The 114897-nt window shown below is 35.7% G+C and overlaps 1 protein-coding gene and 1 long non-coding RNA gene across 3 annotated transcripts; one reads left to right on the top strand and one right to left on the bottom strand.

The window, feature by feature from the left end:
• Positions 1 to 26650: 26650 nt before the first annotated feature.
• On the bottom strand, positions 26651 to 87593 carry PPARG (peroxisome proliferator activated receptor gamma). Of its 2 annotated transcripts, none has more exons than XM_082767944.1 (7): positions 87467 to 87593; positions 53551 to 53778; positions 51599 to 51768; positions 49700 to 49838; positions 41232 to 41431; positions 36730 to 37180; positions 26651 to 29473 (listed from the first exon to the last, which is right to left on the bottom strand). In XM_082767944.1, the coding sequence occupies exons 2-7, from the start codon at positions 53768 to 53770 to the stop codon at positions 29226 to 29228; spliced, it is 1428 nt and encodes a 475-aa protein (XP_082624070.1). In that variant the 5' UTR covers positions 53771 to 53778; positions 87467 to 87593; the 3' UTR covers positions 26651 to 29225. The 2 variants fall into 2 exon arrangements, with proteins under 2 accessions (XP_082624070.1, XP_082624071.1); XM_082767945.1 differs by having other exon boundaries at positions 87424 to 87473.
• Positions 87594 to 87758: 165 nt separating this feature from the next.
• On the top strand, positions 87759 to 94912 carry LOC309881697. Its single transcript, XR_014318170.1, has 3 exons — positions 87759 to 87782; positions 88052 to 88161; positions 91197 to 94912. It is a non-coding gene; the product is annotated as an uncharacterized lncRNA (long non-coding RNA).
• The last annotated feature ends 19985 nt before the right edge of the window (positions 94913 to 114897 follow it).

The raw sequence follows: 114897 nt of genomic DNA, 5'->3' as shown, positions 1-114897 counted from the left end.
TCATTGCATTGTACCCACAAAGTCCCGTAGGAAAATCACAATTCTGCAAACTGCCTTTAGGATACTGCTTTATGTATTTGGATCTTGGACTGGGAAAATTGCTTGTAACCAGAGGGTACCCTGATGAGTACACCTCTGAAAGGGTTCGTGTGTATGCTTTTTAAAGTGATTAACATCTGGAACAACATACATGTGCTAAATTTGTTCTAGATATAATTGCATGAATTTAATATATAGGATGCCTGGAACAATGGAATAAAAATTCCTGTTCTGCCATACTATTGCCCACCCTGATGGACACAATCATTGTGAGATGATATATAGAACTAGTCATTTGGGGAATGATAATAAAAAAATATTGTGAAGGAACTGTCCCCAGGACACATCTATTTCACATTTGCATTCCACATATGTTTGTGTTACCTGCCGGTTGCTGTCAGGGTGTAGCTGCAATTTTGAAGTCTAACTCTAGAGCCATATAAAGAGACATTCATTATGTTAAACAGACCACAGTCATGCAATGACATCTGAACTTTACTACCTACACTACTGACAGCTGCAGACACAATGCTCCTTAGTCTTCCTGGTTTAGCAGGCCAGTTTTCCTGACCATTGGTAAGCCCATTGGTATCCCTACTTCCCTTTTGCCATTGATCAGATAGAAATTTTTGTGCATGCTCCTGAAGAATGTTACAGTTTAAACCATGCATGCTTTTCTTATTCTTTTATCAGATCCTAGAGGCCTCTAATACCTCTTTTTCTTTTGTTGTGAAAACTGCTTCTTTAGCTTTCTTTTCACCTAGAGGTATAAGTTTTCTATCTAGTATTACTTATTTGTACAATTATTTTAGGTTTATCTAACTTTTATTTATCATTATGTTTTAAAGTTCTTTTGTAGCTTCTAAACTGTGGTATAAACACATTTTTCTGTCTCAATAATGTCCCCAGAACCTTAATGTTCTTCATTCACTTAGCCTATAATAGCTAGTTGTGTCTTGCCTTGGCTAAGGTTTAACCTAAGGCAGGAATTGTTTTCAAGTGCAGCCATACAACAGCAAAGTAAAATCTTGTTCCTGCCTCAATCCCTAACACTGCTTTAATGCAAATATCATGGTGCTGTGTATACTTTTTTAAAGCTAAAGTTACTCAGTGGAAAGTCTCACAGGTCCCAAATTAGCAAAACTTTTGTAAAGTTCATATTACTAATCTATGGAATTTATAACAGAAGTGTTGAAATCACTTACGCTTTTGCTGACTCATTTCCCCATGGGATGGCTGATGACCCCAGAAATACCCTCACAGCAGTGCAGGGCACATAGTTGCCATCTGTACCATAAAGAACATACCGAACTCTCAGCTCTAGCTCATCTAAAAATTTTTGCTTAATATACCTTATTACACTGCAAAAACAAGTCTATTACAAATGTAATTTCTTTTACAATCAGTTCTGACTCAGATGCTAAGTAAGTATGGTATTTACAAAATATCTGTATCACCATGAATTTATCTTGCCAAGAGAAGTTAAATGGTTACATATTAAAAAAGACTTTATAAGCATGATATGCCACAGTAAACATTAGTAAAAGCTGTTCTAGAACTATTTCTGTCTTTTGTTGGGAAACAAATTATTGAGGCTTGAAGGGGAAGACTGCTTAGTAAAAGGAAGGAGAATTAAACATACTGAGATTTTGAAGGAACTCATATTTGCTGATTAAGTGCTTTCTGCAGAAATGCAACTAATGTTTCCTTCTTTTTTAATTCTTAAATCAGGCCCAACTGCCAGTAAACAATTTTCTTTACCGTGGGAGGAGGTTTATTTTTAGGCACAAGAACAGCATAGATTAAGACAGCAGACTGAAAAGCAAGACTTACGTATACTAAATAAACCACCACTCTTGGTGTCAGCTTATTCATCTTACTGTGCCTTAGCTTAACTTTCTTTTTAGAAACAACTTTTCGATAGCCATCTGCCAAGCCTATAAAGCTGCCTTTCATCTGAATACCTTTTCTTGTCTTTTTGAAAGCATCTTTCAGTTTTTGCTTCACGCTTTATAACTTTAGCAGGGTTGAATTTCGCAGTATTTTGAGACTAGGAGTGGAGTTGGGATTTCATCTTCTTGTCTATAAACTTGCCTGTCAATCCAAGAGCAGGACTGCAACTGTTATTATTCCCTTTTGGAAGGCTGATGAGTGGTGAGCACTTTTAAAGCAAAAGTATCAATCTCAATATGTAATAGATAAAATAGTTCAAAACTGATCTCTCTTACCAAATGTTTAATATCACCAGACAACAACCTGATAACCAGCTGGTAAAAAAAAAAAGGAGATGTTTTAGATACCTTCTGGGCTGTTGGTGCAATTTTTCTGAGCAGATTGTCACTCAGTTTCCTTATTCTAAGTTGAGACATCCAAGAGGTCTACCTTTTAAAAGAACGGTTCTACTTTCCTCTTGAAAGTATGTGTGTCCACCAATGCTGTTTACAGAACTATAGTTTATACTGAGCTTTTCCCTCCTGATACTATCTTGTTGAGTGAATGTATTAATAGAGAAAATAATTCGGATATAGCCAGCATAAAGTGTTCATTACATTGTTAAAGAACACAATATCCTCTGTCATATAATCTGGCTTTCAGAAGTGTTGAAAGACTAAATTGGTTAATGTTGAGAAGTTCCCCAAGTCCCATACATAATTGTTGGTAAATATGCTGTTTGGTTTAAATTAAGGGCAACTCTAAACTTAGTACTCTAAACTTCTTTTTCAGCAGAGTTGTACTTTGCTCATATCAGCTGACCAATTAAAAATTGTACTTTTCTATTCCTCCTCAACCAGGTGAGTTAACATAACTCTGAGTGAACTGCTGACTACAGTTCATCCCCTGAAACTTCAAACACAATTGTTTACTGAGTTTCAATCAATCACACCTAAACAAAGTCATTGTAAGTGCCAGATTGGTCACTGAGGGCAATGTTTGCTGATATGGGGCATCGTGTGGGTTAATTTGAAGACCTAATTTGACCTTTCAAACTCTACACTTTTGGGTGCATGCAAGAATCCTGAAAGAATCTGATCCTGTATTCCAGAAACCAAGCTAAATTTTTCAGGCTTTTAGATGTAAAATAAAATAAAATAAAATAAAATAAAATAAAATAAAATAAAATAAAATAAAATAAAATAAAATAAAATAAAATAAAATAAAATAAAATAAAATAAAATTCTCCAATGTCCCCCATCCTATCTACAGTAGTCACTGTCACTTCATATAGACACAATTCTATGTGCCTATTGTCACCAAACACAGGACAGTCATATGCATTTATCAGCCCTTTCACAATTTCTGCTTGCTGTAGAAATCATACAAAGTAAATACCCATTGATTCTTGCAAAAATCTTAGGATTTGAAAGTGGTTGATATTGTATATATTAATGGCATGGTTATCTGATGACAGCCTGGTGTCAGTAATGTGTATTAATGGAAAGTCTTGGGACTAGAAACTATTAACAAAACTCACTGCAAGACTGTAGCATGATTGCACCAATTCTTGCAATGGGTGTATGGTTCCCTTGAGTCGACACTGTCTGATTAAAAAATGACTTGTGGTTGGATTTGAATACTTGGAATAAATAAAACAGCAACTGACTGTTATGCAAGGTCTATATACTTTCCCCATGGACTTTCACAAAGATGCCACATTTCTGACACCTTTCCAGCAGGCTTAGAGGCACCATGGTCTAGGCAGACAGGATGCTAGACTACAAATATGAATCCTGGGTCCTATTCCTCATTCTGACATGCAGTCGGCAAATAACACTTTGGTTACTCAGTGTCCTTATTTGCAAAACAGAATGGAGCCACTTACATTCCACTTACTTTGATGTTAATAGAGGACTATTATTCAAGACTTATTATTTCTCATAATTCCTTTAAAAAGACCTTTAAATGTAATTCCTTTTAAAAATTCTTTTAAAAATGATTACGTATTCATAGGAATGGTAACATCTATCTAAATGCAAATTTACTCCTTCATCCTATTAAGTATCTGTAATGCATATTTAAAATTTCCATAAGCCTCCTTACTCCATAAGGAATATTCTGGTCTCATAGGAAAGTGGTAGGAATTTGAAAATGCTTTCTAAAGCTCATTTATGGTCTGTATGCAGGTTGCAGTAAATTGAAAAGACCCAGAAAATATGGATTAAAGTAAAACTGCTGGTGAGGAGAGAATTTAACTATTCATTCATACCTACAACTCTGAACCAGTAGTAGTGGTAGAAGTTCAGATTCTGAACCATAGAAAAAGCCACTCTGTGACAGCTGATAAAATGGGGGCCTTACATTTATTTACATAACATTGATTATAGAGGGATTGAGGACCATCAATTGTTTATACCTGTGACAAATTATTTTATCAATTACAACAGGGCAAATATTAATACAAAATGAATTCTTTGTTTCTGCCTTCAATTGTTTCTGATTTTACATAGTCAAGTGACATTGAATCAGAACAGAGAGGTGAAATAAACCCATGCTCGGCTAATTAAAATCTTCCCATATATGTCCATACAGATTTTTATGGATGGCCAGTGTAACTATAAATACCCTCTTATAGGCCAAAAAAAAAAATCACAAAAAAAAACACAAAAACAAAAAAACAACCAACCAAACAAAAACAGATAGGAATTGCTAAACAGTATAAAACCCTATCTTTTTCTCATCTAGTATTCTGTATTACAGTGAGATTTTTCTTTCTGCTTCAAAGGAAGATGTTAAAAAAGAACGTGAAATGTTGCATTTGTGCTAAAGCTACCGTCTTTACTGGAGTGATAACAGTGGTTCTAAAACAAATATGTTTGGCAGGCTGACTAAAGACCTAAACTTCATGGGTTTCATCTCGTCCTCAAGAGAAAATCTCTTTTTCAGGGCACAACTGAAATAGCCAGGTTACATTAGGTTTCAGAGGAATGAAACCCTCTCTTCAATACCAGCTCTGAAGCTGTGGACGCAGCAGTACAATGGCTCCCATTCAGATTATGTCACACAGAGATGGTTTTTGAATCAGTGGTCCTAGACCACCAGTGTCAGCCCTGCTTCTACACAGATGTGTAAGCCCTACTTACACAGATGCAATCTTTTCAGAGATGTGCAAAATAACCACATGCATGACAACTGTTGAAAGGCTAAATATTATTCAGTTTATTTCTACCTATCTTTTTTTTTTTTTTTTTTAATAAGTGGTTTAGGGTTAGGAAGAATCTGGAGTTCATCATTGTAATTTAGACTTCAGCATAGAATATCGATGTAGATAATCTCACCAGTGTTTCTTCCACATATCAGAATTTCAAGGCAAACTCAAATGTTTAGTCTCTTCCACTTGGCCACAAAATTAAATAATGTCAATGTACATAAATAATTTAAATATATGTACTTTACTACCTATGACATAACTTCTATTTGTACTACAGGATACCTAAATTTAAGCTGCTAACTGCTGTTTGAAGAGAAGAGATAAGAGGTGTGATCTATTTTACGTTTCTGCGAGGCAGTATGTACTCAGAATTAGCAGATTCTAACTATCAGTGAAGAAAAAAGGTAGTGGATATCATCTTATTTCATAAGAAAAACTTGAGTCTGCTATATCTTATCATTGTATAGCCAAAACAAAAAGGAGATGCCAAAGTACTAGCTTTCTTTAGAGATACTCCACTGCTATCTGTCTGGTGCCATTGAACGAAAGGATCCAATGTCATTTGGATCTGACTGTGCTATATGATATTTTGGTGACATTATCAGAACATTTAACTGTGGAAGCCAAGGGAATTCATAATTGACTACCTATTTGCAACTGCTTTTGGGAGAGGAATTTTCAGTAGCAGTTAATTCATATTGGAAATAAAACAAAGAAATTCTTCTAGGAAGAAGAGAAGCTTAACTTCATCAACCACAAAGTAAAATAAAGGCAGACACATTAGAAAGAATGTTTTAAAATTGGCTAGGAATTATGTTAATATAATTAATTCCAGGAAAACTGTCCATATTTTTTTCAAGAGGAGTGAACTTTCATTTCATGAAACCAGTGTTACAATGTTCAAAACCACAGAAAGAAGTGTAAGGGGGTGAAATGGACTGTTAGCCCATGTAGAATTGTTTTCTACAGCAAAATTGCCAGAATTTTGTTGAATCTATCTTTAGGTCTGTGCTCATCATTAACATTAAGTATGTCCTCAGCCTAAATGTTCTGATGATCCTAAAGTAAATCCCTCCACTTCAGTTTCTAATGTCTGTTAAAACTGAGAAAATCATATAGAACTTCGAATTTTAAAGGAACTCCCATCCAAGTCATCTCCCAGTCTGCCTTTGCTCATTGTTCTTAAACTTCTTTCAAGGCTAGAAATTGCACAGCAGCAACTGCTGATTTCTTTGATTGTAATTGTTGAACTGTTCATGAAACAAGAACAATAACCTGTTAAATAATTCCTAGAAGGCCAACTCATCATAAAGAGACAAACAATTCAGTGTTTCTCAAGCTTTTTACATTTTGTTCTCCTTCTTTCCTGTAATAATCTGACACGGCCAGCCAGCCCGAGCTATGATGTGTATTGTCTAAGCTCTCAGCCTTTGGTCTCCTTTACCCTCACTGGCTCAGAGACATTGATTCACTCTTCACATGGCTGCCAGAAAAGGAAGAATTTTCAGAGGAAAGAGAGACAAAAGTGAGAAAGTGGCTGCACTTTGTCACAGTACTTCAGGATATACTCTTTACTCCTCCTCTAGGGTCTTCCCTAGTTTTGAGAAACTCATAGGAGTGAGAAAGAGGCATCACAGAAAGATTAAGGTAACTTCAAGGCAAGTTTAAGGTTGACCCTAAAAAGTAGGTTAAATTTACTTTTAAGATTCCAAGAAATGGAACTTAACAGGGAAAAAATGTTCTTCCATTATAGTATTTCAGCTTTCCTTCATTGCTTAACCGAAGTTTTCTTAATTGTATTCAATTTTTTCTAGTTGCATTTTGCAAACACTGCCTTGTATCCCTCCCCATATGAATGTTCTCTTTCACTTAAATGAAGTATCAGGAACTAACATCTTAACATAAAATATTTGGTCATCATGCTTAATTCCTATCACTTGAAAGGCAAGCGGAGGCCACCTAGGGCAAATATACCACAAGAATGTGTTGCCATTTTGGAATTACACCAAACCTCGGCTATTCACGAACTTCATGTGGTTTTGTCTAGTACTGAGGTAAGGTGGAACTTTTGTTGTCTTTTTCAAACACGGGCCTATTGCAGCACTGCAAGGTCATGTTACATCAACATGAGGTTTCAAAATATAGTAGAACCAACTTGGCCCTAGATTATTTATTTATTTATTTAATTTGATACTAATGTCTAAGAGAGTAGCAGCATCACTGACAAAATACTGAGGATTCAAAATATCTGTCCTTAGCTTTCCAGTGACCCTAGGAAAGCAACCCATAATCCACATATTTTAATTGCCACAGGGGTTTGCGGGCTGTGGAGGAATGGGAATGTGGGTAAGCATATTTCTGGAGCTATAATTAATCATGCTTGTTGCACGTGTGTGATTTATGTGACAGTCTCATCACTGTGGGAACAATGGAGTTGTTTTAAAGAGATGTGGAGGCATATTGGTGTGAGGAAAAGGAATAGATAGCATTTTCACTGTCTTTAATAAACCATGCATATAGGAAAGGTTCTCTTAAAATACAGAAGTACACTGCCAAGAATTATCCTTTAGTTTTCTACAGCCTCAAGATTATTCCAAGGGTGTCCCTAGAGTTTTTTGGCTACTGAGATCCAGATTCGACAGGAACTCAAATTAAAGGCTGCAGCAGAAGTCAGAGGTTGCTAAATGACACAAACTGGGGCCTCCAAATCTTCTGACAATAGATGTAGCAGAAGCACATGATGCCCATTCTCACCTTTGGTCTGTTCCAGGACACCCTGCTGTCAGTATGTTGCCCATCCTCCCAGAAAGGAAGAAATGAATCTTTCTGCAGCAACTTTTTTTTCACTTTGGCATAGACAGATAAGATATAGCCTGAGTATTATTCAATGCACAATCTCTTCTGAAATCATCTTTTAAAACAGCATTGTGTATTCTAAAATTTTCCTGTGTGAATTCCTAATGTTCCTCCAGAATGATCCTGCTTTAACACAGACTCCATCATATTTTGGAATAAGTTACGGCACTAAAAAAAATCAGCATACCAGAAGCATTCTTTTCTCATAAATGTTTACGCACGTGCTGACCAAAAGCATTTTTTTTTCTGAAGTATATCGTCTGACATCTATATCGCTTTTGTTCCCATTGCTTCCTCTTTTTTCATACTGATGCTATAAGATGTTGCCATGCTGAGTCATCCTTGTGGCAACAAGACAGCATATTGTTAGTAAACAGGTTTGGCTTGCATAAGGGCTTGTAAAAGATTCGTTTGAATTTGCAGGTACACTACTTGACGTAGACCAGTTGCAAAAGATAACCCCCTTCTATGCCTAGTCAGAATACAGCAATTTCTTTGCCTGTATGGTTTAGCAGAATAAGAAAACTTACATTTTCTTTAATTAAATTGCTTTGTTATTTTGTTCCCTCAGTTAGCATCCTGCAATCCCCGCACATTGCTTTATAGTTCAGGCTGTATTCCAGTTACTAATCTGGATGCAAAACTGCTCCTAGCACAATTGCACTAAATAGATATCTTTTGCTCAGACAAGAAATTATTCCATTTCTTCTCCTGTGAAAGCTTAAAAATTGCTATAGAAATTATCTGCCCAATATATAATTATCTATAATCATCATCAGCTACACTAGAGTATTATCTACAGCTTCTAGTATACAAAATTTCAGAGTCCAAATTCAGCACTGGTACAAATGTCTATGGTTCCCATGAGAGCCTGTAAGCTGATAAATGCCATGTGAAATACACTGGCTGTGTTCATTTACAAAAAGATTTCAGAAATAGTACTCTGCTAAATTACAATAATTCCAGCAGAATTTAATCCTAATGTTGGAAAATATATTAATGCTAGCACTGTTGAACCTTGCATCATGAAGCAGGCATTATTTTTGCTTTATACAAGTGTTATGTTACTTGAAAAATATTTTGTATCGAACACAAACCAAGTAAGCTTTAATATATACCAGCAAAGTTATTGAATAGTGTAAAGACAGTGAAGTATGGACAGAAGTAATACATGTGGCATAGCACTTAACAGAAAACAAGTTGGAATTAGTCCTGTTCATTTAGAAGAGGATGCTCAGTAAGACCTTTTGTTCATTACCTCAACAGAGGTAAGGAATTAAAGGTTACAAATACTAAATTAACATGTGCTCCTAGAAGCGGCTTTCCAGGTGAGGTTCTATAGACATTAGTGACTTCATGAACAGGTACTTAAAATCCTGCTGCCAGAACTGTACTCTCCTATGTATAAATAAAATTAATTCTCTAGTGATTTCATTGACATTTGACATGTCTCCTATGTATAAACAGAGGAGGAACTAAATGGATAAAACCCTAGTAGGATTCCAGAAACCCAGCCATTCTTTTCATTTATTACCTTGGAGGAATATGAAAGAAGAAACAGATGATACAAGCCGTTGGTTCTACTTATTACCTTTCACAGAGCTACTACCTGCAAAAACATAAAATAAAAATTCTTTCTATCTAATATCCTGAGCCACTGGGTGATTGTTAGGTTGAGTCAGGCCGTTAAGTCTGGTATATTAGATATCTAGAGTCTCTCTGTCAAAGATGTGACTGCCAGATGCAAAAGGAAAACAAGAGAACTCTATATAGATGCTGTGGTTGTGCCTGTGTAGCCATTGTCAGGACTAGTCTGAAAACATGCACCACGCCTCCCCTATCAGATGATAGAAAAACTTGCTTTGAATAATGGCTCAGACTAAGGGAAAACAGGCAAATTGTTTAACATCAGAAAGGACCCTGTTCTCTGCTACCTTTGAACAGCAATTGCAGGCAGGGTTGCTGGCTTAGAAGCATTAGGAATTACCCAAGAATTTTAACATGATTCATAATTCTGTTAGGAAAAATTGCAAATATTTAATGAAATAAATAATACTGTTCTCAACTTCATGGACAGAATAGTGACTTATTACCATAAATTCAATGGGACTCACTTTTCAATAACTGGAGAGGCTTCTCCTGTTCAGAGGCAGGCATAAAACAAAGGGAGACTTAATGATCAGCCACCAAGAACTTGTAACACCTGCCACCAAGATGAGGAGGCAGGAATAGAAGTCCAGCAAACAAAGCAGTTTAGCCAGTTTAAGATGTTCAGGAGACAGCCAGCTGCTCGCTGAAACAACTGAGTGAAAATGATCATTCAGAAGTCAAGGCAGGGGTAGCTACAGAGGATTGGTCTGAAGTTTGAGTCCAAACACTTATTAAGTGTTTTTAAAGCCAGTTTATCTGAATACTGTTGATATTTCAGAAGGATGATAGTTCTTCACACTCTGATTCTGCTTACAGATTTGCCTTAAACCTCTTCTGTACAAGTATTTCCAGCTCTGTCTCACTGATGGCTGGCATGTTGCCTCTCCTGTACACGAGCTCAGGCTCTGCTGTCCTTTCCACTGCTGTCGGGACATTGCCAGCAACCAAGCAAGGCCACTGCTCCATTAATCTTAGCTGACTAACGTGTGAGGAAAGGAGGTGTGAAAATTACCTCTGCACACAGAAAACACCAAGGGAATTCTCTCGAGTTGCTGTGTTTGAAAGCTTTCCCCCCACTCTGACTGGCTTAGAGAAAATATGCAGCATAGCCTTTCTTTCTGGGAGCATGACTCATAACGACTGCTAACATCTGAGGATGCAGAACAAATATCATGTGACCTGGGACCAATTACAGCTGGGAATTTGGGTTAAAAATGAAAGAAGAATGAGGCATTTGTAACAAAGCACTCCATCCTTCAAGGAGAAGAAATTTTTCTAACAGTGAATAAAAGCAGCACTTTATTAAAAGTGCTTCTGTTTCACTATTTTTTTCTTACCACAAGGACACTATATTTAGATGCAAAGCAATTCCCCCTCACGAGTTTTGCTTAAGGAAGCAATCTGTGAAACAATACAATATGCTTTTTCTCAGGCTGGGAGGAAAGAATGTCATGCCTGTGAAAAGCTGCACGCACCTTGCACTTGTGAGCAAAGTAAAAAAATGCAGTAGGATTGAGATTCTTTACAGTAGATGTGCATGGGGTGATACTCTGCTGCCAAACAGGGTCAGAGCAAGGAGGAAGCTTACACATTTGTAGTCTGGAACAAATGCTTGGGGAGTGTTCAAACAAGATTTATAGTGGGATTATCTACTGCGAGTTAATGGGCAGTCAGCTAACCAGAGATGAAATGCTTGTGTGTGGATACAAGGTCCAAGTAGTGTTTTGCTCTGAGGGTTCACCTTGTTTTCTGCAGAACTACTGATGAAGTAGGATGTTGCCACATTGGTGACAGGACTGCGGGCACAGTGGATGAGGGTTCACCTGTTGGAAACAACCATTTCAGAAAATGCCCATTTCTGCATTGCTTGTTTCAGAATTGCCTCAGGACCATGGCTGACCTTAAATACAGTGGCACAATGCAGTCAAAAACATAGAAACAGGCCATTCTATTCACTCTGTGCTCTCTGCTTTAGCATGGCATTTGCTTTTCAGTTAATCAGTCAGTGACTCCTTCTAGATGTCCTGCTTCTCTAGGTCAGTGTCAAGTGGTTTGGTTTGATTCTGCTGTAGTTAGACATTTACCCAATTCTGTATTCCCCAGCTGGAGTAATAATCAGGCATCAGTACAGTCTGTAAGTCACAAAGTTCTCTTGCTGATAATTTCGTCATTTCTTTATCATCTGGCAGTGAACCACTGCTATCTATCTGGCAGAACTGAAGCAGTGGTGCTTTGCTTACAGTTTGTCACTCCACTATTTTGTCTATATGCCCAATCCTACACAAGCAAGCCAAGGAATTTTGCTAACTCAGCTCCAGCACTTATGCTTTGCAAAGCTCTGTAAACACAAGTTCCCAGAGAAGAAATCCAAGAGCATGTTGTGGCAGGGAAAAATATGTTTTAAATACATTTAGTGAGAATTACTTAAACAGTTCATCAATCAAGTGACACACAAAAAGTAAGATCTTGTTTAAAATCCTTCTTTTGCTTTGGGTATAGTAAAAGGTTAGTACATGGCAGGAAATTAAAATCGTATTTTATTTTTCCACCTGCTTCTTTCTATTACACCTTGGCCAATCGTGTGCAGTCTTAGTAAATTCTGTAACAGACCCCAGGGCAATGTGGGAGCAATAATGAAACATCATTATGTTTTCTGGGAGCAACTGCAAAAGCTGATTGTGAGATTGGAGGCTCACTTCAGCTATAGGTTATTGCTCACATATTTCAGCCAGGTGATAGCAGGAAAAATAACTAAGCTGAAAAATAGATAAACGCTGATTTCGTTGATATGCTTCAGGAACAGATTTCTGAGAGCATCTGATCAGAAGAATGTTTTTTTTTTTCCCTTTTTTTTTTTTTTTTTTTTTCCCCCTAATAATATTTTCTTTCTTCTCTTAAATACTTAATTATAGCATCTAAATCAAAGAAAATCTATGGTGATTGGTAGGCTCAAACCCTCAGCCTCTGCTAAACTAGTCCAGTGTGTGTTATATATTCTGTTACTTTAAAACAGGCACAAAATGACATAAAAAGTTCAGTAAAATAAAGGATTTGAGGCGAGGCTGTATTTTACTTGGTGTCCACTTTTACTTCAGATAAAATCAATAACCAAGCTGTTGCTAGCTCTGAAGAACTGGTATTCAGAGAAGCAGTAAAGAAGCAGTTCAAGGCTAGAAGTTGCAGTTTAAGGAAAGTTTGTTTGGAGAGGTTGGAGAAGGTCTTGAATATCACAGTTTGAAACAGACAAATAGAACAATAGTGCTAGAAAGGGCCAAGAGATCAGATAATCCATTCTGCTTTTCCAATGCAGGAACTGAGAGACTTGAACTATTTCTGGTAGTGTGGAGGAAAAAAATAGAGGTAGACAGCAAAAGTATCTGAAAAAGTGACTGCTGTAGAGGAGCATTTCGGTATAGTTTCCTTTTTTTCTGAATCAGGTTTATTTGAGGTCATATATATAAAGCTTTGTGTAACAGATGCTGTTGTACAATAGCAGGTGTAGGCTGTTCTCCTGCAAAATCTCTTGCTTTTTATGAGCAAATTTGTAAATTGCACATTCACACAGGAAGTTAAACACATAGTGAAGTCTATTTGTTGTCTCAAAGGTGGGGTTTTGCAGGCTTTGTAGGCAGCCACAGATCTGAAAAATGCTGTTGCCAGTGAAATGGAAAAAAAAACAACACATTTAAGCTAAATAAAGGAAACACACTGATGAAACACAATTAACTTGTTGCTCCTGTTATCATAATGCATTTAATTAGTGAGCTGATTCTTTCAGTGGATAAGCTTTTGCTAATGCAAATAGTATGGACATGCATAGAGAATAATCATTTCCGTCTTTGGAAGTAATTAATAAATAACTAGTTCATTTATAGGGATAAGCATAGTAGCACTAGTTACATCAGCAGTAGGAGAGGATCACATGACAACCTGTTGCTCAATTCAATCTGTTAAAAGTGTTTTGTACTTTCTGCTACATTTGAATACTTGGACCACATTTAAATGGAAAGATTGCCTTGCAGACCCTTCTCCTTTTGTTCTTGGATGCACCCACTCAAAAATTTTCACCTCACCCATGCAACAAGCAGCTTGCAAACACTGCTGATTTTTCCAGCCCTGATTGCGTATTATCCCCATGGCAAATACAATTGCCTAATAGAAACAAACATTAAGAAAGTATTTAACGTATTGCTTGTCCTCTAATAATAAAATGCAACAGCTGAAAACAAAGAGGAGAACTGTCACCCGGAACAGCTAGTTCTAAGCACCCAACATTTTGGGAGGGGCTCCAGTAATATGCCCAGTGCATTCTGAAATAGGCTCCCAGGCAAAATGGGACCGTGGTTTTTGGAAAGGTAAATCAGAACCCCTCTTGAATCTTAAGAGAAACATTATCACACCTGTATTACAAATTCTTACAAACTGTTCCTCTTACAATGATTTCCAGATTACACAAAGATTAACACAAAGAGCTCTAAATTCCAATTTAGGATGATCTTTGAGAACTCGATCCTGCAATTAAACTTTTTCTGAAAGACATTAAATGCCCTTTAACACCTTCATGTGCATATAGTACAAATGAATGACATAGATCCCCTTCAAAGAAGCTCAGCACTGTTTAGGACTGAGCATATATTCTATAAAGTAAATCTCTCAGCTCATTCAGCAAAGCTGTGCCAAGGTCCTTAGAAGAAGCCAGCGATAACAGCCTTCAGTGAAATGAAATAATTGCAGCACTTGAGCACCCTGAAGACTTGGAAACAATCTTGGTAACCACATCCCAGTAGGTGGTGAAGTATACACAATCACAGCAAGTGGAGGGGATTAGAGTAAAATTTCAGATTTTTCAGACAAACCCATTTTTTGTGTCTCAAGTTTCCTTTGCCTGACTCAAAATACTTATGTCCTGGTTATTTTACAAGTCTCACGAATGTGAATGTACAAAGGTACTTTCAGGTATCAAAGAAGGTAAAAAGAAGACCAGAGGAGGAAGAAAAATTGAAGAGGGAACTAATTACGCCAGCTTTGCTAGGTTCCATGGATATTCAATATTATTTATAGTAGTGGACTCCTTTAGAATTTCATATAATACATGAGAAAAAGAAGCCTTCTTTATATGACTGGAATGATGACATAGGGTGTCATAATACTGTAGAAAGTATTATAGGCCATGATTTTGTCTCATTTTTATTTAGCCATCTGAAAGTTGCCCTGTCTACAGGAGAAGCAACTCCTGAGTGCAAGCCATATCACAGCTTGAGACAATGATCTTTGCAGAAGATTGTGCTAAGTTCAACTCCCAGCTTTGTAGAACAAGACTTGTTGGGTGCCTGGCTTTTAGGCAGTCTCAAGTAATATGAAGTCCACCCATAATATACATGTATATGCATATTTTTGCCTTTGTAAAAGGCTAGAAGAGAGGACCTAGAGAGGACCTAGGAATCCACCAGGACCAGATGCTGACAAATAAAACAAAATAAAATAATAAAATCTGAAACCCTTTGGTCTAACTTACACATTAACTTACACATTCTTTTTTCGTACATAAATGAAGCCCTGATAATTAGCCAAGCCATCTTTCTTTGTGCCTTAGTTGTTTTTTTTCCTGCAGTTTTTAGATCATTACTGGCCATTAACTCCTGAAATATCAGAGAGAATGTTAAAAAATATCTATTACTTCTCTAAAAGGAAAAGAATGTTATGAAAACAAACTGCGGCTTTTTAGGACTTTTTGCAATTTCCTGAGGCTTTTTCTTGAACTGGGGAACATCAAGTCCTCTCTCTCCAGCAATTCGTGGGAACAGTAGACTGTGCGCGAGAGGTTGGTTAGTTTAAGCGTCTATTAGAGAGGGAGAGACAGATTAATACAATTGTCTGGTTTCAAAATGTCTTTCGAAAGAGCGTTGCTGTCTCTAAAGTATATCCTGGATTTGAAGCACGCATTGTCAGCCAGTGTTGACATAGATAAGTTTGAAATGCCATCAAGAAAAGACTACAGTCACTATATTAGGGGCTTGTTTACCACTGTCTTGGGAGAATGGCTTTTCTCACCAAGAAACAAGGTCTCCCTCCAAAAAGAAATTCATATCCTATAGGAGGAATGAATTTTTTTTTTCTTTTTCTTTTTTTTCCCCCTTTCCTATTATCTCTGTTCCAGTCATTAGAGGACTGTGCCATCAAACTCAGGGCAAGGGCATGATAATCATGGATAATGGTGGTAAGAATCAGTTGTCAGCCAAACAGATGTTTTGGCTACCAAGTAGTGCCTGCTTTTTTTTTTTTTTTTTTTTTTTTTTTTTTTTTAGCAACAGCAAAGTAATACTTTGTGTATTGGGATCATGATTTGCTTTATCCAGATGCTCGTGCCATGTTGCACTGTTACATTGCCAATTATTCCACAATTTTTAATGGCATATTAAATTTTCTCTTGCACAGGTAAAATTTCACATTTGTGTTTGCTGAATCTCACTGTATTGATTCCTGACACTTCTTCCAATAGCTCAAGATCAGGCTGAATTAAAATCTTGTACTCCAGAACACTGAAGTCCCCTTGTTGTATCTGATTTTAAAATGTTCCAAGTACACTGTATATTCTATTATCCTAATAATTAAGGAAAAGTTTAAAACAGATGCTACCCAAAAAAACTGCTGTGCAACTCAGCTGGTATGATTTCTCTTTTTCATGGAAAACTATTGAGAAATACATTTTCATCCATTTTTGCACTCATAATAGCTTCATTTTCCAGTGCTTCACTAGCTTGTTTATATGAATGTTACATTCAATTGTGCAAAGTCATGCTATAGCACATCTACTGCTTCCCCTTTATTCTTTAAAAAAGAAGAAATTAAATTAATGTGGCATGACTTTACTCTTGACAAAAACGTGGACTCCTTATTATCTTGCTCTTGGCTGAGTGCTCTAAGATTGATCAAACAGCAAAAATTCAAATAAGAAATTAGTAACCAACTGGGAGTTTGAAGCTCACCTAGTCTTTAATTTTTCTGCTCCTTTCTTTTTCCTTTAAGTAGGGAAGAAGGAAAGAAAAAGAAGAAGAGAAAAAAACCAAAAACAACAACAACAACAACAAAAAAAAAAAAAACAGGAAAAGAAGCTGTCCTTCTCAAGTCCTTTGAGACTTGTTTTCCATGATCCATGAGTTCTTAATGATAATCATTTAATGGTTAAGATTGTTTCAACTATTTCCTTCAATACTCCAGGGTAAATTTCCTTACAGCTTGCTAATTTGAATATATCTAGCCCAGCTGAATGTATTTAACCTATTCTTTTACTCTCAATACTCCAGTTTGTTGCTAGTTTTAATTGTTCTATGCATCTGTTAGGAATTAATCTTCTACTATGAAAACTTAAGCAAAGAATACATTGAACAACGAATCTTTTTCATTGTCTTCTGTCATTTCCACTTCTTGGTAATATTGTCCTATCAAAGTCAGCTCCAGTGATACACTCTAAACCATTACCCAGATGCACTACATTGGTTAGAGAATGTATCATTAGATAGTTTCACCTTGGTTTAATGTTTATTGAACAACTACACTGACCTGAGGTAATCTAGAGTAGTGCTTCTTCACATGTTGTCTAGCCACTCTTGCTCTTCTATGAGACATGAGAGAGCAGCACACAAAACCACAAGGAAAAAAAAAAAAAAAAAGTGGCTCACTTGCAAGCAAACACACAGTTGGGGAAATGGAGTTTTAAAGTAACAGTCCTAGCTTAGTTTTCTTGTATGTAATTTAAAATATTTCTGGTGGTGCTTTATAAGATGGCCAGTGGAGCTTTCCTCTGAAAAAGTTGGAGGAATACTGCTGAATGTACTGTAGCAGGCAACTGACAATGAGGCTTAGTATGTAACTGGCTTTCTGCATGAACTCAGGCTAATCACTTACCTCCAAGCCCAATGCACCAGCTTCCCCCAATCAGTAAAATGAACCTTGCTAGTACTGATTGTTGTAAGGCATTTTAAGCTGTTTGTAGAAAGACCACTCCTGAACAAATGTTCTCTATTGGATTGGTCATGCATACTGTTGTAAAACCTGAGAGCCGAGAATGGTCTGAATATAGCAACTTGTTTTATTTGGTAAAGGTGCAATTTGGAGACTGAGATTTTATCTTTGAAACCACATTTGAAAGATATATTAAATGCCCAATAAAACATGTTGGATTCTTAATCCATTGTGCAATTACTCATTTCAAATTATAGAAGAAGCATTAAAACGCAGCTGGGGTAATTTCTAAGAAAATCAGGAGATATAATCATACAACAACATTCTTGTGCCCTGAGGTCCTAACATATGCAAAATGCCTACTGTGCTTGAGGAGGTCTTCTGTGTGTGAGCGTTGTAGAATTGGATTTTGAATAAGAAGTTCTTTACCATGCAGCTATCCAAGTGAAGTTTTCTTCCTCTGGACGTCAAGCAGAATGTACCCACTGTCTCTGATTTAAGACTTACCAAGCATGCCAAGAATATATTAGCTTACTCTTGGCAGTGGGAATTGCATTTGTGTAACAACAAGCTTTAAAACCCTGTTAAGAAACATTGTCTGATCTGTAACATGGGACCCATTCATTTTGTTGTTGTTGTCATTTTACTGAAAAGAAAAAATAGTTCACAAGACATATTTCCAAAAATCTGTAGGGTACCTTGGAATGCCCCCCCCCCCCCCTTTTTTTTAAATTAAAAACAACAACAACAAAACAACAGATTGGGCAACAGCTCCATCCACTACTTATTTAAGGCTTGTTTATAATGTAAAGGAGAATGTTTGTTGTGTCTCCTAGACACGCTACTGTCCCTACACTATCTCACAATGTGAATTGCACAAGAATTTCAAAACCACTGCCTAAAGTTAGGCTCTTAAACCTATATATAAGTATCTAGAGTCAAGTTGCTTGTTGCTCAGTATTTCTGAATTCCAGACCTTGTATTTATTTGAGTAAATACAGAGCAGAGATGGAGAAAGATCAGGAATGGGACAAGGAAAGGCCAATGAGCTAAAGCACTCACCTGTAATGCAAGGAACAAATGTTTCAAATCCCTGCACTACTCTCCAGATGAGTGCTGTAACTTTCAATGCTTATTTATTTATGCAAAGTAGAAGAGATCCATCAGGAAAAAAAAAAAAAGAGAACCTTACTGCAATGGCTAAGTTCCCTGCCAGAGCTGAGGAAAACTAGATTGCAGTATGATGGCACAAGAAGTCTGAACCTGGGTTTTCACTCATGCCAGGCAACTGTCCACATAGGGAAATATTTCTAGATCAAGGGCTTTTTTTGATATAGTCATGGAATTTGTGAACAGTCTCGTATTTGTTCTAGTGCAGACCAGAAGTTCATTTTGTAGCTACATTTATATTTGCTTATGCAGAAATGCACTTCTTTCTTTCTGCCCCACTGTGATCATTTTTTTGACATCTTGATCACGCATTCATGCTCAGCAGGAAAACTGCCTGTAAGTAAGTTCTCAGTTTTCTCACATTCAGAGCTGTTGGAGAGGTTTGCTGCCTTATGGAATTGGCAAGATGCTCCTTCCTGAGATGCCTTAAGGTTGCCATTGACCTCAGGATAGCTGCAGAAGGCAGGAACAGCTGGGTCTGCATAGCTCCCATCCCCTGGCACAATGGTTTCTGGGGAAGGAAATACTATTATAATTTGTATCCTCAGCCCCTTGGCTGCTAACCAAACTATCATAACTCTAAGCAAGACAGACACTCACACCCAGCAAGGGCACAGGCCGGATGCAGGGAACAGGAACTGGGGACAATGGGAAGAATCTGGGGTGCAGCAGCAGCCACAACAGCCACAAGCTGTCCTCTAGTTAGCACTTAGAGTCAGCTCCTTGTGCAGCTACTTCATTAAGAAAAGATACGAACTAGGAAAAGCAGTTGGACACACTCCTTTGTACAATAAATTCATCTCTCTCCTTCTTTTCTGATTAATGCCAACAACTGAATCTTCATATTCCTGCAAGTGGAGGTTAGGGGATCCTTACTGGTACAGAAGGAGATGTGTCAGTCACTGAAAAACAACCAGTTGGCCCAAGCTAGCGATGGCAGAGTGCTGGCAAGAGATTCACATTGTGCTTATTATGGACCATGAATGTATTGCTTCAGAATGGGTAGCAGTGACACTGACTGTCCATTTTCACTATTTTTAAGGTCTATTTTATTATTTTTTAAATCTTAGCATTAACTCGTCTTTGTAAGTGTCTTTTCTGCATATTTGGGACAGATATTCCCAGTCTTTCATTTGGGATCGAATCCTGTTCACTTTGGGCCCACACAGTACTTAGTACCCAAACTCCTCACATTTGACCGTATAGTGTGGAGTACCGTTTGTGAGCAATTTGACTGTCTGCAATGGGTTGTGGTTCAGTTTGGGAGGCAGTGTACACAATACCAAAGAGCAACATGGATTCTAAAGAATGCTTCTGCTACAACTCTTGTGAAAGTTTGCTCTGTAGGCCTACTCTGTCCTGCTGGCACTGTAAGTATTGCTTTATGAATTACTGAAGAGTGAGTGGTAATGGTCAAGGACCTGAAACTCATTCATTATTGTATTTCATTCTCTGAAGGCTGATTCTACAAGTAGTCCTAGTTGAGAGGTGATTTCACTAGGATTGTGCGCCGGCAGAAGCACTTTTGTAAACAGAAATGTAGTAGAACAGAGTAGAGACAGGAATATTCAAACAAGTTTTACACCTGGAGTTCTTTTGTATTGCTTCTTCTCCTTTGCTAGCAGACACTTTCCAGTGCTCAGGAGAGCTGATCTGGATGAAAATGCAAAATGAGATGAGGAAACATCCAAAGGAGACTGAAGATGTGATTATACTAGTGAACTATGCCCAGTTCTTAACCACTGAAGCCAACTGGCATAGAACAACCCATGTCCCTTCTACTAAGCTCCAATGCTTGTCTGATTGAGAGCTGCTAGAATCTAAACCATAAGCACTTAGCTTATATCATATATAATACAAATGTGATTTTTCTCCAAACAAGACCAACTACTAAATTCTAGACTTGGTCACAGTTTTGGAGATTTTTCCTTGGATTCAGAAGGTTTTGGACCAAACTCTATATAAGTTGGTTAATTACATTCCAGGCTTCATATTGCTTGACGTATACAGCTTTACTATGTACAAATGGAAAATTCACTGAAGAGTGAACATCTATGAAGGATTACCTATAAACATTGTAAGTGGGTACTTTACAGCCCATTCTTTCCTTTCCCATCATATATGTATTAAGTTGTATAATCTCCTGTAATGACAATTTAGTGAGGTAGCACAAGGTAGAAATACATTGCACTTATATGGCACCTTGCGGGTATGTGCCTCACAATCTTCCACAAAGAGCAAATTAAAGGTCGTGTTTATGGGCATCAAAAAATAGCTCACATCAGAAAACATTCACTTTATGAGTACAAGATTTTTATTGCTGGGTGCCAAAATTACCCTCTTAAGAACTTAGACTATCCAAGTAACTCCTACATACCACCTTTGTACCTCTGTCTTGTTTTCAAAATCTGTATTTGAGTATGATTTCATCCACTGTGGTTTCATTTTGGTATAATGCCATTGCCTTTAACAATATTATACTAACTTTGAACTATACTTGCAAGCAGACTCTGGACCTTTGCAATTGTAATTGCAGTTATCACTTCTTGTAGAGTTCAGGCAGTAATGAAGGTAGAGAACTCCCAGTGACTAAATTTTCCATTATGCTTTTAAATTTAGATTTTTATTTAAATAGGAGCTGCATGATCAAAAAGATATTCATTTACTAAGCATTTAGTCTGTTTAAATTTTAATATTTTTCTTAAAACTGTTTCTGATAGACATTTGCACTATGTTTTACCACTGGACTGCAAGTAAGGCTAAAAATGACACTCAGGGAATCTTATTCCATAAATTGATTCTGCAAAGGAAAAGTACTTTAAAAGTCTAACTTTCCTTGAAGCTGGCTTTAGTACCGTTGTTCCCATTTTATTATAAATGTTTACAGACTACAAATACCTAATTTTTGTACCTCAATCTGTATAGACAGGGAGTCTGAGAGTCTGGAATTAAAGAGATGGATGCAGAAGAGCCTGTATAACGTGCCATCTTGCCTGTAAGAACATAGCTATTATGTGTTTGATTGCCTATCAGCCTAGAATTAATCATGGGGGTGGGGTGGGGTGGACTGTGACTCTTGTAAAATGTGGAAAAATGTGAAATCTAAAGAAAATAGAAATATAAAATATGTGCAGAAATATTAAGCTAAATAGCTACTAAATCTTTTGATTAAGTTTCAGCTAAGAGATAGCTAGAATAACCTGGATTCAGGCACACTATAACCAGACTATTCTTTGCATAATTATTCTATTTCCAGGCTGAACTGTAAGGAATTTTACGAGACCATGTTCTCTCTAAAAGGACCTTGCTGTACAGGTGGACAAAATTTGGAATTTTTAATTTCAATATTTTTGAATTTCTGTGCATGTCTGCATGAGTGGTTGGAACCCCACATGTAGATTACATCCCATGGTTTTGGTTCTGGGTCATATACACAAAAAGAAAGAAACTTAGCAATCAACGTTTCATAAGAATAGCCAATTTAGAGGGATTCATTGAGCAGTCTGTGCTACTCTGTTGCTATTAAATACAGGCCAAACCCCATTTTTGGGGGGTTTAGAACCCAAACCTTGTCCTTGTTGAGATCCACCTCCTTCACTCTGCAGTAATTTTTTATTTAATATAATGGGAAGAAGAGAGATCTCCTTTGCCAGCAAACAGATGTCCTCCAAAAGGATTTTACTAACTGATCAATTGCAAAATCCCTCACTGCAATCCCTTATAAAATAAGATGCCCTCTGTCCTTCCTCCCACCCCAAGCTTAGTTGCCAAAACTTACATACAAAATTATTACTGTAATGTTTTATAGTCACTGGGAAAAAAAATAATAATATCCATTTGGTCTTGCAGAATGATGTGAAATGAATCTCTGGCCTCAAAAGAAAAAAAAAGTCTATTAAAAGTAGCTCTTTTTCCTCCCTCCTCCCTCTCCCAGGCCCCTTTTGCTCCCCTCCCCCAACAATAAAGGATGTTTTGGAACAGCCTTTTCAGGAAACATTTCCACAGCAAAATGCAGCATCATTTATAATATTTAAAGCTACATTTTTGTTGAGATGGCTTGGCAGGCTTTGCTTGCAAATCTGGCAGGATATGGCCAGCTGAGAGTTAGCACTAACAAACTGAGGATATGCTGACACGACAGAATGCTTTAATCATCATTGCAGCAAGCAGGACAAGATCTTCTCCTGCATTGCCAGCTCTTCCCAGTGTGAGAACCAATGGTGCTGCGTATTTCTCTTTCCCTCCCCTGCCTCTAGAGAGTACAGTTTTCCCTTGCTGTTTCTACAGAACTAAAAAAACCTTGTTGGGTAACAGCATATAATATAATGAGCAATGGATATTCCTCTTGGCCAATGCTCTTATGAAAATGCTGCCCATTTCCAGCACAATAAGGAAGCTTAATAATTAAAAAGACAGTCCTTAAACAATCTTGAGGAGCTATGTTCCTTTGCAGCTAAGGCTTTTCTGCTTTACCATGCAAGCCCTCTACCATAGCAGAGCTGAAAGTTATATTCCGTTAAAAAAATCATAATTAGAAACTTGTCCCATCTGAGAGTTGAGAACTAATTTTAGACATTTGCAAAACTATTGAAGTAAATTGGTTTCACATTTAAAAGAAGTCCCAAATAATTTAACCCCAAAGATCTAATAGTTACTGCCTTGAGTGAGGCTTGCATGATAGGGCCCAGAGAATTCTCACTGTATGATCCAGATGAAGTCCAGTGCAGAGACCATGCTCTTCCTTTGACCTAGCCCAGGATTTGGTACAACAAACATCTAAGGCCTGTGTCATGAAAGAGTAAGGCCTGTGTCATGAATTGAAGTAACTTCAAGTTTTGGGAGCCTGTCAATGTATATACTCTGTTTTCGTTGTTTAACTGCAAACAGTCTCATAATGCAATCAGCTATTGAAAAGTATAAATGTAGAAGTCTGTAAGAAGCAGCCTAAGCCATGGGGCTGGGTACTGATCCGAGTGTCACTTCTCATCTATGGATCCTGAATAGGGCAGCATAAAATTTCCATGCTGCTTCTTTCCTTTGCCTGCCTTGTCTTGGTGTGTAAGCAACTTGTAACGGTGTTGGTCTCTATAACGCCACACATAGCAGGGCTCTCTAATCTCATTTAGGAACTTTAGGTGCCTTGCATACAAACAAGTATGATTAGGATACATTTCACAGATTACATACTGCATGTGTTGGAAAAAAGAGTTGGTATCTTCACAAGCCACAGCTTTCATACAGAACACTAAGGTCCAGATAGTGGGGTACTGTAAACAGGGATACTCTGTATAGTCCTTGAAACAGAGTACATTTTTGCCAGGTCTGAAAAATTAGCAGACTTGGTGAAATTACACTGTCTCTATATCCTGAGATGCAGTTGCTCATAGCAGTTTCCATCTCTACACGGAGACTTCAGCAAATATATAACAAACACCAGCTCACATGCTGAGCAGATATCCAGCTGAATTGATATAGTTTTGAAAGTCGGAGTGTGGCAGAATCAACTGATGAAATAGAGGGCCAGATGGCACTGCAGGATTAACCAGAAGCAAAAGTACTTACATTTAAATACTGCTTTTATACTGGAAAATGAGTGCTATGGATTTTGAGGCAACCCACTTGGTATACGAGCAAAAAGGTAGCAAGTAGCAATTTATTTTCTGTCTGGAGTTCTTCCACCCACTGATTACTAGATACTAGTAAGTAGTTGCTGGTTAGGAGCTATATTATAAATGAATGTTATGTATGTCCTTGCTTATGTGTACACATACATGTACATATATAATGTTGCTATATTGCAACTGAAGGCTTGGAATCTTTCCCTAACTTTGTTTTGTTGTTGAGTCAGTCATTAGCTACTGATTGTTTTCCTAAAGCTGGTGAGCAATATTTAACATGAGCTGCTTCTCCAGTCTAATTTCATAGACCAATTTCATATCTACATCCTGCATATGAAAATGAATAATCAGAAATTCAGAAATTGTTTTTGCTACAATTACCAACTTGCTTAGGGCTAGTTAGTGCTGATGAGTGTGAAAGGATATTGCTGTATTTATGTAGTTGGAGACACACCTATGCAACTGATTTTTAAACACCATAGGCAAGGCAGTTGGAATGGGATTTAAGAACAGGCACATAAATTTTTCCTATGCTTGAATGAAAAGCTGAAGCATTTGACAAGTGTATGATTAAGCTGCTGCTGATCCAGGAGGATTTTTTTTTCCCTTTCTTTTTGGTTTGGTTTGGTTTTTGTTTCCTTCCTTCTATAAATCTCTAGCTGCAGTTTTGTATTGCTTGTTTACAAAGTTGATGTTACCTTCATTTAAGCGAGGGATACTGACTCACATTTAAAAAGAAAAAAAAAAATCCTATTAAAATGTACTCAACTTCAGAACAGAGTTTACAATTGCAAATCAAATATTGAATCCTGATCCCCTAGGATTTAACTGTACCAGTGGTGAATTGAAACCAAGAGCATGTATGCTGAAGTGATAGAGCAGGGCAGGCCTGTGGTAATTCTGAAGTTCTGTAACACAAGTCATGACAACACTTATCAGGAGGTCCATTTTCTAGGCTTCAATATTTTAGACCACTGAAGGGCTGTCTATGTTAGGAAAAGATTATGTTAGTATCACACAACTCACTGCTTCCTTTCATGCAGTGCTGAAAGACAGTTAGCTACCTGCATTAGTAGGGTAAGTAGTTATTCATTACTGTTATAGAAGCGGTGATTAAAATGGTCTTAACTGCCTTTGCAATAATAGTCTCGCTGGGAATGTTTTTGTCTAATCTAAATTTTCATTTTCTGAAATTCACAGCAATATATTCTAGGTTAATAGTCACCAGTGCGTGTTGTCTGAAGAACCTCTCATGTTTCCTGTTAGATGGAGAACTTCATGCTTCTGCAAGGAACATTTTGATGACTAGCTGATGCTTGACATAGTAAGGGAAACAGGCAGATAGTTGCTGAATATGTGCAGGTATACCCAATGACTTTCTCTAGACATGATTTGCCTCCAGCTTTTTTCTACTGAAAAAGCCTATCAGCAAAATAAAAGACAGAAAACTCAGAAGTTGTAAAACCTCTGGAAATGTACCAGTATCCCACTCAGCCCATCATCTCTAAGATGTTACAATGTTGTAAGCAGATGACTAAGGAAGGACAGTAAAACACAAGGAAAATGAATTTCTTCAAAGAAAGGCATATACCAGCTGTTTCTATTTTTGAGTTGCTAAATGTTTTTAGTAGCACTGAAGATCAAAAAAACAAATTGTTCATTCATGGCATGGCCCACTCTAACCAAAACTCCAGAGAGACTGAAAATATTACAACCTACTTAAAAACTTCCATTAGCAAGTTTTTTGTTTTTAATAAATAAAATCCCATAGAAACAAAAAGTATTTACAATTAGATCAAAATTCTGAATATAATTCACAAGAGAAAACACTATTTTTTGAGAAAATGTTTTCATATCCTCATAACAGTCATTTGTTCTAAATTAGTACATAGCAATTGTCCATTAAATGAACATTTTTCCCTTAAGACCTATTCTTGTGGAAAAGTATTTTAGGCAAAACTTCCTAACCATGATGTAACTGCTTAGAATCAGAACATTTCTGTGATTAGTAATTCACGTAAAAATTAACATTTTCCTTGGCTTGAGGAAAACGTGATGAATAACTATCAAAATGTAAGAGAAGCCAGGATGTAGGGAGAACAATATATTTTATTAAAGCAGCTTATACAGTTGAATGAAAAATATAGACTTTTGGGCATTCAGTGCCTTCAAAATAATAAAGGATAACACCTGTTCCTGCAAATCTGCCTTCTCTTTTTTTTTTTTTACTTTAGACAATTACCCTACCACTCTCAAAATATATGCATTGTATATGTCCATATCGGACTGAAATCCTTAAGCAGTGCCACTGCTAAACTGTTTCAAAAACATTACCACTTGCAATAAATAGAATTAAGATACACAGTTCTTCCTGTAACAGTCATGAATTACATTTTATTGTCAATGCATCTCTTCCACTGTCCTTTTCAAATAATATTTAATATTACTTATGTAAGAACATGCCCTAGAATTTCTCTTTATTTAAATCTAATTCTGATATCTCATTTCTAGTGATGCTGATGTGAAATTGGATTGTGTAAGAAGTGCAGTCTTGGGTTAATAAATTTTGCAGTGTATATTTTTAGGAATTGTTATTAGGACTATTGTAGGAATATAGTATTGGAGCTGTGGTCCATTTCAGTACCAGCCAGTCTCTGACACGTTCTCCTATCCAGGGGGTGAACTCTGTAATTAAATAGAGGTTCTCCCACTGAGTGGTAGATGGCAAAACTTCAAATGTCCAGTGTCCAGTGGAAAACAGATTTATAAGAGAGAGAATACTTTCTTTAGAATTGTAACAATCATAAATTAGTGTGCATGTAATTCCTGTCAGAATCTGATGCTCAGCTAGTACAAGGTGCCTATCTTGAAATGTGTAGGAAACATGCAATCCTGAGCATCATTAACATGCAACATTCCATTTGCTTTAGGGCAATCTTTTCTAAGTTACCTGAAATGATCTCATTGCGAACTTAGTGAAGATCAAAGCTGCTCACTTTAGCCTCACACTGACTTCATCTCTCTGCAATTTCATCTGTGGGTTTTAAACCTTGAGGCTGAATGATCCAATTCTCCAAACACTTCCTGGTGGGCATAATGCTTACTACTGACCATAGGCCCAGGGGTTATCTGAAACAAGTAGTAGGAAATATTTTCAGGTACATAAGGCATGAGCATAAGGATTTATTTTAATATTTAACTCTGCCAGCCTCTATATTGCATAATTTTCACCAACGTAGATTTCTAAGGTCCACACTGGGAGTAAGGCCAATTTAGACTCACTGAACATCAAGTCTATTCACATATTCCCATTTACATTTCCTTTTGGGCCACTTATATAACACCACTGAACTTGTCTAACTAAGTTGAAGGCACACTTTTTGCTACATAAATAAAATCTGGATCTTGTGGGGAAACTAAGAGTATTCAGTTGAGGATCGCACCTTGCTTCAATAATGTATGTTACAATCAGAGGCTTTTTTTTTTGCCAAAATTCCCTCTCCAGGTCCCCCAGTGTGGACCACACCTGTTTGACTTTCTCAGTGGTTACATTCAGAAAAAGTAAATGTGGCCACAGTACATGCGAATCTAAGGGAATCTCTCAGCTGCATTGAGAATACCAAAAGAAGATTGATTTACTCACTCTCCTATGCTTTACTCCCAGTGGAAATCTTGGATGACATTATAGGGCAATATATATAAGAAAATTACCAGTCTTTACAGCAGTGAATATCTCAAAGCATTCTTGTTTGCAGTGATAAATAATGATAGTTCAAGTCAAACTAATATAGCAGGGTTTCCATTACAGGTTAATGTTTTCAAGAATGAATTCAAACCTTTCTTTTGTTTAAGAGGAGTCACTCTATTCCATTTTTCCATGACATTTTGGCTGAAGATATTTTTCAATGCTAGTTCATCAAATAATTTGGGAAGGTCTCAGGCCAAGTGGTATTATGTTAACCCATTCTAACTACATACAGTGGCTGAAGGCTGCATTAGCACTGGCTGTTGTGACACGTGCACTGCAGGCCATGGGGAGGCAGCTGCACGGTGCCTCCGCACAGGCTGCTGCTCACCTGCCTTGGAATTGCATGAGCAGAGTTATTGACAAGACTGCTTCCTAAGAGGGATGAGCAGTGCATATTTTTTCCTTTTTCAGTTTTTGAAATGGGGTCAAGTTTTTGGTTCTTGGGTTTGCCCACAAATGATGGGCCTAATTCTTGCTTACACAAAGACTTTTCTAAAGAGCTGTATCAGTGTAAAATTACAGGTAGGCACAAATATTATCAGACCTGACTTGTCTAACTTTTAAGGAAGTTTTTCTCACAGGAAGTTTCACTAATCTGTGATTCAATTTTACTATTATTTTGCTGCTGCCTTGGGAGTACAGAATCAAACATAATACTTAAAATATTTCCCTAGAAATGCTTAAGGAGAAAGATTTTTATTTTTAAGTTGAAAATTTAACTGCATGCTTAACCAACTTCAGTGAAGCAGTGAAGCAATCATACTGGACAAGCAATTTTAAGAAATAAGATAGTTAAAAAAAATTAATTTTGAAAATACTGCCAACAATTTCATGATATAGATATTTTTAATATTAAAAGTAAATTGTAAATGTGTCTTTATAAACAATATGCATAAAATAGATCTACTATACTAAGTTCTCTCTTTTTTAAATGCTGTTTCACAGTAATTTCTTAGGTATGCAAAGTTTTCCCTCAAAGAAATAGTGCAATCTGAAGAACATACATTATGTCAGCGGATTAGAACTACTATCATCATTAATACAAGTCTTTATAGATTTCTTGTAGGAGTGGATGAAGACTCATATCTGTCTCCGTTTTCTTTATTATTTGCAACAGCTGCACGTGTTCCGTTACAATCTGTCTGAGGTCCGTCATTTTCTGAAGCAATTTGGCAAACAGCTGTGATGACTCTGGATGATTCAGTTTCAGCTGGAGCTCCAAAGCTTGCAGCAGATTGTCTTGTATATCTTCAATGGGCTTCACATTTAACAAACCTGGGCGGTCTAGAAAAAAAAAAAAAACAAAAAAAAACAAAAAGAGCTTTACATTTATGAATAATATGGAAACACCAATCTCATTTATTAATTTCTTAAATATTTCTTAGTATATTAAACATTTACAGATAACACTGACAACTGTTTGACAGCTTATTGTACATGTACTTATTTGTAAGATTTTGCTAGAATTTGCTAAAAGTATTAAAACTAGTCTTAGAAACTGTTCAAGGATTTCTGTGGTGCATTCAGGGATAGGTTTATACAATACTGAAATGCATTTTTTCCTGGTAAACTTGGAGTGTCTATGGGAAAGAACAGTGAGATATACTTGGAAGATAAATCGTCTGTACCAGGTAATTCAATTTATGAAAATCAACATATACTCAAGCAGATTTGCATGTAGTTGCTACCATTAAGAGTGTTTACTTTTAAGGTGTATGCTAGCTTATTAAAAGAAAAAAAATAAAAGCATAAATTCAACTTCTGTGAGAGACATATTCCATGACTGAGTACAGCTCTGGACAGACGCAGTCATACTAACCAGAAAAATAAAAATCACAGGTTCAGGTCTTCTCCGCACCCAAGTTCCACTTGCTATTAAGAAATCTCATCATAGCTTTTACATTCAGTTTAGCCACATATGCTTATAGCAGCGGAAAACTGATAGATGTGGCAGAAAATGACTTCTCAGGGCTCATGCCATCTGAGCCTTCTCCTCCATAAGGAGGAATCTAGGATGGATGTTTACAACCAAAATCAGCTACTTGCACTGCCACAGCTGTGAGTCCAGGATTTTCTTTGGCATATTATTTGAAAAGAAGCAAATCTTTCCTCATCAACCATTATTATCTTTCAAATAATAGCTGTTCTGTTATTTCTGTCTGCCCGCGAGTATCTTCTTAAGTGGTTGTCATTATTATTTAACATAATTCTTTATTTTTTTTCTAACTTGAAGTAAGTTATTTAATTCTATAGCCATGAAAGCAAAGGTTGCTTAACATTATGAAATCCTCACATCTACTGGGTAAGGCATCCTGATTATCAAGAGTATTCCATGAGAAAAAGTCAATAATTTAAATAACATTTTCTGTGTAGCCATGAAATCAATTTAATAGGTTGATCAATAAAAAGTAATGCCTATAGCTAGCCTTAAGTTACTTTCCTAAGGAAATATTTCCCTTTCAGAAAGGTCAGGAGGTTGATCTACATTCAACATTTTAAAAATAGGCTGTTATTTCCTATGATCTTAGTAACCTTTCTATGCATCCAGTTCTACTATATAACCTTGGCTTATGTTGTATACTAGAAAAAAGTCTGGGAGAAAAACAAAATTCTTTATAAATACTTTGGGGTTTTACCTAAAGGAGAAAAAATTGCAGTGTAAACTAAAAGGCAAAGCTGGCATGGAAACAAACGAGTAGGCAAACCATGAATACATTTAAGTCACTAATTAGGAAAGGGCAGCTAAATCAAAGAAGCAAGATTTGGAGATTTTGGGAATTTTGGGAATAATGGCAAGTTTGAACATGGAGCTTGGTATTTCTTTGACTGTGGTTTAATGATGTGACTACCTTCTGCCGTAAGTGACTAGACTCTGTGACCCACAATACTTTTTTCCCTCTGGTATTTCATGCTAATAAGCCATTCTTGTTTTCCAGAGGTCACTTATTTACACCATTCAACTGATAATACTATAAAATATGGTTCAGAAAGTCTGCAAGTAAATATAAGCAAGCAGGAAACTGGTTCCAAACTGTTTCCAAAGCTTCTTTTTATTAATTTACTTTGGCAATATAACTAAGGCACTTTTAAAAATACTTAGAGCATTTCTAATAAATTGTAGATATTTATTTTTAGATTACATGTGCTGCAAAATCTAGTTGCTTTCTTTATATCTTTCAGAAACTTCCCAACTTGAAGTACTTAAAAACTGACAATTTTGGCTTTGGGTTGCGATAGCTTTAAATTTTACTTCTGTGTTGCAGATGAACTCTGAACTAGCTGGGTATGACTCAGTGTACAGCGATATAAAAATCAAGAAGCACAAAGACTGTGGCCTTGATTTCCTCTGAGATTAATCTCCATTTGCCCCCTGCTTCTTTTGTGGTGGGAATTTTTAGGGTGTGAGTTTTTCAGAAGTGAAACCTAATTCAAGCACTGCGCTCCCCAGTGCAATTTTTAGAGCGCAGGGAGCAAACCCAGAAGATCAGCATCGAGACTGGAACTTTTCAGAGAGCCCCTCAAATTTGGGTGCCCTCGGTCAGTTGAAGTTCAGTGAGACTTAAGTGCCTAACATTCTTAAGGTCCTTTGAAAAACCCAGTCTAATGGTTTTATAATGACCCAGTGGAACTACAGTCTGATAAGATGACTATGACAAAAGCCTAGGAGATCATAAGATGTTATTTTTAAATAGGCCAAATCAGGAGGAAGGAAAATTCCCATTGAAGGCAAGTGAGATTTTTCATGAATGAGAACTTCAGGATATGGACATTATTTTTTTGGGTGTTGACAGTTCGCTATACTTTCTCAGTAAAAATTTCTTACAGAGGAAAATGCTGTTTCTGTTCCAAGAAACATATCTAAATGAGCAAAGAAGGAAATAAGAGGCAAAAGCTTTATTTCAAGCTGTTGGCAAATACTTCAAGTTGTTCTGATGCTTTTAAATGTATATGCTGCAGACTCATTGGGTTACAAGAGGAAAAGATGTATTTTGTGCAGGAGGGAGAATGTGAATGTATGAAGCTCCAGGTAGACATGGCATGTGGAAAAAAATACAAAGGAAATGATTAGCAGTAAGACTCAAGAAAAATTCAGCTTGGGAATAGGGAGAAAGAGAAATGGGAGGAAACTAGAGGAGACATTGTGGTGGAGGCCTCTGAAGAAGACAGAACCTAATATGCTGTTTGAAAGCTCCTGGAGAAAATGGCAATGTGAACTGAGGAGGGATGTGAAAGAGAAACAATTGAGTTGTAGAAGGACATTCTTATGATAAAATGAAATTAGGTTACAGAAGGCCAAAGGACAGGTAATTGATGTGATTAAGGTCAGAGATGACAGTGAATTGGAAACCATTTTTATGCCTCTGATAAACAAGATCAATTTATTGATTTTTTTTTTTTTTTCCTGTGTGCTGTTTGCTACGTGCCTTTAATCCTTTCAGACTAAGAGAGTACCATGTTTCCCTTTTTATTATTACTTTTTTACTCAGTTTTTCTTTAGGTTTTCATTCATTGTCATATTTGCTGTTTCATTTGAACATTCTGCAGGAAGCTGTTTAAAACTAAAAAAGAAAAATGTTCACAGTGACTGGGAAAGACTAATAACCCCTTAGTGTTGGGTGTCAACAGCATGACTTTGTATAAATTTATGTCTTATACTGTATCAGGGAAAAATATTTTGTTTGATATTTACTTACAGATTTGGATGCTTTTTTCATGTTCCTAACAGTAACTGTAACTTTTCCTGTTCCTCACACATGAAATTGCTATCTACATGCTTTTATCCATGCCTTTATATTTTATTATCTTCAACAAAGAGAATTTTGCATTTAAATATACATTCTAATATCTTACTGTGATAAAACAGGCAAAGATATGGCTGAACCAAACAACTGCACTACTTTTTTTTGCTGAGGCAGATATGACTTGGCAGTTTGAGTTTTTCTTCCGAGACAGTCACATGTACTGTAGTCACCAGAATTGTGGTTCAAAGCCCACAGTGATTATCTGCATGGCTTGCTCTGATTAGGAAGTATTTTCTTGTTGTTGTTGTTGTTCTAACAGGTTTGCTAGAGCAGGATTTGTGTAAGAGTCAAATACGGACCATTTCTAGGTACTATTCAGTGATAAAACTTCACCTTTTTTTGACCTCAGATTGTAGCAAAATTATTGAACGCAATATTTAAACAAGCCTCAGTTATTCACAGCTCAAGGTTCACTGTAAAGAACACACTCACTCAGAGACCAGAAAAAGTGAATATAGCAGCATTTCTGAATTGCAATACTGGTTTGTGTGTTGAGAGAGCCTGGGTCCTCACAGGCATACCCTGTCACAATTCCCCAGCACCACTATATGCTGAACACTGTATAAGATACTGTACAGGAGTGCAGGTCCATCCATAATATATAAACATGCTATAGAATTACCTTTTAAGTTTTCCCTTACTTTTTTTTGAGTGAGTTTATTCTACCTATAAATGTGGATCAAGCCCAGTAGGTCTTGGACAAACCCAAACATTCACCTCATTCTCCTTAAATCTTCTTCTTGCGATAGATTTCATTTTCACCTCAGTGGTACATACCATTTTTTAAGATGCTCCAAGTTCTTTAACATTTTTACCACGATGGCTGCTACTAACTGAGGAAATGCCTCAGTGGCACAGAGGTATACAAGAGGGAGGAAAAATATCTCCATGAAAAATGTTTTCCTTATCTCATTTTACCGAAGTGTATTTTTCAAAGCTACTATAACTAAAAGAACGCTGTAATAAAAGTTTGGCATTGCTGTTAATGGCATAAAGTATTTCTTTCATAAGAACAAGGTAATGTCTTGCTGCTCACACACAGTATCTCTGTCTCAGCAGTATAAAATTAAGAGTATTAGGATTTGTTTGTATTTACAGAAATATTTTAAAGCAAAATATACAGATATCAAGAACAAACTTCAGCTTTGCAATAACAAGTTCACAGTAACATTTGGAATCACTGAGACAGCGTGGCTGCACCGAGCACCTCGGAAACAATCAAATGGTTGTGGAAGTGGGAGTGCTTTCATTTTGTTGCTATTACAGCTAATTTGTCAGCTTCTTGTTACTGCTACATATACTACAACAGCAACTATTTTGATATCAAAAGGTTGAACTGTTTTATCGGATTTGTGACAAATTTCACTTCATAATGAAAAGCTTTCTACATGTAATATTCCAGCTGGAATTCTCTTTCTCTTTCCCTTTCCTTTTCTCTTTAAAGCTGCATAGGAGATAGCACTCATGGAGACGGCAGCACCAGCATCAATTTGATGAGGAATGACAAATTCACTTTCAGCTAGGATTATTTTCTGTTTCGCTAACTGGTTTTCTTTTTAGGATATTTGTACACAGGATTTCTTGCAGTGACTTAAACATAACGGTATTACTGTAGCTACTAAAGTCTTTGAGGTAATATGTACTGGCTTTAAAATCCTATTTTCAATGATATTGTCCTGTTTTGATATTCACAAAGTTCTTACAGAAAAAAAAAAAAAAAAAAAAAAAAAAAAAGAGTATCTAAGACATCTGAGAAACTAGTTTTCTGTTCCAAACCACGGAATATATACAGTTCAATACATGTAGCATCTGGCTCTAAATTAAATGATAAAAACTATTCTCTAATTGTCAGCAAAGCTTAATTGCTTTCAAAATATAATCTCAGTTTGTACAAATAACTATCATCCTTTTTTGAAAAAAAATAAGTTCTGAATAAAGACAGTGAGGGATTTTTGGTATCACAAAATTAAAGAATTTTTCTAGATAAGTCTCATATATATATATTTATGGAATGTATTTACTTCAGAGTTATTTAAGAACTAATTGGTAAAATTCAGAAATTATTCTTAAAAAAAATTATTGATAAAACTGGTTCAGAGAAGTCTTTTTTTTTTTTTTCCTGATCATTGTCCTCCTGAGATCTAAAATGTATGATTAGTTACATCATACCTATTTCCTCTAATGTAAACCAAACATCACTGAAGTATAGCAGATCTAGTTTTGCAGATTGCAAGTTCCCTTTTTTCAATTAGGATTGCATTTTAAGAGGCCTGTTTCTCATCTGTTAAATTTCATTATATTAGAAAATGCAAAATACTGGCATGTTTTGTGTAGTGCCCTAATAGGCTTGTATAATTTCTCCTCCCCCATCAAAGTCAACCAAAAATACACCAGTAACATATTTTCCTTTACTGAATTAATTCAGAGTCTTCAGGGATCATCGTGTTCAAAGGTTTGCACGAGAAAATGTCTTCTGGGAACGGTACTTGTTTGAAGTGGATTTAGTTGGTCTAATAACCCATACTGTGATACTACATTTTTACTGAATGAAACACAATGCCAGAAGTAATTTTCTGTGAATTTAAATGTATAGGAAGCTATGCATAACAAGCAATGCACTCTCAACAGGATGTTTCATTTTAGAACAATAGCATGTGGTTGTTGTGTTTGATTGCTTAAACATAATTTAATAATAAAATACTCTGCATTGCTCTGTGGAGGATCTGAATTCAGAACATTCAGCACATTCCTCTCATTGATATCTGCACCACCGGTCTAAGCCAAGATACACACAGATCAGTTGGGTAAAATTTTCTTTGTGCGACATCACTAAGTTGATAGTATTGACCAAAGTAAAAGAACTTCAATCTGACGTGAAATGTATATCTGATATCACAGATTCTTGGTGGGAAGGATTCTAAGTGAACTAAATCTGGGTAGCTAAGTCCCAAAATAGCTGTATAACCTCAGAATCAGATAAAACATAGTAACTTTCTCTGACATAAGCTGAAAATTCACTGCCTTTTAAAGAAGTGTTAGAATTAATGTAGGTTGATACATGGACTTTTAGATTCATGTTTCACTCAAAGTATAAACATTAATATAAACAGAGCAGCTTAGGAAATGTGAATAGAGTGGACACACAATGCCTGTTTCTCTGAGGCATTTTTCAGAGCATCATTTTCCTGAGAAATGCATTCTTTTTTTTTTTTTCTTTCCCTCTTCAAGGCAAACAAAACCTTGTGTGAATGAAAAAACCCAAACCAATAAAAAACCCATTGCAATCCTGCAAGCCAAATGCCACATCTATTTTGAAATTTTTATGGAGTCAAAGTTATTTGTGTACAATTAGCAAGCCACACAGTCTAATTGCAGGTTTAAAAAATCCTCATGCAGAAGTTAAACTTTCAGAAAGTCTTGCCAATGAAATTCCACCCCCCTCCCTCCCTCTTTTTTTCAGAAATACAGTCCTGATTTTGTTTTTGTCTTTTAACTAAATTACTTGCTGATCCAGCAGATGTTTACAGCTCCAACACTAATATCAGGTCATTTACTTTTTCGGTTTCTGCCCAAAACTGAAGAAGTGGTAAACAACACCAAGAAAGCTGAAAGCTAACCAAGAAGTACCTGTAAATAAACTCACTCCCATCCTTTACTGCTGAGCACTTTCCTGTTTGGACAGGAATTTAAAGCATCGATTCTATTATATAAAATATCATTAAATAAGACAGCACTTACCTCCGCTTAGTATAATGACAGCTATAAATATTGCTAGGTCACTGTCATCTAATTCCAGTGCATTGAACTTCACAGCGAACTCAAACTTGGGCTCCATAAAGTCACAAAAAGGTTTTCTCAGGCTCTTCAGAAACTCCCGTGTCATGAAACCTTGTCCATCAGATATAAGAACTCCATCTTTATTCATCAGAGAAGCCAGGAGAGTATATATGATCTCATGGACACCGTATTTCAGGAGAGTTACTTGATCATTCAGGTCAAGATTCACAAAGCCTGGAATGTTCTTGGCAAATTCTGTGATCTCCTGCACTGCCTCCACAGAGCGAAACTGACATCGCTGGAAAATGCGAATTGCTACCTCTTTGTTCTGCTCCTGCAGCGGTGACACATGCTTACACTTGATCTGATCTTCTCCCATCATTAAAGAGTTCATGTCATAAATAACAAATGGCTAAAAATAAAAGGAAAAGAAAAGTTACTTTTACATTTTTTCTATGACCATTTGACTTATGAGAAACTGAATTATAATTCGTCAGAAAACTCTTAGGAATGTCTGAGAAGTGTATCAAGGTTAGGTGCTTTGGGGTTAAACCTTCATAAACCAATTAAAGTAAATATCCTCATAATGTTAAAATGACTTACAGAAAATACAAGTAGTTCCTAAGGATTTCTCATGCTTTATGAATGCAAATGCTAAAAATAGGACTTTGGGTGACATTTTTCTTAACTAGAAGGGCAGGAAGGTAGGAATAGATAATTAATATAAATAATTAATTTTTCATTAATATTAATAAATAATTAGAATATTCATGACACTCCCTTCACTTTACAGAAGTTCTGTAATAACAGAATTCAAAGTTTGGAATACTTATTAACAAACAAAAATGTTAATGCTTTTACATGAATTTTGCTTTCTTATATTAAATATATTTATTATATCTCTTATATTAAATATAATCTTGTCAGTATACAATGACATGTCTGCGTTTCTGCTGACACAACTTTTTTTTGTGGAAAGATATAGGATGTTCATATTTGGATTACTTCATATGCTGTTACGTTCAAGTTCTAGAAAGTACTGTAAGTACTATAAAATTTATGGTATTATCTGATAAATTCAACCTTTCACTGCTAATTGCTTTAAAAATAACAAAGTTAGGATGTGTTATGTTTAAAACTTGTCTCTGAGGAAGAGATCACAAATAACATGATACAATGCAGCAGCACAATACAGAACACAGGAATGAGTTTGACTGTGAAATAAATGCAACTGGAATAAATCAATTTTGAAAACAGATGAGAAAAGTAACTTTTAAGAAAAAGAAAACTTTTCTTTTCAACAATCTGTTTCAGGATTTGCAGAAGTATCCTCTGGTTTTAAAGAAATGGTTAATTGAGGATTTCTTGAATTTATCTGAAGAACCTTTTCCATAGAGAATAAATAACTAAACAGTTCAATGCTGCTTTGAACAAATACCTACTGACATTAATATGCTTGTTAACATGCCCGATTAATTAAAATACAAGGAATTACACACCAACAACTGGACTAGAGAAGTACATTTTAAAATTTAAAATCCTTTATGATTACAGATTCTAATGCCTTGTGGGTGCTCATTCTTAAGATTTCGTATTCACTTTAAGCTGTAGAAAAGATTAGAAAATAACCTAAGACAACCTGTACAAGGGCAGTAGTCCTCTCTCATAGAATTAGCTTGTGGAACCTTCTAATATTCTATTCCAAATTCATTAAACCAGTTTTTCAGTCTACTCAGTGCCAAATTCTTAAGTTGAACACAGATCTCCAACCTGTTTTCGCTAGGAAGAGAGGGAGGGATGACAGCTGTCATAGCTTTGCCTTTAACTGATACAGCTGCTTAGAAGACAAAAGGTCTATCTGTGAACTCAAATAATAGTATCCACACAAGAGGATTTCAGTTTCTAAACTCTTTTAGTTAACTCAATATTCTGCTGCTTACAGGACCAATGAAATTAGTGCTTGCACAGTAACCACAGGCAATCATAGCTCCAAACCATGAGTTTCAGTCAAATACAGTGTTTTTTCCACTTGCACTAGGATTTCAGTGTGAAACTGAAAAAATAAACACACAGCCAGCAGGATAAGGTATTTTTCAAGTTGGGGTGCTTTTTTGTCAGCAGAAAAAAAATATTCTCTATACAGTTGCACATATGTATATGCATGCATATGCATACGTAAAGCACTGCTATAAAAAGACTGAGGGGAGGCTTTTAAAAATGTATATTTTAGTACTGGTAGGTCTTTCCTTTCTATTCTTTCTATAAAATCCTAAGTGGCAGCATCAGTACAAGAAAAATTTGTCTATTCTAAGCATGTATATGTGCTTTAGAATGACCATATTATACCATCATTCTATTGACATTAGGAGATGACAATCAAGAGTTAAAAGTCATTTAAAAAAAAGTTCAGATGAACATTGTGACTAAAATCTTATGTCAAATGAGCACTTTATATCCCAAAAGAGGATGAATTACTTACCCAGTAATTTTAATTCTGACATACTGACTTAATATATCTGATCATTTTTCAATTGATGCAGTCTAACAGTAATTTTAATTTTGACATACTGACTTAACATATCTGATCATTTTTCAATTGATGCAGTCTAACAGTCTAAGGTCGAGATAGATTTAAGACACCACACTTAATAGGTGGCATTAACTCATAAAACCTATTAATTTGAATGACAATGCAATGAAATGATTATTACTGGCTACCTTACCCTTAAAACTTGCAAAACATTCTTATTCACTGTTAAAATACTTGGTGTTTGTGTGATGAAGAAGCAGGAAATCAGGTTATCTTCTCTGTACTTAAATTTAAAGAATCCAGTACAAGAAGCAATAGAATCTCCTAGCACAGTCATTCTGCTTCTGAATAAAGAAATTTCCTTACAACTTCCTTCCCATATGAATTCTCCTATTATGTATAAAATAGATGGAGAGAATCTTTTGGGGGGATATATCTGTGCTTCTTGCTCAAATGATAAATTTGACTTTTTTTTTGGCTGTGATATTCACTTAGCAGAGGGATTTCTTGTGCCTAATGAATGCTCATCTGTGATTGATCTTGTCTTCTCTCCTTTTCGCTCTGCCAATCACATCTATAATCACTACAGCATAGTATGAAGCTTATGATGAACTTGTAGTACTACAGGTGTACAGTGGGCAGCTGCAGAAAGAATAAGCCTCCTGGTGACATTTTTATGATGAAGGGCAATAAACTAGACATATGATTACACACTCCACTTCTATTATGTTTCCCAATGCAGATACCTAGTTACATTGAACTGCTGCATTAATTCTTTCTCAGAAAACTGTTTCTAGTATGGAGAGGAAAAGGATTGTGGAAAGACTCTGAAAAAGCAATGATCCTTAAGTGGATTTAGTGCATCAGCTTACTGCACAATAAATAAGCTACGGTAGTTCAAACTTTATATACTCCATAATGATTAGTTACTCAAATTGCAAGTATCTAAATTTGTATCACCATATCTAAAGTTTTTTTTTTTTTTTTTTAATTCTTCAACCAAATTAGAGACAATGTTAAAATTATGATTTTAACTGCCCTTAGAAAGACAGACCAACAAAAAACAAATCCTCTCCTACCTTTGAAATTTACAAAGAATATTAAATACAGTCTTTGTTGTAATCCTGGCAATAAAATTTCTGCCAATCATTTCAGAAAATGTCAAACAGTTAGTTTTGGAAAAGCTATTTTTATCTTTAGTTTCTAAAATAGTGATAACATTTTTTTAAAAAACTACCACAATTATCAGATCTTACTTGTCCTTCTTTCCACTGATACCAAAAGTTAGGTACTGCCAGTGAAGTTTCCAAAGGAACCCACAAATACATGTATCTCTATTCCTTACTTTTCAAAGTTCAGTTTGTATCAGCATAGAATACTGATCTGATACACAATAATCCAGTTAAAAGCAGGAAGTCATCAGAGCACCATAAGTATCGTAGTTAAGGTTACTGATGCTGATGGTACTGTGAATCATTTGACACTTACGAAAAGGATATTCCTTTGAATAGAGCCAGTACTGATAATATTTTATGATGCTATGCTATGATACGGATGCTTGAAGAATATAGCAACAAACTGCTGACGGCTAGATAGCCACCTTAAACAGATAGTGTGGAAGATAACCTCTGATAAAGGAGAAGGAAAACGGGAAGAATGGATCAGAGAATACAAAAAGGTTAAGATGACCTTCAAATTCTTGTACTGGTTTCAAGTATTTTATTAGGTGAACTTGGAGTTTTTTCAAATAATGTTTACTTATCCTATCTAAAAACATTTCCTGTGTTTCAGACACAGCTTGAAACATGCAACTGCCAACAGCAAAGTTTTTTTTTTTTTAAAAAAAGATGTGTTGTCAATGTGGTAAATCATTTACTCAAAAGAAATAAAAAAAAAAAAACAACAACAACAAAACAAAACAGAGGGAACTAACTGATTTGTCTGTCGTTTTTCCTGTCAAGATCGCCCTCGCCTTGGCTTTAGTCAGAGGGAAGGACTTTATGTATGAGTCATACAAGTGCTTGGCAAGTGCTCGCAGATCAGCAGATTCAGGGTTTAGCTGGTCGATGTCGCTGGAAATCTCTGCCAGAAGCTTCTCCTTCTCCGCTTGTGGCATTCGCCCAAACCTGATGGCTGAAAAAGATGACAAGTAATTTTCATAGTTATAGTGTATATGCATATTTTAATAGCTTTTTTTTTTTCTGCCACCTTTATTATAAGTTCTTCATTTTTTTAATTAAAATAGTAGGTAGGCAAGTAAGACTAAGATGATTCTATCCAGTATTATGGGCAACCTACTGAAGTACTTCAAACATATGCAAACAAACCAGTCTCAAAGAGGAAATAATCCGTGTCCAAACAGTAAGATTACAGTAACTTGCTTAGAAATGCAAAACTATTAGTTCACCTGACAGACAGAATTGGTGAAAACCACTGATTCTACCTCCAATCTAAATAAAATGTAAAGAATCTTTAAGGTATTAAAATTCAGTTGGCCTAAGGTAGGAAAGAGTGTTCAGCCTTGTATGGTTTTGGGCAAACCACCATGTGGATCTCAGCTTCTTCATTTGTTTAGAAAAAAAAACACCCACATACCTTGCAGGAATAGATTCCTAAATAGTACAACAGACCTTAAGTTAGCAAGCAATATAAAATGTTACCAAAATAATTAAGGAATGGGAAAGAAGGTTGTACAGGGAATAAAATAGGAAAAGGCTGAGTTCTTCACGGTGACCCTACATACATGCTGTACTGACAGAACAGGAAATGGTTCTGCCTAGTCATATGATCTCACAATTGCTCTACACAAATGTAAGGCAGGTGCTAAAAATTGTAGTTTTCACCTACATACTTAATAGTCAATGCAGTGCTTATACTTACGGAGATTGACTTGGAAAATATTTCAAGTGAGCCATCCAGATCAAAGCTGACTTATCATATCATATTTCAGTAACCAGGATTTATTTTATAGTAAGAAAATAAAGCAGAGCAACAGAGCATCAAAACAAAAAAAACAGAAGGAAAAAATAAAGGTTTGCATTTTAGCCTTAGGAGGAAAGAGAAGTATTATAAATATTTTTTCAGTGGTTAGTGTCTTTCCTGGTTAAAGAAAAATTGCTCTTAAAAACATACATATGAATTGTTATACTTGGGATGTTTATTTTGGAAATCATCAGCCATTTTCCTGTTTTGAGGATGCTGGCAGTGTGCTGATAAACAAAAATGACACTTTTTTGTGAGAATAAATAATTGTGTTAAAAAAAACCCATGCAACATATAGCATTTAGTATATTGATCATTTCTCCTATTTCATAGTATTCTTTATTTTTATTTGTTTGTATGCTTATTTTTTTTACAACTCTACTACATTTTCCTTTCAGTATACTTAGTCTCTGAATGATGTTGCATATTTCATATTTTTGGGGCATTTTTTGAGCTTATGTGTCAGAATAAAAATCAGCATGAAAGAAAATCTGGTTCAACAGGAACAAATTAACATTTATTTTTTTCCTGTAAATGTATGTTGCTTATAATTTTTTCATGAAGGAAATTTTGAATGATTGCCAGATGATATTTGTTTTGGACCATATATACCATGGTACTTTTTTTTTTTTCCTCTCATGGGGAACACTAAGTACTCTTAGTCAGCTACTAACAATAGTTTTCAGTGAGACATCACTGCCAGCCCTCCTTATTTCTGAGAGCAAAATAATTACAGAAAAATGATGAACTTAGTTTATATGACATACGGTAATGGCTCAAAGAGACTACCAGCATTCTGTTAAGATATCAATGTGAATGGATGTCAAAGTTAGTGATGTATAAAAATTGATATAAAACAAAAGGAGTTCATATTTGTACTTAGTGTAACCTAAATAAAATGATGAGAACATTCAGCACGACTACCAAGGAATTAATTCAACCATATAGGCTTCAATGAACTCTGCAAATCAAGAACATTTTGTGGTCATTTTGCAGTTAAATGGATTCTATCACTGTTCAAAATTCTTATTTGTTGTTAACAGAAACCGTTCCTTGATTATTTTTTTTTTTTAAATACACATGAAAGTTGGTAAATTGAACCCATTATACTAATATCTGCATGTTAGATATTGAAAATATAAGCCAAAAGAAATAGGAAGCATTTAATGAAGTAAACACAGTGAAAACTCACTGACAACACCGGATAGCATTTACAGATTTTTGGTGATATATAAGGATAAAAAATAAATAGAATTTATTTATAATAAATATATATATTTATTTATAAAATAAATATTTTTTAAAAAAATAATCAAATTATTATCACCATAATAAAGCTAAAATATATTACTGCATACATATCATAAGTAGTCGTTAAAAAGACAAACAACTACATGTGTTGTCAAGAAGGTGTTAAAATAATATAGCCAATAAAAGCGTTGAAGTTTAATTAGTTCATATCAAACAGAGCTATACATTCGTTACATTTTTATTTTAATTATAAATTATTATGTTCTTCATTAAACCTTGTTTCAGATTTAAAATCGTAAAATTTGTAACATTCATGGTATTATATTTTATGATTAATTTGTTAAATCTGTATTTATGTAATACCTTCATCAATGGAAAAAATCTTGTGATACTTTAATGCTTCATATTGGTTTCTTGCCAACACATTCGGCTCCTTCTCAACATCTTTTTTTTTTTGATGACGAATTTGCAAACTGAAATCTTAAGTGAAGTCTAGCAAGACTTGTCAGACTATTACAGTAAACTTTCTAATTTGGAAGGCAAAGCAAGGCAAATATTAGCTTCATATAAAGGACTCTTAATAAAAAGGGGAGATCAGAGTTGCTAACGTCTATAAAATGTTGATTGCTCCCTGAAATATATGGAGTGCAATTTAGTACGACCTGAGGACTTCTTCACACATAGTAAGAAATACTTAACAATTCTAAGAAACATGTCCTTTGAGAGATTTCATAATCCTATCATGAGCTAGGTGCTTTTGACTAGATTTTCTTTTTTTAATGATAAATTCTACTTGTAAAGTATTTTGATATTTTATATTGAATTAAGGAAATTTATGGTATTATTTATAATAACATTATCTTTGCAATAAATCATGTATTCTTAATAGTCTGATTCTATATACTAATTCTGTACATACTATGGAAATGAAGCTTGACGAAACACCAGTATAAAACATGATTCTGATGTGGACCCATTCTTGACAGTCATGGTTTGCAGAAGCAAGCTTATAATCTAGAATTTCACTATCACAAGACCCCCAAGATTATTTTTATGAACAAGGGATAAAAAATGGACAGTATATTGCTTTTCCTTCCTATCTTTTAATATTAACTTAGCTCTAAAATAATTTATACGCTTCCCCAAGGCATTAAAAACAATAGGAATTTCCACTTTCTTTTTCTTTACTGGAAAATTCTTGACGATATACCACAGCGTGTACACAAACTATGCCACTGATTACTGGAATAGAATTGTTTGATAGAGAGATTTTATTAAAGCAATCAGGGGTTTTCAAAACAGACTCTTTTGTCATTAGAGAATAACTAAGAGGTATATATGTATTCTTTTAAATAACAGAGTCCAAACGGGTAACATTTTGCTGCAAATTCAAAAATGGGTGAATATAATAACGCCTTTTTTTGTTGTTCTTTTGTTTTTTTTTTTTTTCCAACTACATTTCTATAAGTCACCAAAATGTCTGGGGGTGGGGATTAGCAGAGTGGTATTAGTTTCTTTTTTAAAACTTGTGGCAGATTTCCACAGAACTGTATTATTGAACAGATAATGCTACGATAAAATAGGCTTACTTTTAGCTTAGAGTATAAAATGACAGCATAGTATGTACAGTTTCTACATATGCCTTGTATCCTATACCCTGAATACTCTGCATTTTCTCATCTTGCTGAGTCTCTTAGAAAGTAAATTACAGTATTCATGCCTGCAGTTTGGTATTGTTTAACAGCAACCTATCAACAATTTGTTATTTAGCATTTACAACAACACTCTATAGAATTTATAATAAAAGGCAATTTACACTGTATTTGTTTTCCTTATGGAAAACAAGATAACTAGGGGTGTTCCAGAATCATGTTTCCAGTGTGTTAACATTCAACAAAGGATAACCAATTACCTTTGCAAAGTAGACTTGTGTTATAATCCCTAGTGCTTCTAATACAAAACTATTTCCATTACTTTATAGATTGCATTGGAGATCATCACACATTTATTTACTCTTAATAGTTCTAAGTCTTCTACTTAGCCAAGAGAGAGAGAGAGAGAGAGAGAGAAATAGGACTGCCAAAGGTAGCATTGAATTATGTAACAAGCCTTTTTGTTAAAATGCTGAGGACATTACTTTGAAAGGAAATTAATACATATTGCTATATGGCCACCTAGGTTATAAGCATTAATTTATATTCTTGAATGTTTGTATGCTATATTCAGAATTGACTTAGATATCGCAAAGCTTACTCATATCATAGAAAGCTATTATATCAAATGTTAAATCAGTTATCAAAGAATGCACTAGCTCTTTAGCTAATCAAAGTGGTATAGCAAAGCTCTCCTTTACTGACTTAAAAAAACCAATACTCTGACCTAAAACAAGCCACCTGAGCAGGCTTGCCAGCTATCAGATTACATCTATCAGTGCAACAAAACAGCCAGTAATATCAGCAGAGTTTGCATTTACCTGATAGGACCAAGTCTTCTTCTAAATAGGTGAATTTACTTCAAGAGTGGAAATGGGATCTTACTGTTGTCTGTACTATATTCACCTTTAGGGTCTATCTTGTTGCCTGTCATCGTAATAGTGAACTTTTATGTAAAATAATTAAGCAGTGATAAAATCCTTCAGAAAGATGCCATTTTTGTCATGTTTGGCATGTGAAAATTGTGCTTGGAGTAAAGTTTGCTATCTTTCTTTTTAAAATATTTTTAGGAGATGAATTGTATGTTTATTAGTAATCTGTTACTCCCACATGTTTCTTTCTTTCTAAATGTGTGTTTTTAGGACGGATTAATAACAGTGATCCACCTTTAAATGCTGTCTGTACACAGTAGGCTAGTCATTGTTTATTGGCATGGAATACAAATTTGAGTCAAAATTCAGTTTCGTGGTACTAGCCTGGAAGTTTCCTTTTGGAGAAGTCATTGTCTTTGTTTTCAGGGGACTGAGATAAAAGTCAGGAAAAGGTCAGTGGGTTTATGGAAGGAATGTGGGAAACAGCAGTGGGACTTTGGGTGAGAGAAGTAGGAGGGATTGGTAATCCTTGTGGAGGTTAGGGTAGAAAAAGGAGAGTTCACAGGGTGGATAAGAAGAGTTCACAGCATTTCTGGTGGCTGAGAAAATTTTCAGGGATCTGTAAATGGGTGACAGGTTCTTCTTCCTTTTCTGCACCACCTTCCTATGACCCTGGCTTCACCTTCTATTTCTCTGGACCACTTATCCTCTTTGCTACTCTATCTTCCCTCTCCTGCATGCCATAGTATAGTCTTTGTCTTTCTGTGGAAAAAAACACTTATCCTTATGCCACATTTTATGACTTGAAGAAGTCTCTATGACAGCTTCTAGACTACTCTCTGTAGCACTCTGCTCTTCTGATTGTCTAGATTAGGGATTTTTTGGAGCACAAATGAGTTCCCATATTGATGATAAATTCAGTTTCTTTCACTGAAGAACAGCAGACAGTCAGTGCAGAAACCTTGCTGAGTTTACTTGAAGCATGTGCCCAGATTCAGCAATTCAGTGCTCCCAGAAATTGTAATACAGACATATTGCCATGTGGGCTCATTTATCCAGTACATTAGCTAGCTCTATATAAATAGTATTTTTAGTGTAAGAGAAAAAATTAATAGCATTTCCAAAAGGAAAGAACAAAACTTTTTCTTAGTGGCACTTCACTGGAACAGGCTCCCCAGGGAAGTGGTCACTGCACCAAGCCTGTCTGAATTTAAGAAGAGATTGGACTGTGAACTTAGGCACATGGTCTGAACTTTTGGGTAGACCTGTGCGGTGTCGAGAGTTGGACTTGATGATCCTTAAGGGTCCCTTCCAACTCAGGATATTCTATGATTCTATGATTCAGAATACAATCTGAGCAATTGAGGGTTAAATGCAGAGCAGCACTGTGGCTAGAGAAGGAAAGGAAAACAATATCCAAAGCATGAGAACACTACTGTCTTTCTTAACCTTCAGCCAAGTGGTATGTAGCATTTATACATGAAAAAATGTGACTGTTAGCTGCTAAGTGTCTCCTTGCATTCTCCCCCCGCCTTTTTTTTTTTTTTTTTTTTTTATTTTTAAGTGCCCTAACTATTCATTTTGCAATAATATATCTATGAAAAGAGAGTCATAGATTGGAGCCCTCCGGCACAAATAGTCCACATTCTGATTCCAAGAATGTAAAGTTCAGATGGTTTCACTATCCAAGTGGACAAACTTTAATCTGTGGATGTAACAGTAGAATCTGTCTCAGTGCCACTGACAACTTCCAGTGTTGCATTTCTGCATGCTTCTTTATAGAGACTCATGTCTTCACAGGCAAAATTTAGTTCTTTTTTAGAAATTTGTTTTTAAATGATGGAGGGGGCAGGTATGGTTTCATACAATCTGGAGCAAGCAAAAAATGCAAATGTAGAAGCCAATACCTGAGTATAAGCACTACTAAATCCCTGCTAAGTGAACTGGTGGCAAAAGTCAATTAAAGCATTCTTTCAAGCCCTGGGGGAAATGGCAAAACCATACCTCACTCCTGCCCCTCATAACCACGGTCCCTGCTGGTGCCACAGGTTCTTCCTTGCTGTGGCTGACCAGGAAGAAATAGCAGGTGAAGCACTCATTTTAAAAATATTTCCTGGGACTTTTACATTGTAAAGCCCGAGAGAATGATCTTGGCCTTCCCCTTCTTGATAGCACTGGACATGGTTCACATTGTGGAAGCCATGCTGCTAGTTTATGAAAGAATTTGGCATGCACCTTGAAAATAGTAATAATAAACTCCCCTGAACTACTATAAAAATACCCACAGTAGCATTTCCAAATTAGTTTTATTTTTAAGAGTTACTGTTACATCCCAGGAACTTGAAAACCATATTTTCTATTAGCAAAACATTTCCCATACCATTTTACATTCACTGAAGTAATAACTTCACAAACCACAGTTCAGCTTCCCTCTTGGGGACAACACACTTATTTTTTCATACTGAAAATAATGAAAGTTCTAAAAAAGCCACAGAGAAATTATTTTCCCAGTCATGCTTGCAATTCTTTACCCTTAGAATTACATAAGTCTCTATGTTATGACATTTAATTCCTGTTTCTACTCAACTTTGCCAAAGCGAGGCAGCAAAGAATCTTCATTATGTCTTTCTGTCCAAACATTCACAAATAAGTATTTCCACATGAGTTGATATGTTAATTTTAAAATTCAGTGGGATTTTCTTCTATATCTTATGCAAGAGAGCAGTATTGTGATATGCTTAATGCTATCTGCTTACCTATTGTAAAGAAGGCAATCACAGAACCATACACAATTGCATACAGTTTTGCAAGCTAAGACTACAACATATAGTAAATGGAAATGCTGCTTACACAGGTCACAGATGGGAGGGCATATTCACCTCTGGATGGTGGAGAGGTCAGACAGTGCATAGTACACAGGAATCACAGCTATACACACTAATATGATGAAAGGCCAACAGCTGAATGAGCATGCTGAGAAACACTACGCTCCTACTTACCACACATTGGAATCTATGCCCAGATGTGGGTATCCTAAGGGAGGAGGAGGACAGTTTTTTTTTAAACCAGTACAGCGTATGGCCCATTCATTCAAATATGTTGTGCTCTAGTATGAGGAAGTATTAACTTAGTGATGTTAACTGCCCTGGAAAAGCATTCTCTGCATCAAATTCAAGTTGCTGTTATTCACAAACTTTCGGTAAATTCTCCACTTCATTCTTCATAACTAAGTTAAGTTTTTGACTTACAGGAAAATGATACTAAGCTACAGTATGGAACAGAGCCTTACCAGAAAATAAGACCATGACCTGAAAAATAACAATTACACTAGGAATATGTTCATGAAGAATAACTTACAATGTAATGAGCAAGAATAATGGAGAGTAAAACCAACTTGTTCATTATATTATGTATTATATTGCTAAATGCAGATCTCTACCTATCTTATTTTTATATTCAGCAATCTCCAATTATATACATAGCCTGCTAAACAAAGAGGCAATCTCTCTGATACATATTTCTAAACTGCCTGGTGTAGAGAAACAGAAGACTGTAGAAGTTACAGCATCACATTAAGTAATCATATATATGCTTCATATTTGAGAAGAAACATTATTGTTTTAAAACATGCCATGTACACTCACCATTGTGTGACATTCCAACAGCAAGGCATTTCTGAAATCTGCAGTACTGACATTTATTTCTGCTTTTTTTATGGATGCGACAATTAAGATCACACCTGTCATAAATTAGCTTTAATCTGATGGTTCTTCGAAAAAAGCCCTGTAGCAAACATAAAAACATGTAAAAGGAGAGAAGAAACATTGCCAGTGTCACTGTCTTACTTCTGTAAGTATACAAACATGTTTCTACACAAACACTGAGCCTAAATTTGTTTTAAATAGGCAATGCCATGATCACACCATCTGCGTAGCAGCATGCTCCTAATCTGAATTTATTAGCTATTTTCAAATCAGTTTGATAGAAAAGTGTCTCAAAAAGCTATGGAAACTAATAGGGATCTACTGGTTTGAAAGGATCCTAGGAACATAAGTTGAGAGCACTACAGAAGTACTGAGCATGAAGAATACCATGCCAACAGAAGCAAGGCTTGATTTGTTCAGTTGCTCATGAAACAATTGGATATAAAGTGAACATAACATTTTAAAAAATTAAAGCTCACTATGTAGGAAAACAATGTAGTTCACAGTGTAGGAAAAGTGTTATAAATGACCACAAACCAAAAATTCTGCAAAGAGCAGTTTGATCTCAAGTATATAAAAAGGTTATGGGTTTGCTACTTATTTAGATTGTCTTTCCCACATATTTCTTTATTCTATTTTAATTATTTGTTTTCCTTTTTGAGCTCGAGTGCTTACAGAGAATTTGTTTTCCTTTATTTATTCTATTTCTTTTTGTTTGCACAATGCTAAATTAATTTTCCAATATAATTTTCAGTGTTCTATTTCTAGGTTCTTTTATTTTCTAGTTTGTTCCTACTTTTTGGATTTTACAAGTTTGCAAAGTACATTGGCTCATGAAAAATCCAAAAACTTGGTGCCAAACTCATGGTAATTATTACTCAAGTCTTATGAAGACAGAAACCATTATGTAAATTCAGAGTTCTGTCTTTTGACAGTCTACAGGTGCTTTCCGAGATCCATGATAAGTAGCTAATAAAGTTTATCTGAATTTATCATAATTAGTTCCTTGTAACTTTATCCTCGTAGAATAATACTAACAATAAAAACAATATTGACTCTTATTTATATAGTTCAGTGCAATGTAAGTAATCAACAACATACTTACTGCTTTAAGTATGTTCCTCATTCAGTGCTATAATTTTTAGTTAAGGTCTGCATTGGATCTTTACTATCACTTATTTTCCTCAAGAGATTGAAAATAAGGATGATGTGAATTTAAACTCAATGAATTGTTAATAATTCCTATCTCCAGTGTTTCTTTTCTCATTCTTGAGGATAGTCAATTCTTATACCATTCACTTTCCTTTATTTGTTAAAGACACTAAGTATCAGTGACATCAAAAGTAGTCAATGGTGTTTTAAAGCAGAAAGCCAATTTCTTTAACATCATTAGACATTTCTGTAATCACCTAGAAATATAAATTGAGTAAAAAAACTCTAATCAGATTCTGTTAACAATAGAACCTGAATTTTAAATTGCTAGGAGTATTGAGCTTTGGAATTCAGCATGAGTCTACTTTTGCTGCATTTTATGAATTCAAATTCTACAAGTGATCTCCAAGACAGCAAGAATGAAATATAATTGCATAATTGACAAAAGTAGAAGAAATGCACAATAAAAATCAAATACATCAGTAATATAATTAATAAAAAATACAATATTTTAGTCTCTCACTTATTAAATTATAAAGTATTTACATTGTATACAGAACAATTTAATTTTAAAAAGATTTAAAACTCTTTTTTAAAAAACATACCCCTCTAATTTTACCAAATGATTATTTAGATGAAAATTGTATCAAATCTTACTTCAGAGAAAACACATTTGTAACTACCTACCTTACAACCTTCACATGCATGCACACCATAATGAAATCCAGAGGCCTTGTCCCCACACACACGACATTCAATAGCCATAAGGGAGTTGGAAGACTCTTCATGAGGTTTATTGTACAACTGAACTTTTTCTGAAAAATAGGGTGGGGAAGGAGGCTCCATTTTGATTGCACCTGCATATAAAGGAGATTTAAATGATAGACTCAAAGTATAATTAAATAGATAGTAGAAGAAGCAGCAAGAAATAATCACAAGCAATCACAGTAATTATAGTCAGATTCATAGGTGTGCTTCATAATACAAAATGACAAGTAGTAAACAAAGGAAACTAAACCGTAAGCAGATATTTCACTGGTAGTACATGGGCTGAAAAACGTTGAAGAGGCAGATTCTGATGGAGAAACCGTGTTACAGATCCAGTTTTCAGAACTGTAGCGTTGAGTGATTTGAAGATGGAGATTCAAAAAAATATATATATGAAAACCTTATTCTCAAAAGGGCTTATGCCTTTTCCCAGTATCTAATTACATTGTATTACTTTAAGGTGTTCAGTACAACTGCAGGGAGAAGAACTGGAGTCTCTAATCTCATAAAAGTAGTCTAAGTATCTAACAGGCCCACATTTAAAAATTTGGATATTTAAAGAAATTAATCACTCTCCTGTGAACACTGTTCCACTTTGGATGCAGTCTAGAGATTAATTTTCTCTTCTGAAAATTTCTAATTATTGAAACAGCACTTTGTAGTATTAAACAAGTTCAAACAAACAAACATGATATTTTTAAATCCGTCATGACCTGTCACAGAAGAAAGCTGTGACATTTGACACTATAATATTACATCAGATCACAGCTCAGGAATTATACAACATACATAAGTATTATAAAAGGTGAATGCTTTGTTTTCTAGCTGGCTCCACAACTTAAACTAGAAAGTTTTCTTTCATATAGAAACTGGGAAGAAAAGAAAGCACAAAATTATCTGAGTAAAGATCAAGATGATTTGGTGTACCTAAACTCTACTGGACTCTCTAGTTTGTTGTTAAAATGTTATGGAAATTTCTAATCAAACAAAAGGAAAATAAGTTATTAGCTGTAAAAATGTATTTTAATTCACTTCATAAATAACCCAGAAGTATATAGCACCTGCTTCTCTACTACCACCAAAACTAAATACCACAATTTTCCTATCAAGAATTCCCTGAAATAATTATTGTATAGTTTTCTACAAACAAAAGTGATGTCAGTGGATCTTTAAAAAAGTTCCAGGCACAGCAACCTTTAATCTTACTATCAGTAGGAATGCAGTAGTAACTTATTTAAGAATAGGCCACTTCCTTTCTTAAGGAAGTGTATTTTTTATATAACTGGGGAAAGAGGGGCTTTTTTAGGGGCGTATAAATAATACTAGCTCACAAAGCTTCAAGGTTATGTCTGCATTAGGAACACTGATAAATATAGCCAATATTTCTATTCCATCGGTTTCTTACCTTGTTCAGAATTCAAAAGCTGCATGTATTATTAATTAATATACTGTGTATGCATGTTTAAAAAAAACAAAAAACAAAAAAAAACAAAAAAACACCATCCAAGATATTTATTTTGCATTGATTTTAATATAGACATTTTACACACAAGAGATATGAATAGGAAACTGAAGGTTTCATAAAAAAGAGTGGGATTCATGTGATTAATAAAAATAGTTTATGGTCATTTTAGATAGTATATGATAGCTTGCGTAGTCTCTAACTGCTGCTCTGAAAGGGTGAAGGTGTGCTACGTGTATTCCATCTTTCCTACCAGCCCTGTCAGAATAGCTTTTGGACATCTTTTTGTTGACACAGGGTATCTGCATCTGGGCATATTAATTCATCTAATTTCTACTGTTGGTAGCATATTTTCAAGAGCATAAAGCAAATGTGAACATGAAGAAATAATGGAAAATAAAAAGCATACTTTGGCAATCCTGGAGCTTGATATCATATTTATAATCAATGCTTGTCTGATCAGTTCTTGCAAGAGGAATATCTTCATAGTGTGGTGAAGAAATGCTTGAAAAATCAACAGTGGTAAATGGTTTTATGTCAAAGGAATGTGTATGATCATCCATCGCAGACAGATCCACTGGGCTAATTCCAAAATTAATGGGCCAAAACGGCATTTCTGTGTCAACCATTGTAATGCCTGAAAGCAAGAAAAGAAACAAACATTTTAAAAGAAGATAGTTATTTCTGTAATGAGTTTGGGTCCTAGCAGAGGCCCCATTGTCTCACGTCCAAAGTGTTGAGGTGCAAACTCACAATCTTGTGCAGGTTTTAGGGAAAAGTTTAGTCCCATCCATCTTTTTGCTTGAGTTTGTCATCACATAGTGCATTAGTCTGTTTAGAAATACTGCACAGATAACACTGGGCAGTTAACCCACCTTTGAGGTTCTTCTTAGAAAGGCTCTAATGTCATATGTCATAAGAAAAAATTAGATTTGTTGGGATCCAAAGCTTAGGCTACCCTTAGAACAGAATGGCTAGTCATAGGTATGCTACTATACTAGAGTGATCTAATCTGCACTTCAAAAGGCAGCAGAGACAACTTGTGGGGCAAAGAACAATGGTAGTTAGATTCACAAAAAAATGACAAAAATATACATAGAAAAAATAATCTAAACAATTCTAGATGGCCAGATGAAATTCAATTCCATTTTAATAGCATAATTTTGTACACTTATGTACTTTAGTAGGCATGCAAGTTATTAAAAAAATAATTGTGTGAAATTAAAATACAACTGGAAACAATTTTCACCATTTTTACATGTATGGATTACTTTGACTTTAATTTCATCTCTCTATAACACAAAAATGAACAGTTAGAAATTTTAGACAATTGATTTTTTGCTTTTGCAAATTCTCATCATCATTTTTCCTATGTGTGAAAATGTGTGAAAATCTTAAGGCTTTTCATACTAAGAAAAAGAAAAGTAGTTAGCATTAAATAACGGTGCATTTACTCCAAAAAAAAAAAATAAAAATCAGAAATACCTGAAATCTTTAGCTGGGCAAGTATGTTTTATCCCAGAATCTTAAACCTAAGGCTCAAGGAAAATTATTTTAGTACGTTCTAAATCCCATAGGTATTTATGGAGTTCTTGAAAGCAGTAAACCAATAAAAAGCTTCAATCTATGAAAATCTTCAGCAAATTGAGTAAATTTAGATTGAGATATAAAATGTTTATTTGAGTCCTCTTCTGACAGTTGGCTGAATCGGAATCCTTGATTTAGACATATTTCAACTATGAAAAACTTTGTATTCCAGTGAATGTTTCATAACTAGCATTCGTCTTTAATTTTCCTCGACTTATAAAAAGGACGTTTTAATCTAAAAATAGAATAGACAATATGGAACTGAAATAACTTGGTCACTTTGGCTGTTTAATTTGGACTTCAGACCCATCAATTAAGTGGCTGCTAACCTCTAGATAACAGAAACTTTGATTTGATCTACTTTGTATTACTCAAAACTACTCTGTCACACTGCCAAATCTGTTGTTGCAAAATGAATATAATGGAGCAAACCTGCTCTGTTACTTTGAGATGATCCCTTATTTCTAGAGGGCTATAAATAAGTGCCACAGTGACTGTCCTCCCCTATCTACTGTGCTAAGGTAGCAATTTCTGGACATGGACATAGCTCTTTCCCCAGAAAAGCTACTACCATTTTTTCTCCTTTTAGGGCTTGCAGAACAACCTTGAACACTGATATCAGCTGCTGTAAGATGTTTCTTGTTCTTAAGTTTCAGATAAGAAATTCTGACTGCAGTGTGAACGGAAGTGTTGCTACTGTATTACACACTCCATAACATACGTGTTATCTCTAGTAGAGCAAAACGGCACCCTATAGCTCATTCATACTGCCATGCCTATCACTACGTCCCTACTAACATAGAGTTCTGTAGAGCAAATGGTGTTTAAGGGTAAACTTTTGGCTAGGTTCACCTCACACTCAGCCAACTGTCTACCTGTCCAAAGGTTTCAGCCATTGGATAGGATATACAGACCCATATGTTATTTTTAATGAAACAAGACCTGCCTACTAACAACTGACAGAATTTCTAACTGCCATAAGTGGAAATTATCCTGTAATAACTCAGTAGAGGTTGCCAGAGTATCTTGGTGTTATACATGTTTGGAAGATATAGTATCTTCCAAATAGTCAACTTTTCTGTAAGCACGAGATGTAAGTCCCTGGCCATTAATACTGGTAACCATCCTTAAACAGATTTCAGAATAAAGCAATAAGATAGACTAAACTCCTTCTTAGGAGTCCCTTCATGTAATTAACCAGACCAACCCTAATAAAACAACCAAACAAACAAACAAACAAAAAACCTACAGACATCTACAGATTAGATATTGGCTTAAATCTCTTTAAGCAATTGACATAGAGAGGTATGTTCACATTGCACCTGGAGGGCTACCTCAAGGGTGAAGAAGGCTGCCTACAGGCATGGTCCTGGGTGTAGCCACAGTTCATCCCGCGGAGTCCATAGGACTCAACATGGGCAGATGCCCCCATGGTGTTATCGTATGGCCAAGAAACATCTGCAGGCAAACATGTCATTAGAAGGCAGGGGGATGCTCATACTTAGTGTGGCCCTTGCACAGACCCCTTCCCTGCACTTCCCCTTTCCCACAGAGAAGGGCTGAAGAGGCTTGAGGCTTAAGGCAAATGCAAGCTTCAGTTGCTCGTGGAATAGAGATAAACTCAATTGCTTGCCACTAATCTCAATTTTTGTATTATACACGAAGCAGATGTTAAAATTAATTGGCTTTCCTGAATCATCCATTGAAACTCTCTAACAATTCTCAAACAATCTAGAGGGACTAGCACTCTGGATTACCAATTAAAAAAAATAATTGCAAACCACTGTAAGCTCTAGAGCAAGTTGGTGCTTGCCTATATTTCACTTTATAACACAGTGAATGATTGTGATGTGTTGGAGAATTTGACTACGTTTAACTTATGATTAATTAATTATAAGAAAATTCTGAATCATTATAACACACAGTGTGTATGAAATTCACTATGCACAGATATCCTATAGCTTAGAAAGACTCAAATAAGCATGTAAGTGCAGGGGTCTGGCTTGCTGCAAAAGCTACAAAGGTACGGTAACTCTTCAGCAGCAATCTTCTGGTTACACAGTTGGTACAGCTAGCTTGTTTCAGCAAAGTCTAACAATAAAGCCAGAGGAGTTTCACTGTAAAAGTATTTCTAGCCTTGAACTGTGATGTTTTGGATTTTTATGAAGTTTTAGAAGCAGCACATTAAAAAAAAAATTGTTATTCTAACAGTCGCTTAATTCAAGGGACTGTTTCATGCATTTTTGTTTTTCCTAACTCATTATTATTATTTTTTAACTGTGCATCTGTTCTCATCACACACATTGTATTGTATGCTAGGAATAGAGGAAATAAAAATGACAATATTATACTGAAGTAAAGAACACCCAATATTAAAAATATTCTACGATTCTGTGATTCTATATACTCAGAGACATGGAAAGAACTGGGGGGGGACCTAACAGCTGCTACAAGTCATGCAGTAATCCCATTTTATGTTACTCACATTTGCATTCTAAGGAAATAAAATCCTCAATCAGCAGACACTTACAATACCTTGAAAAAAAGCCCATACACTGCACCCCTTACCAAGGTTAACATCCCCTGACCAGTAATATCGGTTCTTCAGGCAACTAAAAAGGCTTTGTTAAATAATTCCACTACAAAAAATGTATACTTTAAGTTTTCAAAAACTCTTATGTTATCTATGCTATAATTTTGTTTACAATGTCCACTCAGGTACCTAACAACTGTACTGTAAATACGAACATACAAACATATCCACAACTACGTGTGCATATCTCTCTGATGTCTTCTTTTAAAATATATAAGGGTCTAGCATAGCAAAATGCTTTAAACAGGTAGGATTTAGTCAACACAAAGAAGTTTGCATGTGTATTAACTCATTTTCTGCCATTGAAAATAGTTAATTTCAGTTATGTTGTAAATCTCTATTTGCCTACTTCTGGATCAGAATATTAGAGCATTTCTTTATACAACAAAACAGGTAGGCATTGATGATCCCAAATCATTATTATTCAGAAACATTTCAGAATTGTTCACATTTCACATATGACTGATCTCAGTTGAATCATGATTATCCTCTTAAATTGAATACAATTTGCTATTACAGTGGAAACAAAATTAATTTTACTATTTAGTCAAATTTGTATTATAAATACTAGAAGAAAGAAAAACGTGCTAATTTTATTTGTACATTACTGAAAGCACTGTATATAACTTTACTTGATTTATGCTGTATCTTTGTCTATTTTCCTCCTCATGAAAAGGTGAATACCAGCACTTCCTTCTGCAAAAACAGTGTTTAATTGTAGTCTTCTCATGGCTTTTTCAAAAAAAACACAAACCCAAACATCCAAAACACAAGTCTAATCAACTGGCCACTACAGGATTCCTTCATAAAACTCAAAGATGCTCATGTGAGATCCAGAAAACAAAAACAAAAACAAACAAACAAAAAAACCCAACAACATAATTTAAGTAGGCTAAAAAGATTTTCATACGTAAAAATCATTCTCGACCAACAAAAGACTGCAAGAGTAACAGAGATGTCGTTCATACAAAACCAAATGGACATGCTTCAGCATTTCATCATGAAAAACACCAGAGAGAATGCTGCTGAGATAACATTACATATGGAGGGATGATACTAGCTGCTATAAGTCCCTTCACATGCATTTAACCAGTTTCCAACTATTGTCTACAAGGAAGTAAAAGGTGGCACAGCACACGAACTCATCTGATATTTGTAAGAACTGTCAGCCACAGTGACAGCTTACACTTTGGTGCTGACTGTGAGAACTACCAGATCATTCAGTAGAAATTGAACGTTGAATTGATTTCCAATTTGTAAGGGAGCTTCTCAATACATTTTTTGTATTAGGAAAACATAACATATAAGAGATTAACATGGTATGAAAAACATCCTGGATCACAGGCTACTCTTTGCCATAAACACTACCTGTGCTCAGTTAACCTGAAAGGCCTGTTGCACTGCATTCTAGGCACGCTCTTTCCAGACAAAACTACCAAAATATGACCCTGGAGGTATTTAGTGAAGCAGCCTGAACATCCTAGCCTAATGCAAGTTAACAGAAAATCAGAAAAGAAAAAAAAAACACCTACACACAAAACTAAAGCATCTCAGCTTTGAGAAGTAAATCAAGGCAGTGATATAGCATATGGGCAGGTGTAAATATGAACATATATAAGTGTCATGTAAATTATTGTAGTTTTTAAAAATTAAAACATATTTCATGGAATAGTTTAAATTTCATCTCACCTATAAATGTGTCATACAGTTTGTCAAGTAAACTCATCTACAAGTGTTGCAAAACTTAATGGGAATTTTGCTAATTAATTTAATTAAAACAGCCTCAGATCATCTCTGAAAAACATCACATATAAGTCGGCTAAGATCACATAACCATTCGTAGATATTAAGAAAAAAGTAGAGATAGTGAAGAGTAAGCTTCATATCCCCGTAAATATTTAATTTATTTATCTATCTAACAATGAAACATTTCACTTGTGTGCCTTGCCAAAACGCATCTACCCTAAATGATGGTACCGCATCCAATGAGTTAAAGAGCTTCATTAATCTTTTATAAGGGAAATGCTACAAACGTCTCTAAGAGGAGAAAGGACAGTCTTGCAATAAGGTAATTGCACCCCCCCCCCCTTTCAATAACTCAGTTTTTTCATTGCCTCTGACACAGAAATTGTATTTGGCAATGCATAAGTATCTTAAGCCAACATTTTCATCGGTGCTGTTTTCAGGTCCTGAATGTGAAGCATATGGTCTGATTTTGTGACACACCGTGTTCAAACAGTAATTAACTCATGTCTCTGGAAGGTGTAAATGGTGACCAATTCTAGTAAGGTAGCTGTTTGGTTTATTCATTGTTCTGCTTATTTAGGGAAAGTTGTGTTGTCTTACTACAGCTACTTTGTCCTGGAAGAAAAACAAACAAACAAACAAACAAAAAAACAAAAAACCAAACACGCTCCTGTTTATGCTCTTTGCCTCAGTTCTCCACTTGTCCAGTGAAATAAAGATACTGGCTTTTCTTCTTATTCTGTGTAAGAATCAAACTGCAACCTCTTTCAGCAGGGATGGCATTGCTCTACACATTTTTAATATTCCTAATTATGCCTGAGTGCAATCAGGTTTTAAGCTTAATCTGAGCCTTTGAGAGATACATTGTTTTCATGAGTAAAGAAAATATTTTTCATGCAAAGTACCTGTAAGTATAATAGACTTTACTTAATAGGCAAAATTTGCACAAAACAAAGGCACTAAATATATCCAAATGATTTTGGCTAAACCAAAGTATGTACATTTTTTCTGTATTGTAAACAACGACTCAAAGCTCTTGGACATATTCTGTTTAATACATTAAAACAACTACTGCAGTGTGGTCTGCAGGTTCTCCCATCGAACGCACTGTTCCACCATGCAGGACCCGTACTCCTTCGTGCTCTGTTGCTGCGGAGTCAGCAGAGGGAGCACAACATAACTAAAAAAGCTCTTTCCAAGAACTCCACTGACAAAACCGGTGATGCTCTTAAATAAATAAACAAGCAAAAAAGTACATAAAGAGCCTTGTTGGCTGATACCCCCAACTCAATGTTGGACAAAATCACATAGGATTTTTTGCCAAACTCATTGGCTTCAAACTGTGGTGAGAAAAACTAACAGCAAAAAGCCATAAAGACTTGTTTTAAAAATTCCACTATAGGGTTTTGTAATGTTATGTTCTCATTACCAAGAAGTGGAGAGAAATAGGATTTTTTCTTTTTATCCATGGACATTGGTAAAGTTCAGGGCAGAAACTGATTCATTTATGCTAAGAAGTGTGCACTGAACTGCAATACATTTATAGAACTTAAAATAGTTGTTCAAAGCAGTCTTTACCCAAGCACATGGCAAGTTAGAAATGGCTATGATCGAGGAAAATAGAGCCAGGCTTACTTCAGTAACTGACAGAATAATTGTTGTTAAATTCCTGTATTGTAAATTCAATCAGTTTTCTTTGAAAACTCAGTATTATCCTTGGCATTCCTGCCATAGGACTGTGTATTGTAGCAGTAATGAAAACACTTCTGCATGCACCTTGGACACCACTTCTGCTCATACTGCTGTCTCACTTGACCTCCAATTTTTCTTTTAAGCATGAACTTAGCAAAACTATTTACAGGAATGGAAACTAAGATCACTGCAGAACAAAAGAACAAGGCTTATATGAATCTGTTGCAATTAGAGAAAGCTAAACTAAAGCTAGAAGTTACAACAACAAAAATAAAAGCATGCTTCATCCCCACTTCTTCATTTATCTGTAAGAACAAAGAAAATATCTAGTGTCCTCTAGCAAAAGTTGAGTCAAAAACAGCTCCATGATAACAAGCGCCTTAGTGAAGCAATAAGCTCTTAGATGATGTGGTGCACTACTTTTAATTCAGCCCTGACTCCAAGCACAAGACATTTTCTTCTCTCTTCCTCAGATGCAGCCCTCAAGCCATCTAAACATGGCTCAAAAATGCACGCCTGTTAGAAAAGATAATTGACAATACAACAAGGATGCAGCAGAAACAGCATACTTTTGAAAGAACAGGAGAAACATTCTGTGTAAATGCAAGCCCAAAGGTTCTAGACAAAATGGTTTTGTTGCACCCTTGTGCTGAGGAGGAGGGATGTATCACCTCAGTGAGGCAGAGCGCAGCCAACAGGCACACTTCAAGGGTTAATCACTAAACAGGAGAATATGAGCTTATGAAAGTCTCCTTTTACAGTCTGCTGTACTAACCTGCAGAACAAGCACAGGACCAAAACTCTGATAGCAAAGAGCTGGGGCTGAGGGGAATGTTAAAGGTGTGACAAAAACACAGATACTCCCAGAAATGCCTTGAAACACTGCCACCAGATACAGGTTTCTGTCACATCACCCCAGTGCAAACCGTGGATGTGGATGACTTAGCAAACTGGCTCAGAAATCCAAATGCTGCATGGTCCAAGGGCTGCAGAGAACAGCGACACTGAGATCCTCCAAAAAGACAGATGAAAGTTAGTGGTGAGGGGGGTCCATGCATCCACCTCTCACCAAGACTGCACAGTACAACATCAGAAGAGACTCAAGAAATGGTGAAAGTCTGAACACGTAAGAAGTCTCAACACGTAAAAAAAGTCTGAACCCATAAACCAGTAGGAAATGCATTTTATTCCTGTAGCCAAATGATAACTACAAACTATGATCACTTAAAAGCACAGCCCATAAAATCTATTACAATTTCAGCAGGGAGTAGCTAACAGGAACAGAAAAAAAAAACAACAACCAACAAGAAAAGAAAAGAAAAGAAAAGAAAAGAAAAGAAAAGAAAAGAAAAGAAAAGAAAAGAAAAGAAAAGAAAAGAAAAGAAAAGAAAAGAAAAGAAAAGAAAAGAAAAGAAAAGAAAAGAAAAGAAAAGAAAAGAAAAGAAAAGAAAAGCCCATTAAGGGAATAATAGACAAGTTTAATTTAAATATATTTTCTATTCTGTGTTTATAGCATTTACATAAAATCACAAATGGCCTGCGTTCTTGCTCAAAATAGCTGCTTTTATATTCTCAAAGCAACATAAACTATTGTAAATACAAATGCAAATGAGAAACAATCTCAAAAAATGCCACAGGCTACGCAGATACAGTACAAATTCTACAATATTACTTTAATTATTTAATGGAGGTTTTTCATTTCTTTTTTTTATTATTATTTTTTATACCAGATAGATATTGGTGACACTGAATTATTTCAGGATATAAAATAAACTAGCAGTTTACATAGAAATTGAGAATATCGAACAAGGGAAAGTAAATGAATAAGAAATACTGATTTATATCTCTGAAAAGCTGTATAGACAGATAGCTCAGCTTTAAGAGGAAGAGCACTTCAAGATTACAGAGAACATAACTACAAAATTCTGGAAGTGACACAGTGCTGGGCTCCCAGTGGTAAAAGATTAGAATAGAAATGGAAGCGTTCTGCTACTGTCACAAGTCTGGCAGAACACTGAGCTGTAGAGATAATTTCTACTCTGTTAACTCCGATTCAGCATTTGTGAGAACAGACCCTCAATTTGTTCTTAGAAATACTTGAACAGAAAAACTACAGTCTTCTAGTTACAGGCAGCTGCAACCTGTGCTTTGCGAGGTGCCATGTATTGAACTAATATTAGTCTCAATTAAAAACTTGTCTTCCAATGCTTTTAGTTTGAAAATGTCTTAAAAATATCTCACCTTCTCGAAAATATGATTGTTATTTCATTCTGTTGAACAACAACACAAGAAACAGAAGCAAAAAATTGTGAAAAATAAGATATCATCTGGTTGTTGAAAGAAAAATCAGAATAAATGTGTACAGAATTCTAAAGGGTAGAGAACATGTATCAGCATTTATAACGTGCCTAATTGCATTAGGAGGGCTCAAATCTGGGTAATTTTGGTTTTGAATGATTTGATGAAATCAGAAACAAACAACATGCCTTTAACTTGCACTGGCAATATTGTAAAACTATCTCATGACATAAAATGTAGGCGTTACTCTCTATGAATCATTGTAGTTTAAAAAGGATACTGATAGATTGGCAATGAATCACATTCAATTTTGTAATCAGAAAGAGCTGGCTGCTTAAGGGAGACCTTTGCCCCCTTTGGCAAAGCTGACTAACTGAATGTGCCAAGCTACTAAGGAGTAGGCCTTCTCTTCTCATGTAAGTGGCCTCATAAAACTGAAGTAAGTCATTGATTTTAAAATATACAAAAAAGTGCAAGCTTTATCAACTAGAACATTGCCAACACAGATCAATTGATGAGAGCATTAACATTGTCAGAACTGTACTTGGCTCAAAGACTGCACATATAGCTGGCATTTATTTATTATACTGGGAAGACTTGATATTACTCAGAGATCTAGTAAAAGTTTTACTAACTGCAGGAAATTCATATAATTCAAACACTTTATATTTGCGCAGCTTAAACCTACACCAATTTTTTAGTTTTGTTGTTGTTCTTGTTTTGCCACCAAAGCAATCTGAGAGAACAGTCTGCTTCCAAATCTTTGAAACAGAATTTGTGCTAAGATGACTGAAGACCGTACTCCACATATCTTTCTCTTTATCCCAATGATCCACAATAAGATAATGTAACTTTTAATTAATTAATTAAAAAATCAAATGCTCTGTCACAAAATAGATACAAGTGTTATCCTGATTTCTCATATGTTGATTGGAAATACACATTTTTATTAACAGAAGAAAAAAAAAAAAGAAAAAGAAAAAGATAAATTAGAAATTAACAAGGAGTTTTAAAAAATAAATCTTTTCATTCCATAGGTTTTCAGCCCAGTTTATAAGTGCATGCTATTAAAATTATTTTAAAAGAAAATTCCAGATTCAGAAGCATCATATACAGACTTATACACAGCCTGATTAGTGACTGTGCTTTTAGATGCCATCAAGCTGGTTTTGAGGGCCGTAGTAATTTTTATAGCTTCAACAGAAATTCAGTCTTCAGGGGTTTAAACACCTGTTTAAAGTTAGGTACTTTTAAAAACTCAGTTCCTGACTAGGGGTGGATTTCTTTAGTTAGGATGTATTATTAAATTATGTACCATACATATGCATATAAACAAATATATCAATATATGTTGCAATACTGATCCATAAGGAATTAGATTCTTGCAAAATACTGTATTTTCTATGTAAAATTTATCACTAATTGCAGTGACAGCACTGTGCCCAGAGTCAATAAAATTCTCACAGCTACCATGAAACACCAGTTTCAGAGCTTAGCCAGCTGCCGACTGTTAGGAGACAGCATTAGGAGACAGCATTGCCCCAACATACTTTAGTACAGTAGAAATGCTATCTAGTAAATTTATGCTGTGTTCACACGTGATGCATTATATGAAAATTTGCAAATTCCTCTGTGGCTTCATACGCCTTTGCCAGACTAGCAAATATTTAAGCCCTTAGTATGGCAAAATTTACAAGAGGAGTGTAACCGCTGCAACTATTTACAAGAAAGTCTTCTGCTCCAATATTTAGTTGCTTCCATTAGATCATTATATCTGACTTTTAATGTATTTTAATACATGTATCGTGGACTTTATTCTTTAAAAATGGTGCTTGGTCAATAATTATTGTAAAATTTCTTGCTAGACCGGTACCTTAACTGATAGATGTACTCCACTATGGGATTCAAACCTGAATACACAGTTTGTATATCTTTTTGAAATGTTAATAACTTCAATAGTAATTGTTGTATGTTATGTCCACGACATCTAGTTAATATATTTTTAAGACATCTTAGAATACTTTATACTAATACCGAATGATTTTTATAACATAAATACTTAATTGATCAAATAAAAATTTCTCAACCCACAGAATAGTAGCAGAGAATTTACTGAGATCTTTTTATGGATGCATAAGACTGTTGGTAAGAAGCCTGGGATTTTCTTTTCTCAGACTTCATCAAGTCAATGCTTTTTAACGTTCACAAGACGTCTCTGTTTCCAAGAGATGAGATAATAAGGCATACAACTTTAACAGGGTAAAATATACTCATTAATATCCTAAATTCTGTTCCCTGCCATGGCAGAATACTGAATACTCCCACAGGAAGAGAAGGAGGAGGAACAAATGCAACATGAGTTGAAACTCATTCCTTGAATTAAATCCCACTTTTAAAATTTTTCCTGGCAGTCAGATATGTTGCAAATTATCCATAAAAATGCTTCTCTCATATCAAGAAGAGCTGCTTTCCTCACAAAGCTGTCATTTTCTGAAATACTAAAAACACAAACTGTATTTTAATACGGTAAGACTATTTGTAGGGCTTGTATTTTGATGAAACACAAATATATATTTTTATTTATTATGATTTTAAATATTCTAACCTATTGGATAATCACTAAATCCTAAAAGTTAAAAAGCACCATGTTCAATACTCATTCACTAATGTAAACATGCTTAATGATATTTGTGAATTATATACAACAAATACCCCAGCATGACTGGGAACACACTTTCCTATATATGCACTTTATATATATACATATATATACATGCACATATATATTTACACATACATATATATAAGTTATTTCTTATCTATATCCATGTAAGATAATACTCTGTATAGGTACATATACAGCCACTAAACTCTGTGGTGTTGAGCTAGTTCAAACAATGTGGCAAACTTGGGAAGGTACATAAATAGTAGCAAAGATGACTTAACATGTAGCATTTTTCTCTTCTAGATAGCCCCTAAAACAGTCTACCACAAAAATAAGTTCAATTTTCTGTGAGTCCAGTAATCTATACTCTGTTAGGATTAAAGTGTATTTTCCTTAGCTGCTGAAACTCTTCTATCAGCCATTGCTAACCTTGGAAGAGTACTACTAGTGATACACACAGCACTCCAGAGTTATATATTGCCCAGTGCAGCATTGAAGGATGCTGCTCTTAACTCCATCATTGCTACTACTCTGACAAGATAAACACCAGGCAAAAGAAAACTGGGTACCTCGTTTTGTATATCAGCGTGCTTTGTAACAGTCCTCAGTAGAAGTACTGTACTAACATAATTCAGTAACAGACCTATGTGAACTTTTGTACACCTATCATCTGTTGCACAAATGTATCTCTTTGATCTTTTAAATTAGCAGAAAAATTAACCTTCTCAACTGCACAAACTAAGAAGCATATAACCTGCTCTGCCACTTTTCAGCAATAGAGCAATTCCTTGTCATCTGACTACTGTACTTTTGACCCTCCAAAATATCCCCAACTAAGACATGTTTTTACATGCGATTCAGTAATTACTGTTCTCAATACTGTATGATGCTTATCGCACATGTAGATCAATGTTCTTTGCTTCTTATGTACTCCATCTTTCTACATAATCTTTTTTTTCCGGATAGCTTTAAAACTATTGAGGTGACTTCAGACTGTCTACACAAGGTGTGTAGAATCGGGTCATAAGTAGGGTAAACTTGCTTTTGTAACTGAAATTGCAACACCATGCAACATTGTGAGAAATATTTAATGAACGCCAGTGAATTAATTATGAACCATGCTCTAAATTTAAGTTACCTTTAACCGTTTCACTTGTGAATCTTCCATTGGGCTACGTGAGAAGAGCATCACAACAATGTTCCCCTTTCTTGTATTTTATAGTCCCTATAAAATACAATGTATTATCACATTGTACCCTGTATCTTATCCCATAAGAAAAACAGGTGGAAACATTCTGAATTAAATTTAGCACTGAAGAATGACTATTATATTAAATATTAATTTTAAAGCCCACCTACTACTAAATAATAGTAATTGGAGAAAAAGAATACCAAACTAGCAACTATGAAAACTCAGTTGGCATTAAATTAGCATCAACTTACTTCCTTTCATATCATTGTATTCCTCACTTTCTACAGAAATTACAGGAATTTGGTTGGAAATTTTCCATTTGGTACACTTCAGAAAGAGCTCTTGGGGCCTGGAACTCAGAACAAAAGTAACTCCAGAACAGAGAAAGAAAACCACGAGAGCCCAGAATCAGTGTGGGGGAACAGATACTACCCAGAAGCCCTAGAACAGACTTGTATTGTCTTGAGATCTGAAATGGACAGACTAGATTAAAATCTAAGTTGATAGGGTAACAATTTTCCTAACAAGCTCTAAGTCCTTGAGGTCAGTCTATCCATTGGAAAAATCAAATACTTTTCAATTATATCATTTCTGCTACTACCATCTCGTACTAATAAATACTACTCCCTGTACCACTCAAAAAGAAAATATCACGATACATGCATTCAGATAATGGATCACCAGGGTACATGCTCAGCCGTTATCCATGGTTATTTAAGCCTTCTGTCACTGATCCTTAATTTTCTGAGAAATGGCTCCCTCATCACAAGTTTTTCTGAGAATCTGATGTAAGTCTGAGAGTGGCATAGAATGTGACAGAGATATTTAACTCCATTCCAAATGCACTTTTCAAGGGAGAAAACAAAATAAAACAAAAAAAAACCACCACACACAAGATACCTTTCTCTTAAGGATACGGAAGTCACATATTAAAAACTGATTGGGTAAGTTCTGTTTGAACCTGAACAAAGAGACGAATGCTCTTCCTGAAACTCTTTAATAAGAAGTAGACAAAATACAGGAGAAAAACACGTGATTTCAGCTTTTCTTTCATTTCGAACCATTAATACACTACAAAAAGAACTTAAATGTAACCTGGATTATGATGCAAAACTGCAGAATCCTGAGTTTGTTACTGATGCATAAACTACCTGTGTTCTCTAACAAGAGCTCTTGCAAAGTTCATATTTTCCAGCGTGCATGAAAACTGAAAAAAAATCTTCAATGTTATTTGCTGTTGGGTTATTCTTCCTTTATGTCATTAATGTCCTAAGAATGTGTTTTGTATGACTTGGAACTACTTCTGTCAACCTTTCTATTTTGAAGTATTGAAATTGCTTTGCTTTTGCAGTGAAGGAACAAACTTTTTTACCTAAGGTCTGCACGATTATTTCACGCAATTCACTTCTTCCTTCACATGAACTGTATGCCACTCCTGCGCTTCCTGGACACATCACCCAACCAGAAAGCAGGGTATATCAACGTTACTGTTTAAACAAACATATATGCCCCGCAATAAACAGCAGTCACTTTGCAGTTCCATTGTGCAAACTGCTACTGGTCTTTGCCTCAACGAGAAGATATCGTTTTAAAAATTACATTTGATGTCATTCTTCAGTTACTGCTATTGGTGATCGCTAAACCAGAGCCTACACAGCAAGTCTCATTCTTGTCACGCTTTGACACACAAAGTTAGCAGAGCTTTGATGTGCATAGTGACTGTATGACTGTGTAATTCATTCTGAAAGGAAGATGGAAACTAGTGGTCCTATTTTTGACAAAGAACTTTTAAGAGTTAACATGATATCATTTTAGGACAACAAACAGAATGTTGAGTATCCACAGCTAAAACCAGTCTATTTTTAAGAAAAATGTATTAACTTACTTTCAGAACAATGGTTTTTCTTTGTTTGGTTGGTTTATTTATTTATTTATTTGGTTGTTTGTTTTTGGCTGTAAAGAATCTACCAATGCTCACGTGAATTATAAAGACATTAATTGCACTTCGTATTTTGCACATAAATATTGTTGAGATCACCAAGTGTCTATTGGCTCCAAGCTACAATATCACAGCATGCCCCAGTGGCCTGTGTTCATGTGGATTTCAGATTCCATGAAGCTCTGTATGAGCCTGAGCCTGAGAATTGCCTGTAGATATCCCAGTTCATATAAGCTTGCTTGTTCTTTTTATAAACATGAACTGCCATTCCAATTCTATCTTTTAAAGCATTTCCCAGTTTCAACTGAGGAGAAAAGCATATAATCAAGTTCTAACTTGGTGGCAGTAGGATTAATAATTATAGGGTTATGCAACATTAACAATAGTGGTACAAGCAGAGTGGCTATGTTAAATTTTAACAGCATTAAAAAAAGAGGGGAAGAAAGAGATTGAGAAAATTTCAGTTCCCTTCTCTGTCACGTGTTTTTGTCATCATCTTGGTTTTTCTATATTTAATATACTAGAAGAATTCCTCTGCAAGTAACCTAAGAGGATGGCTAACAAATGTTCCAGTTTCATGTTATGATAAATAGGTAAATCCAGTGTGTACACCCCAACTCAGGACAAAAATGTTTATTTAATTACTTGTAATGAACTTGCATATTTTTCGAGAATGTTTATTGAGATGGGGTAAGTTAGCATACTGAAGAAAAATCAAATTAATTAAGCTTTCTGGAAGGTGTAATTTTGAATAATTAGATGCAAATATATTTATTTAAATATGGATGCCATTTTCACAAACAAAGCACAAATTATACACTGTAATATTGCCCATATACTAAGGAATACTTGATAACTTGACTGTTATAATTTTAAATCCACTATTCATCTTTAATTTGGGCAGAGTAACAGCAATTAACCTTGCAATCAATTATATTGTCATACTCCATTATTCTGTACAGTAGATTCATTCCTAGGCAAGCAAGTTTCATGTGAGGATCTAAAAGTTATAACTGTGACTTTTTGTAATCCCTCGAGCATATAACAACAAAAAATGATGTTGATCTGGAATATCACAGAATCATAGAATTGTTTGGGTTGGGACCTTATAGAGGTCCCGACTCCCTGCCAGGGGCAGGGACACCTCCCACAACCAGGTTGCTCGCAGTCCCATCCAACCTGGCCTTAATATATACTGAGGATTAGCTACTGTTACTTTCTACTGTTCTGAAATAGATCTATTTTATTTTTTATTGCTAAACAAAAATGAGTAATTTTTAAATTGCTATAGGCTGAATTTGAAGCATGACCACAACACAGATGACTGACCTCTTCAAAGACTTGGTTGTACTTTAAAGGAATCATATTAAAATATAATTGAGATTATAACAAAAAGAAACAAATTCTCAAGGGACATCTAGATTACATCCACTGCAGTGTACTGTAATGTAGAGCTGAATGGCAGGATAAGATGCTTTCTTGCATTCACAGTATATGTACAACTCCCAGTGAAACTTCCTGATCTATCTCTAATACAAAAGATTAGAAGGGGTCTTCAATAGCAGACTACTTTCCACACCCTATACTTCCCATCCTCTGTGTAACAAGGTGTGTGTGTGTGTGTTTAAAACTTATTCCTATACTCTGCAGGAGTATAGGAGGAAGAGATTACTTTGCAGCTGCTTAAGTGCCTCTTTGCCAACAGTGATATACTTGGTTTAGAGGGATATGACAAGGATGAAAACAAGGACAACTGTAATCTAACTCCATTACACCCACCTAGGCTGGGAGAGTTTGGGAATTTAAATTTGATGTTGATCTTCAGCTTCACTTTCTACTGTGAAGTGAATCATCACAAAATAAGCTAAACACCAAACTTTGAAAAGTAGAAACTGTTTTTCATTGGGTTACAAAAAGACACTGTTCTCTTTATAGCTTTACTTACACGTACCTTTCCTACGTAAAGGATGTGCTAGTAAAACATACATGGCATTCTATCTAAATGTATTAGTTTTACATTGTGTTTTCCCCCACATTTCAAAAATTTCTAAACTCCAGAGCAGTCATTTTCAAATGTAAACTGGTATTGGACTCAGTTCACTATTTGGAACTATGGAATACTTTGTGCAATGCTACAGAACATGTTCAGTCCAATGATTTGAGGTGAAATACTGCAAAAGTCCCATCAAGTTACTGAATGTCCCTTCTTAATGTGGGCTTATGGGGTGGTGGGGGAAGTGTTATTGAATAGGAATATTGCATCTCTTGGTCAATATCTAAGCATAACATTATTCAAATCTCCTTTGCCAATATACATAACATAGTATGCATAGGTAGCCTCTCAAATGATAGTAGGATCTATTGATACTGAGATCAGAGCAATATGTATATTAATCAATAAATAACTTCCTTACAAGATTTACATCTCAGTGAAAGCAGAAAAAGCTGATTAATTAAATTGTGTTTGTCACAAGAAAAGCCCCCAGGTTATCAATGGCAATGTACTATGAATCTCAGAGTTCAATTGTATTTTTATCTTGCTAGTTGTATCTTATTTTACTATTTGTTCTCGGATGTTAAAAACACTCTGTTGGAAGCAGTTCAAAAATACATTGTTGGAAAATTGTTAATGCTCTAGTCATACAATGTCATTTTGAAGCTCCCTGGGAATTTAGATTTGCACAGCTTATTAGGATATGACCTTTCCCTTGATTTTTTATTTTAAGATCAAGTTAACATGAAATTTCCCCAGTGGGAGTTGCTGTGTTTCCTTCACAGATAAGGAAAAGAGCAATGGCAACTCTGTATAGAGAGGACTTTCATACATTTCTACAGTACGGACAACTTTGTGGTCTTGACAAACATCCAATGCATTCCTAGAGGTTGAGAGGAAAGTCATGCGGTACATTAACTAAAAAAAAAAAAAAAAAAAAAAAAAAAAAAAAAAAAAAGGAACATAACAAAGGTATTTCCCTGAATCTTTCACCCATTTTTTTTTTTTTTTTTTTTTCCTGCAATGTCATTTGAGATGAAACTTTGAGGAATTTTTAAGTCTTACCGTCTCCCTGTATTCAGAGGATCAGGGTAGCACTGGCTGTGAGATAGTGGTTTGTTTCTGGAACACAGTCAAGTTCCTTTGGGTGAGCAATCACTATCTCTACAGCACTCTTTTTTCTTGGTGATTCTGGTCTTGTCTCACAAATTCATACACTTCAGCATTTCCGTGCTTATTATATTGGCATAATTTTTTGCTGGGATCCTCATGAAGCTGACCAGAAAGCAGGAGGCTGGAAAATTGTTTCTCAACAGCTTCCTTTGTGGCACAAATGCAGAATGGCTAAGAAGAATAACACCTCTGGATTTCCTTGGTAGTCAGTAAGTGATGTTCCTCTAGAGGCTGCCTCAAAACAGCTAAAATAGTCTCTTACTCTGAGTTGTTCTGTAGATGAGCTCTGGCTCTCTCCTTCAGTCTGTGATAGAAGCAGATTACCAACTACCAATAACAAACACTGTTTAAATTATTAAAAATGTTTACTGTATATAAGACATACATTTGACATTTCTTAGCCTATATCACACTGTGTTGATGAAGCCCACAGAGATAATTAGGTAAATAATTATAAATTGAATGACGCTTCCTATACTTGAACATTTTCTACTGGCCAAGACTGCAAAAAATAACAGCTTTCAAAAAGCTTTTATCCAGAAGAGGAGAATTTGCTCACTAAGAGTAAAATAGGCAAAGACATGGCTAAAAAGAATATTTCGCTCTTTTGATATTCAGGGTAAAATTTTTACACATTAAGCCTTTTCTAATGCAAATATGTTTGGTCAACTACAGGTATATTAATACAAAATGAAACTGTGAGGAAATAAAGTTTATTTATTATTCTTTATTATTTTTATCCTTTAGCTTTTCATATAAGTCTGCTGACCTAGTACTTGGATAAGCATTGTGCGTATGATGTTCTTATAATAATGCCATATTATAACATAATGTAATGTAGTCTAATATAAATTCATCGTGATCATATTTGAATGTGATAGCAATGATAAGGCCACCAAAACCCATAAAGATTCAGATTAGTCCTAACTGTTTTAATCTGTAAGGAAGTTCTTCTTAGAGAAAATGAATTTAGACAAAACTTGAAATACTGTCTGCAACTCATAGCAGTGATGCACATTGTCTGCTGTAATTTCAGCATACGATCAAAGTGCAGTCCTTTAAGTGTTCCTGCAACAGCAGTTAGTTAACAAGGCAATGTCCCCATTAGTTAAATTTGCATTTCAAGAAGCAGCCCTTCCTCTTTCAATGACGGACAAGAGGTATTGGTTTACTACTCTAACAAGCAAGTAGCAGACAGTCTTAAAAACATTTTAGATTATATGCAGACTGTGGGAGTTAATTTGCAATTGATGCAAGGCTAATCTGCCTCTCTTGTGTAAGTACAAAGTCATTATCTACATTACTGGTTAAAGACCTCCATGAAGCGTATGTATCTGACAAAGACAGTAAACAAATCCAAACTGATGAGATTTACTGCATAGAGCTGTAGAGTACGCTGATAAAACTTTTCTGCAAACAAATCCACAGAGTTTTTAGAAAAATGCAAATAATAACAGAAAAAATACAAGCCGAGAAGTGCAAATTTACAGGATGAAATCTGTTGGCTAACCTAACTTCTAATAGAAGAGTGTATCAGCAGGCACCTTTGAAAAGTGATTCAACAGAAATCACCTATCTTTTTCTATTCTGGTGACACAGAGTCTCAATGCAGATGCCTAGCGTAGGCACCAGAAGTTTATTTACAGAGGGCAGGACTGAACATTTCATGTGAACATATTCAGAGCATGATAAAGAGCTTTGTTTCCCATTAGTAATTTAAAGAATTGTGATTTGGTACTCCCAACACACCTATAATTGAATTCCTCAGTCATAAAATCACTGGTGCCAAACAAGTTCAGTTATCTTTTATCAAGCCTCTTTTTTCTTGTCATTTGTTAACATATTTATTATGGAACTTTTCTTGTTTTTATAGATACATTTGCTTTAGTTATAAATTAACCCTGAAATTTACTCTACCAGAGGCCACAATCTGCAGCTTTTTTGTTCTCTTGAAAAAGCTTCAGGCTTTATGAATTTATTATTTGGAACTATTTTGTATAACAATTGGTGGTTCAAATACAGAGGAAAAGAAATTTCAAAAGACTGAAAAAGTAATTAAGAATAAACTGAAAACATTTATCTGTTTTTCTATGCCTTCTTCTCCAGAAGTCATGATTAATTTACCAAAAGGGAACATATCTGACCATGGGATTTCTGGTGCTTCCAGTTCCCTGTGGTAATGCTAAGATACAGTCTCTCATTGTGAAAGGTCTTTCTAAGAAGTTCCATATTTCAGTCGCTTCAGAAGATGGCAAGCAGATCCTAAAAGTACTCAGAATTTAGATTCAATTGCAATTTGAACCATATTACGAAAGCATTAATAGGTATTTAACTGTGATTTAAATAATGACTTTTAAAATACTAATTTCTCATTGATAAATGCAATCCCAAAGAAAGAAGACTGATAATACTTGCTGTTCCCTAATGTGTGCCTTTATTGTTCCTTCTCTATTCACTCCCAATAGCTTTTGGAAACACTGGCTTATTTCAGTCAGAATGACTCCAGGGTAGAGGGGTTTTATCAAAACATGCCTAAATTGTTGTTAGCGTCACCACTTAAAGATCAACAGTTTGAGCTCACCCTGTAATAAGGAGCAGAAAATCCAAGTGAAAATCCATAAAAAAAAAAACCCATATCCACAGGAAGTTAGTTTCATTGATTCTACTGTTCATAGAACAAATTGTATAAGAATTTGAAGGAATAATACTTTTTTAACAGTCAGGATAATGCACATAGTATTTCCTTTATTTTCCTTCTGTGCTACTCTTGCCTTCATTACAAATCACTTGAAGAATTTGATTTGACATAAACACACCAGATATCCTCTTTTTTTTTTTTTTTTTTTTTTTTTTTTTAATTATTTTAGTGCATTTTAATTTTTAATTGATACACTTTGGAAAATCTTTGTGAGAGCAGCAGTTTGAAAAAATATGCCTTCAAGATTCAGAAAACAGGAAATGATCTTTGGGAACTTTGCATTTCTGGATTACTCTTCCTGATCCAGTTTAGACTGGCTGTGGTCATGCTGCTGCGTACACTGCATGTAACAGGATAGTGACTTAATCCAGTTTGTGGTGGGTTAAAAACAGCACTGGCTTGTTTTTAAAAGTTACTTTCAAAATTACTCTCTAATTAAGAATAATGCTGAGTAACCCTGGGGTATTTTTCTGTGTAAACAGTTTTCATGCAGCGCTTCCCCATGCCCTCCATCTCCAGTCACCCATATTTAAGACAATGTTAAGGCCTAAAATTTTCTACTTGCTATTCTTGAGATTTAAAGTCATTTATTTGAAGTTAAAATATTATATTTTTCATCTTATTTTATGCTTTCTGTCTCTGTTTATAATATTTTTATTAGTAAGCTATAGAAATATTTTTGAAGAGTACTATGCTAACTTACTCTGTATTTCTTCTGGAACGGTTTTTCTTTTTAATTACCTATAGTAGTTCCTTGCCATATCTTTGTTATATCTTAATAAAATATGCTATCTTCTGCTCCTTTAACTGAATCAACAGTGACATTGTTAAAATCCTTTAAACTATCAAAATATTTATCAGCTTTTAAAATAGAAATGAAATTTAAAATAGTGGTCACATTGTCAAATATTTTAGATCTTAAATGTTCAACTCTTAAGATGTGTTCATCTTGTTTAGATTTTACCATTCTGTGCTTTCTATTTAATAATAATAATAAAACCTTGGCTGTCATTTATTGATACTAATGGGGAAAATAAAGTGGTTTGATTTGATTCTAATATTCATTTGTAATCTCATTCAAATCGATGAGATGATGAGTGTAAAGGTCAGATTGCATTGACTACCCTGAAGGATCAGACCCATAAAGTTATACACAAGTAGAACCATCTACTCTCACACCTTGTGTACACATTTCATAACTTTGTTTGCACTGTGTACTTTCACTTGAGCCAAAAGGAATTTTCAGAGCAAACAGGTTGTAATGTATTCTCTAAAGGTGAGTTAGTGTGTTTATCTGTAATTCCTGGAATGGACAGTAGGACATAATTTTATTTTTTTGTTTAATTTTCATATTTTCCAGAGTATAAAATGACCATGTCATATAAACACATTTTAGTAACATCTGCTCAGGACAGATACCTAAGATGTATATGTATAGAGAGAACTCTGTCATCATGCAAAACAAGCTCTGCTAACAGCCTGACCTTTCACTGGGAGTTAGAAAAAAACGTTGGGAGTATTTTTTTAAAGAGTTTGGGCTTTATGTCATATGCTCTTTCATTTCTGTTCAGCCAAACAGACATACAACATAAAATAAATGGCATATAGATTTTCTTTACATAAATGCCAATGGTCTACTACCTCTATTTTTCCAGGTATTCAACTCCTATTTCTTCTTTGTAAGTTTGCAAACTTATGGTGAAAGATCTCCAATTTATGATTTATTAATTTTTAGGGCTAAAAATCTATGAATGGAACATCAAATACAGCTCATCTTGTTCTGTTGGCAGGAGGAAACTTAAAAAGTAATTATAACAAATTGAGAGACATTTAGTTTCAGCTATACTAATAAACTGAAGAGTACCAGGATGTATTTGAAGAGTACTCTGGCTGTATTTGTCTCTTCATTCTCAAAATGGGGTAGACTCACTTAAAGTCCTGTTGTGAATGGTCACTTGTCCATGCTCACTCTCAAAGTGTTTCTTGAAAGCACTTGAATTACTGTTGGCTGAGCTATAACTGGACCAGGGACAATTCTGATAATTTAGCCATTTAACTATCCACTTCCTGAGCCTGTGCACAAGTTATGGCATCTCTTAATTTAATAGTATGGATCTAGCCTTTGAGTTCATTTAGACGTCCCTGAGTCCAGGGAGTATAAATGCCTTTTTTATTTTTTTCTTTTTTTTCCCCCATTCAAATTCACTGTGTAATTTAATTTTTTATCAGAGTTTTTCCTAAATGTGGTGCTACTATCTGCCTGAGAGCTGGCAACGTGTGTAGTAGTCTTAGCTTTCAGGAAGGGGAAGCATACAATTCTGAAGGCACTCAGCATCAGTGTGAATGTGAATAACCCTCTAGAACTCTCATAAATCTCACCATTTATGAGATATAAATATGCATTTCCTTTGTACACCCTTTTATTGAGCACTAACATAAAATGTATTGAACTATTTTTCCCAAACTGTCGTTTCATTCCAGCAAAACATTGTGTCTGTGCCAGAAGGAAATGGCAGAGAGGGAAAGTTCTAAAATACAAGCTACTTTCTTCATCCTTACAGACAAAATGAGTAAAATTATCAATTTCCTGTAATTACCATCTAACAGAAGCATTTACCTATCTATCTTAATGTCATATGAAAGCATAAGAAATATTTTGCTGCTTCAAAAATCTACAACATAGAATTGGCAATATTACAGCAGGAAACTGCTTATTATTTACCTCATCAGATTCTCCTGCTCTGAGAAGAGGTAACAACATATACTGGATACAATAGCCCCCCGAAATCACCCCTAGTTACTATGAGCTAAAACAATCCTATAGTTGTAGAACTAAAAGCCCCCATTGTAGTTGTAGAAGAAAACTGACTATTCTTCAAATGGAGTGGACATCCTCAAAGGGCATACAGGAACCTGTTAATGAATAAACGGTTGTAGAAGATGAAGGCAGAAACATTCTGGGGAGTCTGCCAGTATCTCTTCCTAATATAAAACTCATCTTTTCCAGATATTTTCCTTTTTATTTTTTTTTTCCTCCTCTTTTCCCCCCAATTCAATTTCAGAAAGTCTCATCCAGAAGATGCCATCTTTGAGTTATACAGGACTTTATATGACATACTGGAATCAGAAAACAGTTTTGCTCAGTATTTTGCCCACATTGTCTTAATTTAATTTCCATATTAGTTGTTAAATGAGTGCACTATAAATCTTGCAATTTCAAACTCCAAAGAATTCCTTTCTCCTATAGAGTAAATGCCAGGTATAGTCACTATGATCATTAGCCCTTCCTGGACTAATTGTCAGGGAAGTGGCAACCATATCTGAATGAATTTCTTCTTCCTCCTTGTTTTTTTTTTTTTTTTTTTTTTTTGCTTTCCTTCAAGGACAATGAATGTTTTTCTATACTTTGTCTCTCCCTCTTACATTGAGTCTCTCATGTTATTGACCTCAAACCTTTTCCTCCCTTTATTCTTCTCTTCAAAATGCAGATTTGGGGAGGAAATGGAGAGATGCCCCTACTATCTCCCACTGTTTTCATGTCCACCTTATTTAAAAATATATATAATTATTATTTTTTAATTTTTTGTTTATATCCATTCATTCTGGCATTATAAGGAGATTCACAGTATAGTTGTTTCATCAGTGACAACAGAAAAGATACCCTCCTGTCTAAGGGTCAAGCTTCAGAAGAAATGTAGTATTGCCACATGCTCTATAACATTACACTATGCCTTCCTGTTAGTGGATAGGGGTGGAGACAGGAATCCGTTGCACAGCCTGCGTCAGAGAATGTAGTCACACTACAGTATATCAAATTTAGCGTATGTACAAGTTATTGTTATTCTAAACTTACCTCAGACTTCAGCAATATTCACTGCCTGTTCTCCTGTCCTTAGTGACAGGAAAGCTGTCACTTGTTGTTAGCATATCAGACAGTTCCTGTTCTCAAAGGAGTAATAAATAAGCCTAGATTTAAAAAACAGAACTTGGGCAGAAAAAGAACAATGAGTAGGATGCCAAAATACAGTGAAAGACCACTTTATGGCATTGTCAGCATATCTCAAACCAAGAAAAGCTGAAAATCTCATAAGAGACTAGAGAGAATTCAAGATCAAGAAGGTTCCAACAATAAATTTTAAACTTTGAGAAAGAAATTCAAACATCTGTATTGTTAAAGAATTTCCCTGCTTTTTAATATCTTATTTGGCAAACATCAAAAGAGCTAAAGTAATCAAGCAAAAGGACAAAGTCTTAGCCAATATTCTCACTGCCTTCCTTTAATTAAATAAATAAATGAATTATTTAATTTCCTTTCCTAACATTCATTATGGACAGCTTTTTCACTTTTCCTCAACTCTCTTCTCTTCTGGGCCCACATTGGCCTTACATCCCCGTCTTAGTCCCCCACTGCACTGATACTAAAACGTACTGCCCAGCAGTAGCCTCTATTGCAGATCTAACTGCTCCACTGTACCACAGAGTCAGTGCCTTAATCTCACATGTCATTGCATAAATGTTGTTGTGGATAGTTTTGTTTGCAAAGCAGAACACTTTGTTGATAATATTGTTTCTTATTAAAAAAAAAAAAAAAAAAGAGAGAGAGAAAAAGATACAGAGTGTACAGGGTATTTTTCTGGGTTTTCATTTGATCTCCCACCTACTTAATAGTGGCACCCTGATGACCCAAAAAAGAATGGAAAGTGCACATGACTTCCACATCCTCAGTATTACGTCACAAAAAGATGAAACAGCATATTATGTACAATGCAGAGGACTTGCATAAAAACATCTTAACAAAACTGTGACTCCTTAAAAATTTGACAGATTCTGTATTCCAATGCAGAGAACAGTGGAAACAATGGTAGACTGATAGACGCAGGCTCGTTTCATAATGAGGCACTTACTATGCAGTATGACATCAGCATGCTTAATTGTTATATATATATATATATATATATATATATATATATATATAAATTAAAACACAAAGATGTGTTTGTGGGAAAAGTGTGTTTTTGGATTAAGACTTTCAATCCCAAAATTTTCAAGATGTGTCTACAAGAAAATATCTTTACCAGGGGAAAAATAAGATCTTGATACAGAAGGGTTTTCTAGTACTTCTTCAAGAATTGTCAAGAATTCCTGCCTACATCAATTATGCTATAATCACTATTCCTTATGAAATCAGTAATCCTGATCTAAGAAAATTCCTTCCTTGAATCTAATTATCCGTCAGAAAGTAACTTCCATAACTTGATGTTTCATCCTATCTAGGCTGAGTAATAACCTGAACCCATGCGATGATTTTAAATGTGTATTCTATACAAGGTGCTGGACTACTGAAAAAAAAAACCAAAACACTAAATGAGATATTGTGAACATAATTAACATCCGCCGCACCCAATTTAACTGGGTAAAGTTAGCCAGCCTGATCACATGAGGCAGACCCAGAGAACAAGTCTTTGGGCAGTACCCAAAGGAAACTGTGCAAGGAACCCTCTGGGGTCTCTTATTCATCATGCCATGATGTTCTTCTCTGCATCACAAAAACAATTAACCACTTCAAGACAAGAGGCAAACTCCTATCATAACTAATACTCCAAGAAGCTTGAAAACTAGAACCAAGATCAACTGGAAAGATAAACATGGGAAGCAAGGGTAAAATTTGCTTGCATTTTTTAAGTGCACACATCACAATAACAAAAAAGTGATCTAGGAACAAAAACTAAGCTTCCATAGTTTTTTGGGGAAGTTATTTTGCATTGTCTTAACCATGAGAAATGCTTTAAAACCACTGTCAAAAATCTGGAACCTTCAAAGTAAATTTTCAATGCCACTTTTTAAATTCCCTATTTTAATTTCAGTACCTGTGATAGTAACCTTTTGCAATACTGATGATGAAACTTACTCTACAGTTAATCACAACAATTCATACTTAGCTGAGATCCTTACTAAATAACCTACTCCGGGCTAATTTAGCAATTCTGGCACTAACTCTGGAATGAATGTAAAAATAGAAAAAAAAAAATTAAAAAAAAATCCAGAAAAGAAATGACCCCCACTTTTAAATAGTGATTATTTCATTCAGAGAACTGATTTAATGCTAAATCCTTTTGTTCTAAATATAGCCTAGTTTCATCTTGTTTATCATCTCAAACATCTTCAGCAACAGCTGGAAATTCTGAAAGTGAAAGCACATTTGCAGAACTTTTGTTTCCATCCTCTTTAATCATGTTCTGGGCAAAAACATCAAAAATCTACACTTTCTTATGAGTTTTACAATATGTTAGTCATTTGCCAAGCTACTTTATGCTGACTGTTACTATGGGATATTTAAAATAAATAAAGTATTAGACTGCTATTCATAATATTTCTAATCATTTAAAAATCATACATATTAACATGTCTTAATGCACAAATCAGGCTTGTTAGATACGCATAGTTTAAATGCAAATGATGGCATCCAGGAGATAAAGACGAAACACAGTAGCAATCTAACAGAACTTAGTTCTCCAAGAAGCAATTCCATCCACTGTCAGTAGTTAACTTCAGCAGATTCTGAGGAACAGCTACATTCCTAGGTCAGTGAAATAACTTTGGTTCACATATCCAACAAGCTAGAAAGCAAACAACAGACATTTTCATTGTTCTGGAGGGAACGAGCAACTCAGCCTCTTCAAATTTTCTCATGATTCAATCAAATATAGTCCTGAATAAGGTTAGAGAAAACAGATAAAATTCTGTGCAAACAAAGCACCCTTTTGCCCTCCCGCACTGCTGTACTTACTTATCTACAGGTATCTCTGGGTGTAACTAGAAATAAAATTTGGCTTTATATTTTTCAAATTCTTAGGTAGGATTAGAAATCAATTTAGCAAGATACCACACTCTAACAAGCTTCTACTAAGCTTAAAATCTGAGATTTCATATAAAATTTTGTAGCTGAAATACTACTGTAGGGAAGAATGAACAGAAACTCCAAGTAAAACATATTCAAGATGAAAGGATAAACTCTTGAGTGTTATTTACTGTAGACATAAAGAAGTCAGAACCTAAACCTACCATGAGGAAATATGTGCGTTATGAAAGGCAGTAAATAGAAGTGGCTGCATTTTTCCACAAGCCCCCACATTAGATAGCACCACAAAGCACCAGGCCTAGGTAGTAAAACCTGTTTTTCTGACCACCCCTACTAGAAGATCTTGGTGTGAGTGTTAAAGCCTGTAATTAACATTTTTCTTTTCATAGTTCCTTTTTTTGGTGTAACAGATTGACTCTTTTGGTAGTCTGACATATGTTTCAAACCACCATGGTTGAGAAACATCAAAATATTCCCCTAGCATAAATATGAAGAACATATATCACTCTATTTGTATAGAGATAGCAACCTAAGCTGAAAGCCTCCCAAACTTCAGAATTGCTGCTGCACAACTGTGAATAGTTACAGCAGTTACACAACACCTCTGTTCAATAAATCTAAACAAACACACAAGTACTATGGACTTACAATGCAATATTATAACATAAAATCCTGTTTTATGCAATGTACTGTAATCACATCTTGTGTAAAAAGTTTAAGACCAGATCATAATTGGGCAGGGCTACTTTGTGCAAATATGAAATTCTCTGAAAAGTAATGTGCTTAAACTCAGTGGAAAAACACGAGACTCAATAAGAACATTTCCATCCCTCTCACTTATTCTATATAAGTCTTACAGGACAGCTAAAACTGTACGCAAAATCTCATGTTCATAACTATAGAAACGCACACAGGTAAAGTCAGTTGAATTGTAGCCGGAAGTTCCCTATAAAAAAGGAATAGGATTCTGGCAGAAGGGAGTCTAAAATATGTCACAATCAAATTTGTGATAAAGAGGAAAGACACAATTCCCCCATGGAGATCATGGAATTATCATCACCAACGATCCGTAAAACAGCATGAAGTTTCATGTTTTCCTCTCCTAATAGCTGTTACAAGACCTCAGACACATGCCTAATTTGAGGGCCTGGAATAAACTAATCCCAACTGTAAAGTCTGTACCAAAATGTCAGTATTTCACTTACAGTTAAAATACTTTAAGAAAGTGATCATACAAATTCTAGAACAAAAGCAAGAGAAATATATCATTCCTGTTTTACTTACATTTCTTAAACCATTAAAAACAAACAAACAAACAAACAAACAAAAACCTAGGGTTTTTACTGTAATATATATTCACGGTTATTTCATTTCAGCCTTTTAGTCTCACTGGGAAAACAGCAACTCATTTAGAGTTGGGCCCTCTATGTTCTGTATACTAAAACCACCGACTGACTTCAGTAGTTGTAGCAAGCTGCATACAGGACATTTCAAACACTGCACGTAGATGGCAAACCTGACCCTACTGAAACATCAGAACCTCCACTGACTTAAACGAAGCCGGGACTTCTTTTCTAGCCTCTGTGCATCTTCCAATAAACTGACGTGACCTTTTTTTGATACAGTGGAATGTTCTCTGTATTTCTCCGTTTGGATATTGTCCAATATTTATCACAGTGTGTTATCTCATGTTATATATAGATTTTCTACATCACTGAGATAAGCAGGAAGTCTTTCCATAACATAGGGTTAATACGTTACCTGCGCACACATATGCCCTCCAAGTATGTGCACAACAATACATATACATTCATCACGGCATTCATCAAGCACACTTGTGCCTGAACATACATACAGAAAGCTACGTAAGCTTTGTGTTTTTTAAATTGCTAATTATCAACCAGCAGAGTAGACTTTGGGATTCATAGACTTGAATTCATAGACTTTGTCCTGAATGTGCAGACTGCATGGCATGAAGGTGATCTGCTTAGTCATGAGGGAAGGGGGTGGCTTATGCAAGTCCACAAAGCATCATCTGGTAGTTGATTCCAGAAACATACAACCTGGTTTTTGAGGTAGTTACCTATCTTCCTCCTTTCTAAGTAGGATTTCTTTTGCCTATTTACAGTGAAGGCCAGTGAAACAGCAATAGATAGTAAGGTGCTGCTTGGAAATCTTCTTTTGCTGAAAGTTACCACATTTGTTGTAACAAATATACCTTAGTTTTTTCCATTTGTAATTATACAGTTTAGAGTCTGTTACCAATGTAAGAATCTGTTACTGTTATGAGCATAAATTGAAACACTGAAAGTGTAAATTACAATTTTTGCATCAATCTCACTACTATATTGTGTCTCCATTGCAAATATGTAACTATTTGCATTCTCGTTTCATAGATCACATGGTATTAAGGACAGGGAAAACCTTTTTGTTTGACTGAGTACCAAATGGCCCAAACTTTGACCGGGCTGCTAGGCATTACTTCAATACAGGTAATTAAAAATATCTATGTAGTTCATATATCACAAATCTTAATTGGAGAATGATGCAATTGTTTAGTTCAATTCAGTTCAAGCACTCAATTCCTGAGTGGTTCAGGAGTGGAGAAACAGACCAAATAATATGCTGGAAGGTGAGTTCAAAAGGGGGAAGAAAGTTTGAGTGTGATCAAGTTGTCTTAAGTTCTGTGAAAGCTTTGAGATATGCAGACTACAGATCAGGCCTTGCCTTTTTTTTTTTTTCCCCTCCTGAATTAAAAAAAAAAAAAAAAAAAAAAAGCAAAAGATTTAGGTTTATATTTGTCTTGTCGTGTGAGAGGAGTGAAAAATAACAACTTAAAAAGACAAACTATATTTCATTTAAAAAAAAAAAGAAGAAAAAAAACGACACCACTGGGCCAAGTTGGTGGTGTGGAACTGGTGAGAGAAAGGCAAGAAGTTTATCATTTAATGTAGGATTCAATTTATGTTTCATGCTCATGGGAATCTGAATATCTGAAGACAAATCTTACGGCTCTTTCATTTTTGTTCAGTCTTGGGAAAGCCTCTGCAGGCAAAAAAAGAGGTGGCAGTAGGGATTTTTTCCAAGTGATCCATAGCAGTTAAATTAAATCCTTAAGAACTGACCTGCTACTGGGAAATCCCAGCTTCTGTTTGTGGCATGGGTATGCAGGACTTGAGTATAACAATGCTCTCTTGCTTTGTGTTATTTCTAACTTTTTCTTTTGTCAGGCCACAAAAAGTTAACTGACACGCAGTGAACACTTGCTGTAAAGTACATGAAAAATAGATCCCTAACATTAAAAAATATAGATCATTATGGAAACACAGTACAGAGTAATTAGCACTCATCTAATATGATGCTAAGTTGGGACAGAGTCTGTTATTAAATAAGTCTACCAGTGATTTAAAAATGAAACTAATAACAACAACTAATGGAGAGTGTTGTGTCCATGACTTCAAAAGTACCCAGTGTAGAGAACTTATAATTGTATTTTAATTTCTCTTGAGTAACTGCACTGGAAACTGTTTTACTGTATGCCAGAAGATAGTATCGGGATAATTCTTGTGACAAAAAAAAAAGTAAAAATCCTCAAATTCCAAATATCAAATATGCATAACTAACAATTCACATTTAGGCTACAAAAACTGGCTAGTAAATATATTTGATGCCACTCTGAACAGAACATACATGTAAAACAAAAAGGAAGCCTCAGAAATCAAGACGGAAAAAACCTATGATAGATACGTTTCATTATTTAATCCATCATTTCACAAGGCAGTTTTCTTTCTACTTTTAAACTTTTTCCTGTTTTTTCCATATAACTTTCTTCAAAATTCATTTTATGAGCCACTGCTAGAAGTACTAAATTACAGTGCTAGTAATTGATGTGGGACCTAAATTTGTTTTATTGATTTAGAAATGGACTTATGGATGTCTCCAAAAATTCACAGAAAAGAGACGGACATAGAAACAGTATTGATACTGGATGTTTTTAATCAGTATCATAGGGAAAGCTAAAAGAGGCATAGCTTCAATGTTCATCAGCTAATTTCTAATATCTTGCCACCTTCATTTTTTTGTGATATTTCACTATATGAAATATAAATGCATTTTGGAGGAGAAAAAATTATTTGTGTAATGACCATATTGTAATGGAAGTTTCATTGAGTGCTGACGTGTAATAAGTTGTAATGTCCAGGAACCTGACACGGAGGCATTGCTAAGAAACACATACTATCTTTAGTTAGTTAATGAGATATTTTACAAAACTGATGCCTAAGAACATTCAAATTCAAGTACTGCCTGTGTAAAAAAAACCTTTGAATTACATCTATGATTGGTTATCATTCAAACTCCATGCCAATTACTTTTTCAATTTTCTCTCCCCTTGACAAGTTCATGCTTATATTGCACCACATGCCTTAACACACTGCTTAGACAGATTTCTTTTAATCTTATAATTAAATCTCTACACAATTTTTGAAGCTATTTTTTGTGACAGCCAAAAGAATAATGATGTCAAACACCACTTCACACAATAAATTTTGATATTAATGGGAGCACAACAGAGGAAAGTTCACTCCCATGGACAGCACTGAGTATCATATGTCATACATGGTGTACACTGGAAAATTTTAGTTAACTAGTAACAAACTATAGTAACGTTTTAAAAGCTAAATTACTGATTAAATTATGGAATAGTTGCTACCAGCAATGTACATATTTATATATTTTTGTTTTGGCTACTCATTTTTAAGTGGAACGCTACAACCATGTTCCACAGCAAAAGCTTGTTCAGAGATGGGGCAGCAGGTCACGACTACCAGGCTAGCCCACGGCCTCAGGTATTTCGGGGAGAGCTGTAATCGATCCTTCTGATTTAAAGGAACCCAGAGCCCACAGCACGTGGAGAAATTGATAATTTCCTGAGCCTTCCATCAGAGCAAATACCAGTCTTACGTCACTGATTATTAATAAATACATCACTGTTAAGTCAGCATTGTATGGTCATGTGTACACAGTGCCGTGAAGTTACAACACCACAGGAACTTGCACTCTCCAGTTGTAGAATACCCTGGAGAGAAATGACACCAGGAAGATTACAAAATGCTCCTGCGAACCTGAGGCATGCCATCAAGACATAACACATTTCAACACAGCATCTCGGCTGTTGCAGGCTCAGGAAGGCTCCCTGACTTTCTGCGGTTGAGAAATAAATAATAAAATGAAGAAAAACCCAAACCGCCAACCAACGCTCTTCATTCATTACGCGAACGGGGCCAGGTGAGCGCCAGCAGCTCCCCGGCCGCCCCGCTCTCCTCTCGCAGCACCGGGCTGCGCCCTGCCCGCGGTGCCCCCATCCCGGCGGGCAGCGGATGGCCCCTGGGTCCCCCCCGGAGGGGCGGCAGCCCCCGGACCCCAAACCCCAGCCCCCGGACCCCGAGCCCGGCAAGGCGCACCTGGAGCCCCGGCGCACCGGGCTCCCCGTGCCCGCCCCGTGCCGTCCCCTCAGGCGGCCCCCACCGGCAGCGGAGCCGTGTCCCGGCAGCCCTCCCGCCCCCCCCGGACCGTGCCCCGCGTTCCCGAACTCCCCCTCCTCGCCCCTCAGCCCCGGGAGCACCCCTGGGAGCCCGCTCGCCCTCGAAGCCCGCCCGGTCCCCGAGCATCCCCGGCGGCTCGGTTCCCCCCGCCCCGGGGCCGAGCCCGAGCCCTGTCCCCACGCCGGGGCTGCTCCGCTCCCGCCCCAGGCGCTTCCCCTCAGCCCCTCCTCGCCCCCAGCCGCGGCGCCCCTCAGGAGCCCGCGGCTCCCCCCTCAGCCCGCGGCTGTCCCCGCGCCCCCCTCACCTCAGGGGAAGGTTCCTCCCCTCCCCCGGTAGCCCGCACTGACCTGGTGCTGTCAAGTCTCAGCCGGGGACACTGTTCCCTTCCAGCGGGATAAACTCCCCGGCCCGGCCCATCCTACCGGCCAGGCGCCGCCTCCCCCGCCGCTGCGCCGCCCCCCGCCGGCCCACCCGGCCGTCGCCCAGGGGCGAGCCGACGCCGCGGGCCGGGGCTCGGGGCGCTGCGCGGGTCGGGGCTGGAGCCGAGGCCGGTGGCGGGCTCCGGGGAGGGGCAGGGGCTGAGGTGCGGGGCTCGGCTGCGGCCGCCGGGGCGGGCGAGCACCCAGAGGGACGGGAGAGGTGGTGGACGCGGAGAGGGAACGGGTCAGTGAGGGTGAGGAGGAGGAGGAGGAGGCGCGCCTTCCCCTTCCCCTGCCCTTCCCCGTCAGACCCCGTCCGTTCACCCGAGCCGGTTCCCTCCGGGTCCGTGCCCGTTAAGCCAAATCACAAGCGTGTACCTTGCGTGAGGGCAGACCGCGGGCCCTGGAGTGGATCTGGAATTTGATCTCTGCTCCCTGTAATCTCCTGTAACTGAAAATTTAGTTTTTCCGGCTGCTAACTGCTTTCTCTTTTGCATTCCCATTCTCCTCCAGCTAACTCCTCTCTGCGCTGCGGGTAGTTGCTTTGGTCACCTCACGTCAGTTTGCATCCTACTGTGGCAGGAGTAAATGCTTTTCTGAAAAGATTCTTAGCAGTAACGGAGGTAAATGAAATTCTTTTTTCCCCCACTTTTTTTAGCTACAGACCCCCCCCTCCCCTTGCCTCTCAGGCATGCAGAGAGAAGCGGTATAGACTATGCTCAGTAAGTCTCAAGACAGAGCAAGTTCAAACAAGCATGTCACCTCCTTCCATTTCACCCTTAGATTCTTTTAAATAGAAGTTAGATGTTAAAAGTAAGTCATAAGATCAACAACCTTCTTCAGAGAGTCATCTTGTAAGTCAAGATGCCCCAGGATACAACAGTTTATCTTTAAAAACCCTTGATCTATTGGACATCATTAGAAGATTCAGAGGATCCTAAATTTGCCTCATTATGGTTCTTAGTCATCAGGCATTTTGAAAGAGAGTCTCCGTTTGCTTTATTATTTGTATACTGAAGGCAATTTATAGATTAGAGTTGAATACGTCAAAATACCTGGTTGACTTATAGATACTAACATTGCCTACAGCTTTTTGTTTATGAGAACAATCTCTGTAGAGGCTTGAAGCCTCGTGTTAATTTTTATGAGAATTATCTATTTGTATGGGCTTGAAGCAAGCATTACTTCTGCCTTGACATATAAAGGATTTTTTTTTTCTATTTTCCTTCCATCTGGAATTTTTTAGCTCTAGAAAAGTGGAAATCTTTTGTTTGTTTTCTTCATTATTATTATTATTATTATTATTTTTTTTTTTATTAGGCTTACTGCAGTAATACCTATTCAGTAGTACGCTGACTCAGAATTAGAAGCCAGGGACTGAAAACAAGTAAAACAAAACCTCAGAATTAGCTCAAGATGCCATGGATGAATAAACAGGCAAATGTGGGTAAAAATAATATACCAATAAAAGAGGTTTAAATACCTATTTTAATACTATTTCTAACCACTTTACAACAATATCTTATGTAAAGTTTCAATAGGATATTAAAAGAAGGATCTTAGCTGGACACCTCCACAGAGTTCAAATTTAGCTCTGCTGAGAACAGAAACAACACTGTTCTCTGTGCAAACTACTGGAGAATATACCCCCTTAATTTGTCTGATTAACAGAGGAGCTCTTCAAAAACTCAGGACTTTAAAATGCACATTTTAAAAAACTCCATGAAACTGGGAGCATTCCAGAAAATGGCAGGTATTAATAAACATCTGATTGTGAATATAAAGTCAGACTTTGATGCTAGACTTTTAATAAGGTCATAAGTAAAGCAGGAAAAAAAAACATACTTTAGATTTTACTTTTAATTGTAATAAAATTGCATGCACACATAAATAATACTTTGAATTAAATTCCATGTGTGGAATAAAGACATATCCAACTCAGCCCAAAGAAATCAACCAAACCGAGCTTTCAGAGAATTGTTACAAATACTATACAATTTTCTTTAAGTTATAAGCATTGTGCTGTTTTAACAAGTTCATCCTTTGAAAAGAATTTGTAGGATATAAAGCAGAAATGTAATATTGGCTTATTATGTACAAATTACTTAGGTTTTGTAAATATGCATTTTAACAGATTGAGACAGGAAAGGAAAAATAAATTACTTAATCTGATTTCCTGCTTAACAGCTTTTTATGTAGTGTTTGGTGCCCTGTATCTTTTAGAAAGACAGCTAATATTAATTTGAAGATTCAAGGGAAGAATTCTTAAATTTTCTTTCGTAGTCAAAAATACACCTTATTTATTATTTGAATTAATCTGGCTTTTTTTTATCAACAAAGGTCATTTTTTTCACTCATGGAAGATAGAAAGCCAATTGTTTTTGTGTTGCTGATGAAAGCAGGCTACAAATACATTATCTTTTCTAAAATTAATTCTAGATTTTCTTTTTTCAGTAATGAAATGGTAATAATAAAGAAATCTCTTTATCAATTTCTCATGCGGCTTTTGTTTGCATCGTTTGACTGCAGGCTTTTGATTATGGCGACTGTCTGCCCTGCTATCTGAATGAATTCCCAGGTTTGGCTGGGACCTTAAGCATTATGAAACAAGAATGAAATGTCAGGCTCAGGCCTTCCTGAATCACGGGCAATTCTTCCCTAAATTCAGAGGCAAGTTGCAAAGGGCCTCAACATCAGTTCTGATTTTAAAGTTAGATGACAACTTGTCTTCAGAAAAGATCAATTTTACTTTATTTTTCTTACTGGTTCTAAAAGGATTAATTAGTTCTTTTTACATGGAAGAAATGGTAAATCTTTTGAAGTTTGATGCATCTGAAAAAAAAGATTTTATTCCTGTGGTGTGTGTATACTATTTATTCATTTTAATTATTAAGAAAAGTTGAAGCAGATTGACTTGAATTATACAGCAAAAATAGTCCCATTGAAATGAGAAAGAGTACTTTTGGAATCTTGGGATGGATAAGGGTATGGCCCAAACAGTCTGTCTTAAACAATTTTATTTTTCTTTCCAATCTTAATGAAGGAATTTTTGTGCAACTGATTCTAAGGTATGCCAGGTAGGTCTTGAAAAGGGTAGAAATCTTTTAAGGATACGGAGGTGAAAAATGTATACGCCTTCCTGTCTCTGCAAATATACTAGTTTCAAATTTACTTAATTATTTTGATGTTTCCATTGTGTCTATGCTTTAGGTCTCCAGGTGCATTACAGAAGTTTAAAATCACAAATCACACAGTGTGTCCCATCTCGGTATACTGGAAAGAATGAAAAATTATCTAGCCAAGCGTAACATCTAGAGGGCAATCTCATACTCCAGCAGTGTGACTATAAATCTAGCAGTCAGAACAGTTCTGGCTGTGTAAATTGCATTGTTTTAAAGTAAAGGGGTTTAAGAAAGCTATGAAACTATTGTATTGCTGCATTTTTTACAGTTACCCTGTCTTCTTTATCTTGAGTTATGTATTTTTTCAATTTACATAGCTGCTGTTCATTTATTGATAACAAGAATTTTGCATTAGCATATCTTATTCTCTCTTTACTGGCAGTTTTTGGTCTTCTGGGAAGATATGTTTGCAATAAGTATTTCATAATATTCTGCCACATGTCTATCTTCAATTTTCACATTCTTTCTATATGCAGTTTTACTTGAAGGAAATCAGGAGTTTAAACTGCAATCAGTGGAGTTTTATACGGAAATAAGTGATGGTGGAAGACCATCTGGAAGACCCTTGGTATGATTCCAGACTCTCTTTGGAGATCACCCTACAGTATTGTTATACTGCATTTTAGCATGCTGTGCCTTGGATCCAGCAAAAGTGATAGGACTAGGCATAATGCAGATTTTTTGTAGATAACTATTGAGCGGGTCAAAACAAGAACCCTTTTAACTAACAATGATCCTCCTTTTCCTGAACCTTGAAGCTCAGATAAAAAGAGATCAAAATCCAAATCATGCCTGCTTTAAATTCTGTAAAGCCAAGATCACACCAGGCTGCCTACCTCTAATTATAATGGTTTATTCATTATCTTTGGTCTTTCCCCAACTCTCAACTTCTCCGATTTCTTTCTGTCTTGAAGAGAATAAGTTTTCTCTGGGATTGTCTGGTTCTTCTGTAATAGGATATTGTCTTCATGTTATAGTCCATTCTGATCAGGTGGATCTAAATTTTGTATCACACGCAGATTTCAGACAAAAGAATGTAGTAATAAAGAGCTCAAGCGTATACTGCTATCCATCAGATCTTCTAATACATCAGAAATTTATTTCTGAAGGAATCATTTTAAAGCAACAAAAAGTTTGTGGTCATTTTAAGTTTCTATTAAAAACACCATTTTATCCTAATTTGTTGTGTGATTAAGTTAAGAGAGATTTATGAATCTAAGTCATTAAACTTTCAAAACTGAGATTTCTACAGTTGAACTTGTTTAGACATCTTAAATTAGTAGCTGATGCAACCAAGATTTACAGTTGTGCTAATATAAGATGGGAAGAGGGTGGCTGGTCTTGTGGTTAAAGCATGGGACTAGCTGCTGAGAGGTCTATGTTCTATTCCTGGTTGTGTCACTGACTTCCTGTGGGTCACTGGCTAAGTCACTTAGCTGTGGCTCATTTTGCTCATATATAAAATGTGAATAATACTTTTATTACTAAAGTAAGTCATTAGTATTTATACAATTGTTTATGCTCATTAATGGACTTGGTATATAACTGTTTCAGCAGATCAAACCCCATATTTCTAATGTTCATGTAGTTTGCTACGTCTTCTCACACAGCAGTTCATTGATTCCAGTAAAGACAACTGAAAACTCCTAAGTCCAAAATTTAACTTAAAGCATCTAGAGAACATTGCTTCCAGCTTCAAAATGAACATTTGTTCAGGAAGAGAATTTAATAATCTCTTTAAGAGTGTGAGAAAGTTAGTTTTTGTGATATTTACTCCCTCATAATTGTTAAAAAAGAATTAACTCCCCCCCTCCTATTGTTTCTTTTGGAGGATTGTGTGAAGATCGCTTGGCACTTCCATTTCCTATGACCTTTGTCCTGTTTTATAGTTTTTATACATTGTTGTGATGGAATTAATTTGAAATACTATTTTTAAAATCCCTGCTTTTTACATATTTTAACCCAGTCTCCAGGGTGCTCCAGATAGATGTCAGAAATACTATCGCTCAAATAAATGAGGATTCTGTAGGAAAACAGTATACACTGCAACTGCCAAATCCCAGTGAAAGTCATTGAATCAAGAGCATCTCCCAGTATACTGTCCAGCCTTAAGGATTAGTTTCTCAGAATTTCAGTCACTGTGGGACAGACCTCACAGTGATGTTACCACAACTTTGATTTCCATTACTGAGAGAAACTCTAGAGGATTTTAAATTGAGGAGAATTGAGATGATCTGTCTTTTTCAAATGGCTGGTAGATCAGGTTTATATACTTGCATACTTACAAACATAAGGCAGATGTACATCATAAAGTCTAAAAGAGAATTAGGTGTTCAGACAATTATAGAGAGTTAATTATCTTAAATTAAATATCTTCATTAGTCTTTGCAGTAATAGGTTGCATATCTTCCAATAACAAAACAAAAGGCTAAAAAGCAGGGTTATTTTGTCTTTTTAGTTAATATATATTAATATAGTGCTAAGCATCCTAAAATTATACAACTTTATTAATGTTATTTCTAAAAGAATCACCAGAAGGAGTAGCAAACCAATAAAATGTAATCACACTTTTCTTGCATCTCACAAAATATATTGCAAGGGCTTTTTTCTTATTTCATGAAAGTTGTGACCACCTTGGTATACTCCAACAAAATAAGCTCACACACAACTCTGACTGCTAACTTTTACACATAGATTCACAATCAGTGTGAGACTCCTGACAGTAGCATAGTGAAGAAGTACATAAATATTTGTAGTATTAGGGCATAATACTTTTCTAATGTTACTTTGAGTAAATGTGTACAAATGGAAACTCAAAGGCCTCAGATGACAGTTAGTTTCTACTACATAAATGGTATCTGCTTGCTCTCTGATTAAATCACAAATCAACCCAAAAATGTGCTGCCAGCATTCATGAAATTTTGCTAGGTAGAGAAGCAGTACCTTTAATTCTTATTGATCTTTGAAATAGCTATTGTATTAAGGTCATTGATGTTTCACTCATGCAAATAGTTCCATTGGTTTGTCAGCAGCGTTTCTGAATTGATTCCTATTAGGCTTTTTAATAAATCATTATTTTCATTTAAGATCTTAAGAATCTTTAAAAAATAAAATTAATAATTGGTTTTTAGTCTGTGCTAACCATTAGAGAATGCCAGGTAACTTTAGCAGTGAATCAGGGGCTATTTTGGGAGAAAAATATTATAATAATTTGCAGGAAATAACCTTTTTGTTCCAAAACAGCTGTCATTGAACACTATTATATCTACAACAATTAAAATTATCTTTGGTAACTTTTAGTGTTTGGCATTGCTCCATTATTGTTCAGTTAAATATTTTTCAAGTATGTTAGGACTTCTGCCCACTGTGTTCTTGAAACCCTTCATTATCAATACAGAAGTTCTTTCTCAGTTTTGTCATATTGTAATCTCTGTCATGGAATGACATTCTGTATCATCTGTGAAGATTATTTGTCATTTTATAGAAGGCTACAGGCCTTTTACTGAGTACTGATGACTTGACGTTTGTAGTATAGAATTTGCTTTTTAATATTAAGTGTTGAATGCCAAAAAATAATAATAATAGTAAAAAAGAATGTACTAGTTAACATGTAATGTGTGTTAGGAAACATGTGCAAACATCCTGGTGAATTTAAATAGCTGGTTGGATCAGAAATGGAGGAAAAATAACATTGGGTCAGGAACAAAACACAAAGCAGCCAGAAACCTTGTATTTCTAATTTAGGATATAAATACTCACTGCTAAAAATTCTTTGTTACAAAATTTAATTGATTAAAAAAGGGAATGTTTTAGGGAGTGTTGTTGGTTGGTGGCTTTAATATGTGTCAAATAGTAATTAAAACTATTTCCACACTACTGGAACTTGTCATTCACTACAACTGAAGTTAGTTGATATATAACCTTTCCTGTGACTTGTTTTTCAGAATGAAATTTTTATTATTTGTATTGTAATAATCTTTGAGTACTCAGTATTAGCAGAGCAAAAGTAAAATAGTATGCTGTTTAAAGAGTCCATCATGTATATGTAACAAATGGTAATATGTTATTGGTAGCACGTTGACATGTACAGTATGCTTACTTGTATTTGCATCAGTATAAACTAATATACAAGTGTCTCTTCAATGTGACATGTATGTATCAGATGCCATTAAAGTAATTTCTTTATGCAAGATTTTACTCTGTGAACCGAATTATTAATATTTTCTTACTCCATGTATCATTGTATAAGCAAAAAAAAATGTTATCTTGGGAATATACATGACATGTTGATTTCTGGTATTTAGCCATATATATGAATAAATGATAAAATACAGCAGGTTGGTACACTGTAGGCTATAACTTGGTGACCTACTGTTGTTACAGCGAACTAAAGTCACCTTGAGGACTCCCTTACTTTCATTTGAAAACTTCTGTTGTTTGGGCCAGAGCATCCTGTTATGCGTTCATCTGTCTTTGTGGACCTGTCATTTTACTGAATTTTTCTTTGGCCCAGCAGTTGAACTTGGAGTACTAGCTTACCAGAGCATGAAAAATATGAGTAGATAGGGCAGAAAATCTGATTAAATTGGGAATTTATGATTGAAATTATGTTGTATTTTTTATTACAGAGCAAATATATTTATTTGCAAAGTATGTTTTTTCCATAGCTCCGCTTTTTAGAGTATAATGGTACATACTGGGTCACAACTGAACTCACTTTTTCAGTTACAGCTGCTTTTCCATAATTTGTTTTTTCAATAATCATTTACACTGTATTCAAATGAGTACAGTGTGAGGAAAACACTAGTAAATGTGAGTGAAATGTGAGGTAAAAAAAAAATTATAGCAAAGTCCTCCACAAAACTTTCAACTCACTGGGGACATAGCCCTGATAATTTACAAGACTAAAAATAGATGATTTACTACTGAGAGAATATAGAAGTTGCAACACTTTTGGGAAGAAAAAATAAAAGTCTTGTTTAACTTGCATTGTAGACTGTGACTTGGACCACTTTGTCCTTCAAAGACATTTTTGCAGGCAAGATAGAACAACTTCTCTACGTTACAGTAGTGTATAATGAATGGAGTGAAAGCATAACAACAGATGCCTAAAATGTGAAAAGCAAAATTTCAGACTTGATTTTGCATACTATAATGCTAGATGCAGAGTATTGCAAGATTTTAACTTTGTAATTATTGGGAGAAAAAAGAATTATTTTTGTCTTTAGGTATATATCCAGAAGACTACTAAAAATGGAAAAAAATATTGGTTTTAAGAATTTAGCCTGTTCCTTTGAATTATATTATTGAAATGTCTAATCTTAGCTCAGAACAAAGAAGTGATTTAGGGTAACTGCTCTCACATATGGCAGCAAACTCCTTCCATTCTAACTTTTCTGTCCCCAGTTTCCTGTTTACTCATCACACAGATCCAGTCTCTTTTTGTCTGGAGTTCTTTATCCATGAGTGTACCTTTTTACATGTATTTCTTTATTTATTTTGTTAGAAACCTCAGCTACGTTCTACGTTTGTACTGTTTTGTTTTGTTTTGTTTTTTTTCCAACGTCTGTTGTTGTTGTTCTTAGAGAAGATTCCTGTTTTTTAATTACATGATGTGATCTCTTACAGCCTAATCTGTTTACCAGGTTAAGTTTTTAAGTGCTCTCAAACCTTTCTTTAAATTAATTTTTATATTTTTGAGAAACCTTCATGTAAGTATATATGCATTTCTATTACTGGCAGTATTTTCTGAAACAGAGGACAATATATCTTATTTCCCAGTTATGTTAATTTACTTTTCTAACATTCTGAAACCACTTAAACTGGGAAGAACAGATGATGAGTTCTAGTAGCCAGGTGAAATTAGGAATGTGGAAAACAAAGTAAACCAACCTGCTCTGAGATCTGTTGGTATGAGAGCAAAACCAATTTAGTGGAGGTTAAATTCACCTCTTTCTGATTGCATTATCTTCCTGTCTTTTAAGAATGATTGTTAGAATATTTCATTATCACGTATCCCTAAGATCTGGTAAAAGGTATTTATGAGAACATATTTGTATATTCCTTCACACATCCGAAAAATGATTTAATAGTTATTTCTTTTAAACATTTTGAATAGTGTTGACTTCCAGCTACACTTTCAGTTGTAACACTGTACTGCTTTTTCCATATGCCAATCATAGATAATTGCCAATGACAATATAGATAATTACAGTCTGGTTCCTTAAGCTTAAATAATAACAATTGAGCTGATGCTGAAGCTCTTCCATATGACCATTTGAATAAATTATAAAATATCTCCCTAACTAATTTCAAATTGAAATTTGTCGCTCAACCCATATTAGAGGTAGAGAGTTGCCCTGGATGCTTGACAGTCTCTCTTAAAATCCCTTTTAAGTGAGAAAATTGTTATAGTATCTTTGCTTCCTTTTTTTTTTTTTTTTTTTTTTTCCTCTTTTACCCATTGGAATTCAGTTAGAGGAATATTATCAGTCTGCCTACGCCCCCAAGTTTCACAAAATAATTTCTTTACGCTTTTATTCTGTTAAAAGGCAGCCACACCACTCTTGCTGATGCATTAAGACAGTGCAAGTGGGCATATCCTGCTGTCAGAAATGTGCACACATGTGACTTGCAACAGGAATTGTGTGGGTGTCTGAGATCAGAATTTGGTCCAATGCATGCACAGCCTGAATTAGCATCCCCTTTTGCTGTGCAGCAGCAAAGAGCTTCACCCAATGTCCAAAAAAGGGAAGAGTGCATCGTGATCCGCAAGTGCGCAGCTGGGGTCCCCGGGGTCTGGCTGGGGCCCTCAGTGGGTTGGCTTCGTAATGGGAGAGTGAGAAAAGGGAAAGCAAGGAAACGTAATAACATAGTTGATAAATTGTGTGTATGGTTGGGGTGGGGTCACAGACAAAAGGAAAAGAAGGTTTTCTGAGGTTTCTTATAACAAGGAGCAGATTTTCTGTGTTCTTCTGACCTCATTATTGCATTAACTGAAACACTGCCTTGATTTTCTTTCTGTGCTTGGGGAAGCAAGGAACTAGGAGGGCTTTTTTGATCTCTCATGGGTACTTTGCAGCAGTGATTCCAGGTGTATGCTTTGGAACTCATCTTTTAGTAAAAATGCCATTAACAACAACAAAAAAGTTGTATTTTCTGATTCTCCCTACTGTTTTAATTAGATACGTTTTCTATTCTCAGCTTTTGCCAAATGCTGTTAAAAGAGATTACAGATTAACACAAACTAGTTAAAAGAAATACTTTCTTAATTTAGAAATTTATGCTTGTTGTGTAGGGCACAACAATAACAACAACAAAATTCCAAACATCAAACCAAAAGTAAAACAACTGTCAGAATGATGATCAAAAAGACTTTCCAGAGTCTTTAGATTGATTCACATAATACAAAACATTAAGGAAAAACAAAATGAGATTAGAAAGGGTTGACTTCCTAGGTCTCCCTTCTACTTGCATTTAAACACAGAACTCTTCATAACTTTCAAATTTCCCTTACAAAAGCCTATACTTTCTCAGTCATAGGAACAGAAGAGAAACCCACCTATGCGTGTGCTGCAAGCTGCAGTTTGCCTGAGATGAGAAAAGTGAATCTTGAGTGCTTGAACTTTCTTCCTTGTCTGAACAGTGCAACCTGTGATACATGTTCCCCAACGTCCATCCCATTTGTTCTAGTAAGACCCTGGCCAATCTAACAGTGGAAAATGAAATTCAGAGGAATAATTCCCCTAAAAGATTAGGACAGCATTTGGTGGAAGAAGAATAGCTGCAGTTTGGTTAATCACCTTCTAGTCAGCTATGTTTCAGAAAAGACTTACTGCAGGTGGGGAAAATTTAGAGAGGACATTTCCAAGATGTGTATGTTTCTAAGCTTATTTCATAACAGCATGCGTTTAAGATCATGCTCATTGGAACTTCTGGAGAATATTTTCTTTTCCATCTATAGAATTTCTCATTTGTATCATTTATTTATTATTTATTTATTCTTTTGCTTGTTTTTTTTTTTTTTTTTTTTTTTGGTTATTTGGTTATTTTCTCTTTTGATGCTAAATTTTTTTGTCTGCTTTGAGCTTTCTAAAAAAAAATAATAAAAAAGTTTCTTACATATGTTTTGTTACCTATTTTGTGATTAGAAAAACCGTCATTAGGTGAGACGTTGATGGGAAACATAGACTTGAATTACCTATCACGTTCTTTTAGGTGAATGTCTTTCACTGGTAGTTTATGGGTAGAAATGTTAAACCTTAAAAATTTGCTCAATTGTGTAGAAGATGCTTTGAGTAGATAAATGACCCTGTAATAACTTAAACTCTTAAAGCAGATGTTAATTAGGCTGTGAGTAATTTTTAAAGCATTACTATAGTGATAGTTTCCAGACTGTTCACTGGTCAAAATTTAGTTTGGGAAATTCTTTTTACAAAATTGTTCCTGGTGAATAAAAACGTTTCCATAAGCTATTACTTTTTAATGTTATTTTCACTGCTTAAACCAGTTAGGTGATTTGGTCTGTTTATGACCTTCCTTAAAGTATGGAGCTGAAGGATTGAGCAGTACCTCGAATGACAGAAAAGTTGAGGAAGATATTTGGTGTGTCACCGAATATCTTGTGTATTCTTTGTTGATTTAAAAAGTAGCACTGTAGTACTAGTGCTTAGACTTAGACCACAACGCCACATATGTTTACACACATCTACTGTCACTGCCATGGAACTACTTTAATGTAGTAGTTATTTGTTTGTGTGTGTCTATAACTGCAGGAATCAAGACTTTTACATGCCTGAGGGTAAAATAAACAAAATATAATCTCTTGCTCCTTTCCTCATAATTTTGGCTAGTTTCTGAGGGGGTTCTTTGTCCCAATTCTTTGGTTTTGGTTACTTTTCTGCAGTCCATTATGGAAAACAGCCATTTGTGAACTGTAGAATAAAACAGTTACTTGCCTGTACCTTTGTTTCCCAGTTCTTAAAAACTGTTTCAGATTCCTGCGTGGGTGAAAGCTATTAAGCAAACAGAAATATTTGTTCCTCCTAAAAAAACAAACAAACAAAAACCCCATACTTGACTTAAGTGACAAAGGTGAGAAAACTAGCTTCTATAAAGTTACTAAGTTCTCTAAGATGTTATACGAACACCTGCTTTGCTCAAGTATTAATTTGTGCCTGCAGATGACCCTCTACTTGTCCTTTTCACAGACAACTCCTACCTGAATCTCTTCTGCGGTTACAGGTGCTCTTTTTCTTCTTTAAGGAACTGTGTGCCAGGTACTTCCGTTTGGCCACTTTGTTGGTGGCTCATGATAAAGTGTTAAGACTGAGAAAAGACATCTTTCTGCACAGAAAGTTTTTGATGGATAGTAGTGATCCTTTTTGGCTGTATGTGCCAGCAAGGATGTACAGACACTGCAAAGAGCATCTTTATGTTTAGTTACTACAACACCAATGAATCCACTTACTAATAAGATTAGAAGTGGTGGATTATTAGTAAAAATTAGTAATGTTTCCCTAATTGCTTCACAATTTAAATGGGCTTCTACATTGCAAAGATCATTGGAGGACTGTTGATATGACTCAAGTGTAATATAATAGTGTGTGGGAAGCTGTACTAGAAGAGAGTAAGATTGCTGCACAACAGTTCTTAGTGTTGTTACAACTTGTCAACATCAGGGTCTTGGGCCCACCTAGAGAAGTTAAAGGTCAGTTGACTAAGTAACTATCTATGTAGGGAGGGTTCTTCTAGCAGTGGAAACTAGAGGAGGAGGTACAAGATGTAATGCTTATGATTTCAACTATACAGATTCAGATTAAGAATATAATTGAAACAAGTAATCTGGAAAGTTCCGTATTATTACCCAGAGCCTTCAAACTGACTTTGAATATATTTCTAGAAGATATGGTTGATTTACCAGGAATTAGCTACAGGTTTGATAGAGCAATTTCTGTAGAAGTTTCTATGGTTTATAGGGGTTCAAATCAGATAATAATCTTTTCTGTCTTTAACATCCACAGTCTTTCTTGATGTGCCTGAATTTTAATGGTTGGTAGTATCAAGCAATTATTTGCCTTTGACTGGAGTTTTTCTGATACTTTCTTTCTCTATGTAAAGTATTCACTATGGTAAATATTTTAATTATTAGTAAAATCCATTAAATATTCCTCTTACCATCAGATTTATCATCTAATGTTTTTTGTTTTTTTTCTTTTTCCCTGTACATTTCATTATTCCTTCCATATTCTAAATGAAAGAACATCAATGCCTCCATAGCTATTCACAGTACTTTATTCCCTATGTAATACTACTTCTGCTTTATAGTTTAATTCTGTATTTAATCTTAGCTTCCTAAATGTTTAGATTTACCACTTTCTGGTTTTTCTCTAGTTTTATACAAATGTGAACCATTTGGCAAGTCTGACATCACATGTTCTGCCAAAAAGCAGAGGAGCTAATTGAAATACTCTGAGCATTTCAGTTTCAATCTGTAGGCCAAATTCTCAGTTGTCATCAACTCAGTTGTCGTAATCATGCAGCTCCTCAACAGTATGTGGAAATACGCCGATACAAATTGAGACTATAACCTACTATCTGTAATTGAGATCCGTTGTTTAGTTGCCTGATGGAAAGGAAATTTTTTTTACATCCTGATGCTGTTTTCTCCAACAACATGGTTTCTCAGTAATTGCCACCTTTGTCCTCCTCATTACAGAATGTGCTATATCTAGCAGCTGAGATGAACTGTTGTACCATCCAGGATTGAATGGGGCAGCGGTCACATCCACTCTTGGCAAATAGTTTCAGCCTTGGATCCTGTTTCTTGCATCCTGATGCTGAGCGTTCTGTTTACTACAGTTTTCACAATAGCCTTTGAGAACGAGTACTCTGGGAACACAATAGTGTACCTCCAAAAGAGTTGCCAAGAGGAAAAAAAAAATAGACTTCCTTCTTTGGCAGTGGTAGAATATAGGTAAGGCTAAAGCAGCATTCTTAGCCAGCAAGAAGGGCATAACAATATATTTTGACTCCAATAACTCAAATCAAGTTTCCTTTGAGCAACTGTTTTTTTTTTTTCTTAGGAGTTTAGAATGACTTTTCTTTTTAAAGACGATTGCATATAGAGGATGGAGGGAAGGAAGATGTATTCAAGTATTTAAGTAGAAAGGAAACTGGACATCTCATAATTTGCAACCTAGTATAGATCATAGCAGGAAATGTAATTTAAAATAAAGGATGAGATTGGTACCTATGAAAAATATTAGGATATCTTGTTTATAGGCACTGTGTTACAAGTACTTAATATCATTAAGAGAAATTCTAATATGAAAAGTAGTGATATCATGAAGACTCGAGAGGTTTCTGGAAGTATAGGAGCAGATAAAGAACGAACCATAATGAACAGAACCACTACTTTTCATCAGGTAAACTGATGCTTCATCTAGTTTCCAAGAGGTCTGAATTTTTTCATGGGCAGGAGAGGGAGAGAGGAGGTGAGGTAGGAAAGGAGGAGGATATCCCTGCTGCTTTTTTTCTCATCTTCTGTGAAGTGTGGAGAGTGGAGACAAGAGTAGCAGACCTGCCACTGAGGCAGGGGCTGGAGACCAACCATACTTCCTTTTAGAAGAAACATGGCAGAGATAATGGTGCTAAAGGGCTGTGAATGCTGTTCAGTTTATACTACAAAGGAGAGTGCATCACTAAAGAGATGGAAGGATAAAATCTAAATGAGAGTATTTTTGGGGGTGTGGTGTTGGGGCTGTAACAGAAGAGACAGACATTTCAAAAAGGAAGAAATGGGCAGAGAAAATAGGTGGGTAAAACTCTGGCTTCTGAATCCCTAATTGTGAAGATTTCCTTATGGACTATTACAAACTTTAGCAGTATGGATGTTGATTTTCATTTGGCTAATAAAAGTGAGAGCTGTAGTCTCATAACTCAGGCACTAGCCTGATTGTGGCTGTTGTATATGCGTGAGCCTTTTTTCAATTAGAGTGTTAGTTTTGTTCATCTTTAAAAGCATTTACAACAGAATTAGTCAGACTTCCACTCAACTCAAAAGACATGTTTTTTAAATTAAGCTTCTACCAAAGAACAAATGGATGTAAGCTACAGGAAAAAATATTTCATAGAACTTTCAAAAGTGCAGAAAAGCCCTGTATTTATAAATTCTAGAGGTCTGATGAAACCTTGCTTTCTGTGGCTACCTCATTTTCTTCTCCCTGCTTTACTGTGAAGGACTAATGCCACTGCTTTAATTCTCAGTTCCTTTGAAATAAAATTGGGCTTCTACATTAAACGAAAGCTTTTCACACAATCTCACCTTCTTTATTCAGTACTTCTAATGCCCGTGTTTCAGTAATTACACTGAAATTGCTGGAAATAGTGACAACATCAATAGAGTATAGGTGAGATATACATGGGTCATCCATAGGGCAGGTGTACCCTGGTAGGGCATGTTGGAGACTTTTTTGTGTTTTACTGGCCAGATGCAGTGATTGCTCTGGGGAAGGGGAGGATGCGAGAATGAGCGTGGGCGGTGCACGGGAATTCACTCTGGTTGGCTGAAGGCTCAGCTCGAAGCAGAAATATGCTGACTTTTGTATGTATGTGATAAATGTGTTTTAAGAATAGCAGTGATTTCTTAATCCAGTTTTGCAAGTACAAACAATTACAATGCCTTGTAAAATAGTTGCTTAGATTCCATAGTCCCAATGTAACAAAGATCAAAATGCTTTTCAGCTTCTGATGATCACTTCTACTCCTAACCGTTTGGAGGATGAAGAGAAGGAATATCAGAATTTGTATATTTATATATATATATATATTTGTATGCACTTAGGTAAAATATCAGGAACAAATTCTGCTATTTTTAATTTACTCATGAATGGCAGTAAGCATTTGTGACTTTAAATGCAGTTACTGTTTCATATTATAAAATGTATATGAGGTTTCTGGCAACCCAGTGTCCATTGAAGCACAGCAGAAAAGCGTTTTACTTCAGGACAAGGTGAAACAATTTTTGCTTAATACTTTCTATGTCAGTGAACAATTTGCTGGTTTATACTGTTCTGTTTAAGACATGGGAGATGAAAGTAGATGTATCCAGTTATCTGTTATGAAAGGGGAAGGAAAGCACATTGTGACATTTAAGCTCTAGATACTGTGAAGAACCCAAGTCTGGAGATATGCAGTACTGGGGTATTCTCATTATAAGCCCAGTCCCTTATGAACAGGAGCGTACTGGCATTTGATCAGCATAGTGTGACACTGCTGGCAGGATTTTGGGAGTGGGTGGGTGTCTGGGTGCACCTGTGGGAGGTAATCCCAGGACTGATCTGACATATTTTGTCTGAATTGTCTTGCATGGTAAAGGCAAGTTATTCTGCTAACACATGGCTCAGCATTGGAGCAATTTACCCTTTTAAAGTAAGACTTACAGAGTCTATGTGCAAAGATGCAGAAGGATAAAAATGATAAAAATGTGGGTGTTTAACTGGGATGCTACACTGTTACGAGCTTAATTGCAATTGTATCTTTCCTATAGGTAGTGCAGCCAAGACCTGTGTCAGAGCCCAGGGGCGGGAAAAATAGGACTTATTTCTCTTCTTTTTCTGCTCCCTCCTTTCCCTCCCATCTCCCTATTGTCAACTGGGGGAATTTGGCAATGTGGTTGTGTGTGCATGCACTTGGGTTGAGGCCAGAGGAACAACCCCAAAAGCCTCCTTCCTGCAGCTGTTATAAACAAGAAAGTGAAATTTAGTGCCTGCATATACTCAGCCAAAGAACTTGACAGGAAAATCTTAATTGTAGGGATGGATTTTTTTTTTTTTTTTTGGTTTGGTTTGGTTTGGTGTTATTTTTAGAGTGCTATCTAAGGTTTTCTTTTACAGCACGCTTTATTTTTCATATTATATTATTTAAAATTAATAAAAATTAATTTATTTAAAAATATAAAATAGATGTATTATTTAAAACCATGCATTTATTTTGAAAACAATCTTGCCATCATGGGTAAAATATAGGACATGATTTGGCTGTATTTCCGTAGGTCATTCAGTTATTTGTAGCCCACTGTCTCTCTGTTAGTTGTATTATTTCCTCTTTTTGCAAGACCTTTTCATATAATTTCTCATTGTCTGAAGGCAGAAGTTTCCAAGCTAATGTAGCCCAAGCTGAGTTAAACAAAAAAGTAGAAATGAGGAAATAATAAATGTATTTGAATTTTACCATGCTTTCAGTTTTAATGGCATTGGGGCTCTTAATTTCTGTGCAAGCATTTTGGAAGAAAAGCTAATACAAGTTTGTTGATACACCCCGTTTATAACCTGAAATTTCCTGATGGCTATGGGCAGGAGAACTTGTCTGATCAAGAAGTGGACAACTCCACTACTCGATTGGGGGTTACTCCCCTGTTTGCTGTGGAGTACAGGGTTCATGGCATGTGGTTAAGCAGCTCCATATGGTATTGCCCCCTGCTGGAAAGCACGTGAAATACTTTTTTTATTTTTTTAATATATTAGTGGTTTTTTTGTAAAATTTTAAAAATCTGTCTTTTAAAATCTGTCTTTTAAAGTCTGTCACTGCAGTTTTCAACACTGAAACTGAACTTAATAAAGAAATTGAATATCAATTTCTCTAAACTTTTTGTGTTATTAAGACAACAGAATCTTTATTTCAAAACCAAAATAGAACTGAAAGCTGCCTTATCCAGATTTGTTTCGATTATCCAGATTGATCTTCCAAATATAATTTATTTGGTCTTTAATTTTTAATGTAATAATAAGAAGTCATTCAATTACATTCTTTCAGATAAGTTCAAATCCAAAACACGGGTGTAAAGGTGTAAGACTCTTCCAGGAACAGTTACAAATAAACTGAGAATAGTTAGCAGCCATCTCACAAAATCAATAAGATTGATCTCGTATGTGTTTGCATCAGGCAGAAATTCTATCAGATGTTTGTTTGACATTGGTGGAACCGGGTGTGGTAGCAGTTGCTGAACTGGTGCAATGCCTTCGTTTCTAGTGATTAATGTAAAAGCAAGGAACTTAAAACACATGAACATTGTCTTAGCAGCAATTTAGGCAATGGTGTAATGATTGGAATGGTCAATGAGTGACGAACCACTAATTCCACACATAGACAGTATTACTTTCAGGATATTTGTGTATTGCAGAAGGAATAAGATAGCAGAAAACTTAGGTGAATTAATATATCCTACTAATTTTCCTTCTTTTTGCTTTTGTTTTGATAATATTGTAGGTGACCCAGTATCTTAACAGAAGTTTTCTAGTACAGAAATTTTCATTGTGAGATTTTTTTATAATCGTATCAAGGAAACAACAACCAAAGAACAGTTACATCTCTATAGAGAAGGTGGCAATAGACTTGGAAGGTTCATTCTATCCAAATCTGCTTAACAGAAGAGAGAAAATAGGCCTTTTGCATTGAAGTGAGTCTTTGATATATATTTTTAGTACACTGTTACAAAAACTTACGTTGTGAGAGTGAGAGAGAATACAGGTCACTGAGTCACATATGGATTACATGTCCTGTGTGCATTGTGAAGCAAGACACTGATGTGAACTCTTTTCTCTTGGTAACTGAAAAGCAGGACGTTGGGGTAAGATGCATGAAACTATTAAACATCTATGTACATAAGACTGCAAAAAATTTCCCTGATTAGAAAGTACCTCTTACTGATGTTGGTGGTTCCTTTTGGGAATCTCCTCTTCCTCACCCAGAAGCATGAAAGACTTGCTAAGACTTAAGGCTAAGGCTGTTCTGCTCGCTGGAAGGTGGCACACAGGGATCCAGTGTAAGCACACTCACATACCCATCTGGGCGTCTGTCACTGCAGGTGGCATCTAGGGGCATGGAACAGCTCAGCTATTGATTTTCAGTGTTTCGCTCAGAGGGGTCCTAGCCTCTTGATTCCTATCAACCAATGTTTGGTCCCCGTGTCTTATCTTTCACAATGGAACACATGTATTAGTGTTCTGGTATGCTGCTCATTTCATCGCCACTTTTCTTGTAAGGCAGCATAATTGGTCATAGCTGGCAGTTACCTGCTTTTCAGGATTTTTTGGTAAAATAACTCTGAGAAGGTGACTGGTGCTTTGGGCAGAAAGGAGGCTTCTAATTTTTGAATCAACATGTTTTCCTCCTCCCGAGCTTTGAAATTTTTACTGGTATCTTCACCAGTAAAATATTTCTTCCATTAAGAATATACCCTGTGAAATGCTGATACACACAAAACAAAAAAACAAAACAAAACAAAACACCACGCATGCTTCCATTTGTTTAAAATGGAAATGTCCTTGTGCTAGGCAGCAATTTTGCAACTTTATGGCCTTCTCTGGCTTCAGTCCTTCTGATAGTACACACCTGACTTGCTTATCAACCAAGGCTAAAAATAAACGTAGTTGGCCTGTAAATGTCGACTCTTTTTGTTGTGGGTTTTGTGAACAGAGGATGCTTACTGTAGCAGCAGACTGGGTGCCAATATTTCACATAGAAAACCAGTCTTCTCAAAGCTCAGTCTGTCCCAAGAAATGACCAACTCCTACAAAAATGACATAAATTAATTTAATTATTGTAAAACAACTTTCAGCACTGTTGCAGCAAGATCAACTAAATAAGCAGAAAATCCCTTAGCCTTCTTTGTGTGTCAGGAACTAAGTAATTGGGGGGGTTGATCAGTCACACTGTTAAATTACTTTCAATGCTGATTCAAAAGGGCATGTTGCTGAAAACCACAGTTGGCACTGAGATGCTTTTCTAGATTAGATGATGGATTGTATTTTAGAACTGTATTGTGCAAACTGTACACAAAAGTTAGTCTTGACTTCATCATTATTTCATCGCCTATTTCAGACTTATTAAACTTGATGCAGAGGAAATGGCAGACTTCAAAAAATGTTTTTAAACTTCCTTTCAAACTTCATGAATATAACCTAGAAAATGCATAGTCTTATATCAGGAGAAAAAACAGACTTTCTGGAACACTGTATAATATTTGACAATGATTGATTGATTTAAATACATGTTCTTTTTCTTGACTGTGTCTATTTTATCCCCACATGTTTGTAATTGTTAGGGATCTTTTCAGGCTCCTTTTCTAAGAATAAGGCTAACTGGAGATGTAGCTTTTAGATTTTTCCAGTTCTTTGAGACCACTTTTTAGGCGCAGTAGAGCCTAAAGGAAGTGTTGGGTCTGTCATTGTCTGATGATGAAATTTAGTTAGTTTAGGTCTCATGATATCTTGTTTAAACATCTTGTTAAAGTATGCAGAGATTGTAATTGCTTCCTGCCAGTGGTCAAGGAAGTGATTTGAATATTAGAGAGCAGGGACAGAATAGAAAGTAAGGTGTGGTGGTCTGAGCTTGTCAGAGGGTGCTGCAGTTGTATGAGCAGAGCAGAAGTGTAGATAAAAGGCTATATACAAGCGTAAACTGCCTGCAATTGGATGTTAACTCTAGTCCTCAGTGATAGCATTAGAAGTACTCAAAATAATCAGCAGTATTCTCCAGGAACAGCTATAGAGTTGCCTGGTTCTAACTGAGACTGACTGATTCAGTGCAGACTAAAATCAAATATCCAGGTAAATTTACTCAGCATTCACAAGTCTTGCTGGCAATTTTTGACTTTGTTGGCTTGCACAGTTATAATTCTGTTTTCAGAAGAAACTCCTGCCAAATTAACTTTAACTTGGGCTGCCTTAATTTCATGCAAACTCATTGCTTACAGGGAAGAAAAGAGCACAAGAAACATCCTGCTGAGTCAAACCAACAGCTATATAGTTCACTATTCAATCTCTGACTGTTGGCAGTGTGAAGGATAATAAGAAAATGCTATACTATATGGTTAATTGCATTTTGATGATCATGGTACTTTGATATAATACCCAAAATATAGAGCAATGGTTAATGAGAATTTCTTGAGATGTTCTATTTTTTCCTTTGAATTTCTATAGAAAGGACAAAATTATGGATTGAGGGCTAAAATCATAGAAGAAAGGACTAATTAATCACCAGAATTACCAGGAATGTTTGCTCACACAATTAACTTTTAATTCCAAATTAGAATTTCCTGTGCTATGAGTTGTACAAACTTGCAGAAATGATCTGGTAACTTACTATGGGAGAGCTGCAGAGCTGTTGAAACAAACCTTTTCCTTCTACTACTGCAAAGAAAGGATATATGCTAGAAAGGTATTAGTGAATTCTGTATGGGTTTTATACTATTCTGAATAAAGGCTGTCAAGTTAGTCCACTGAGAAATCTAACATCCTCCTGTTGCCTGTTTCATGGCATTTTAAGAGAAAGTATTAACGAAGGCTCACCATCTTCCAACCGGAAAGAAAATGGAAACACATTCTTCTGAGATGCTGAGTCATTCTGACACGCTGAGCCAAAAGCTGATGCAATTCTTCTTTTATCACCGGAAGATCTCTTTGGTAATCACAGACACACCTCTGATTTCAATAGCTTTAGTAAAGGACTGTTGATTCCTCAGACCTAACCCAGTGTGTACAAATCACATTTCTGTTTTCTAGTCTCAATCTCTAAGAATAATGTCGTAAAACTTGAGAGCCTTTAAAGGACAAAATTCTAAGGAAATTTCAGTCTTTTACCATGGAATTGCAAGGTGACTTACACAAGGAGATCCAGAAAGAAAGTACTTTTAAAATGCAGAATATTATTAACATGTTTTTATGTGTATGTGTATCTCATTCTCAATACTAGTCAAAAGTCTTCGTTGTGTGCCATTTGACACAGAATCTGTTTTTAATTGTAGCAGAAATTATATGAGCTTTAACTGAGTGTAAATGCAAACCCTATAAAATAAATTCTTCATAAATAAAATTGTCTTCAGTGTTTTGAATCACTTCTACAATGCCATACATAACTTTGAATAGTATCTTTCCACTATTATTACCAAGCAATTTCTCTTTGTGACTAATTTAAAGTTAAAACAAGGACTACCAGTTCTGTTTCATTTTTTCTGTGATCAGTTTGATTAAGGAGAGACAATACTATCCTAGGGATGTTAAGCTTTACCTGGTAACAATTGCAATAAATTTTTTTACTAACTTCTGCAACAACAGAGTAAGCCCAGTGTTCCCAAAACATTAAGCTGCCGATAGCATTAACTGAAGTATTACAGGCATTTTCAAGACAGTTGAGAGAAACGGGAGATCAATGTATAGCTTATTTTGCTGTTATATCTCCACTTTAAGAAATAATTGATATTCCTTCTTCCACACCCTTCTGCCATAATTATGTAAAGAATCTGGATTATGCTTCCTACTTGATTTAACTGTTTTATAATAAGTCACAAGCATACCTTGCCTACTTGATGATATTCCTTTAAGGTTGTGCCAGTCCTTCCATTATTAAATCATGTTTAGTGTTATATACTGGTTGCTTAAAAAAATTCATTTCAAGCTTGGACTTGCTATGTATTCTCAGCTAGCCATATGTGTGAGGGAGAACAAAAAGCATCAGTATCATTTAACAACTTCACACATTATTTTTCAGTTTAATGGAAAATTTGACTTTAAAAAAAGTGAAAAAAATATAACACAGGCTTCAGTTTGGTAGTGGGGAGAATAGGCGTAAAAATAAAGAATAACTGCATTTTGTCTATGTGGCCTCTGTGATGCCCTGTGTATTTTCCCCCCTACCCCACATCACAAATCTGATCCATTTGTAGAAAATTTGCTTTTGGTTTGAACATGAAGCTGGCAACTTCCAAAAAGGAAGACTTGTGTGCAGACAGTAGAAAGGATTGTAAGTTTTAGGTATAGTTCATATATATAGATAGGTCCAGCAGTCTTAGTTACTCCATTCTGCTACTATTCTGTCTTGTTAGTGTTCCTGAAGTTCTGAATTAGATGAGAACTGAAAATACTGGTGGGTCTTTTTTTAAACTTTTTAGTTACATATATTTATATATATTCCATATCCACTAGAAACACAGACTTTCCAAATCAATATTACTGACCAATCAGTCCAGATAAATTCTTAGTAAGGAAAATTATCTGCTTTGTTCAACAAGGTAGATATTTTTAATAACCTAATTAGAGTTTCAGGGGATGAAATATGATCTCTTATGGAACACTGCATAAAGAGAGTTCCTAGCACTTGAACCTCTTCAAAGTTTCACGTGTGACATCCTGAAAGCCAAAAAGAAATGCTGATTTGAAACACAAACCTCAAGGAAATACACTGTAATATCTGAAAGAGTGACTGTAAGGATGGTAAAGTCTCCTCTTTCTGGCTTTATCCTGAAGAACAAGGGCCCTAGTAGCGTTATGCAGCATATCTATTTCCCAGTATGCTTCTGCTGACTCTGGTAACATATGTATTTACATCTTTCAGTCTAAAAAGTGATCCGGTCTGTAGTCTTTCTTGAACATAACCATACTTTATTCTCCATTTTTCAGAACAGATAAATGAATTCAGTCTTTTCATTCATTCTGATTTTACTATCTGCTATTAGCAAAGAGAACTCACACCACTTAAGATAAGCCTCCAAATTTTTGTTTGTTTGTTTTTAACCTATTTTAGGCTTTTGCTGTAGTCAGAGAGATGTAAGCTATTAAATTCCTCCTAATGCCTCTTTGGAAGGTTCATTTATTATATCTGTAAGTCTGATGTTGTGAACACCCCCTCACACCCAAGCTCTCAATTATAAATGCATCCTGTGCTAACATCTAATACTATGTGGAATTGCCAAGTGGTCTCATATCCAAATACTTACTAGGCTGGGGACTGCTTAATCTCCGAGATCAGTGAGACTTATTCTGATGTGGCTATAGGCTCTAGACAGTTAAATTTGCAGAAATCCACTGAAGGCAGTTTGCTTTTCAGAAGTCGCTGAGGGCGTAATTTGGCTTTTTGCAGTTTGAGGGTGGGCTGTTTAACGTGAACAAGTTCCAGCTTGTTCAATTATAATTTAACAATGTATTTTCCCCATACTTTGTGTGTTCCTCCCAAGAGATGCTTGCATCTCCTTGATGCATGAAAGGATACCTGTATTTAATGTACATATTAAATAAGTCTGTAAAGTAAATTCTCACATAATTTTACATTTAAAAGTACTATTTGAGGTGTGTATGTGTGTATATATATAATTGTTAGATGCATGTATAGAAATAAAACAGTCTTTGCTCTTCCCTTTTGTACCTCCTCAAGACATGTAATCTACAAAGCAGGAGAATTGCATGATAAAATGTGCCAGTGTGGAATGCATAATTATTCCAGAGGAGGGTAAGTCAGTTCAGAACTTGTACTAACATTCTTAAGGGCAGCAGGAGTCTTCTTGCCATGAAATTACATCAGCTCTGTATGGCTCAGAGTCAATGCACATGCTTTCCCTTTCTAGTAAAAAGAGAAAAAAAAAAAAAAAAAAAAAAAAAAAAGGTGTGAAAAATGCTAATGTCTTTAAAAATGTACTGTAGAACAAAGCTGAGTAAATGAATATATATTATAGAGTGGTAATCACCTCTCAGTGAACTAGAATTTAAGGGTAGAAGAGATTGATACATTGTAATTTTAAAACAATCATTTCAGTTTTCAATAGATTAAGTCATGACTTGCAAACAGAAAAAAAAACATCTAAATAAGAAAAAGAATGCTTCCTTGATCCCAGTTCAGAGACATTCCCATAACAGGTGGGGCAGAGGCCTTTAAATTACAGGCTTCTTCCATATACCCAAATTTGTTACAATTCCATCAAGCAATGAGAAAAGACTTCTTTACAGTAAATAGCAGTGGATGTGGCTAGCAACACCCATTTTCAAGATCGCTAAAAGATAAATAGTTGGTTGGGATTCTGTAGTAAGTGTCTGAGGTGGACTCTGTTCTATATGGAAACACTACCAGTTTCCTAGGAGTCTTAAGATGAATCATACAGCACACATGGCTAATTAATATATTTAAATTGTCACCACGACAAACAGCCAACTAATGCAGTTCAGCACTGATTTACGGTCCGATTTACTGTCATTTCTATGTAGCAATTAGGTCTGGTTCAGCTGGTGGATGGAGGCAACTAATCTCCTTTTCCCCATGAGGAGACTGGAGGAAAGAAGAATTTCCTACTTTTTAAGCTATAATGTCTCACACTTACAAATGTTTGGTGGATCTACCATGCAGGACAGATCTTACATGGAGAGTAAACTGATACGGCACCTTGGCAGTAGAATTAATCTGTGGCCTGGTTCTATTGGCAGTCTCTTAAGTAGCACGCCGCATTTCACACGAAGCCAGTGGAATATGTAGTCCCAAGCTCTGCATGACAGAAAAAACGCGTGCGGATAAACATGCCTAGAGATATATTCATTCTCAGAACACTATTATTATTGCAAAGAAAGAAAAATTTGCAAAACAGCAAAGATAATAGGAGTTTGGCTTGAACTAGCCAGAACTATGAAGGACTCAGTGATAGCAAATGTAGTCGGGATAGTAATCTACTCGTTAAAGGGCCTATCTGTAAGATTTGCATAATCATCAGTTTGAGACTCGTACACGGTATCCCCAGTTAGAGCACACTTATCAAGTGAGGTGTTAGTGTATGGCATTCTGCAAATACTTAGTGAAAGGATGCATTCCCTTTTTGCTAAAGCTCCTCATAACTTTAAGGGGAGCAGCACATTATGTGAAGATGCGAGATGCTCCTATTTTATTACAGTGGGTAGGAATGAGATAAATATATAATTGCATTGATATCTCCTTCTGATTAACTGAGAAGCATTTGCCCAATAGCTCCAGTTCCCGCAAACAAAGCGTCAGGAGAGTTAGGTGGCAGAATTATGTGAAGTACCTGATGGGTGAGGGAAAAATAGCATTAGATTTCCTTAGGAGTAGAACTACTGAAAGTCTGACTCCACAGACCATGTTTATTCTTTTGGTGATCATCTTCACTGTTATGAATTACAGGAAAATCAAAAACACACTTTAGGTTTTGCTACAGCCTCAGAAGGGAACATGGCATACTAATGAAGTACAGCTCTCATTAATTTTAGTTTCATGTGTCTAACGTACTGTCTAATGTTTCTTCATAACTTCAGTAATCCTGTAACTAATGGAAGAGATTTATCTGTATAATTTTAAGACCCTGTACTAGATTATCTCTGGAAAAAATGCTCGTTACTCAAATATTTGTAACAGACTTTTGATAAGTAGCTCCCAAATTAGAAAATGGCTAGCTGCTTGCCTGTACGCACTGGTTTTGTTTGTTTGTTTTTTCTTGTCTCCCATCTGGATAGAAAAAAGTTCTTTTGTACTGCCTGTCCACATACTTTTAAAATCTACATTACCTTTTATCAGAGCTTCTCTCTTAGTTAAGAAAGTAAATGAAGAACAGTCAGCTTTCCATCTTCTATTACTTTCTCCATCTATCTTCACAGTGTTAGGAAGCATAGAGCAGCAGCAAAAGATGAAAACAATTCAAAGATTTGCCCTTAAAAATTCAGATACTCTACAGAGCTTATAAATCCTTATAGTAAATTTGGCTGATTGCAATTGTGAGAAGAACAGGCATATGTGAATGAAATAGGAATGGTTAGGAGGAAGAGTAAATGCTAACAAATACCACATGTGAGGAGTTAAGCTTCCAATTAATCCCTTCTCAGTCTTGTCGATTGATCTTGCATTTTACTTATTTTCTGTTACCATCACTTGTACAAAGCACAGATTTAGCCATAAAGCCAGGTATCTTCTCCCAGTACAGTGCATATCTTGTACAGGAAAACTTATCTGTCATGTAACATAAAGTACATTATTTTTTAAATACCACATCCACCCTTGGATGTTTTGAGTATTGCCACTACTAACATAAGTCAAAACTCCAGTCCTAGTGAAAACAAAAACAAAAACAAACAAACAAACAAACAAACAAACAAAAAAAAACACAAAAAAAAAAAAGGAGAGAGAAAAAAAAAGAGAGAGAGATTTTTTTTTTTAATTGGATTGTTTTCTAACTCTTAGTAACACGAACTGTGGGAAAAAAACAAACAAACAAACAAACAAAAAACAAACAATGAAACAAACAAACAAACGTGTCTTTTTTACTCCTGGCCTATCTTAAAGTTTAACAGGGGGAAAGTCTTTCTGTTGTTCTTCTTGTCTCGTTTTAAGTTTAAAGAGCTCACTTGATGCACT

This window comes from Aythya marila, assembly GCF_965140915.1.
Source record: "Aythya marila genome assembly, chromosome: 10".
In the NCBI taxonomy this organism is placed as follows: domain Eukaryota; kingdom Metazoa; phylum Chordata; class Aves; order Anseriformes; family Anatidae; genus Aythya; species Aythya marila.
Note: the sequence above shows the minus strand (reverse complement) of the source record. Positions and strands in the feature narration are given on the sequence as shown.

Coding starts and splice junctions, on each gene's coding strand:
- PPARG (XM_082767944.1), bottom strand. CDS start 53,770: ATGGTTGACACAGAAATGCCGTTTTGGCCCATTAATTTTGGAATTAGC. Junction 41,432..49,699: donor TGTTGGAATGTCACACAATG/GTGAGTGTACAT, acceptor CATCTTTTTCAG/CCATCAGGTTTGGGCGAATG. Junction 29,474..36,729: donor TGTCATTATACTAAGCGGAG/GTAAGTGCTGTC, acceptor TTTTTTTTCTAG/ACCGCCCAGGTTTGTTAAAT.